Genomic DNA, 141,354 nt, shown 5'->3' with positions numbered 1-141,354 from the left:
TAATTGGATATTCATATAGAAAAAATGGACTTCAATTCATATCTCATACCATATACAAAAATTAGATCATAGACCTAAGTGTAAAACCTAAAACTGTAAAATTTCCAGAAGAAAACATAGGAGAAAATCTTTGTAACCACAGATTAGGCAAAGATATCTCAAATATAACACCCAAATCATGATCTCTAACATGATAAATTGGACTTCATCAAAATTAAAATCTTCTGTTGTTCTAAAGACACTGTTGAAAGAATAGAAAGACAAGCCACAGATTAGAAGAAAATATTTGCAAATTATATATCTAATAAAGAACTTGTCTAGAATATATAAAGAACACTCAAAACTCAATAATAAGAAAACAATAACCTAATTTTTAAAAAGGGCAAAAGATTTGAACAGATACTTCAGAAAGAAGATAAACAGATGGCAAATAAGCACATGAAAAGAGACTCAACATCATCAGTCATTAGGGAAATGCAAATTAAAACCATAATAAGATATTATTACACATCTGTTAGACTGTCTCAAATTAAAAAGATTGACCATACTAAACAGTAATGAGAAGGGGAATAACTGAAATTCTCAACCACTGCTGATGGGAATATAAAATGATCAAGCTACATTTTTTAAGTTTGGAAGTTTCCTTAAAAATAAAAATATATACCTACCATATTACCTAGCCATTCCACTCTTGGTATTTACCCAAGAAAGTAAGCATATTCCACACAAAGACTTGTACACAAATATTCATAACAACTTTATTTGTAATACCAAAAACTGGAAACAACCCAAATGTCCATGAACAGGTAAATAAATAAATAAATTGGGGCAGATCCATATAACAGAATATACTCAGCAATAAAATGAATGAACAATTGATATCTGTAACAATAAGGATGAATCTCAAAATCTTCCTGAAAGAAGCCAAACAAAGAAGACATACTGTATAATTGCATTTAGACAAAATTTTACAAAATGCAAATAAATTTTAGTGACAGAAAGCAGATCAGTTGTTGCCTGGGGATGGGGGTGGAGTAGGGAGAGATGGGATGGGGGACCACAAAGGTGCGTGAGGAAGCTTTTAGGGGTGATAGATGTGTTCATTCCCCTAATTGTGGTGATGATTTCACAGGTGTATAATATGTGAAAACTTATCACATTGTACACATTAAACATGATGTTCAGTTTGTTTTATGTCAAGTATACATCAATAAAACTGTTTTTTAAAAAGAGTAAATTTATATGAACTGTTCTATTTTCTCTTTCTCCAGACTTCAAACATTTAAATGTTCATTAAACATTTAAATAGGTATTCACATAATCTCTAAAAGAACCCCCCTCAACTCCCAATATAGAACAAACATAGATATTCTTTGTAAGGATAAGAAAAAGACCTGTGAAAAGAAATGGCAGTCCAAAAGGAGGCATTCAGCGTGATGATTCAGAGCAACTGTCTCCTGTGTAACAGTTGCCAAAAAAAAAAAAAAAGAAGAAGAAGAAAGCTAGAAAAGTTCTATTTTATATTCTCAACAATTTTCAAGAAGACATTATATCTATGAAACTGGAGCAGGCAGTAATAAAAATACAACTTGATATAGGACAATAACTACATTTTAAAATGTTAACAGAAACAGTGAATAGCAGGTTGGATACTACAAAAAACTGAATTAGTGAATTAAAAGAGAAGACCAAGAAATTCTCCCAGAATGGAGAGGCAAAAGACAAAGAATAGAAATGTTGAGAGAAAAGATGAGAGATATGGAGGACAAACCTAGAAGAGTGAACAGACATATAAAAAGAATACCAGGAGGAAGAGAGCTGTGGGAGAAGCAACAAAAGAAATTAAAGAAAAACGTTCCTTGACGTGAAGAAAACTCTGACTCTTAAATTACATGCTTTTAAGTTTATGTAATGAGGCAAAAGTAATACAAAGGATTCCATATGTATATGTATCCTGGTGAGATTTTTTCATTTTAAGAATAAAGAAAGCATGGGGGCCAGCCTTGTGTCCCAGTGGTTAAGTTTGGCATGCTCCACCTCAGCAGTCCAAGTTTGGTTCCCAGGCACAGACCTATACCACCCATCAGCAGCCATGCTGTGATGGTGACCCACGTACAAAATAGAGGAAGACTGGCACAGATGTTAGCTCAGGGCAAATCTTCCTCAAGCAAAATGAGGAAGACTGACAACAGATGTTAGATCAGGGTGAATCTTCTTCAGAAAAAAATAATAATAAAGAAAGAAAGCACTAAGGCAGAAAGAAAAAAAAGAATAAGTTACCTAAAAGGAATAAAGAATCAGAATGGTATCGGAATTACTATATGAAATGTTAAACGTCAGAGGACAATGGAATAATGTTCTACAGAGTTTTGAGGGAAAATGATTGTGACTCAAGAATTCTATGTTGAGCCAAGCCAGCTTTCAGTGTCAGGACAACAGAACGGTTCTCAGGAGCCACTGAGTCCAGATATGAGACTGCCACTTGTGTACACTGATTCTCTTCTACCTCAAACCATGAGATAAAAGAAAGTAGATCTTAAAATAAATCCATAATAGTACTGGAAAGCAAAAAGTGGTGCCCTGTTGAACCAGAATAAAAGGGATCCCTCTAAAACGGACGGCAGACAGGATGAGGTTAACAGAGGAAACCAAAGCACAAACTACAGGCAAGAGAGCATCGCTGTGAAAGGTGGAGGGTCTCTGAGGGTCTCTGGCTATCTCTGAGTGATCATCAAAGTGACAAATCTGGGGAGCAGGAGAGAATCCTATCAGGATGATTGGTTGGGGGATTCACATGAAGCAAAAAGATGACTGGCTTCTCCTCTTTCCCCGCCTGCACAAGCAGACAAAAACAGACGCATCAACCACCAGGTGAGAGCAATGAATGTGAGAATCCCTGGCCAGAGAAGCGCTAGGCGACTGGTAACACACAGCAGGAATGGGGAGCCCCAGTGCCCCAAAGTCTAACCACAAGTACACCTTGCCTGGCAACGTCTTATCGTGACCCCATAGAGACTAATGCACCCCACCGTAAATAAAAGCATTCAAGGAGAGGCCATCAGAGAATCTCAAACATAGGCCTGAGCATTTAGCCAGAACTCACCAAACATTTGAAGAAAACCAACACTCAGAAAGAGAGGCACCAAGCTGTAAAACAAACAAAAGAACTAATGACTAAGGAAAAGAGTTAATAGAGAAAATCAAAGGAGACTTTAAAGTAAATATAGTTAAAATCCTCAAAAAAATAAGAGAGGATATGGTACCCATCAAATGTGAATTGTCTGTTAGGGAAAAGAAACAATGAGCTATAGTGGAAATAAAAATATAGCTGGTGAAATGTTGGCTTCCCATTACACTTAAGCCCTTTGAGGACTTCAAGTTTCAGCCATGAGGGAGTAGCTGGTATTAGATTTACCCTCCCGCAATAAACAAACATAAAAGAAGAAAATATGTACAACGACAGCTATTTATAGGCATGGAGAGCAACGAATGCAAGGCTGTGATTCTTGAGAGGCGAGCCCTACATTCACCCAGGTTTTCTCCTGAGGATATTTTCCTAAGTGTGACTGGAGAGGTGAAGCCAGGACAGAGAGCAGCACTCTTATTGGGTGTAGGAGGCAGAGATGGGAATTGAGGCTGCCAGTGTGACTGGGATGTGAGAGACAGGGAATCAAAGTGAAGGGAATCAGAGGAAGGAGCCTGACAGATCCACATAAAGATGCTCCTCAAGTCCTTGGCCAACTGCTAGGTTGAGCAGACAGGACAGCCTAGCAGACAACAGCTTCTGGGAGCTGAGAGCTGATAGGGAAATTCAGACGTGCCCAAGGCTGGAGTGACACTGGAGACTGGGCCTTGCCAGAGAAAAGAGATCTTGGTGCATACTCCAGGCATTCAGTCGAAACTCCAGAAAATCATCGCCAGAGGAGTAAGGACTACACCCTAGAAGTCTGGGCAAAACTAAATAGTTTCGGTTGATTAAAGCCTAAATTCAAGCCTCAAAGCCTGCCAAAACAAAACTTAATATTCCTTTAAAGAAAATTAATATAATCTACAACATATCCATGTTGTATAGCTTACAATAAAAAGTTGGTAAACATGTAAAGAAGCAGGAAAAATTAACTGATAATTAAGAGAAAATGGCCAAAGAAGCTGAGCCAGGGATAATCTAGATATTGGTGTTAGCAGCCCTAATAATCCCCACTTCCTATTATTCATGCCCTGTGTAATGCCCTCCTTTTGAGTGTGGTCTGGATTTACTGACTCACTTCCAAAGAATAAATTTGGTAGAAGTGAGATGTCACTTTCCAAATAGTATGACAAAAAAGATAGTGGCTTCCATATTGGATGCCCACTCTCACTCTCTGAACGCTTGCCATGGGGGAAAACAGTTGCTATATAATGAGGCAACCCTGTGGGGTGACCCATGTGATGAGGGACAATCAAGCATGTGAATGAGCTTGAACATGGATACCATGTGACACCACCATCACCCCTGCAGTTGCACTCTCCTCCCCTACCCCAAATCACCCTTCAATGAGATCACAGCACCAACTGTTTGATTGCCACCTCATGAGGGACCTCAAGCCAGGGGTACTCAAATAATCAAATCACCTAGATTCCTGGCCCACAGAAACTGTGAGATAATAAATGTTTGTTGTTTTATGCGGCTAAGTTTTGAGGTAATTTGTTCATAGTGATGCATAAAATAGACATTCTAGAATACAAAATACAATATCTGACATTAAGAACTCACTTGTTGGGTTTAACAACAGACTGGACACAGCAGAAAATAGAATTCATGTGTGGAACAGGTACAAGATGAGTGAGTAATAAAAGCTCTGTTCCTGATCCAGAAGTCTTATGTTTCTGTTAGGGTCTGAACATATATACACATACTAAGTGTAAAACATGCCATGTTCCGTATTTGGAAGACGCAATAGTATAAAGATGTCATTTCTATATTCAACACAATCTCAATCAAAATCCCAATGAGATTATTTTTTTAAGTAACAAGCTGATTTTAAAATGAATGCAGTTTTAAAAATGCACAAAATTGCCAAAAATATTGGAAAAATAAGACACATTCTAGGGATGTCAAAACATATCTACACCATTATCAACTAAAATTGTGTGTTATTGACAAAAACAAACAACTCAATGGAACAGAAATTGATCCATGTGTTTTAGGTCCTTAGACTATGATAAAGACATATTTTGATTGATGAGAAAAGGTGTTAGTTAGGATAACTGATTATCTATCTAGAAAAAAAAGTTTGATTGCTGTTTACAACATTCAAGTCCACAAAAACAATCTAGACGGATTAATGTAAAATGGTAAACACTTTAAAAAATCAAAATATTAAAAAAGAAAATGTTTGTAACCTTAGAGTAGGAGAGACCTTCTTAAGTAAGACACAAATACTTATACTATATAAATATTTAAATTTCTGTATGACAAAGCCATAAACAAAGTTGAAGACAAACAAGAAATGGGGTATTTGCAGTACATATGGCAAAAGATTAATATAGAGACTATAAAAAAGCACTCCTTAAAATCAATAAGATAATGAAATAGAAAAATTGGCAAAGAATATGAAGAAATATAAGTTACCACATAAAAAGCTCAATTTCATTGCTAATCATGAAAATTAACAAAGACTTATTATTTTTCTCCCTTTAAATTGGCAAAAATTTGAAACTGATAATATTAAATGTTGAAGTGAGTATGAGAAATCAGTACTTTCAATCACCAACAAGAGGGCAATTTGGCAATATCTTTTAGAAATGTACATATATACCTTTTGCTTCAGCAATTCTACTTCTAGTTATCTATTCCAGAGAAACACTCAGCCAAGTAGGCATAAAGGAGACACGAATGAGGATTTGTTGTTTTTAATAGCATAGAGTTGGAAACTAGCTAGATCTATGAATAGGGGAACAACTAAAATATGATATATCCATATTACAAATTCTTTCTAGAACTAAAATGAGGCAGATCTATAAAACCTGACAGAATTATCTTGGAGACATTTAGTAGAAAAGATACGTTGCAACACAACAGGCATTGTAAGATATATTTTATATATATATAAAATATATATATATATATATATATATATAATCTCAGTCCTCCCAAAAATCTCAGCCCACAAACTCAAATGTGCAAGAAACAGTGAAGTAGTACAATTCTTTATTGTTACTTAAAGCAGCATTTTTAACTCCAATCCCTCAACTCAAGTTGGTGGGAAATGAATCATAAATAATTCTTGAGGAATTGTTGCCACTCACCCCCAACCCAGAATTTTGTCCAGATTCCTGGAGTTTATGTATTGTCAAGGCTTATGAGAGCAAAGACTATGTCTCCCTCTTTTCTACGTCCACTGTATTTGGCTCAAGGGCTGACAGAGAACACCACTCAGGAAATGTCTGGGAAATGCATGCCATGGTGAGACAGTGGGTGTGGCCAAAGATCCAGACTCTCATCCTCTACCTTCTGCTCTTAACAACTGTGATTAGGTGCATGCTTTGTAAGATCTCCCTCTCCAGCAGCAACCTGAAGTGACAACGTTATTTTCAAGGCCACATTTACAGGCATGTAACCTATGCGGTCACACACAGCCCCATGCTCAGAAGGGCCACACATGGTACACCTCCCTCTGCTTCCTGGGGAATGCTAGAGGAGACCTAGTCGAGAATCAAGACTTTGACCTCTGACCATAGGTAAAAAGGCAACCTCCCTCCCATGGTGTCAATGGAGACCATGGAAGGAGGAGCAGTAATAAGGCACTCCTACCCCTGCCAACCAGAGAGGCTTCAGGGGAAGACTGGTGGGGAGCAGGCACTCCCACTCCCGCTAATTACTATGAGGGGCGCCCTCAATTAGTGTCAATTGAGACTGAGTGTAGAACCTGGACTTCTACCCCCACCTGCAGTGACAAGGAAGCTCCTCCATTTCCCCTGCTGGAGTGCTGTAAAAGGAAGCCAGCTAAAAGAGAAAGTTTAAATAAGATCTAGGGTCTCATAACGTAATACCCAAAATGTCTATGTTTCAATAAAAAATCACTCATCATATCAAAAACAAGGAACATCTTAAACTGAATTAAAAAAGACAATCACGGGGGCTGGCCTGGTGGCAGTGGTTAAGTTTGTGCACTCCGCTTTGGTGGCCCAGGGTTCTCTGTTTGGGATACTGGGTGTGGACTGACACACCACTCATCAGGCCATGTTGTGGCAGGCGTCCCACACATGAAGTAGAGGAAGATGGGCACAGATATTAGCTCAGGACCAATCTTCCTCAGCAAAAAGAGATTGGCAGAAGATTGGCTAATATTCCTCAAAAAAAAAAAAAAAAGACAATCACTAGGTACCAACAGCAAGATGTAGAGATGGTAGAATTATCTGACAAAGATAAAATGCCTCAACAAGCAATTATGAACATGCTTGAAACAAAATCAAAAAGAGAGTCTCAGTTGGGGCTGGCCCCGTGGCCGAGTGGTTAAGTTCACATGCTCCGCTGCAGGCGGCCCAGTGTTTCGTTGGTTCGAATCCTGGGCGCGGACATGGCACTGCTCATCAAACCACACTGAGGCAGCGTCCCACATGCCACAACTAGAAGGACCCACAACAAAGAACATACAACTATGTACTGGGGGCCTTTGGGGAGAAAAAGGAAAAAAATAAAATCTTTAAAAAAAAAAGAGAGAGTGTCTCAGAGAAGAAAATATTAGCTATAAGGAAGAACCAAATGGAAATTTTAGAACAATAACTGAAATAAAAAGCTCAGTGAATGGGTTCAAAAGCGGAAAGGAGAAGAAATAACCAATGAAGTGGAAGATAGAATGGTAGAAATTACCCAATCTGAACAACAGAAAAAAACAGACTGAGGCAAAAATGAACAGAGCCTCAGGGACTTGTGGGGCTATTTAAAAGATCAAGCATCATGTCCTCAGAGTCTTGAAAGGAGAGGAGAAAGAAGGCAGGGCTGACCAAATACTCAAAGAAAACTTTCCAAATTTGGTAAAAGGCATAAAATGACAGATCCAAGAAGCCACGCAAATCCAAATAAGACAAATCCAAACAAGTCCACACGAAGACACATCATAGTGAAATTTCTGAAAACTAAAGTAAAGAACAAATCTTGAGAGTAGCCAAAGAAAAACAAGACCTTACCTATAAGGGAAAATCAATTCAAATGACAGCTGATTTTTCATCAGAGGACATAGAGGCCAGAAGGAAGTGACACAACATTTTTCAAGTGTTGAACTGTCAACCCAGAATCCCATATCCAATGAAAATATCCTTCAGGAATCCTGGGGGAAATCAGAAAATTCTCAGATGAAGGAGAACTAAGAGAATTTGTCACTGACTGATATGCTCAACCAAAGGTACAAAAGCAATTCAGCGAAAGGAAGCTGGCTTTTCAACAAAAGGTCCTGTAGTAATCAGATATCCATAGGCAAAAAAATGAACCTTGACCTAAATCTAATACCTTATACAAAAATTAACTCAAAATGGACTACACATTTAAATATAAAACATAAAACTCTTAGGGGAAAAAAAAAATCACAGAAAATCTTCTGGACCTAGGGCTAGGCAAAGTGTTCTTAAATTTGACACCAAAAGCACAATCCACAAAAGGAAAAAAATTGATAAATTGGCTTTCATCAAAATTAAACACTTTTGCTCTGTGAAAAGCCCTGTTGAAAAGATAAAAAGACAAGCTACAGAGTGGGAGGAAATGTTTGCAAACCACGTATCTGACAAAGGACTAGTATCTAGAATATATAAAGAACTATCAAAACTCAACAGGTAAACAAAATCTAATTAGAAATGGGCAAAAGGCTTGAAAAGACGTCTCACTAGAGAGAATACAGGATGGGAAATAAGCATGTGAAAGGATGTTTAACATCACCAGCCAACAGGAAACACAAATTAAAACAATGAGGTATCCCTACACATCTATCAAAATGGCTTAAAAAAAAAAGCCGCTGCACTAAATGAAGAAGATGTGGAAAAACCATATTTCACTCATACATTGCTAATGGGAATGTAAAATGGTAGTCACTCTGGAAAACAGTTTGGTAGTTTCTTAGACAACTAAATATGCAACAAACATATTACCGAGCAATTGCACTCCTGGGCATTTATTCTAGAGAAATGAAGACTTATGTTAACATAAAAGCTGTACACAAATGTTTATAGTAGTTTTATTCATAATAGCCAAAAACTGGAAACAACTCAGATGTCCTTAAAGGGGTGAATGGTTAAACAAACTGTGGTACATCCATACTCTTGAGTACCACTCAGAATAAAAAGGAATAAACCATCAATACATACAACAACCTAGATGGATCCTAAGGGAATTATGCTGAGTGGGGGAAAAAAGCCTAACCAAAGTGTTACATACTGTATGATTTCATTTATATAATATTCTTTTTTTTATTCCTGAGGAAGATTAACCCTGAGCTAACATCTGTTGCCAATCCTCCTCTTTTTTCGCTTGAGGAAGTTTAGCCCTGAGCTAACATCTGTGCCAATCTTCCTCTAGCTTTTATATGTGGGTTGCTGCCACAGTGTGGCTGACAAGTAGTGTAGGTCCACGACCCAAACCCACAAACCCAGGCCTCTGAAGTGAAATGCACTGAACTTAACCACTATTCCACAGGGCTGGCCCCATATAACATTCTTGAAATGACAAAATTATAGAAATGGAGCCCCTTTATCAGGTAATGAGGAGGGGGAGGGGGAAAGACAACATGAGGGATCTTTGTGGTGATGGAAGTGTTCTGTATCTTGATTATAGTAAAGTCCATATCCTGGCTGCGATACTGTACTATATAGTTTATAATATGTTACCATTGGGTAAAGGGTACCTCTGACCTCCCTATTTTATTTCTTATACATGTGAATCTAAAATTATCTTAAACATTTAATTTAAAATATATAGTAGAATATACAGAAAATGATAAAAGCCACTTTTCTCTTCCCTACAGGGGCCAGAAAGAAAAGGCTGAGTACAATGTGTGGCTATGTATCTGGGCCCTGATGGGTGTGTTTCCAGTTCCTGATACCTCCTCCTTGCTTTTGCTTCCATCTTGGGATCCCATGATCCCATATGCCACTGGAGACCAAAAGATCTTCTGTGTTATCTCTGACTCTAAGGTGGTCTCAGAGAAGTAGGATGCAGATAGATGTTGACCATCTTGGACAGGAGAACTTTAAATAAAGGCCAAAAGTGGGGTGACAGGAGAGCAGGAGTGGAGGAAGAGGTAAGAGGGAGTGAACTGGAATAAGAAATTCTGGGATCTAGTTTCTCACTCCATGACCAACTGCACAAGTCCTCTAAACGCTTCAGGCTTCAATTCAACCCAATTTAACACTCACTGGGCAACAAGGACAGTGAGAAGAGGGGGTTGGGAAAGTGGTTAGCCCTTAACCCATATCTACACCAACATCACCCACCAAAAAAAAGAATATTCTTTGCTACAGAAAATGGACGTTTTCTTAATCTTGGGTAAAATGTGCATAAAAGCACTTTTAAAAATCTCTATTTGTATTAATCCATAACATACAATGTAAGTAAAAAATGGGGGGCTTAAGCTGCAAACACATAATCAAGACAACCACCTAGATGCATTCCAACCCTCCTCCCTCAGCAAGACTGCCCCTCTTCACTGGCTCTTGGTCACTAGGATCTACTCTGTGTAATGTATTATAGGGATTGAGGCTAAAGAAAGTTAACAGGATTCTCATAATCTGATTAGTAGACAAAAGAAAGGAAAACCAACATTTATCAAACATCTGTGTGCAGTAGACACTCTTCTAGGCACTTATTATTATATACATCATCTCATTTAATCCTCACAACCTTGTGTGGTAGCCACCATTATCCCCATTTTACAGATGTGGGAACCAAAGTTCACGGAGGAAAGGTAACTTGATATACAGCTAGACACTGGTATCAGAGACTGACTCTAAATTCTTTTCACTGTGTTCTACATTACCTCTAATTCGATGGAGGCTATTTATTTTCTGTACTGTGCTGTTCCTTCACAATTTTCTAAAATCATTGTTTTTAATAAGGACAAATAGAGGTTTTTTCCTTTTTTAAGATGATGAGAGCAAGAAGGCATCATTAAGATACATTGGACTTTACCCATTTGAAAAATCATTGGAGACTATTTTTGTCCGACAGCTTTGCTGAGATATAACTTACATGCCATAAAGTTTATCCTTCACCCATTTTAAGTGTATAATTCAATGAATTTTAGTATATTTGCAAAGTTGTACACTATCACCACAAACTAATTTTGGAGCATTTCCATTAGCCTACACAGACACGTCATAATACGTCGATTCTTCATTTCCATTCTCACCCCTGAACAACCACTAACCTACTTTCTGTCTGTATAGATTTGCCTTTTCTGAACCCTTCATACAAATGGAATCATACAGTATGTGTTGTTTTGTGTGTAGCTTCTTCCACTTAGCATAATGTTTTCGAGATTCCTCGTGGCTGAAGAGGATTCCATCGTGTGGATATAGCACATTTTGTTTCCCTACTTTTTTGGGGTTTTTGTCCATGCAGTTGAGGGGCTTTTGAGTTGTTTCTATCTTGTGGCTATTGTAAATAACGCTGCTATGAACGTTTGCATACAAGTCTTTGTGTGGACAAATGTTTTCACGTTCCTCGGTAGATACCTAGGATTGGAATTGCTGGACCATATAGTTAATTCTACGTTTAACTTTTTAATAACCTGTCAGACTATTTTCCAAAGTGGATGCACCATTTAACATGACCACCAGCAACGGATGAGGGCTCCAATTTCTCCACATCCTCGCCATCACTAACAATTGCCTGTCTTTTATTCTAGGCATTCTAGTGGCTGAGAAATGGTTATCTTGTTACGGTTTTGATTTGTATTTACCTAATGACTAATGATGATGTGTCTTTCCATGTACTTACTGGTCATTTGTATATCTTCTTTGGAGAAACAACTATTCAAATCTTTTGCCCATAAAAAAAAAAAAGACTTTATCTTTTAAGAGTGGTTTTAGGCTCACAGCAAAATTGAGTGGGGAATACAGAGAATTTCCCTATACCCCTTGTAACGCCCATACTCACAGCCTCTTCCACTATCAACATCCCCCACCAGAGTGGTACATTTGTTACAATCGATGAACCTACACTGACACATCGGAATCATCCAAAGTTCACAGTTTACATTAGGGTTCACTCTGCAGGTTTGGACAGTGTATAATGACATCACCCACCACTATAGTATCACACAGAATGGGCTCACTGCCCTAAAAACTCTCTGCGCTGCACCTATTCATCATTCTCTCCCCCAGCAACCAACAATCTTTTTATTGTCTCCATAGTTTTGCCTTTTTTCAGTACGTCACATAGCTGGAATCATACAATTTTACAGCCTTTTCAGATTCGCTTTTTTCAATTAGTAATATCCACTTGAGGTTCCTCCATGTCTCTTGAGGCTTGATAGCTCATTTCCTTCTAGCGCTGAAGAATATCCCACTGTCTGGATGTACCACAGTTCATTTATCCATTCACCCCTTGAAGGACTTCTTGGTTGCTTCCAAGTTTTGGCAATTACGAATAAAGTTGCTCTAAACATTCATGTGCAGGTTTTTGTGTGGACATAAGTTTTCAACTCATTTGGGTAATACCGAAGAGCGTGACTGCTGGATGATATGGTAAAGTGTGTTGAGTTTTGTAAGAGACTGCTAAACTGTCTTCCAAAGTGGGTTACAATTTTGCATTCACACCAGCCATGAAAGAGAGTTCCTGCCGCTCCACATCTTCGTCAGCATTTGATGTTGTCATTTTTGTTCATTTTTTTTATTTTTCTTTTCACTGTTGAGTTGTAAGAGCCTTTTATATATTCTAGATACAAGTCCCTTACAGAATATATGATTTGCAAATATTTTCTCCGAGTTTGTGGGTTGTTTTAGAGGCTATTTTTTTTTTTTCAATGAAAAGGAAGATTAAACACTGAATTAATGACAGTGGTTACCCCTGGAGAGGCCAGGAGCACGGATCAGGTTAGAATCACACAGGTAGACAGTGTACAGGTGCTGGGAGAGGTGGACACAGACTCTGGGGCCAGCTACCTGGGTCTCAACCCAACGCTGCCAAGTCACTTAGTCTCTCTGCTTCTCAGCTTTCTCCCTGTGAAATGGGCATAACAGCGCTCATCGCACAGGCGTGTGGCGAGGCTTAAGCAAGTTAACGTGCCCGCAGAGGTTAAAACAGTGGTTACCAGGAACTCAGGATGCTTTATGGAAACTGGAACTGTACTACCACTTCTTGAAGTGGGTACTGAGGTGCAAGTTTCCATTTTATTATCATGCTCTGTAACATAGATGTGACGTGCTTTCTTTTATAACTTATTTAAATGTACGAACATTCTTTAAAAGATAATAAAGGGGGGAAAAAATCCAATTCTTTACCCTTTTAAAACAGGAAAGACTGGGCTAGAGGCAGGGCCGTCCCGCAGGCTGGCCCCGCTCCTTCCCCAGCCTCACGAGGTGCCTGTCAGCTGCGCTGTCAGAAAGAACCGGGAAGCCCAGGCAGGCGTCAAGCGACCGCGACTCGGCACCACCGCAGCGTCCGCACCTGTAAAGCGGGGATGCTGAGGGCACCCACCTACCTAGAGATCGACAGGACCAGGGACAGCATCTCCTGCACGGCTGCCGGCTGCCGCTTCTCCCTCTGCACTTCCAGGCTGCCCCGACGGCCAGGGAACCTCCGTACAAAAAGGCCCGGGAAGAGACAGAGGCCCAGGACGCACGGCTGAAGGTTCCGCCCAGCTCCAAAATTCTGGGCTGTTTTTCACAGAGATCCACAGTTTGGGAGGAAAATGTCTTTGTCTGAGATGGGGCTGATCAGATAACTACCTCCCGGGCGGTGGAGAAAGGCCGAGAAGCCAAAGGCCGGGAAAGCGCTTTCCCATCTACAGCGCGCTTGCAAAGAGCTGGTTTACTTTTTAAAAAAGTCGTTGCTGTGGGAAAGCCGCAGAGAGGTCGGGCCAGCTCCAAGGCAGCCCAGCCACCGGGATGCGCCTCAGCCTCAGCCGTAGTCTTGGGGCCGCGCCGGCGAGCGACCGAGGAAGCTCCGCGACGCCCTGCGCGCCCACGGGCGTCCCAAACGAGAGACGCTCGACCGCGCGCGCCGGCTTCCCGCCCAGCCTCCAGCCTGTGGCGCGTGCGCCCCCTGGCGGCGCCGTCGGGCCACGTTTAGGACGACCAACGGCCGAGCGGGCGTTTCCTCAAATGAGCATGCGCAGGCCCCACCAGCCGATCTTCTCCCGCCCACAGAGCCTTTCCAGCCAATCAAAGGGCCCCAGAGCCGCCCACCCTTGGGGCTTGGGGGCGGGGCGTTTAATCTTAGCCAATGACAGAAGATATTCGTTCTTCCGCCACACTCGCGCGTTGAAAAGGGGGGTGGGGCTAGGAGGCGATTTCCTTAGCAAGATGGCGGCGAGCGGCCTCAGTCGGGCAGCCGCCGCGGCCGGCACCTCGGTGAAGCCCATTTTCAGTCGGGACATGAACGAGGCCAAGCGGAGGGTGCGCGAGCTCTACCGCGCCTGGTACCGGGAGGTGCCGAACACTGGTGAGAGGCAGCGGCGCACGCGGGGCCCCGGAGGCAGCCCAAGGTCGCAGCCGTCCCGGCCTCCGATTTCTCCCGGGCCGAGCCGAGGTCACCAGCTTGGGCAGAGGCGACTCCGCGTGCTTCAGGGCAGGAGGGTCACTCGAGTCTTGGTGGACCCGACCTGGCGGCGGCGCCGGAGTCACATCAGCCCTTCCCAGCGTCCGTCCCGCGCTTCTAGGCGCCCTCGGCGCTTTGGCTTCTAGGATTCCCGTAATTCTTACCGAAACCCCGGGAGGGAGAGCAGGGACTGTCAGTGACATACTCATTTTATAGGGGAGGCAATTGAGGCACCGAGAGGCCAAGTGACGCTCACAAGGCCCAGAGCTAGCCTGTGGTGGGTCTGGAACCCCACGTCAACTCTAGAGTTCCAGAACATACTTACAGATGCCCATAGGTTGTATAACACAAGTGGCTGTAGGATTTGAGCGATCATCTGGTTCCCACATCCTCACCAAAAAAAGAAACTGAAGCAGAGAAGGGAAGTGACTTTCCCAAGGTCATCCGTAAATCAGGAGTGCCTTTACACCCCTGCAGGCGAGATGTCCTCCCCCTCTCTCCAGTCTCCCACGCCTTGCCCCCGATATTCTACCTGCCCCTAGTTTTCCTTAGGAACTCCTCCCCCTGCCCCCTGCTGGCTTGCCTGCTGCTTCCTCAGAACCCCTGCCTCCACTGAGATGTCAGAGAACCAGTCTGTTAACCTGAAGGATTAAGATATCAGCTCCCCGGGTGCAGAGCCTGTGTTTTTTCTTATCTTGGCATCCCCGGCAGTGCTGCCTAGTGCACCTGATGAAAGAGGGGTTGGGGAAAGTGCCGTCTAAACTGTCAAGGGCAGTACCACTGTCAGGGACTGTTTTGCTTCAGTGTAGACCATCACTGCTAGTCTGAGGGAAGGTTTTTTTTTTTTTTTAAAGGAAGGTTAGCCCTGAGCTAACATCCGTTGCCAATCCTCCTCTTTTTGCTGAGGAAGACTGGCCCTGAGCTCACATGCGTGCCCGTCTTCCTCTACTTTATATGTGGGACACCTGCTGCGGCATGGCTTGCCAAGCGGTGCCATGTCCGCACCCGGGATCCTAGCAGACAAACCTGAACCCCGGGCCACCGAAACAGAGTGTGCGAACTTAAGCGCCGTGCCAGTGTTTTTAAGTGATCTGGAGCACCATAGCACCCATCAGGGCTGCCACTGCCCTGCCTGTGTGTGAGAAGCCGTAAAATGTGGTGATTATATAGACTTGCCTCCACGCCCTGCACTTACTAGCTGTGTGACCTTAGACAAATTATTTCATCTCACTGTGCCTCAGTTTCCTCATCTGTAAAATGGGGATAATAATAGTACCTTCTTCAGAGGGTTACCTGTTAAGTAGATTAATAGATCTAAAGTGCTTAGGCGAGGGCCTGGCACTTAGTCAGGCGCTCATTAAATGCGGGCTGCTCCTGTTGTTTTTATTGTTGTTATTATTGTCATTCTTATTTATAGGGCTTACCCTAGCAGTAGCCTCCTTGTAGACCCCAGTTCTTTGATGTGTGGGAACTGTGTCTGCTCCACAGTGTCCCTGTCCTCAAGCTGCCTTTTTGAGAGGCTGCTGATGACCAGAACTTAAACCCACAGGATGCTAGACAGGGAGACTTAAGTGAACTGCTGGGTCAGAGACTGCAAATTCAAATGCCTTCAGAGGACGGGTGGCTAGTGCGTGTGGGGGAGTGACGGTAGCAAGTGTGTGGGGGAATGTGCATTCAAATTCAGATGTTTAAAAACATAATGTTTGCCTAGCAGAATACTTCTGTGAGTGCCCAGAACCCTTTCTTATTGCAGGGAGGAGCTGGAGGTAGGGAACAAGGCCCAGATGCCGGAAGAGCAGTTTGTGAAGGGGAAAAATCAATGGCTGAGTTGAGGATAGAACACAAGTATCCACTGTCAGGACCCATCTCTTTCTAAACCATCCGCTCCCGGAACCTTCCTTCAAATACTATTGAGAAGATAATCCCAGAGTCAGAAGGTTCCTGGGAGGAGGAGGAGAAGGCCAGGGGTTACAGGAGCCTAGAGAGCAGGAAAAAAGGGAGTCAGTGGGGTGGTACACCCTTATAGGAAGGATCACTGATCTATAGCTGGTCGCTTGCTCAGGCCTCTGTCTACACTGGTGCCTTTCTATCCACAATTGGGACTCCAGCTGGGGAACCAAACCAAGAATTGGGAATAAGTAATAGTATTGATAATAACTAACATTTATTGAAATGCACACACATGGCCCAGCACTATGCTAAATACTTTACATTACCTTACTTTAGAGTAGGCTCTGATTGTTCCCTGTCTTACAGATGAGAAAACTGAGCCTCATGAACTTGTCTCATGTCACACTGTTAGTAAGTAGAAGAGCCGGACTTCAGAGACTGTCCAGCTGTTACCCCTCACTCTTATCTCCTGCTGTAGTTTTCCCTGAATCTCACAGAACCCAGTTCTGCTGCACATGTGGGGCAGAGTGCCCTTTGCCCGGATGGTGGCAGCCTTGGCGTGGGAGCACAGGGAGAAACCACCATTGAATCCTTCCTTTGAAAAAATATTACATGCTGCTTGCTGGTTACAACATAGCAGGAGACTTTGTATAGAAACTGTTCCTTCATTTAATTTCCATGTCATCGAGTACCGCTTGGACTATAGGATCAGTGCTAGGTGCCTAGAGAGACACAAAAATGAATAAAACACAATTCTGCCTTCAAGAGTCTTATGGTCTAGTCAGGAAGATAGGCATATAACCAGATCATTAAAACCCAAAATATAACAGAGGTATGGGAAATAAGTGCTGAAATTTTTAATAGTTAACATTTGTATCAACGTTTAATGTTTACCAGATGTTGTCACTAGAATTTCACCTCATTCCTGTGAAGGTTATTTTCTATTTTTTAGATGAGGGAACAGGCTGAAGAGGCTGTACCCCAGACAAGGTCATAGTTCATAATGGTGTGGAGACCTTACCCCATCTTTGCCCCTCGATCTCATTCTCTTTTCCATTATACCATGCTGCCTTCCCATCTAGGGATCTCCCAGTGCCTGGTATGAATGCTACCAAAATGAACTGGAGCCTAGAGCTGAGACCATATCAATGTCGACTTTCCTAATCTGTCAGGGCCTTCCTGACTCAGAAAAGCCTTAACAGTAACTTTGGAAGAACACACAGAGACCGTGGTAGTCACCTTCATCCAAAAGGGGCACTTCCGTATTTTCCTTTTGAGTGTCTCAGATTTTTTCAAATTGAAAGTTAAATATTCAGGAATGTCTGAGTTGAGGAAGGACAGTTAGAATTGATTTAAGCAGTGTTTCTCAGCAGCAGCGTTTGTGCTGGGTAAGTGTTGTGGGGGCTGTCCTGTGCGTAGTAGGATGTTTACCAACATCCCTGGCTTCTACCCACTACCTGCCAGTAGCACTCTCCCCCTAGTTGTGACAACCAAAAATGCCTCCAGATGTCACCAAATGTTCCGGGGGAGGGGTGCAAAATCACCACTGGTTTGAGAGACACCAATTTAGTCCAAAGAACAATTCAGCAGCTATAGCTTAGACTGTTACTTTTTGCATGCCCACAGCCTTTCTCACTGGTGGAGGGGTGTGTTCAGGGGGTTAGGATGAGAGGGGGAAGCCTAGGACAAAGCTGTGGAATTTGTCTCTCCAGAGACAAGGGTTCTTAACCTTGGAAGATGGGCATTCAGGGATCTGTGAACTGACATCGTAAGCCCCACTGCCTGTGAACATTTTCCTGAGAAGATTCGTACACCCACTGCCCTGGTGTGTGGCTCAGGGCATGAGGAAGGGGAGCGATGGGCACCAGCTCCCTGAGTATGCCTAGAGGCACCTTGTTTTTTCCTCCCAAGGTTGGGCAGGCATCTAATATAAAAATGCAGGAAAAGGAAGCACTGATAGCAAGGAAGATTCCCCATATTCCTTTCCTTAAAAGAGCACCAACTGTAAATTTAAAAAAACAATAAGCAACCTGGATTCCAGGCCCGTGTTTGCCAGGGACCAGTAGTGGTGACTTAAGGCAAGTCCCCAGGGTGCGCTAGCCCTCACTCCCCCACACGGTAAGATTCTAAATTCTAGGATCCGTATTAGTTTGCATTTGTTTTTATGTCTGTCTTACTGTCGCTTTGCTCTTTTCTAAAATTCCTAATATGATGCTGACTGTAGTGTTTAACAGCTAGCTCTCTGGAGGGAACCCTAGATTGATAACGTTTACCATTTTCCATGGTGTAAATACTCCCACCACGGTTGATTTTAAGCTACCAAAGTGAAGTCGGCAAAGGCAGATTTGGGAGCAGATGTGTATCATTGGCTCGCCATGAGAGCCTACTCCAGACACCACAGAATCCTGAGCTCTTTCTGGTGTGAGTGATCCTCTGTCCTCTCTGTTACGCCTTCCCTACAAAGCTGGGATGCACTTCCCCTTTTAGATTGCTGCTGTTGCTGGTTCCCTGGTCGGATGAGAAACATTGTCGTCTTTGCGGCAGCACAGTATTTCCCTCAGCAGAAGCTTTGGTTCTCTATCACTGTCACTAAGTTATGAATATAATTAAAGATTCTAGCTTTATTGTTGAATAGCCCTAAATAGTGGTTTCAGAGCTGGTTGTGGTCGTTCTATAGACCAGAGTGGACGTCTTACAGGAATGGCCACAACACAAGGTATCCTCACCAGATGGGCAGCCTGGTCTCCTTCCTCCCACAGTGCTCACGCTGTCCCCTCAACCTAGTGTGCCCGTCCTCCTGTCTGTATTCCACCTAGCACACAAGGCCCTGTTCATGCCCTTGCTGTCATCAGCAATCCACTGAAGGCTCACTGCCAAGGATGGGAATACGAATGACTAAAACCTCATCTTCAAAGGACATCCATATGCCTCATCTGAAGGCCCAGGGCACTGTTTCAGGCACCTACTTCATCGGGGATTGCTGAATATTATGATTTTATGTTTGCATTCATGGATGGCTATCCCTCCAACAGACTTTAAGACCTAGGGAGCTTTAAGACAGGAGCTGCATCTTAAATTCTCTCCTTCCCCCGAGTAACCTAACATGGTAGTCACTGCTCCTGCACCGAAGCCTCCCTGCCGGCACAGACCCTCAGCAGTCTCCCTCAACTGTAAACTTGTGTGGTGCACAGACCCATATCAGTTGACGTTCATTTCAACCCCATCATCTTTTGCCACTTGTTCCATATAATAATAATGCTACTGTATTGAGAGCTTTATTCCCTGCCAGGTACCATGCTAAGGATTTTGCATTCTCTCATAGAATCCTCACAACAGCTCTGGTGTTATATGTACTGTTATCATCCTCATTTCACTCATAAATAAATGCACTCAGGCACAGAGAACTTAACATACACAGGATTATAGCTGATAAATGACAGAGCTGGGATCTGAACCCTTGAACTCTGAAACTCTGCTATCCTGCCTCTTCACTGCAGTGGTCTTGTCTCCCCAAACAAAATGTCAGCTCCTTGAGAGCACATACCACGTCTCATGCTTCTTTGCATCGTCAAGCGCCTAGCTTAGGGTCAGGCTAATATTTGGTGAATGGAATGAATGGGCAACCTGTACCTGTTCAATGAATATCCAGTGACTCAATGTTGAAGAAACATGCTTTAACCATGTAATTTCTACCCTGAATCATGTTTTCTCTCTAGTGCATTTGTTCCAGCTAGACATCTCTGTGAAACAGGGACGGGATAAAGTCCGAGAAATGTTTATGAAGAATGCCCATGTCATGGACCCCAGGGTAGTTGATCTTCTGGTCATTAAGGTAAATGACTCTCCCTGACCCACTTAAAAGAGCAGCCAACTTGTCTGGAGCTTTTCAGTCTTCCCAGATGAACACTTTGTCTCCAGGTTTAAAAAGCAACTACTGGATCAGCAACAGTTGCATAGTGTTTCAAAAGAACAGTTGAACTTGGAAGTTATCACCTGGTTAAATAGATGATAAGATTGTTCAAGGGAAAATCCATTGCAGCTTGTATTTTATAACTTAAAAAGATATGGGGAGGAAAATTTGAACTCTTCTTGAACCCCATCTCTGGAAGTTACTGCTTCACCTGGTTGCCAGCTGACAGCTAGAAGAGGCAGGCCAGTTGACTGAGTCCTGCATAAATGGGGTCAAATCCTAGGCCTGATTCTGTCTCTCTGGTCAGTCACGTTAGCATCAATGGGAGCTTCAGCATGGACCAGTAAGTAACATGATAGAAACATTATGCAAAAACATAAGCCAGTCAGATTAGGCATTCATGTCACAGGGGCCTGTTGACCTGGTAGTCTCTCCTCTTAGGACCAGTTAGCCACAGAGTTAAACAATATATCTCATTTTCCAGATGCAGAAACTGTGTTCTAGACAGAGTACGTTACTTGCCACCCAAGGTCACTCAACAAGTCAGTGCCAGAGCAGAGAATGGAATGCTGGCCTTCGGTGTTGTATTCCTTCTACTTGACCACGTTAATGAATGACCTCTCCCCTCACTTTTGCAGGGAAAGATGGAACTGGAGGAAACGATTAAAGTGTGGAAGCAGCGGACACATATTATGCGGTTCTTCCATGAAACAGAAGCGCCAAGGCCAAAGGACTTCCTGTCCAAGTTTTATGTTGGCCATGACCCGTGAAGTCACTCAATGGAAAGGTGCATGTTGATATTTAAATACTTTAGAGCACAAATAAACAATATATGATGGTCATATACTCACGATAGAATTCCATTGGTGAACCAAGGGGAAGCTGTTTTGCAGTCTCTCTCCCTTTTTGCCTGAACAAGTCGGGTCTTGGTATACACACCAGCTGTTCTTTCCCTTTTCCTGAAGTGTGGTGTTTCCTGTAAATTAGATTGGATTCTCTTGCTCAGAGCCTTGCATGTCTGTAAACAGGAAAGATGAGGCCATCTGCGCAGAAACTGTCATCCTGGGTGTGAGGCTGGATGACTTCGTTCATTCAGCTGTGTTTCTCCAGCCTCCAGGATGGGACAGCTTGGTGTCACAGCAGAGGTCATCCAACATCAGTCAGCTCTTGCTGTTGGAGAGGGATCAGAGTAGCACTAAGGCACAGAAGTAGAGCTGACAAGCTGGGCTCTTTTACCCTGGGTTCTGAAGAAAACGGCTGTTCAGAGGTCTAGCCGGTCTATTTGCAACAAGCACCAGCCCTTCACATGAAATTAACTTCCTCCTCAATTAGGCACCCTGCTAGGGACTCAGCTGTTCAGTGCACACACGGAACAGAAATATTCCTACTGTTTTTGCAAGTTCGGGGGTAGCTCTAAAGTGACAGGAGAATAAATGTGAAGCCAGGTTAAAGAACTCATCTCCGTTTGCTTTGGATGGTAGTCTTCTCTGCTTCTTCCCTGGGCAGTCTGAATGCTGGACAAAAGGGTCAGTATCTATGGGTACAAGCACCCTGAGGATTCCCAAATTTTTCACTGCCAACAACCCCTTTATTATCTTTTCCTCTAAGGAAGGCAGGTTTTGAAAGAATCATTCTAATAATGGTATTCTCAAGTAGTTTTAAACTAAGAATCAAAGCCCCTTATGATTAGCATGTGACAATTAGGCAGTGTTACTCAACACAAAAAAAGTTTGACTTTATTGAGAGAAAACGGTTTCTGTTGCGCTTTTGTAAATAATGAAAATAGGTCCCAGGCCCCCATGATTATGGATTCATAGGGGCCTAGAGATCCTGGATTGTAAATCAAAGGCCTGTATGTTCAGCTGAGAGAGAAAGGACAGCAGAGACAAGAAACTGCAAATAGAGCCTGCTCTTATTAAGAAACTTCAGCCATCGCTTAGTCATACAGAGCTGATGTTTATTCATAATCTGATTGTGCTCGGTGGACAGCACATCACAGGGAACCTCCTAGAGCCTGAGGATCTGGGCTGTGGTCACAGACCATGCAGGAGGCTTCACTGGAGTCGGGAGGCTGAGGGCTTTCCCTGGACCCTTCTGCTGATAGGGGAGGAGGGGAGGCTGCGAGCATCACCGTTTCTTAGTTAAGGTAGGGTTTTCTCCTTGCTGTACTTCCTGCATACCCTGTAAGAAAGGAAAGCAGCAGTGAATTGGGCAATAGAGCACTCATGTATCCACATACCAAAAGAGAATTCCACAGAGTGCTTCTCCCAAATGTGAGGGGAGAGGCAGTTTTGAGGACGTTTGATTATTCATTCATATATTTCCTGAGCATACACCACAGACCAAGCGCTGGGAACCCAAGGGTACAAAGTACATGTTCCCTGCCACCAAGAAGCTCATAGTCTAGTGGAGTTTAGGGTGTGTGTATGTGTTTAAGTACACAATGCTGAGTGTCACAAGAGAGGTACTGGTCAGAGGAAGGAGCAGTCACTTTCAAATTAAGGAATGCGGGAAGACTTCATCAAAGACAATGAAGAATTGATGGAAATAAGACAGGGGCTGGGAAACAGGCTTCCAAGTGAGAGGAACAATGAGCCAATGCTTGGGAGAAGAAATGGTCAATACTGGGGACAGGTGTGTGGTTGCGAATATAGATGAGGCTAGAATAACAGGTGTGACCAGATCAGGGCAAGCCCTGAATGCCAGGCTAAGGAGTCAGGAGTGTCCTTACCCATGACAATAATGCAGCCACGCAGCACATAGCACCAGAAGTCAATACAAGGAAGCGGAATGGGACAGGCACTGGGGGAAGGGTTTGTGAGCAGTGCAGGAACCAGCTGCAGTGCTCATGTGCAGGCCGTGCTGGCACAGAGCTTGGTAACCAGAGCGGACCACAGTGAGGATCTGCGGTTCCCAGATTTCAACGTGGGGCACTGAGATGAAGCCGCTTGTGGTGGGCACGTAAGGCATGTGGTCAAGAAAACTTGTGGGTTGAGAGACTGAGGGGACATAAAGGGCAACTGAAAAGGCTGGCTGGGATCCAGCCTAGTTGGAAGAGATCCCAGTGATTTGTAAGTAAGACTGTTTCCTTCATCCAACAGAGAGAAAAGGCAAAATAAAAACATTGGCCTCTAAGTGAGTCAATTATTAAAGATCTGAGCTGCTGTTTCAAGTGTCCAAATGCTGCTACCAGGCCAAACTACATCACACCTCAGATGTTCCACCCCCCTTTCTGCTCGTCCTTGTAGGGGGAAAAGCAGGTCTTACCTGTTAGTCATCGTCATCATCGTCCTCTGGGACAAAAATGTCGTGCTCCTCAAGTAGAGCAGCAAAGTTCTTGCTAATGAGCGTCCCAACATAGAGAAAAGGGATCACGATGGAGAACACACGGAGGAGGCCGAAGGACATCTGCAGGGGGTCAGAACAATGGCTGTGAGCTCCGGGCCCGAATCTAGCAGGACCACAGAAGGCCCAGCCCTCCTAGGGGCATTGCCTCCTGTGGATCCCAGACCCATCATAAGCAACTTCACTGTAAAGTCCTTGGAAAAAATCAAAGCAAAAAAAATAAATAGAAGAGATGAAGTGATTGTGGCCATCAAAGTAGATACTGGAAAGAAAAGTATTAGGCACTCTGGACATCTAAAAATTTGGGCACAATCTGGTAATTACAGATACCTACAATCAAACAGGTGAGAAAGTACTCAGAGAGCTTGACTCTGGAAATAGAGTTCAGCTCCACTTGAGACACTAAACACATGAAAATGGATCACAGAAAGATGCACCATGAAGGGATATTCCATACAGTTCTTTAACAGGTTCCCTGGTGCCTGAGAAATTTTATTTCACCACATTAAATTTTAGAAACAGGTGTGTTTTGAAAAGTGAGCATGTCTTTACACTAAAAGACTAGCTATTTAGATGGACTAGGGGAGTTCAGTACAAGCTTAACATCTCCTCTCGTGTTTTCCTGGAGTGTCAAGAAAAAAAAAGTTCAGCTATGCCTTTTTATAAGGCAGCTCTTCCCCCAACATGGACCCTGCACCTTCCTGCTTCTTGCTTTGAAACAACCCCGACCTCACTTTATATGAGCTAACATAGGCCAGACTAGCTTTAAAAGAATTTATTTTTGTTTTTTAACTCCCACACAGCCCTGGAGTCAACAAACTTTTGCTGGGTATAAGGGACTGTTTCCACTTAGAAAAAACCGAGGATACTGATGGCATGTGATAGCATTCAGTGGTGGAAAAAATAGGATCTGGTGGGGGTTGTACCAGCAAGAACCCTGGATTCCAGGACCCAACTCAGCTAGTAGCTTTGGACACTGGCTTCACTGCTCTGGCCCGATTCTTCATTTGTAAAAACAGTGATTGTAATAATTCCCTGCAGACTTCTCAGGACTGCAAGTCACATGAATTGAATACTAGGTCAAAACTCATAAAAAGATAAGGCCCGTCCTACGTATCCTTTGTTTATAAAGTCCTTTCACAATTCGTTATTTCATCCCATCGACGGGGCAGAGAGGTTACGTGACCTGTCCGTATTAGATGCAAAAAGCCGAGACTTCTGGCTCCGGGGAACTAGGGCCCCGCGCTCCTCACGATCAGCTAGTGCGGAATGCCGTCTTTCTCGGCTCTTCCCCCCATCTTCTGTCTCCAAGCACCCAGCTCAACTCCGGGATCTCTGCCGGCCATTCCCTCCCATCTGTCAAAATTAGCCGCGTATCAGCGCAAAACTTTGTCCTTGATCCGCCTTCCGCTCTAAAGAGGTCGTATTATTGGCCTGTGCTCCTGTCAATCAGCGTCGACACCCGCACACTCCCCACAATGATTGGCCTCGGCCCCTTCGCCCCGCCTCCAGGCAGACACTCACTTTCACCGGTTTGGGCAAAATGGCGCCGCTGCGAGTAACGATGACTGACCTCCACGGCACCAGGGTCCGACCTGGACCGCCTCGTCCTGCGGAGACCTCTCCACCTTTCCTCCAGTTCGGTCCGCTCCTCAGAGCCCCACATCGGAGGGGCGCCAACGCCAGCCAGCGAGCCGCTCCGGACGCCATCTCCCAGCTCCGCCCCTAAACCGGACTCCCGGACCCCACCGACCGGCCCCGGTGACGCCCTCGGGAAGAACGCCGCCCCAAGCCTCGCGAGGCTTTCGGCAGCAGACGGGAGGCCCAGCCTCCCACTTGCGCAGTGCTCCTAGTTCCTGTTGCAGTGGGAAAGAGGCATTTGTCTCTGGCCCGACGTGGTGACGTCACGAGGATGACGCCGACGCCCCCGTTCCGCCCTCATTCTGGGCGCGGGGCGGGGCCGTCAGCCAGCATCTTGTGGGTAAACCGCACGGATTTCTGTCTTTGTTCCCCAGGCAGGGCCGCCAGGCTGAGCAGCCCTCAGGAGACAGTTGAAATAAATTTGAGGAACCAAAGTGAGTAATAAAAAAAAACTTAGTGTTTTAATCGTATAAAAAACACAGTGACAGTAAGAAAGATAAAAGTCTGGAGTGTCTGCGTATAAAATAAGGTGCCGTGAGCTGTGGGCTGGTCTGGGCTCTGCTCTATGGACCCAGCCAATTTGCCTCCCGAAACAATCAGAAAAGAAAACACTTGGCCCCAGGCTGGTGAGCGTAGCAATGAGAGGGTCTTGGGAGGTACACACTGGGTGACAGGCAGAACTGTGAACGAGTTCCCAGGGGGTTTCAGGAGCAGAACACCTCTTTGGGAGCCCAGTCAAGAGAGAATAGTTCATCACAGGGTACCAGGAATCCTGTGCCCAAGCTCCTGGAATGCCCAGGACTGGGAACCAAAGTAACAAACTGGCTTTCCCAGGGAAAGCCACACTGCCTCCGCACCTTTTCTTTAGCTTCCCACTTGGCAGCCCTAGGAGCTGGCTGCTGAGGACAAGGTGTAAGGATTTCTGCTGATATATAAAAGCTACCAGCCCCTCCTGGGGCAACGTCCAGCACCATCTGTTGACAGGGCAGCCAGGGAGAGAGTATGGGGGCCCCAACACTTTCTGAGCAGAATAAATCCCTCTGTATTGGATGAAGGCCCTCTCCCTCCAAAAGGCCCTTCCCAAACTGCAGAGTGGGGGGTCCCATGCCCCCCCTGCATGAGTGTAATCCCTTCCACCACTCAGAAAGAGCTGGGCCCCAGAAATCCCCATGACACAAAAAAATCCACTTTCTCTGACAAGGTCAGTCCCTCGAGTCAACAATGCAGCCAGCTTCCAGTATTTAAATGCACACAGGAATCGCCATGTTGGAAATTATGGCTGTACAGTTTGGTGTGTAGGTGAAAGGGTGACTTGTGGCCATGAAATATTTCCCCACTCCCTCCATTTCATTAATATCTTCTGAGAGAGGGGCACTCCAGCGCAGAGTGAGGAGACGTGGGTCGTACTTTGTGGCTGCTGAGCGAGCCACCTTTCCTCTCTGGGCCTCAGGAAGTAAAGGGGTTGGAAGCAATGACTCCTCAGTCCCCTCCAGGCACGAGGGTGGGTCTGGCACCTGGAGAAAGCCAGAAAAAGCAGGAAGGAGGGAACCACCCCTTAAAAAAGCAACTTTGGAAATGAGTAAACATTAAACTTCTGAAAAAGCACTATCCCTGGTGTCCTGACCAGCAGGACGAAGGCAGAATCCAAAGGGCCCAGGCTCAGGGCCTATCCTGTCCCTCACGTTCTGGCCGGCTCCCCTGGGCCCTCTGCAGCCACGCCCGCCTCAGCTCCATGATCTCTTGGCCGTACCAGTCGTGCAGGGTAGAGAAGCAAGAGGTCTCAGGGGACACAGGACTCTGTCCCCTGCCTAGGAGGAGGTTGGCAGGGCCCTGCAACTCCCACTCAGCCAAGCCCCGCCCTGCTGGCCTGCTGCCCCCTTCTTCAACCAAGCCCGTGGGACTGCAATCCCTGGAGAGAGTGTGGCCGTTCTCCAGGCCCGGAGACCAGCGGTCAGGAGCCTGGGGCTTACAGCGGCTAGTAACAGCCTTCCAGGATGAGCGGCGATGCAAGGCCAGGCTCTGACGGGCATCACGCAACTGGCTCTCCAGCTCGCGCACCACCAGGCGCATGTAGCCAAAACTTGCCCGAGACAGCGCCTTCACCCATGCCTCCTGGGCCGCGGGCCCATCTGCCGCGAGCAGGTGTGGGCGCACACCAGGGGCGTCGAAGCGGATGGCAAAGGCAAACTCCTCAGGCACCGGGGCCTCAGCCAGCTCCACCGTGCAGCCCTCCAGCACCACCAGGCTCAGCGGGGCCCGGCCCTCTCGACTCTCGAAGGAAAACAGCAGGTTGCCCTTGAGGACAAACCAACATCTTCGGCCAGTGCCACTGGGGGTGGGTGGAGTCCCTGGCCCCCCCCAAGTGCGCAGGAAGCCCACGTGGTCTGCTGGGGAGTCACTCAGTGCATAGTGGGCCACACTCCTCTCGTTCAGCTTCATGGCTTCTGTAAGAACTGTGAGGTGAGAGAGGTGGCCGCAGATCAGAGAGGGAGGCAGCTCCTGTGCCTGTGGGGAAAAAAGTGCTGGCTCTGGAGGAGACCTGGGCCCCAGTGCTGTAGCATGGACTCACTTGCTGTGTGCCCTGAGGCTCTCAGGGTCTCCATCTGTGAAATGGGCTGGTCTCCCCTGCCTTTTCTCTCAAAGAGTTGTTGTGAGGGTCATGCAAAAAACGGGACATGAGAGGACTCAGAGAAAAGGATACTGTGATTGGATCTGACCAGGAGGTATGGCAGGACTTTCATGCGGCTTGTAATATCAAAAGAAACAGGCCCCAGCTGAGCTGAAATGGACCCCAAACCTACAGAAACCATTTTGCTTAAACCATCCCTTAATCTGGGGGGCCCTTAGCTCCAACCCTGAGTCCAAATACCTCAGGTTTCCAAGACCCTCCTGGGCCCCTGCTGGCCTCTCATTTGCTAATGGCACAGTTATCCTTTAGTAAAAATCTGCAGCCTTCGGGGCCAGATTGGGCGGGGGGGGGGGGCAGGCCTGCCTCACTCCTCCATCAGTCGGTGGCTCAGTTGGGGTCCTGCTCAGTAAACAAGAGTGTGGCACAAACACAGGACATAGCTGAGTAGGACCAACCTCAACCACTAAATGTCGGTGTCCCACAGATCATAAGTGGCACCTAATCTAACTGTCCTCCTGACTCATGGAAAACTGAGCAGTGAAAGTGAACTGCTCAAGCTCACACGGCCAGTGAGAAGCAGAGCTGGGTCTCCTGATTCCCTCACATATTCTGGGGGCAAGTCTTGGCAGTGACCCACTTACCAGCGAAGCTTGCTGGGCAGGGGCAGGGGCCTCTCTTGTTTGGCCACTCAGCTCAACCCTCTGACCACGTGGTTCCCTGGACACCTGCAAAACAATTCTCAAACTCAGTCAACCCATCCTAAACGATGAGAACTAGTCAGTCTCTGGGGCCCAGTGAAACCACCACCGCCTCCAGGAAGCCTTCTCTGACCCCTGATAATCCCCTCCACCCACCCAGCCAGGCCAGGCTCCTACGAGCAACTTTAGGTGCTGGATCCCATTGTCTTGGGCATCAGTCACTCTTCAGGCCTCAGCTCCCAGCCGCCTGAGGCCAGGTCAGAGTTAAGTGCCCTCATATCTTCCTGCTCTTCCCTCCCAGCACTTGTCAAACTGTTACTTGTGGGTTTTAAGGCACCTAATCTGAGGCCTGTCCTAATCACTATATTAAGATGGCCCTAATCACCAAGGGGCCCCATCTTAGATGACACAAATAGCAGCATGCACTTCTGTCTCATTTCCTTCATCTCGCAAGGATCTCCTCTGTGTTTACAGCGTTGTCCCCAACCCCAGAATTTGGAGGGCGGGATGGACATTGGGAGGGATCGCCTTGGCTCCAGGTATAACCCCAATATCCAGCCCCTGCACGGCTGGCGGATGCCCTCAGGAAGTATGTGTTGAAATAACTAATACGACAGTGGACAAAACAAAGTCTCTCCCTCCTGGAGCCTACGTTCCAGCGGGGAAGACACACTATAAACAAACAGACAAAAATGATTATAAATGAATTTTAAAAATTAATAAATAACGGAAGGACCAGTAATGATGAGGATGTGGGGAGAAACAAGCAGGGTCCTGGGATGGGGGAGGGGCCACTCCAGACCGGTGCGGGGGGGGGGGGGGGGGAGGGGCGGGGGAGGAGGAGACCACAGATGTTTGTTGCAGGAGTGGCCTAGTCTCCAGTCCCGGGCCCCGCACCTGGCACGGAAAGGGGGTCAGAGCCCGCAGAGCTGTCCCCCTCCCCCGCCGCGTGCCTGGGGAAGGGCGCCCCCCCCCCAAGCCCTCCTAGGGGTGCGAGGCCCAGACCGCACACCCGGCGGGAGGCCGGTGCACCGCGTCTTTGCGGATCCTTTGGCTGGAGGAGCAGCGGGCTGGCGCGTGGGCCCCTGACCCCCCATCGCCCTGAAACAGGGGTCGCCTCACCGGGAACTCCCCGGGGTGCGGCTGCCGCCTCGGTTTCCCCGTCGGCGCAGTGGGGCTGTCCTCGCGGGCCACGCCTTCCCCGGGCCGCCTCCTCCCAAGCCCGCCCGGCCGCTCTCACCTCTGTGCCGCCGAGCGCGCCGCCGCCCGGGAGGGGGCCCCCCCGGGGGGCTGAGGCCGCGTCCCGGGCCGATCCCGGCTCCCGACCCCGCGCCTCCGCCCGGGCGCGAACGTGGCGGCGGGAGCCCGGAGACCCCGCCCCTCCCCGCCCAGAGCTCGCCGGGCCTGGGATCCGCGAAACCGCCCCCTGATCCACGCGGGAGGGAAACTGAGGCCCGAGAGACCGGGACCTGCCTGAGCCACAGAGCTGGTCGCGGGCGGGCGGCCTCGAACCCGGCGCCACACCTCAGCCCGACCGCGGATCTCGAAGCCAGCACCCCGCCCCGAGAACTCGGAGTCCTTTTCTTCTCCCCTCCATTCCCCCTCTCCCCGCCCGGCCCACTTCTCCCACAGAGCCAAGCCTGGGACGGCCTCGGCCCCGGGCGCCTCCTCTGGGCGGGCTCCTACCCAGCCCGCGAGGCCCAGCCGCGCTTCCCGGCTACCCGCCCAGGCCCCTGGGGTCGGCCCGCTTATCCCTTCTAGTTCCACCGCTCGCGCGGGCCTGCATCCCACCCGCGGCCCCCGCCGGCTCTGCCTGCTTTCGGTCCACGGGCCGGCCTGCGCTGAAGGCTGCGGCAGACACGACCAAAGAAGCCGGTGAGCTCAGAACGCCTGCCCACGAACTTGTTGGTCCCCAGCTCAGAGCTTTTGCCCCTGCAGCTCCTGCAGCCCAGACCGCTCTTCCTTCTCACCCCTACTCCTCACCTCTGACACCTCAGGGCGCCTTCGCATCAGTCAGGTCTCGACACAAATGTCCCCTCTCTGCCTGTGCATGTAAGTAGCCTACCCTCAGGTCTCCACGGCATCCCTGGGTTATATTTTCATTATAGCACTAACCACTACAGAAAATTTCCCCACACTCATACTTTTTTGCCTGTTTATTATCTGTCTCTCCTGCTAAATTTTATTCGATTAATAATATAAACCATAATAAATGTGTTAGAAGGTAATTAATGGCATGGAAAATGTAGAGCGGGGTAAGGAAGATTCGGAATTGTGGGAGTGGGGAGGTTGCAATTTTAAATAGAATGGTCAAGTAGGCCTCACTGCGAAGATGACATTTGAGAAATCCTGGAAGGAAATGAGGGAGGCCAGTCATGCCAACATCTAGAGGGAGAGCACTCCAGGCAGAGGGAACAGCTAGTGCAATGGCCCTGAGGCCTGTTGTGTTTGAGGGACTGCAAGGAGGCCAGTGTTGCCCGGCTCTGGTGAGGAGGGGGAGAGCAGTTGGAGATGGGGTCAAAATGTGTGGGGTGGGACTTTGCGAATGTGTGAGGGCTGTTACTCCAGCTGATGAACAGCCATCACGGGGTCTTGAGTGAGGCGTGACCTGAGCTATGTTTTAAAGGATTAATTCCTCTGGCTACTGTGGAGAGAATAAATGTTAAGTGGAAGCAGACCATTGAGGAGGCTGCTGCAATAATCCAGGGGAGCTGTGGTGGCAGCTGGGAGAGCCTTGAGAGGTGGCCAGAATCAGGGTGGGTTTTGAAGGCAGAGAGTGCAAAGTTTGCGGAGAGATTGCATGTGGAGAGTGAGGGAAAGAGGAGGTAAGGAGGACCCCAAGGCTTTAGCTTGAGCACCTGGAAGGAGAGATGCCATTACCTGAAATATGGAAGGTGGCAGGTGTTCGGTTTGGGGCCCATTATGTTTGAGATGCCCAGCGGCCATCCAAGTGAAGGGGCCAAGAATAAAGTGTTTGGCGCCTAGTAGTTGCTCAATCAATTTTTGATGCATGAAAGAGGGAAAGGCATATGCAAAGTGTCTGGACGAGCATAACTGGTGGCCGGAGTCTCAGGTTGGGGAGGAGAGCCTCCTGGCTTTGCAAGAGCTGTGCCCTCCACCTGGTTTGCTCTCTTCCCCTTCCTCCCGTGGTGTCTATTCATCTTCCGCTGCCGTTTTCAAGCGGTTACTATGACCCATGCTTCAGGGCATTCTCATTTCCTCTTAGCAAAGCCCGCAGCGGGTATCACGCCCCAGCTATTTATTGAGCGTCTACAGTGTGCCAGGTACTATCCTCGCCCTCAGGGCCCCGCGGAGGTGAAAGGTCTAGCCCCGCGGCGCGGCGCGGCGGGTGGACACCGGGTCCCTAAGCCCTCTCCTCGCGCGCCCGCTCCTCTCGCGCCCGCCTCGGGAGCGCGCAGAGCGGGAGCCCCAAGGGGGCGGGGCTCTGAGAGGTTCGGAGGGCGCCTGGGGCCCCTGGAGGGCGGGACACGTCGTTGCTAGGGGAATCTGATAGGCTCCGCGGGGAGACGTGGGCCGCCGCCAGGCCCCGCCCCCCGGAACGCGGTAGTGGAATCAGGCGAACACAGCGATCGGCGGGCGGCTCCGGAGGCCGCAGGAGGTGCTGGGTGCCAGAGCCGTAGAAGGTGTAAGTGCCGCGGGCGGGGTGCTCTGGGGGATCCCCGCGCTGGCGCGCTGGGTCTGCCGTCCTTGGGGGCCGGGGGCAGCAACCCAGACCCGGTGGGAGTCCGGAGCCTGGTCCCGGTCCGGCGCCTCCCCTCGTCCGGGGCGTCCTTGAGCCGGTCGCCGACTCTCTCTGGCCATGGCGCAGCAGAGGGCAGCCCTTGGGCTCTCGGGGCTCCCAGCCCCGCAGAGGGGGTGAGATCTGAAATCCAAGATACCTTATTTAGTATTTCTGAAGGAAGAACCTAGGCTCCGGGAAGTGATGGCTGAGAGAGAGGGTAGGGGTAGTGAGCGCAGCTTGGGGACTGAGTGTGGGATCCACGCCCAAGATTAAGGGCATCAGGGCTAGCTAGTCAGCAGTGACCCCAGTGCTTTTCTAACGTTCCTTAGCTTCCAAAGCCCAACATACAAAGCTGATGAAAGCGGAGCAGATCTGGTCAGATCCTAAGACGCTGAGTCCAGAGCAATGTTGCTGAAGACAGGTACCTACACGGGTGGGGATGGCTTTGGGAGGGTAGTTGGGGGTGGGAGTTACCTGGAGGAAGCTCCAGCCTTCTGGTGTCTGGGCCTCCTTCTCTGATGTGGGTATGTGGGGAGACATGTTCCTCTTATTCTTGGAGCTGGACCGGGAAAGGAGAAGGAGATGTTCCCCCCCAGGAATCAGTTCCCCTCCAGAGGCCTCTTCCTCTCTCACCCCCCCTCTCCCCAAAAGTGCAGAGGCCCTATCTTACGAGCCGAGAACAGCCCTGTAAAGTCGGTATAGTAACTCTGTTTTATAGATAAGAGAACCCAGGCCCAAGAGGGAAAGGGCTCACCCAGGTGAGCTGGCTGGGTGCAGGTCCAACCTGGCTGAACTCTTAAGCCCTTCTGAGGCCTTTTGGGGGGTCTGTGGTGGAAAGCAAAGAGCCCTGGATGGGACTCGGGAGACCTGGAGTCTGGCCACAGTGTACTGTCAAGTTCTATGAATGGAGTGAGGGGAGCTGGTCAGGGTGTAGAAAGGATATGACCCCAGATGTTAGTTTTTGTTAATTCCAGCACCTCTGTGGCAACAGGAATTGGAGACCCAGGGCTCAAACACATCGCCCTACCCCGTGCACCATCTGCCCACTCAGCGCACTATAGGAGCCAGCAGTTGCAGGAAGAACCAATTCTGCCTTAAGCCCAGAAGTCTGGTTCCCTTAATATGCAAGCTGGCAGCCTCTGCAAGGCAGAGCAGCGTGCGGATGGGGTGCGGTGAGGGCCAGGGCTATGGGAGCCACTCAAAGCCGTCCCCTCAGTCCCTCCTGCAGTGCTCTTGCTGGCCCTGGTGGACCACGTGCTGCTGCTGGAGAATGGGCTCCTTCAGAAGCCACCCATGGGCTGGCTGGCCTGGGAACGCTTCCGCTGCAACACTGACTGTGATGAGGACCCAAAGAACTGCATCAGGTAAGGTCTGCACTGCCTGACAAGCCTTGCCCAGGGCCTGCAGTGTGGGGGCAGGGAGTGGAGAGTCAGCTAGAAGAGAGGGCAGGGTCAGAACCCACCCATCCCAGAAAGACTGCAGCCACAGGTGACTTTTGGGACATGTGACATTCAGCCTCATGACCTGCTTGGGGCCCCTGTGGAGCCTATCAGATCTGTGAGGCAAGGACCCTGTGGTTGACGCAACCTTGAGATATTCAAAAGGAGATAACTGTTAAGGCCAGGCCAGACTCCATATGCTACCTGTGGTCCAGTCCTGCCCCTTGGCCTGGGGGCCAGACCACTCCTTTCATTCCGCTCTCCTTAGGGCTCATGACACAATCCCTGGTGTCATTTACACTTGTTACCTGGCTTAGTTCAGCTGACAGCAAGACCATGGTTCTTATAGCCTGGATTCACAGAGCATCTGAGAAGCTCTCAGGAAGGGGGGAGGAGTGAGGGCCATGCCGGGCCACTGAGCTGCCCCATCCCCTGCCCCTCGCCAGTGAGCGACTCTTCATGGAGATGGCTGACCGACTAGCACAGGATGGATGGCGGGACCTGGGCTACACATATCTTAACATCGATGACTGCTGGATTGGTGGGCGAGATGCCAAAGGCCGCCTGGTGCCTGATCCCAAGCGTTTCCCCAACGGCATTGACTTCCTGGCTGACTATGTGAGCTCCATCCCAGCCCTGCCCCTTGGCCTGGGGGCCAGACCACTCTTTCCATGCCATCCTGCTTAGGGCTCATTTCCACAATCCCTGCTTGAGAACTCACAGTCTGGTGGGGAAAACAGATAAATGAGCAGCTATTTTGGCTCATTGTGGTGGGTGAGAGCCAAGAAGGGCATCTTATCCAGCCTGGGATTTCAGGAAGGTTCTCTGGAGGAGGCAGTTCTTGGACTGATACCAGAGAGATGGCATTTGAGGCAAAGGAGATGGCAGAAGCAAAGGCCTAGAGGCAAGAAACAGCCCATGGGAGGTGTGTGTGTTGGAGGGAGAGGAAGGACCGTAGTTGGCAGAGGCCAGGGAAGCAAGCTGAGACCCTTTCCTTTGGTTGTTGGGAAGCCATTGAGGGTTTTAGTGGGGCCTGGTCAGATGTGCCTGTGAGGCAGCTCCCTGAGGGTCCTGCCTGAGCCCACTGTGTCCTCGATGCCCCACAGGCACACTCCCTGGGCCTAAAGCTGGGCATCTACTCGGACCTGGGCAACTTCACCTGCATGGGTTACCCAGGCACCACGCTAGACAAGGTGGTCCAGGATGCTCAAACCTTCGCCGAGTGGAAGGTGGACATGCTGAAGCTGGATGGCTGCTTCTCGACCCCCGAAGAACGGGCCAAGGGTGGGTCCCACAGCTGGCTGGGGGCCATCAGGTAGACAGGAAGAGGTAGCCATGGAAGACCCACCAGTGCCCACCTGGCTGAGCTTGTCTGTCTTTGGGCCCTAGGCTGTAGTGTTTCCCAATTCCCCTCTTCCAGGGGCTGGAGGGACCTTGGCTCCCAGGCTCCCTAAAGATGGGTTGGCACCATGCCCCACCCAGGAAGCGTTTGCGGCTCTGGGTACAGGGGCAGGCACCTCCTCTTTGTAGCCCCAGTTTCCTCACATTTGGTGGGAGAAGGTTTGGGCTGGGGCCTCAGATTTCCTCCTGCACCTCCTTGGTCCTGAAACATGGGAGTTGGACTTCTCCAGGGTACCCCAAGATGGCTGCTGCCCTGAATGCCACAGGCCGTCCCATCGCCTTCTCCTGCAGCTGGCCAGCCTATGAAGGGGGCCTCCCCCCCCAGGTAAGCCATTCTGTGCACACCTGGCACTGCTCCCACCAGGCCTCCTTGCCTCCTGCACAGTCAGGGCTGCACTCACCACAGTAGCCCACGTGCTGATTCGTAGAGCTAGAGAGAGGATCCTAAGTACCCTAGGGGGGCCTCAGCCAGCCCAGGGTCTTAGAAGAGGAGACACTTGTCAGGTGGGTGAAGGGGTTGGCATCCAAGTCAGGGGAACCACAAGTGATGTGCTGACACACAGCATCCAGCAAGTGGTCAGAATCCTGGGTGGTACCGAGTGGGCAAGGAGATCCAGAAGGCTGGTGAGTCCAGGCAAGTGGGGCCAAGCCTCTGAGGGCCTTGTGGGTCCTCTCAGCCTCTCAGACACTAGAAGGGTGGGATCAGACTTGCAGATCTGAGGGAGGATGGTGGCAAGTAGTGGGACTCTCGCTGAGAGAACATGGGGGAAGATGTGAGGTAGGGATGCTGTGGATACACCAGCCCAGGCCCATAGCCTGGGCTTGATCCCAGCTGACATGAGAGGGCAGGGTAGGCTTCTGGCATCAGCACGCATGGAGGGGAGGCCTGGGCAGCCCCAGAAGAGGGCTACTCTCTCTGAGGCCTTCCTCATCCTTTGGTCAAGGAACAAGCTCAGGACCTGTTCTCTTCCTCCCCCTTCCCCACCCTCTGTGTCTCCTGCTGAGCCTCCCCAGGCCCTGTGCGGGCTTCTGGGCAGCAGGGTGTGACTCTGGTACTGGACTCTGCCTTCCGCCAACATCCAGGTGAACTACAGTCTGCTGGCAGACATCTGCAACCTCTGGCGCAACTATGACGACATCCAGGACTCTTGGAGGAGCGTGCTCTCCATCCTGAACTGGTTTGTGGAGCACCAGGACATACTGCAGCCAGTGGCGGGCCCTGGACACTGGAATGACCCAGACATGGTACCAGCATGGAGGGGGATGTCCCAAAGCCCACATCCATGACAGAGCTGCTCCCTGCTGCCCTGTGCTCTCTTCCAAGAGGCTCACTGCCAGGTTCTAGATCAGCGTCTCTGAAACGTGTCCTTGAACTAGCTGGAGTAGACTTGCCTTGGGAGCTTTTTTACAGTTCTGTTCCCAGGGCCCCACGCTCACCTTTGGGATCAGAAAGTTGGGGGAAGGCCTGGGAATGCCCATTGTTAACAGACTTCCCAGGCAGTTCTGATGTTCCTTGAAAATTGAGAACTCAGTCTGTAGTGACTCGTGTGAGATGCTATTCCTCTGCAGGGTGAAGCTCGTGAATATTCCACCCTCTCTTGCTGTTGCCCTCCTACACTGCCCTCACCCCGTTTGCCTCTGGCCCTTCTTTCAATGCCCTGCACCCTGCTACCCTCCCGCAGAGTCTCCGCAGGCGGAACTCACCCCGTGTACCTACCTCATTCATAGCCCTGGGGACTTAACATTTTTTGCAGTTTATCTTAGAGTTTTATAGCTATCTCTTCACTTAGTCAACAAGCCTTTTACTACCAGTGATGATTAGAATAATTACAAATCCTAGGCCAGATGGAGGGGTGCCTGGAGAAACAGAAATTGGCCTGCTTTAGAGTTCTAGCTCCAGCTCTGCCACAGACCTTGGGCAAGTGACTCAGTTTTTTCTGTTCCTCAGTTTTGTCAATTGGAAAATGAGACTAATAATAATAGCTACCTTATATAGGATTGTTTTAAGGGTTAAATGGGTGACCCTTTAAAATTCTTGACACAGTTTGGGATATTTTCAGTGCTTAGTAAAACTGGTGTCACTAAGTATGTAACCGTGTTGCATTAGCAATAATCGTTTGTGGCCCATCTGTGGATTGGTTGCCTTTGGGTCACAAGCCCCCATTGGTCCAGTCAGCTGTGGTTAGGGCTCATGTAGGGCTCATGGCAGGAGCAGACACTCTGTCCAGGTCTGGTTTCCTACCGTTGCCACCCTGGGTGTATTTCTTGACTTGTGTCTTCCAGTTTATAAACGCTTTTGGTAACAAGATCCCATTGGATCATGTGACAGGGCCAGAGCATATTATCACCCCCTTCTTGGTAAATAAAAAGTTGAGGCTCAGATGGCAAGTGACTCAACCCACCCCAAGGCCACACCAGGGGGAATGTTGTTTGCCAACCAGGCCCCACATATGGTCATCTTCTCCTATCTCCATCTTCTCTTGCCTCCATCTTCTCGGCTCTAAGTTTAGGGTTGGTCCTCGTGCCTACCTTGGAAGAGGGCAGAGCTCACTGCTCCTCTCCTCTGCCCCTAGCTGCTCGTTGGGAACTATGGCCTCAGCTTCGAGCAAGCCCAGTCTCAGATGGCCCTTTGGACGGTGCTGGCAGCCCCCCTTTTCATGTCCACGGACCTGCGTACCATCTCTGCCCAGAACATGGACATTCTGCAGAATCCACTCATGATCAAAATCAACCAGGATCCCTTAGGCATCCAGGGACGCAGGATTCTCATGGTACTGGGATGTGGGAGGAGGGAAGGGGAGGCTGAGGGACTGGGCTCCCCTGAGAACACGGTTGCAAAGTTTGAGCCAAGCCTGGAGGTCACCGTCGGGGGAGGCTGCTGGGCCTCTGAAATCTGCTCAAGCCCACCACCTCGTGGCATTCAGTCAAGGACTCTACAGGGACCTGTTCCAACTGTCCCTCACTTGCCTAGGTGAGAGCAGGACAGCTCATGGAATTTGGCCACACAAGTGCACATGGGAACAGCGAGGCCCCTCAGTTTGGAAGCACAAGACTTTGCACACATCTGTAATGTCTGGCAGAGAACTAGAGCTTCCCTCCAGAGTTTAGTTGTTTGATCCAAGGAATACAATGACTACTACTACTGGCATCTGCTATCTATTGAGCACCTACTGTGTACTGGGCATTCCAGTACATTTTCTCAGAAGGTAGATACTCCTTCCCTGTTTTACAAATGAGGAAACTGAGACTTGAGGAGTCTAAGTAACTTTAGCTCACGCTCACACCATTGATAACTGGTACCACAGGACTTGACTCCAACAGTGTTGTGTTAAAGCGTGTGCTCTTTGCACAGATCTTTGCCTTTCTAGTAAAAAGAAATCCATCTACACAACTATAGAAGGCACCTGTGGAATAGGTGATAGCCAGAGGAGGTAACTAATCCCTGCCTGATGGTGGAGCCAGGAGCTCAGGGCAGTGTTCATCGTGCCCGCTGGCCAGTGCCCTTCACTCCAGCACCAGCAGCTTCCACGTCTACCCCTCCTATTATCCTATGAACTTTCTAAGGCAGGACCTCATGCAGCAGCTGTCTCTGTGTCGTAGCATGAGGCCTGGCATCTGCTGGCATCAGGGAGCGTCTGCTGAGTTGGGGAAGGAAGGAAAGAAGGGTTAGATAAGTTGGGGTGCTGAAGGGCTATGGTATCCCCCCCCCCAAGCTTCTGCATGGCTCAAAGGAGGACTGGGAAGGGGGACGTCAGGGCCCGCCTGAGCAGGGACCCCAGCCGGTATCCATCTTCCATGCCCAGGATAAATCCTACATTGAAGTGTTCATGCGGCCTCTGGCCAATGAGGCCAGCGCCTTAGTCTTCTTCAGCCGCAGGACGGATATGCCTTATCGCTACCATTCCTCCCTCGCCCAGCTCAACTTCACCGGCTCCAACGTGTATGAGGTGAGTGCCCTGCTGCCTGCAGGGCTTCGGGTTTCCCTGGGAGGGCATTGCTGAGGCTGGTCCTCACTCACACATGGCCTCCCTAAGCCGTGGGCCTCGGTCCTCTGGCAGGCACGGGCACTGAGGGCTGTGGCTGTTCTCTGCACGGATGTTTTCAAGCTGTGCAAACAGAACTGTGTATAAATGAGTCCCATGCTCTGAGGCCGTGTTCTCTTCCTCGTTGGTCAGTCCTTGCTGGCTCATTCCTCAGGTTCTCTGTGGGCTGGGGCTTTGGCCACTGTCTGTGTTTGGGCATCTGTTGGCTTTGCCAGTGGAGAAATAATGGGAGATTCAGGGCTCCCACTTCTGTCTGGAGGCTCAGCACAGACAGGCCAAAGTCCAGGCTTTTACGTCCTCTGAGGGGTCTCTGCACTAATTCTTATGGTGGCATTGGTGATGTCCCTCCCCACTGCAGGCCCAGAACGTCTACACGGGTGACATCATCAGTGGCCTCCGGGCTGAAACCAACTTCACAGTGGTCATCAACCCTTCCGGGGTGGTGATGTGGTACCTGTATCCGGTGAGGAAGCTGGGGATGCCCCAGCAATGAGAAGCTGGGACAAGTGACAGGCTGTGGTGGCATCACTGAGCCCAGACCATGGAGCCTTGGCATGCCGAGGGCCAGTAGGTGGGGTTATCTGCTACACAGCCCTACTTGTCGACCTGACCCCATCAGACCCAAAAAGCAGTTTCAGGGCCAAGATCCACGTCCAGCCCAAGTGTGAACCCTCTTGGAAACTTGTCTTGGGGCAACTCCTGTAGCCTTCCTGCCCCTGCCTCCTCTGCATAGCCCCACAGGTGTTGCTGAACAACTCAGCCAGCCTCCTGAGCCCCCAGAGGCAGGGGTGCTGATAGCCATCAGGACTCCAGCCTCTGACCTTCTTTTTGTTGACTCTGAAATCAGAATCCGAAATTTTTCTTACAATTAGGAGTGGAGATCTGCTCTCTTGTCAGGAACTCCCATGAACTGTGTGATTGGCTTCCTGCCCAGAGAAGGCCTTGCAGGCTAACACCACCTGGGAGTGATCTTGGCTCCCTCGGGTCACCAATAAAGCTGTTCCTTAGTCAAGTAGTTGTAATATGGACCTGGGCCCATGGGCATCTTCAGTTAGGGACTCTGGGTGGCAGTACACAGGGTGCTGGTTTCAAATCTCGCCTTACGTGGAAGATGTATAGCATCTTCTGGTCCCTCATTTTCCAAAGCAACCTGCAGATTGTACTTCTAGACATGCCAGACTTGCCTCATGCTGGGGAGCCATCCCTGCTTTGCCCAACACAGTGGTAGTGGTGGTGAAACACAGTGAGGCAGAGCAGTGATATTCCCAGGCCCTTCCTCACCCCATTCCGATGTTACGGGGTCTGCTGGCCACTACCCCCTCGCACCAGCCCCCCTGCTGCACAGTGAAAGGCCCTGATCTGCTGAGGAACTTGGCATTGCTGTCTTAGGCGCCTTTCAGCTCATCTCACCTTTCTGACAGGGCTTCATTCAGTGGCGCCCTGGGGCTGGGTGTGGGTGCAGGGGTGTCAGCTCTGCCTTTCTCCCACAGGGTCCCTACAGCTTGTCCTATGCCCGGCAGTGTTCCATGGCCCCACCCTTAGTTTCTTCTTTCCTAACTTGTCTGCAGAGGAGATTCAGATTCCCCAGCTCTGTCCAAAGACAAGTCCACGGGCTCTTTGTGTCTTAAAATGTATTTCCTGCTCCTCTTCCTAGGGAAAGGGGTATTTAAGGAAAAGAAAGACAGGTTCTTGACTGCTTTCCTTGGTTTCTAATTCCCAAGCCCTCTTTCCTTAGCTAAAGCCGCAGGGCACCTGTCTTCCTGATGGCTCTTGTCCCCATTTGGAAAGCTGGCAGCAGAGCAAGCTAGGTAGGTTCTCCTTGGGCTTTGAATGTGAGAGCACCCAGTGCCCCAGGCCTTGCACTATCCTGGCCTCTGGGTGGATCTCCCATGCTCCCTCCTCAGGGTTTGAGGTCCTTGTCTTTAGAGTATGGTGTAGAAAACTTACAAGTGCACATTTTATAGTATCATTTAAGACTACTGGAGCTTCACTGATTGAGACTAGAGTTATCAGAGAAAGCTCCTTTTCCCCACTTGGTGTCTTGAGGCTGTGGATCACTCAGGAGGACAGAAGCCTACCTCATCCCAGACCTCTGCCCTTGGAGGCCTGTCACCCTATGCATAACTCCAGCTTTGGGTCTTTATCATAGTGCTGTTCAAGCCAAATAGAATAGTCTCGGGTGGGAACACTTCTTTTGCCAGCCCCAGGAAAGAAGTCTTTGCTGCCACCTTGGGATGCGGTGAGGTATAGTGGTGGAGACCATGGACATGGGAGTTGGAGCCAGGGATCAACCTGGGCTTGACCACTCAATTCCTTTGCCTTCCAGACTCAGAGATGGTTGCATGTCTTTACTTGCTGTATAACTTCTTTTATTCTGGGGGTGCCTGATAGATTCTCTCTTTCACTTTCATTTTTTCAACATACACGCTGCCTATCTTCCAGGACATTGTTTTACTCCCTTCTACCCAAGGCTAATTAGGGACTCAATTATTTTTTTCCCAGTTCAAGGCAGCCTTGTTTGGTACTCCTTGTCTTTTAAAAAATTTTTATTAAAGAAATTTTCAAATACAAAAACAAAATGGTAGAGTGAACCTCCATGTACCCAACACCCAGATCCAACAACCATCAACATGTGCTATTATTTCATCTCTCTCTTCCCACACATACTTTTTCTTTGCATGTGAGCTGGAGTATTTGAAAGCAAATTAAAAAAAATCTAAACACCACTATGTAGCTCTAACAGATAGGGTTTTTAAAAATATATATGACCTTAATACAATTTTCCTATCCAACCAAATAAAATGTTTAATAATCTAATAACCAGTATGTGTTCTGTTTTTGCCATTGTCTCAAAACTATCTTTCTGTAGTTTGAATCAAAATCCAAGCAAGGGATCAACAAAAATGGTCCAGTAAGAACCACTGAAAATTTGCTCCCTCAATAAAAGCAATGAAAAACCTATTACATGTCATCGTAATCAACTTTCACAGAACTCTGGAAATTAACCAAAGGCTTGCAGCAACCCAGAGAGCATTCAGTTAAGAAAGACAGTAGAATCTTGGTAAGAACAGCAAGCTCTGTAGTGTTTTAACTTACCCTAGTACCAGATTTTAAATCAGCTATTTTAAATATGTTCAAAGAGCTAAAGGAAATCATGTCTAAAGAACCAAAGGAAAGAAAAATGATATCTCACCAAATAGAGAATATCAGTAAAGAGATAGAAATTACAGAAAGGAAAGAAAAGGAATTCTAGAGTTGAAAAGTACAATAACAGATAAACTATCACTAGAGGAGCTCAACAGTAGACGTGACCAAACAGGAAAAAAATCAAAAAATTTGAAGACAGGTCCATTGAAATTAACCTGAGAAATAGAAAGAAGAATGAAGAAAAATGAACAGAGGCTCAGAGACCTATGGGACACCATGCAGCATAGGAACATACACATGAGAAGAAGAGAGAAAGGGCAAAAAGAATATTTGAAGAAATAATGGCTCAAAACTTCCCATATAATGATGCTTAATCAAATTAAGATAAAATCAAATTAAGATGTGCTTAATCTACACATCCAAGAAGCTCCATGAACTGGAAATAGGATAAATTCAAAGAGATCCACACCTAGACACATCATCAGTCTCTCAGAAGACAAAGACAAAGGGAGAATTTTGAAAGCAGCAAGACAGAAGCAAGTCATCACATACAAGGGAAAACACTTTGAGATGAATGAAAATGAATACACAACATACTAAAAATACTAAAACAGAAGATACCAAAACTTATGGAGTGAAAGTAGTGATCAGAGGGAAATTAATAGCTATAATTTGCTTATATTATTAAAAAGAAAGAAAACCAACACAATGGGAGAAAATGTCTGCAATTCATATCTGATAAGGAACTTCTATTTAAAATATATGAAAAACTCTTGCAACTCAAAAAATGGACAACTAAAAGATTAAATAATAGAAAGACCCAATTAAAAAATGGGCAAAGGATCTGAACATAAATTTTTTCCAAGGAAGATATGCAAATGGCCAATGCTCAAATCAGTAGTCATGAAGGAAATGCAAATAAAAACCACAATGAGATATCCCTTCATACCCAAAAGGGTAGCTAAAATAAAGTTAATAACTGTTGGCGAGGATGTGGAGAAATTGGAATCCTGTACCCTTGTACGCTGCCGGTAGGAATGTAAAACTGGTACAGCTACTATGGAAAATGGTGTGGCAATTCCTCAAATGATTAAACGCAGAGTTACTATATGATCTAACAATTCCACATCTAGGTATATACTCAAAAGAAATGAAAACATATGTCCATACAAAATCTTGTACACAAATGTTTATAGCAGTATTATCCATAACAGCCAAAAGGTGGAAACAACCCAGATGTCCACCAAGTGATGAATGAATAAACAAAATGTGGTTAACTATAGAGTGGGATATTATTCAGCCACAAAATGGAGTAAAGTGATGACACGTGCTACCACATGGATGAACCTTGAAAACAGTATGCTAAGGAAAAGAAGCCAGTTACGAAAGACCACATATATGATTCCATTCATATAAAAATCCAGGATAGGGAACTCTATAGAGACAGTGGATTAGTAGTTCTTTAGAGCTGGGTGGGGAGGATGGAGGGAAAGGGGAAGGTACAGGTTTTCTTTTTGAGATAATGAGAATATCCTTAAATTAAGTGGAGTGATGGTTGCACATATCTGTGAATATACTAAAAGCCACTGAACTGTACACGTTAAATGAGTGAACTGTATGGTATGTGAATTATATTTCAATAAGGCTGTTCAAAAAAAAAAACTTGTACTCACGTCCACTGCAGTATTATTCACAATAGCCAAGACATCAATGTAAGTCCATCGATGGATGAATGGATAAAGAAAATGGTGTACAGATATAAAATGGAATATTCTTCAGCCTTTTAAAAAAGAAGGAAGCTCTGTCACGTGCTACATCATGGATGAACCTTGAGGACATTATGCTAAGTGAAATAAGCCAATCACAAAAAGACAAATACCATATGATTCCACTTATATAAGGTATCTAAAGTAGTCAATTTCATAGAAACAGAAAGTAGAATGGTAGTTGTTGCCAGGGGGTTGAGGGAGGAAGAAATGGGGAGTTGTTCAATGGGTATAGAGTTTTAGTTTTGTAAAATGAAAAAGTTCTAGAGATCCATTGCACAACAATGTGAATATAGTTAACACTACTGAAGTGTACACTTACATCGTTAAAAAGATAAACTTTATATTGTGCTTTTTACTACAATTTAAAAAGAGAGAGATCCCTGAGACTGAACCAGAAGATGCTCAGCATTTTAGGGATGGTAGCCGTGGACAGGCCCAGGTCAATAGGGTCCAACATGACTAGAAAACAGTACATGGGCTTATGGAGAATACACTCAGTCTGAATCATAAACAGGACAGCAGCATTCTCCAGAAATCCAACAATATACACAAAGAAAAGGTGAATCCAATCCAGACGTGCAGATCTTCCAGCCTGGGATGCCCAAGAGGAGGAATGAAGAGGGATAGAACTGGGTGTCAGTAGGAACGGACATCCTCCCTGCCACTGTTGGTGATTGTGTATATCAGTTACATATCAACCTTCCATTAATGATTCTTGCTCTACTTCCTTCTTTTTCCAGACTCCTGGTAAAATGCAAAAAACATTGTAATATTCCTTTTCTCCCATTCAATGTTATCCAAACTTTTTTTTACCATGCTTACCTGAACATCAGATGGCTCCAAGAACAGAGCCAGCCTCATTCTTCCCCAGATCATTCCCATCCATAAAAGGGTGAACAAGAAGAGAGGGAAGAAGAATGTCATCTGTCAGTGAATATTTAGAGTAAGGAGTAAGAATTTAAAAAGTGGGGTGATGTCAACACATGGCTGAATAAGATATCCCTGGTGTATCCTCACACTCAGCAGCAACAATGTCACATCCATCCACAGACAAAAGTGCCTCTTGGGAGCTGTGAGATCCAGCAGCATACACCAAGAAACCCAGGAGGAGTCTCATCTACCCATGCTGTGGACCCTGCAATGGCCTGTAAATTGCCTCTCAGCCACAGTCCAGAAGACCCTAGAGAACACTGTCTTAGACAATAACCCACAAACCAGACAGCCTTTGTGGAAGTCCAGGTTTCCAGTGGAGAAGTTCTAGCACACTGGTGGAGAAAGAAAATACAAGTGTGGATGCACTGGAGAGGGAAAGAGGAACAGTTTGACTTTACCCACGTCACCCCTCTCCCAAGGCATCACAGCTCAATGCCACGTGTGACCTTCTTGGCCCCTGATTTCTCCCACAGGGGAAAGTGAGAGCATGTGAGTGAGCACCTGGCTTCCCTAGCTGTGCAAGATGTTGCCAAAAAGGCCCAATTCTCACTCCATCCAGAGTACTGCATCGTGAGCTGCATGACTAGGGGGTGGGAAAAGGCTGAAGGAGTGGCAGGCAGGACTTTCTGAGATGAGAGCACTAGAGGGATGCAGATCCTACTAACTGCATTGCAGCCTCCAACGAGAAGCCCGCCCACAAGCTGCTGGGGTCACCTTGCCTGCAGATCCCCCACAACTGGCCCACAGGCATCCCCAGTGCTCTGCATGCCTCACTTACAGACACCCCTACGCTGTGGCCAGCTCTCTGCACACTCCCAGTTGTTGCTGGGAGAGTGAGCTGTGGCAGACAGCTAGTGAGCACATGCAGAGAGCCAGCCGAAGTCTGCAGGCCAGGGAGAGACCACAAACTTGAGCTTTAGCTCTGCCTTTGGGAAAACAAAAGAGAGGCTGTCAGCACATGGTCTGTTGTGTTGCAGGATCAAGAGAAGGCATACAAGCTTAAGAATTCTGCGACAAGAGAGAGTAAAAAGTGTGAAGGCAGCATATCCACAGAAGGTCTGAGAAAGCCTCAGAATCCCTAGCAGGACTGATGGAAGGGATTTCTCTCCAGAAGTCAGTTAGTAAAGATTGGAGGAGCTAAAACTATCTATCAGAATAAAGTGGTTTTGCTAATAACAACAAAAAGACTGGAGGAGGTGACTGCTACTACAAATGTGAAGACAGCAACACAAGACTTCAAGAAACATGAAAAATCAAGGAAACATGACACCACCAATGAATCACAATAATCTTCCACTAACCAACCCCAAAGACATGGAGATCTGCACTTTATCTGATAAAGAATTCAAAATAGCTGTTTTAAGGAAGTTCAATGAGCTACAAGAAAACACAGAAAGACAATTCAATGAAATCAGAAAAACAATACACGGATAAAGTGAGAAGTTTAACAAAGAGATAGAAATCATAAAAAAAAAGAACCAAACAGAAATTCTGGAGCTGAAGAATATAAGGAGTGAAATGAAAAATGCAAGCAAGAGCATCAACAGCAGAATGGATCAATCAGGGGAAAAAATCTGTGAATTAAAGACAGGAACTTTGAAATCATCCAGTCAGAGGATAACAAAGGGAAAAGGATGAAAAACAGTTAAGAAAGCCTAAGTATCTACAGTATACCATCAAGAAGCAATTTATTGCTTTTTTTTTTTTTTTTTGCTATTTATTGCAAATTATTGAGTCCCAGAAGAAGAGAGGGAGAAGGGGGCAGAAAGCTTATTTAAAGAAATAATGGGTGAGAATTCCCAAACCTGGGGGAGATTTGGGTATTCAAGTTCATGAAGCTCATAGGTCACTAAACAAATCCAACTTCAAGAGATCTTCTCCAAGATACATTATGACAAAAGTGCCAAAAATCAAAGACAAAGAATCTTAAAGGCAGCAAGAGAAAAGAAGCTTGTAGTTTACCAGGAGTCCTCATAAGGCTGTCGGTGGATTTCTCCACAGAAACCTCACAGGCCAGGAGAGAGGGGGATAATACATTCAACGTGCTGAAAGAATAAAACTGCCAACCAAGAGTACTCTGACCTGGCAAAGCTGTCCTTCAGAAATGAAGGAGAGACAAAGATTACTCCAGACAAACAAAAGCTGAGGGAGTTCATCACCACGAGATGTGCCTTACAAGAAATGCTGAAAGGAGTTCTTCAAGCTGAAACGAAAGCCTACTAATTAGTAACATGAGCACATGAAAATATGTAACACATTGGTAAAGGTTAAGTATATAGTCAAATTCAGAATACTCTAATACTGTAATGTGGCAGTGTGTTAACCGCTTAACTCTAGTATAAAGGTTAAAGGACAAAAGTATTAAAAATAATTATAGCTACAATAATCTGTTAATGAATCCACAATAAAAATGAGGTAAACTGTGACATCAAAACCCTTAGAGGAGGGGGAGTAAAAGGGTAGAGTTGTTTGTATGTAACTGAAGTAAAGTTGTTACCAATGTAAAAGAGACTGTTGTATCTGTAAGATGTTTTAATGTAAGCTTCATGGTAACCACAAGACAAAAACCTAAACTATAAAAAATCCCACAAAAAACAGTAGATACACAAAAGATAAAGAGAAGGGAATCAAAGCATACCAGTGTAGAAAATCATTAACTCACAAAGGAAGGCCGCAAGAGAGGAAGAAAGGAACAAGAGAACTATAAAACTGTTAGAAAACAATAAGATGACATTAGTAAGTCCTTATCTATCAATAATTACTCTTAATGTAAATGGATTAAATTCTCTCATCAAAACGCATAGAATGACTAGATGGATTAAAAAAAAACAAGATCCAGCTATATGCTGCCTACAAGACACTCGCTTCAGCTTTAAGGACACACATAGGCCCAAAGTGAAGAGATGGAAAAAGATATTCCATGCAAGTGGAAACCAAAAGAGAGCAGAAACGGCTATACTTATATCAGACAAAACAGACTTTAAGCCAAAAACTGTAGAGACAGCTTTTGGAGACAAAGAAGGTCATTATTATATAAAGATAAAAGGGTCAACTCATCATGAAGATCTAACAATCATAAGTATATATACACCCAACATCAGAGTACCTAAATATATTAAGCAAATACTAACATATCTGAAGGGAGAAATAGATAACAATACAATAATAGTAGGGGAATTCAATACCACATTTTCAACAGTGGATAGATCATCCAGACATAAAATCAATATGGAAATGTTGGACTTGAACTGTACTTTAGACCAAATGGACCTGACAGAGATACACAGAACATTCCACTGAACAGTAGCAGAATACACATTCTTCTCAAGCACACGGGAACATTCTGCAGGATACATCATATAACAGATCACAAAACAAGTCTTAGTAAATTTAAGAAGATTTAAAGCATACCAAGTATCTTTTTCAATGCAATGGTATAAAACTAGAAATCAATAACATGAGAAAAACTGGAAAATTCACAAATATGTGAGAATTAAACAACACACTCCTGAACAACCGGTGGGTCAAAGAAGAAATCAAAAGAGAAATCAAAAAATATCTTGAAACAAATGAAAATGGAAACACAACATACAAAGACTTATGGGTTGCAGCAAAAGCAGTGTTAAAAGGGAAGTTTATAGTGATAAACACATACATTGAAAAAAAACCTCAAATAAACAACCTAACTTTACAACTTAAGAAACTACAAGAAGAAGAACAAACTAAACCCAAAGCTAGCAGAAGGAAGGAAATAACAAAGATCAGACCAGAAATAAATAAAATAGACACTAGAAAAACAATAGAAAAGATCAATGAAACTAAGAGCTGTTTTTTTGAAAAGTTAAACAAAATTGACAAGCCTTTAGCTAGACTTACTAAGGAAAACAAGAGAGAAGACTCAAATAAAATCAGAAATGAGAGAGGAGACATTACACCTAATACCACAGAATACCAAAGAGCTTAAGAGACTACTGTGAAAATTACACAGGAACAAATCAGGTAACCTATAGGAAATGGATAAATTCTTAGTATATAACCTACCAAGACGGAATCATAAAGAAATAGAAAATCTGAACAGACCAATAACAAGTAAGGACATTCAATCAGTAATCAAAAATCTCCCAACACAGAAAAGCCCAGAACCAGATGGTTTCCATGCTGAATTCTACCAAATATTTAAAGAAGAATTAATACCAATCATTCTCAAACTCTTTCAAAAATACTGAAGAGGAGGGAACACTCAAAAACTAATTTTACAAGGCCAACATTACCCTGACACCAAAGGCAGAAAAGGACACTATAAGAAAAGAAAACTACAGACCAATACCCTTAATGAATATAGATGCAAAAATTCTCAACAAAATATTAGCAAACTGAATTCAACAGCACATTAAAAGGATCATACCATGATGAAGTGGGATTTATCCCTGGGATGCAAGGATGGTTCAACATATGTAAATCAATCAATGTGTAATGCAGAAAAAGCATTTGACAAAATACAACACCCAAACATTGCTGAAAGAAATTGGACACCTAAACAAATGGAAAGACATCCCATGTTTGTGAATTGGAAGATTTAATATTATTAAAATGCCCCAAATTGACCTACAGATACAATGTAATTCCTATCAAAATTTCAATGGCCTTTTTTTTTTTTTTTTGAGGAAGATTAGCCCTGAGCTAACATCTGCTACCAATCCTCTTCTTTTTGTTTTTTGCTGAGGAAGGCTGGCCCTGAGCTAACATCAGTGCCCTTCTTCCTCTACTTTATATGTGGAATGCCTACCACAGCATGGCTTGTCAAGCGGTGCCATGTCCGCAACCAGGATCCAAACCGGCGAACCCCGGGCCACCAAAGCGGAACATGCACATTTAACCGCTATGCCACTGGGCCAGCCCTTCAATGGCCTTTATACATAAATGGACAGCTGGTCCTGAAATTACATAGCAAGGGACTCAGAATAGCTAAAATAATCTTGAACAAAAAAGAAGAAAGTTTGAAGACTCACATTTCCTATTTCAAACCCTACTACAAACGCTACAGTAATAAAAACAGTGTGGTACTAGAATAAGAATAGACATATAGATCAATGAATTATAAATTAGAGTCCAGAAATAAACCCATACATCTATAGTCAACTGATTTTTGACAAAGTCACTAAAACCATTCAATGAGTAAAAATTATCTTTTCAACAAATAGTGCTGGAATAGCTAGATATCCACATGTAAAAGAATGAATTTGGACCTCTAATTCACACCATCAAAAAAAATGATCTCAAAATGGATCAAAGACCTAAATGTAAGAGCTAAAATTATAAAATACTTAGAAGAAAACATAAGTGTAATTCTTAGTAACTTTGGATTAGGCAACAAACAGTTTCTTAGATATGACACTAAAAGCACAAACAACCAAGGAAAAAATAAGTAAATTGGACTTGATCAAAATAAAAAACTTCTGTGTGTCAAAGGACACTACTGAGAAAGTAAAAAGACAACACACAGAATGGGAAAATATATTTGCAAATCCTATATCTGATAAGTCTATTATCCAGAATATATAAAAAACACTTACAAATCAACAATAAAAGACAAATAGTCCAATTTAAAAATGGGCAAAGGATTTGAATAGACATTTCTCCAAAGAGATATACAAGTGGCCAATAAGGCCATGAAAAGATGCTCAACACCAGCAGCCACTGGTAACCGTGGAAAACTGTCTGGTAGTTCCTCAAAATGTCAAACATTACCATAATGACCCAGCAATTCCACTCGCAGGTATATACCCAAGGGAAATGAAAATATATGTCCACACAAAGACTGATGTGTGAATGTCCACAGCAGCATTATTTATAATAGCCAAAAAGTGGAAACAACCTAAATGTCTGTCAACTGATGAATGGATAAAGAAAATGTGGTATATCTATACAATCCATACAGTACATCCATACTGATACATGCTACAACATGGATGGACTTTGAAAACATTATGTGAAGTGAAAGAAGCCACACACAAAAGGGCACTTGTATGATCCCATATATATGAAAGGTCTAGAAGAAGCAAATCCATAGAGACGGAAAGTAGATAAGTGGTTGACAAGAGGGAATGAGGAGTGATTGCTAATTGGTGGGGGGTTTCTTTTTGTGTGATGAAAATGCTCCGGACTTAGCTAGTGCTTATGATTGCATAACTCTCTCTCTATTCAAATAACTGGTGTGGTTTCTGTCTCCTGGCTAGACCCTGACAGGTATACAGGTAGCCTGGAATCAACTGTGCAAGGGTCCAGGTGAGACATAGGGAGACAGGGCCAGGGGGTGGTCGCAGTGAAGCTGAAGAAGAGGGACCGGCCAGACCTCCACAACTAAGTGGCAATGGAAAGAGGACTGCTAAGGCAATATGCACAGGCCAAAGACATATTGGTGGTACAATAAAGACGAAAGTGTTGGGGAGCGGTTGATAAGTACCTATTTCAGTACTCTGTCTCCAGCAACAGCCTAGCATTCCTAGACTCCCCTGAAAAAAACAACAAAATTAGGTTCCTGTTTAAAGAAACTCAACCAATTTTCAGAAACTAACCCCCAAACAGTCCCTGAATAGTGTGTGTGGTAGGGGTCCTACAAAGATTCATCTCCTAGCTGAAAGAGACCCTTTACCTCCCCAGGTTGGAACAGAGGCATCTGTAATGACTCAGGATGCGCAGTATAATAAAGTGGGATGATTTTCCTCAATAAAAAGACTGCCCAATTCATAGAATGAGAAAAAGCTGCATGTGGTGATTTAGTTACATACTCTAACATCTAGATTGAAATCTTGGCTCCATTTACAACTGTGCAATCTTGAACACGCTACTTCATTTCTTTGTGTTTCCACTTCCTCCTCTGTAAACTTGGAATGTTAATAGTTCCTACCTCATAGAATTGTTCAAGAATTAAATGAGATAATTTATGTAAAGTATTTAGAATGGCACCTGAATAAGTTATTATTCAGGCTCAGGTTTTCTACATTGTGATTGATTGATTGATTGATTGATTGATTTTCGTGAGGAAGATTGTCCCTGAGCTAACATCTGTTGCCAATCTTCCTCTATTTTGTATGTGGGAAGCCACTACAGCATGGCTTGATGAGCAGTGTGTACATCCGTGCCCGGGATCTGACTCTACGAACCCTAGGCTGCCAAAGCAGAGCGCACAAACTTAACCACTACACCCCAGGGCTGGCCCCTACATTGTAGTTTTTGCCACTAAGCTCAGGAGCCCGCTGTGGGAAATAACAGGTTCTCTCCCTTGATGGGTTCCCCAGTCTTCATCTCTCGCCCCCACCACCCTTTTTTAAAAAGCAGTTTTAGGTTTACTGAAAAACTGAGCAGACAGCATACGAAATATAGCCAATAATATTGTAGTAACGTTGTACAGTGACAGAGGTAACTAGACACATTGTGGCGATCATTTTGTAATATACAAAAATATCAAATCATTATAGTGTACACCTGAAACTAATATAATATTGTATGTCAATTACACTTCAATTAAAAAAAGAAAGAAAAACTGAGCAGGAAGTAGGGTTTCCATATACCCTCTCTCCCTACCCAGGCCTCCTCCGGTGTTTCCCCTATTATTTGCATTTTGCATTACTGTGATACATCTGTTATAACTGATGACAATATTGATACATTATTATCAGTTAAAGCCCATAATTTACATAGGGTTCACTCTTTGTGTTGCACATTCTATGGGTTTTGGCCAATGTATGACACATATCCACCATTACTGCACAGAAGGCTCACTGCCCTAAAATCCCCTGTGCCCCGCTGACTTATCCCTCCCTCCCCACACGTCAACCCCTGCAACCTCTAAACTTCACTGCCTTCATAATTTTGCCTTTTCCAGAAGGTCAGAGTTGGAATTATACAGTATGTAGCATTTTCGGAGTAGTTTCTCTCACTTGATAATATGCATTTAAGGTTCCTCCATATCTTTTCACGACTTGATAACTCATTTCCTTTTATTGCCTAAAATATTCCACTGTATGGATATAGCACTGTTTATGCACGCAGCTATTGAAGAACAACATCTTAGTTACCTCCAGATTTTGGCAATTATGGACAAAGCTGCCATAAACATTCATGTGCAGATTTTTGTGTGGACATAGGTTTCCAGCTCCTTTGGATAAATACAAAGGAGTTGAATTGCTGGATCATATATTAAGATTATGTTTAGTTTTATAGGAAACTGCCAGACTGTATTCCAAGTGGCTGTACCATTTTATACTTCCACCAGCAATGAATGAGAGTTCCTGTTGCTCCATATCCTTGCCAGAATTTGATGCGGTCAGTGTTTTAAATTTTAGCCATTCTAACAGATGTTCAGCAGTAACTCATTGTTTTAATTTGCAATTCTCTAGTGACACATGATGCTAATCATCTTTTCACATGCTTATTTGCCATCGTATCTTCTCTGGTGAGATGTCTGTTCGGATCTTTTGCCCATTTCTAATTGGGTCATTTTTTCCTTATTGTTCAGTTGGAGGAGTTCTTTGTATATTTTGGATATCAGTCCTTCACCAGATGTGTCTTTTTCAAATATTTTCTCCCAGTTTGTGGTTTGTCTTTTCACTCTCTTAACAGTGTCTTTCACAGAGCATAAGGTGTTAATTTTAACGAAGTCCAACTTATCCATTTTTTCTTTCGTGGATGAGGCTTTCTGGCGTTGTTTCTAAAAACTTATCATAAAAGCCGAGGTCATTATGTATTCCCTTATGTTATCTCCTAAGAGTTTTATAGCTTAGCATTTTACATTTAGGTCTTTGATACGTATTGAGTCAATTTTTGTGAAAGATCTATGTCTAGGTTCTTTTTTTACACATGCATGTCCAGTTGTTCCATTTGTTGAAAAGACTATCCTCTCTCCACTGAATTGCAGTTGTTTCTTTTTCATAGATCATTTGATCATACTTGTGAGGTCTGTTTCTGGGCTCTCTACTCTGTTTCACTGAGCTAGTTGTCTATTCTTTCACCAACACCACACTGTCTTGATTACTGTAGCTGTATAGCAAGTCTCAAAGTCAGATAGACGTAGCCCTCCAACTTTGTTGTTCTTCTCCAATATTGTGCTGGCTATTCTTGGTCTTTTGCTTCTCCATATAAAATCTAGGATCAGTTTGTTAATATCCACAAAATAACTTGCTAGAATTTATTAGGATTTTGTTGAATCTATAGATCAAATCAGGAAGAACTGACATCTTGACAATATTGATTCTTCCTGTCACTGTACATGGAATATCTCCCCATTTATTTAGAATTTCTTTCATTAGTTTTGTAGTTTTACCCCAAATAGATCTTGTACATATTTTGTGATATATATATACCTAAGTATTTCCTTTTTTTTTTTTTGGTAAATGATATTGCATTTTTAATATCAAATTCCAGTTCATCCCTGGTATACAGGAAAACAATTGACCTTTGTATATTAACCTTGTATCCTGCAACCTTGCTATAATCACTTGTTAGTTTCAGGGGGATTTTTGGTCAATTCTTTAGGATTTCCTACATAGAAAATCATGTCATGTGTGAACAAACTTGGTTTTATTTCTTCCTTCCCAATGGGTATGTCTTTCATTTCCTTTTCTTGTCTTACAGCATCAGCCAGGACTTGCAGTACAACAATGAATAGGAGTGGTGAGAAGAGACATCCTTTCCTGATCTTAGCAGGAAAGCATCTAGTTGCTCACCATTGAGTTTGATGTTAGCTGTAGGTTTTTTGTAGACGTTCTTTATAAAGTTGAGGAAGTTCTCTCTATTTAGGAACCTAGGGGTTACTGGGAGTTTCTATCATGAATGGGTGTTGGATTTTGTGAAACGCTTTTTCTGCATCAATTAATATGATCATATGATTTTTCTTTAGTCTGTTGATATGATGGGTTACATTGATTGATTTTCAAATGTTAAACCAGCCTTGCATATCTGGAATAAATTCCACTTGGTTATGGTGTATAATTCATTTTATATATTGTTGAATTCAATTTGCCAATATTTTTTGAGGATTTTAGCATCTATGTTTATGAGAGATATTAATCTGTAGTTTTCTTTGCTTGTAATGTCTTTATTTGGTTTTGGTATAAGGATAGTGCTGGTTGCATAGAATGATTTAAGAAGTATTTCCTCCACTTCTATTTTCTGGAAGAGATTGTACAGAATTGGTATCATTTCTTCCTTATATGTTTGGTACAATGCACCAGTTAACCCACCTGGGCCTAGTGCTTTCTTTTTTAGAACGTTATTAGTTATGGATTCATTTTCTTTAACAGATATAGGTCTATTCAGATTTTCTATTTTTCTTCGTGTGAGTTTTGGTAGACTGTGTCTGATATTGACCCTGATATCAGTTTCCCGACACTAAACCCAGCATATATGGGGTTAAAACCAAAACACTCATTCCCTGCTTACTCTCTGGCTTCCTGGCTCCAGAATCCACTATCCTCCATGGAGACAGACACTGTCAAGGACAAGCACCTGGACTATCTCCTCCAGCAAAGAGATACAGACTAGTGGGAAAGCTCCGACCAGCAAGGCCATATGCTGCCCCTCCCCTACGTAAAACTCCAAATAAAAACCCTTCCTTTTAGCTTTTTCGGAGAGTTTGGGATTTCAGCGTTAGCTGCCCTCTCTCCTGCTCAGCGCTGTGCAAAAATAAAGTTCCTACTTTCTTCCACCACCCCCGGTGTCAGAGAGTGGCTTGCTGCGCGACGGGTGAGCGAACTCACTTCAGGTTCCGTAACACATCTTTCAAGGAACACTGTTCCATTTTATCTAGCTTATCAAATCTGTGGGCATAGAGTTGTTCATAATATTCCTTATTATCCTTTTAACGTCCATGGGATCAGTAGTGGCTGACCCACTTTCATTTCTGATATTAGAAATTTGCGTTTTCTTTTTCTTAGTTAGCCAGGATAGAGGTTTATAAATTTTACTGATCTTGTCAAAGAACAAATTTTAGTTTTGTTTTTCTCTATTGATTCTCTTTTCAACTCCATTTATTTCTGCTCTAATTTCTTTTCTTCTCCTTACTTAGGATTTAAGTTGGTCTTTCTCTAGTTTCCTAAAGTGGAAGCTTAGATTGTTGATTTTAGATCCTTCTTCTTTTCTTATATATGCATTTAATGCTATAAATTTCTCTCTAAGCAATATGTTTACTACATCCCACAATTTTGATAAGTTGTATTTTCATTTTAATTTAGTTCAAAATATATTTTGACTTCTTTGAGACTTCTTCTTTGACCTATATGTTATTTAAAAGTGTGTTGTTTAATCTCCAAGTATTTGGTGATTTTCCAGTTATCTTTCTCTTATTTATTTCTAGTTTAATTTCCTTGTGGTTTGAGAGTATACTTTGTATAATTTCTATGCTTTTTCGTTTGTTAAGGTGTGTTTTATGTCCCACGATGTGTCTATCTTGGTGAATGTTCCATGTGAGCTTGAGAAGAATGTGTATTCTGCTGTTGTTGAATGAAGTATTCTATAAATTAGATCTAATTGTTTGATAGTGCTATTTAGTTCAACTATGTCCTTACTGATTTTCTGCATGCTGGATCTGTCAATTGCTGATAGAGGGGTGTTGAATTCTCCAACTATAACAGCAGATTTGTCTATTTCTCCTTATAGCTCTCTGGTTTTGCCTCATGTATTTTGGTTCTCTGTTGTTAGATACATATGCATTAAGGACTGTTACATCTTCCTGGAGAATTAATTCTTTTATCAGTATATAATGACCCTCTTTCTCTGTGATAATTTTCTTTGCTCTGAAGTCAGCTTTGTTTTGGGTTTTTTTTGAGGAAGATTAGCCCTCAGCTAACATCTGCCACTAATCGTCCTCTTTCTGCTGAGGAAGACTGGCCCTGAGCTAACATCCGTGCCCATCTTCTTTTACTTTATATGTGGGACACCTGCCACAGCATGGCCTGACAAGTGGTGCTAGGTCCACACCCGGGATCCGAACCAGCAAACCCCAGGCAGCTGAAGCAGAACGTGTGAAATTTAACCACTGCACCACTGGGCTGGCCCCTCATTTTCTTTTGATTTCTGTTAATGAAGTATATCTTTCTCCAACCTTTTACTTTTTTTTCTTTTTAACAATTTGTGATAAAATCCACATTAAATTTACCATCTTAACCATTTTTAAGTGTACAGTTTAGTAGTGTTAGGTATATCCACATTGTTGTGCAACCAATCCCAAGAACTTTTTCTATCCCTTTCCTCTTAATCTGTGTCTTTATATTTAGAGTGGGTTTCTTATAGATAATATACAGTTGAGTCTTATTTTTTTAATCTACTCTGACAGTCTCTGTCTTTTGATTTGTGTATTTAGAGTCTTGGTATTTAAAATGATTATTGATATAGTTGGATCAATATCTACCATATTTTTTACTGTTTTCTATCCATTCTCCTCAAACTTTTTTTTCTTTTTGCCTTCTACTCTTTTTCTGCCTTCTCTTGTTTCAATTAAGCATTTTATGATTCCATTTTCTCTCCTCTCTTACAACATCAATGACATTATTTTTTCTAACTTTTTGTAGTGGCTGCCCTAAAGTTTGCAGTATGCATTTACAACTAATCCAAGTCCACTTTCAAATAGCATTACACCACTTCACAGATGGAGCAAGCACCTCATAACACAGTATTTCCAATTCCTCCCTTCTCTTATAACATTGCTGTCATTCACTTCATTTACCCATGAGCTATAATCACTGAATGCATTGTTGCTATTACTATTTTCAACAAATTATTATCTGTTAGATCAATTAAGAATAAGAAGAATAAAAGATTTTAGGGGCCGGCCCCATGGCCAAGTGGTTAAGTTCGTGTGCTCCACTTTGGCAGCCCAGGGTTTCGCCAGTTTGGATCCTGGGCGTGGACATGGCACCACTCGTCAAGCCATGCTGAGGCGGCGTCCCACATGCCACAACTTGAAGGACCCACAACTGAAATATACAACTATGTACCAGGGGCTTTGGGGAGAAAAAGCCTTCATTTATTTCTCCACTAATACTCTTCCTTTCTTTACGTAGATCCAAGTTTCTGACGTATATCATTTTCCTTCTCCCTGAAGAGGGTTTTTTAACATTTCTTGCAAGGCAGCACTGTTGGTGACAAATTCCCTCGATTTCTGTTTATCTGAGGAAGTATTTCTTCATTTTTGAAGAATAACTTTGCTAGCACAGAATATTACATTGCTTTTTTTTCTTTTAATACTTTACATATTTTACTCCATTCTTTTCTTACTTGTATGGTTTCTGAAGAGAAGTCTGACGTAATTCTTATCCTTGCTCCTCCTCAAGTAAGAGGTTTTCCCCTCTGGCTTCTTTCAAGATTTTCTTTGTCTTTGATTTTTCTGCAGTTTCAATAGGATATGTCCAATTGTAGAGTTTTTGGTATTTATCCTGCTTAGTATTGTCTGAGATTCCTAGATCTGTGGTTTGGTATCTTTCATTGATTTTGGAAAATCCTCAGTCATTATTACCTCAGATATTTCTTCTGTTCCTTTCTATCTGTTTTCTCCTTCTGGTGGTGTAGCTACACATTTTGCAGTCGTCCCACAGTTCTTGGATATTCTGTTCCATACTTTTCATTCTTGTTTCTCTTTGCATTTCAGTTCTGGAGGTTACTATCATCATATGTTCAAGCTCACCGATTCTCTCCTTGGCCATGTGCAGTCTACTGATGACCCCATCAAAGGCATTCTTCATTTCTATTAGAATGTTTTTTATTTCTAGCATTTCCTTTTGATTGTTTCTTAGAGTTTCCATCTCTCTGCTTACATTACCCATCTGTTCTTGTATGTTGTCCACTTTTTCCATTATAGCCCTTAGCATACTAACCAGTTGTTTTAAATTCACAGTCTAATTCCAACATCTTTGCCATGTCTAAGTCTGGTTCTGATGCTTGCTCTGTCCAAGCTATGTTTTTTGTATTTTATCATGCCTTGTTGTTTTATGCTGAAAGCCAGACATACTGCACTATGTGAAAGGAACTGAGGTAAATAGGCCTTTAGTGTGAGGCTTTATGTTTATCTGGCTTGGAGTTAGGCTGTGTTTACTGTTTGCTGTAGCTGTAGGCGTTAGGTTTAAATTTCCTCTGATGTCCTTATTTTATCTCCTCTTTTGTCTTTGTGTTTCCCTAGAGACTTCTTAAATAACGTCCTGGATGTGCAGTTCCTTCCACTGTACTCCCCTGTTATTTTGCAGGAGCCCTCCTCACGTGGTATAAGGTGTTGGGAGAAGGGAAGCATTCTATAGTCGTATATTTGGGGTCAGTCTTTTAGTTAACTTCTGCCCCGGGCTTTGACCTTCACAAGTGTTTCCCAGTTGTTGGATCCCCCCAACCCACACCTGGCCCCACTTAGTTGCGGCAGAAAGGCTAAAGGGCTGGACCTGGGTGTTTCCCTTCCCGCATGTAAAAGGCTTCAGGGGGCTGGAGTTGGGTATTCCCCCTCCCCAGGTAAGTTAGGCTCTGGTTAAATAGTTTCTCTTAAGGACAGGCCATGTTAAGGAGAACAGAATGCTTTGGAGGTATTTTTCAAAATAGCTACTATTCCATTCCCCCTGCCAGAAGCACAAAGAGATTTTTCTTCACTCTTTACTGTGGGGACCTGGTAGGGCTCCTGGAGGTAAAACTCACAAAGATGTTAGGGTCCTCCCTATGACTGGGCCCCCTGAAACTTTTTAACAAGCTTGTCTACACAGAGCCTCCACAAATTTCTCAATTACAGTTTAAGTTTTCCTACCCAGGTACTGGCTCCATCAGTGGGCTTCATTTCCTCAGCTTTTCCTTTTGGTAAGTTATGATTCTTCGTATCTACCTGTCTCTCCAATTTTATAAGCAGCCATTTGCCCCATGAGTTCAATTCTCTGATGGATCTAAGAAGCGTAACTGATTTTCAATGTGTTCAGCTTTTTTCTTGTTGTGAGGATGGGAGTGTTGACTTCCAAGCCCCTGACACACTGGGCCAGAAAACCCTCATCTCTTTTTTAGGAATCAATCTATGAAGGGAGCACGAGGACTTGCAGGCAAGGAATATTTGGATGAGGGGTCTCCTTACTAAGGCTGGACCATATGCCCAGACCGAAGGCCTTCCTGGTTGGGGCATCAAAACAACACAGGCATCCCCTTTGCCAGAAAGCCTATAGGACCACCTTAAGCTGGTTAGAATTCCTCCTCTAAACCCTGTGCAGACCTCTATCATTGTACTTTTGTCAGGAATTAAGAGTGTCTCTCTCACTCTCTCTTACTGGTCATTGGGTAAAAGCCAGGTCTAACACCAGAATTGGGTCCAAGGGAGAAGCCTATGCTCGAGCAAAAATATTTCCAAAATAGTTCCCAAAGTGAAGAATGCTAAGGCACAAACTGGGGTCAGAGAACCAGGGAAAGTAAGATTCACAGTAGGCCAACAGGAGGAGGTCCAGACAACCTCCCCAGAGGGATGACAGAAAGGGTGGAGTATCTACCACCCACCTGCTGCCATCCTATATTTTAGGAGTGGGTGGGCTCCAGGACAAGGTGGACACTTGAAAAACATAATGAAATTGTCTCTCTCTGGAGCAGTCTGTGTACTCCTAGAGATCAGGGCATGTCAGACTCCTCAAAGCACAGGGCTGACACACAGTAACCTCAGTAAGTACTGAACAGATCCTTAGGAAGCCCAGAGCACAATACCGGGCAACACAAGAAGCAAGTGGTCAGCCCATAAGCTCTTATATCCATTTATTCTGGCCCTCCTCTCTATGGAGAGTCAGAGAACAGGTTTCCTTGACTTAGGCAAGTGCCCCATTAGGGGGATTCAGAGACTTCAGCACTCAGAAGATCCATCTCTTTTGGAACCAGACAATGAACAGCTGAAGCAGGACAAGTGCAGAGCCTAGCCAGGAAGCTGAAAGCCTGGGCACATCCAAGCTGCCCTACTGGGTGGCCCCAAGGGAGCAGCACCAGGCAAACGATATCACAGATGCCCTTGAAAACAGAGAGACTAATCCCATAGTAGATGTGTTTGACAGCAAGCAGACTTTAATCAAGAGTGTAAAACCAAGGTGACCCCAGCCTCTTCAGTTACATTAATTTCCCTTTTCTCCTCAGGACATAGGCAGGAAGGAAGCCTGTTTTCTAACAAGAATCCAGAAATCAGTCTCCATCCCCAAGCTGTTTTATGTAGACTGGTTCAGATGTCTCTCACTCTGGTTGGCTTGTGATCTGTGTTCAGGCATTTTCCTTCCTTGAGAACAGGAGTCCGTCTCACATGATTCGTCTGTCTTTTGAGGCACTGGGTATAAGGGAAGTCACCCTGGAATTAAGCTGCTGTTATACTAGCTGTTCGCTCTGCCTAGAACATTCTTCCCCAGATATCTGCACGGCTAGCTCCCTCACCTCCTTTATCCTTCAAATCTTTACTCAAATACTACTTCTCAACAAGGCTCTATTACAATCTGCGCCCTTGGCCAAGCCCCTAGCATCCCCAATCTCCCTTACTTTGCTCTATATTTTGTCACAGCTCTTATCAACTTCTCTGTCTTTGCTTTTTCTGTAGTTTGAATATGATATGCCTAGCTATATTGTAGAACTTATAATATGCACTGACTGCATCTTAGTATTACTAGAATGTAAGCTCCATAAGATCAGGAATTTTTGTCTGTTTTAGTCACTGACATCCCAAGCACACAGCCATGGCACATAAAAGGTACTCAACAGATGAGTGTGTGAATGAAAGGGAAACCTAGGGTCAGATCCCACCCTGTCACTTACTCCAGCTGTGTGCCTTAGGCACTTTGCTTCCCTCTCGGCCCCAGTTTCTTCATCTCTGAGACTGGGGTCTAAGCGCCCACCTCCTGGATGATGCATGTGAAGTGTCTGGCAGGGTGCTTGGCATGAGCAGACGGTTAATAAATGGCGGCCAATTGGCATGATTACTTCCCTCCTCGAACTCTTCACCTTCCATCTCTTATAAGTACCCTTTACTCAGGGGCATCACCAAGATAATTAATGTGGCAGAGCCTTCAGGTCTGGGGCTGTGCTGAGGGGGTGAGGGCATGAGGCTGTGTAAAGCTCAAAGACCTCAGAATTCTTTCTTTCCTGTGCCAGATGGACTTGCTCTAGAGGCACGGGCATCAGGCTCTCAGCAACCCCCAGCCCGCAGTTACACGGCAGCAGAGGATCTAGAACCAACCTTGGGTCCTCTGAGAAATCTGAGCCCCCCTTTGACCTACTAGGCCACATTTGCCACAGTTGATTTTCTAAGCCCTCTGACCGCCAGAGATCAAGCCTGCAATAAGGAAGGGACTCAGAGCTCACCAGGACCTCACAGATGTGTGGAGAAGATCAGGCACTACAAGCACAGGAAACTCCTCCTACTGCTTGGCACCTGTGGGATGAAAAAAGGATGCTAAGTAACGGGTTCCCCAGTCAGAGGTTAGGGCCCAGAGGGTTCATGTCCTGCCCCCACCACTCAATAGTTGTGGGTTCTTTGGTTTGCTAAGTTCTCCAAGCTTCAGTATGCTTACTGTAAAATGAAGATATTGACAGTGCCCACCTCAGGGGATTGCTATGGGGCTTAAGTGAGATATGCTTATGAAGTACCTTAGCACACTGGCTGGCACCCAACTAAATAATGATCATTAAGTCACTTTCAAAGGCCTTTAAATACCAGATGAGTCCTATCAGACCACCTTGCCGGCAGTGGCTTTGGCCAGTAGGAACCACATAAACTATGGCTGTGAGGTAGGAAGAGGGGAAACATTACCATGCCTTCAGGACTGTTCAACTCAACCAGCCAGAGAGGGGACAGCTTCCTCTAAAACCTCAAATTTTAATTTCTAATCCTCTTTAACAGTCTTCCAAATAAAACCGATTCTGCAAATTATAATCTTCAGCTGGTGGCCAGAACTCAGTGGTGTATGCATGTATCACAAATCAAGAAACAACTTATTCACGGCTTTATTCACTCAACAAATGGTTACTAGACACCCACTCTGTGCCATGCTTCTGCTGCTAGGCACCCTGCAATGGGATACAGCCTCTGATCTCAAGGAGCTCACAGGTAATAGGGGAGATGAGCACACAAACAATCCCGGTAGGACTAGCACAGTATTTCGGCAGAAACATGCTGAGACTACAATACAAGCTCAGCAGAAGGGCAAGGACCCTAGAAGGGGAGTTCGGAGAAAGATTCTCAGAAGAAAGCATTTCTGGGCTGTTTTGAAAGATGAGCAGAACACAGTGAGGAGGCAAAGGCCGCACCAGGGTCAGTGCCTGCATTACGTCTGCTCTGCAGGATCACACAGCCGGAGAGATCACTGAAAGGGCCAGACTGCACAGGGCCTTGAATACTAAGGAGCATAATGTGATCTACGTACACGTGAAAACCAAGAGTTTGGACTTTATCCTGAAGGCTGTGAGGAGCCACTGCACAATTTATAAGCAAGGTAGAACCTAGCATATTATTAATTTATTTCTTATTCATCTCTAAAAATAGAAACACGGTGTACACATGCACATAGTACAAAATTCAAAAGGTCCAAAAGGGTTTACAGTGAAAAAACTAAGTCTCCCTCCCAATCTTTCCCCTAGCCATGCAGCGACCCAACCCAGAGGCGACCCCTGCTGCCACTGTCCTGTACATCTCGCTAGAGACCCGTTAGATGACTCTCTTTGCAGAATGCAGAGAATGGCAACACAGTAAACACAGCTTCATGGCTTTTTTCATTTACCATCTTTTGAAGATTATTCCCTATTAGTACATTTTCAGATGCCACATTCTTTTTAACAACCCTGCAGTATTCCAGTGAGAGAGATTTAGATTGTTTTAGATTAGCATTGCACAAGGTACCTGCCCTCCAGCTGGCACCTTGAAAAGTAAGGGAGCTGCAGTTGGCACAGCCCTTTGCTCTCCCCTACTCCCCTTCCCTGGATGTGGGCAGGATACCTGGAGGTGATCACCACCTTGACCCTGAGGCAATAGGCTAGGGAGAGCAGGGATCACAGATTGGAAGGTAAAATGAGCTGAGCCCTGGATGATGTGGTTGAGTTGTTGCACCAAGCTGGTCAGCCTGCCTCCTGGAGTATCATTTGTGAGGAAAATTAGTCCCTATGTATTTAAAACAATGTAGTTGGTTTTACCTGTAACTGATGGCACTTCTAATTGAGAGAGAAGTTTCCTTCCCTCTTTCTTTTCCTTTTTTCATCCTGTTTTTCAGAGATTCCACCCAAAGTTAGGGAACCCAATGAGGAAAGCCAGGGGCCTAGTTGTATAACTTTATTAATCATATCTTTTACTTTTTGTACTGTGACACTTTGACTGGGACCTTGCTAACCCTGGAGGGACTGCCCCCCCAAGGTTAGCCAATTTATAAAGGTGGTGAACAACTCGCCTGTGAGTGTACCTTTCAAATGCAACCAATCCAGGCCATTCCCCAACTACCTGTTTTATCAGGTTCCACCTGCTCTAATCACCCCAGGGCCAGGTACTAGACAACAAGGACGCCACTTATACCCCAGAGCTCGCTGAAATTATTCAAAGTGCCCAATCCTAAACCTGCTTACCCTGCCTCACACGTTCCTTGCCATGGGAACCACAAGAAAGGCTCTGGCCCAGTTTCCCGAATTCCTTCTGCCTTGTGACTGACCCTGGTGCTTCCCTGTGTGGCCCCCGTGGCATGGCATGTCCCTGCCATGGGATCAGTGAGCATAACAAACTATCTTTTCAATGGCAGTTGTCTCCTCATCTGTTCGCCCTATGATAACTGAATAATAACAAACTACGTTAGAACGATAACCAGAAATTCTTTTCTCTGGATCTTCCAGAAGAGTGGCAGAGTGAGGCAAACAAACTATTTGCCCTCTTGCCCTACAGATGTCAACAATAAGTTCTTAGAAGACAGGGACCATATTTTAAATAACTTTGCCTCCTCTCCACAGCATTAGGAATAATGCCTTGCACCGAATAATGGCCCAAAATGGTCTTCAGAGAACTCACAGTTCAGGTGAGAGACAGACATGTAAACCAGCAATGACAATGTACTCTGTAAATGCTCCAGTGGAGTAGTGCACAAAATAGAATGGGACAGAGGAAGAAATAACATCTGATTTTGGTTGGGAATTGAGGAAGCTTTCACAGAGGGTTTGCAGTGAGATTCAACAGATGAATAGGACTTTGCCAGGGACCAAAAGGCAGCAAAGTATTGGGGTAGAGAGAGGGATGGGTAGAAAACATTCTAGGCACAGACATGGTGAAAGAGGAGAGCAAGGCACGTTCTGGTAACTCCTCTCTAAACCCAGGAGACAACTGTTGCCTCTCCCTGAGGCCAAGGAGGAAACCATCCTTTCTTTTTTTCATGAAATCAAAAATCTAGCCCCAGTGGCTTTGGCTAGGGCACTTAAAGATTTGTTGAATGACTATTTAGACCTTAAAAGCAATTTACCAACTGTGTTCAATATTAGTAGCTACTTATTAACACTCAGTTCAATTAATATTGTTTTATTATTTATGATAAATGCTAATTACCAAATATTACACAAATTTTTTTATACTTGCTACTAAGCATATATCTAGATTAATCAAACTGCTGGTCAAATCTACAGACCCTCTTCCTTGGACAGAATCCCTTCTTGATCCATTTAGGAAATTTCAAAAACAAGTTTATTCTCTAGCAGTCCATAGTTGAATGTGTCCCACCATCTCCCCTTTCCTGAAGACACTCCAGGTCAATGTTGGGGTGGATGCCACATGTTTTACTTCCTACCCAGTGGCTAGGTAACCTGTGCAGCAGAATAATTTTTTGCAGTATTAATTTGGATCTGTTCTTTACATTCCATACATACTCACACATACATGATTTCAGGGAAACCTCCAGGCAGTGGGCAAGGAAAGCCAAGTCAACGTGAAGGGAAAGGCTGTTCCTTGTCTTTTGTGGAAACTCAATCCTGAGATTGGCATTAGGATGGATGCTCAAGAGGAAGAGGGGATGCAGACCAGCAGCTTGCTGGGAGGGCAGAATCTGGAAGGTTGGGGAAGGAAATGTGACTCTCTCAAGGAGGGGGCACTGCGGTCCTGCTCCCCAGGGTTTAGGAGTGACATGGTGTATGGGGCTGGATCTCTGACACCCAGCTCCCAGCCCTACCCAAGATTCTGGGGTCATAAGAAAACACCCAGGCTATCAGACTTGATGGGATTGCCAGGACTGGACAGTGGCTGTTTGAGAAGCAATCTGATGACTGGAAGGGTCTTCCCAGCATCTTGGTGCAACATAAGATTTGGTTACACCTGCATAAACTTGGGAGTTGGGGGGAACCCACCAACAAGCCAGATAGTAATGTGGGGTCTTGGTAACAGAATTAAATTTAAGGAAAAGAGAGACATGCAATATTTCTTGTAAATGTTAGTGACTCAATAACCCCCTCTTTCACATAATATCCACGAACATCCACCTGACTTCCCTGGGAAAGGCTGTCCTTGGGAACATAGGAGCATCTGGTTTCCTAACTGTTACAATGAGGATCAATGAATAACTCTAACCTGTTTTAATGAAATAATCCAAAATTCAAAAAAAGTTCTATATACAGAGAAGTTAATCACAATGTTGTTTGTAATAGCAAAAACCTGGAAACAACTCAAATATCTTAAAATAGGGATTGAGAAAATAGGTAATGGTGCAACCATATCAGAATATTATGTAGCTACTAAGAAATTCATCAAATCATACACATTAAATATATGCAGTTTTTAATCAATTATACCTCAGTAAAGCTGTCTAAAAAATTATGAAAATGTTTGTAAAATGTCAGGTGAAACACCGTATATATAGCACGTTCTCAATTACATACAAAATATGCACAGAAAAAATATATTGATTAAAACATCTTTTGGGTCTGGTAATATTGCAGACTAGAGCTCCTGAAACTTGTCCGCTGTATAACATCTAGAAATATTTTACATAATATTTTTTTTTTTAAAGATTGGCACCTGAGCTGACAACTGTTGCCAATCTTTTTTTTCCTGCTTTTTTCTCCCCAAATCCCCCACCACATAGTTGTATATTTTAGTTGTGGGTCCTTCTAGTTGTGGCATGTGGGACACTGCCTCAGCATGGCCTAATGATCAGTGCCATGTCTGCACCCAGGATCCGAACTAGCGAAACCCTGGCCCACCCAAGTGGAGCATGCGCACTTAACCCACTTGGCCACGAGACTGGCCCAACATAATATTTTTAAGGCCTCACTTTTAGGTAGCTTGATAAGCCTGCAAGAAAGGAAGGAAAGGTCAATGAAAGTAGGAACTTGGTCAGAGTGGAAGAAGAGTAAGCTCTTAAAATGCTGAAAACTTTGGAATAGTCTAGAATGGTGGTTCTCAGTAGGGATGGCATTGCCCCCCGGGGGCAAGTAGGGAATAGGTGGGGGGCATTTTGGGTTACCACAATTGGAGGCCACTATTGGCATTTAACGGATGAGGGGTCAAGAATGCTAGACATCCTGAAAGGCACAGGGTAGTTCCTCACAACAAAGAATCATCCTGTGAATCTCTGGCCACTGATGTAGGTGAAACACATGCTTATTATCATTTGAGCCTAGAGGCTAACCCCTGTTTTACATGATTTTAATATACACAGAACTTTTCAGGAATTTGGCCACTGTGTAAATCAAGGAAAACTAAACTGTTTTATTTGGAAATTCGTCAAGAATTGTTCATCATTTTGGAAAAAAGCATTGCCAATGGCAATGCCATCATGGTATTCAAGTCACTGATACAACATACAGCAGTTGGCATTTTTGGTGTTTACGTCCTAGTGTTTATGACCATGGCGCATCTACATAGAGTGGGGTTAGCGCCTGATTACTTCGTGACATCTTCTAGTACAGTGGAGTCTGAGCATTTATGCACTAAAATACTGAAAATTTCACTACAAACTGCCTTTCTATTATTCCTTCTTTATATCACATTTATGGTATTGTATTGATTTGGGTTGAAATGGTGCACAATCATGTGCAATTGTCTACAAATTCCATTCCAATGGAGTAAAGGAGACATTAAAAAATATTTGTTATAAAAGGGGGCATTAAGTCTGATGGACTGAAAATCACTGTGGTACATACTCCCCACAAATTGCTCTTCTCATTTAACAATAAGACTTAGAAATTTTTGCATATGTAGCATGGATGTACCATAGTTTATTTAAATATTTACTCTTAATGAATATACAGGTTATTTCTAATTTTGTGTTGTTAGAAACAATGAATGTAATGAAATCTTCCCATATACATCTTTGTGCACATGTGCACATCTATCAGGGATAGATATTAAGAAGTGAAACTGCTAAATCAAGAGTAGATATATTTTAACTTTTAAAAGATACCATCAGATTTCTTTCTAAAAAGGCATACCAACTTACACTCCCATCAATAGTGTATAAAAATGACCCTTTCCCCACATCATTCCCAACACTTGAGTTTTTCAGTCTTTTAGTATTTGTAAATCTTTGGAGATAAAAACTGTTTTTCAATTCAAGTTGTATTTCCCTAACAGTAGTCAAGTTGAATGAACATCTTTTCAAATGTTTCTTGGCCACTCTTTTGCCTTGATTAATTGAAATTCATATCTTCTGTCCATTTTTTTCTTTGGGGCTTATTTGTAGGAGTTCTTCATATATTCTGACTATACATTATTTGTTTGTTTAATATATATGTTGGAAATTACTTTCTCCTAGTCTGTTGGTTAGCTTTTAACTCTGGTCATACAAAAGTTTAAAATTTTGATATAGTCAAATTTATCACTGTTTTCCTTTATTGCTTCGTTGTCTTTGGTCTTCTTAAAGAAAGCTTTCCCTACCTCCAGACATCATTTTAAATAGCTGCATAATATTCCATTGTATGGATGTACCATAATTTATGAAATTCTCTCTCACTATTAGAAATTTAGCTTGTTCCATCCTTTCACTAATATAAATAATGCTGTGGAAAACAACTAAGTGTTCCACTTAATATTTCTAACACATATCTTAGTGCCTAGCAAACTAAGCATAAAATGTGTTTCTTGAATAGGGGAGGGGAGAAAGGCAGGAAGGTTTTGCCCACTCAAGGCATGTTTAAAAATGCAGCTTGATGTCAACCAAATTATTGCAGAATTAGCCCTACAATTCTACTTCTCCTTTAGCCCATCTAATCAAGAATTGACTCTGCTTCTAAAATCTAGGCATGGAAGTAAAGCTTCACTTTCGCCTTCCAAAGGGTGGGACAACTACCTGAGACATCTTTAATCACATACCTGAGTCCTCCTTCTTATCCTGACTTCAGTTTTAGGGTGCCACTTTGCTTGGTGAGTCTTCAAGGTTTACTTCTTAGAAGGTGGTAAACGAGTCTGAGAAGATGAGGCAAAGGAAGGAGAGGTCTCAGACCCAGCCGGCTGGGCTGCCACAGATTCATGAGCCCTAGCTCTATTTCCAGCAGGTGGAGTTTCACATCTTGCAGGCAGGGCTTCATTTCCAGCCAGTAGGACTCCATGTCCTGCAGGTGGGGCTCCATGTCCTGTAGGTGGGGCTCCATATCCTGCAGGCGGGGCTCTGTATCCCACTGGTGGGGCTCCATATCCCGCAGGCAGGACTCCATATCCCGGAGGTGGGGCTCCATATCCCACAGGTGGGGCTCCATATCCCGCAGGTGGGGGTCCATAGACAACAACTGGGTATGCTGCGACAGAAAAAAAATCAATTACTCATTTTTTAGAGTGGATGAGGAATCAGTGAGAAAAAAGAGGAAGATAAAAAATAACACTGAAGCAAACTGACAATAGAAGAAAATTCAGGCCGAATAATGCTAAAGCCAGATCCTTCAGCCACCAACAGCTGAAGGTTTTATCATTTCCTGTTGTGGAGGGATTCAAATTAACATGAAAACAACACTACAGTTATATCTCTACATTACTTATGGCTGTGCATCGATATATATTTTACTTAATAAAGTTTGTTTTGATTATGTAAAGAATAATACATGCTCAGTGAGGAAGATGTATTTGGAAAAGAGAGAAAAGATGAATTTTAAAAAGTCATCTATAATTCCATCATTAAAGACAAAAACCTAATATTTTAGTGTATTTTTTGTAGGATCTCTGTTAATATTTTTTAAATAATCATGATTATAACAACTGTACAATTTTTTATCTGGCTCTTTTTATTTGATCTTATAAGAAATTTCTTTATATGATTAATGTATTTCATAAATTAAAAGCTAGACAGTACTTTATCATAAGGATAGGTGCTACTTAATTCCCCTGTTGTAGGAAAGCATGTTGTTTCCAACTTTCCAATTAATATTACAATAGACATGGGTTTTATTTATTTCCTTGGCTACATTCCCAAAGTGATTTAATTGGATCAAGGTGAATGGACAACTGTCAGGTTATTTTGCTTTAATCCATATTTATGTTTAAGCTAATTAGAAAAAAACTTTAAAAGAACTGTCTTGAGGATGCTCAAAGAACTAAAGGAAGATGTGGAGAAAGTAAAAAAAACAATATAAGAATAAAATAGAATTATCAATAAAGAGATGGAAAATCCACCAACACTAAAAAGAAATTCTGGAGCTGAAAAGTACCATAACTGAAATGAAAAATTCACTAGAGGGATTCAAATTTAGATTTGAGCAGATATAAGAAAGAATCAATGAACTTGAAGACAGGACGATGGAAATTGTTGACACTAAGGAATAGAAAGAAAAAAGATTGAAGAAAAGTGTACAGAGCCTAAGGGACCAGTGGGACACCATCTAGCAGACAAACATATGCAGTGTGGAAGTTCCAGGAGGATGAGAGAGAGAGAAAAGAATAGAGAGAATATTTCAGGAAATAATGGCTGAAATTTTCCCAAATTTTATGAAAGACATGAATATAAACATCCAAGAAGCTAAACAAACACCAGGTAAGATGAACTCAAAGATATCCACACTGAGATACATTACAATCAGACTTTCAAAAGCCAAATATAAAGAGAGAATCTTGAGAGCAGCAAGAGAGAAGTGAATCATCACATACAAGGGATCCTCAATAAGATAATAAGCAAATTTCTCATCAGAAATTTTGGAGGCCAGAAAAAAAGTGTCAAACAGGCATCCTATATTCCTGGCCAAATTCCTTCAAGAGTGAGAAATTAAGACATTCCCGCATAAACAAAAGCTGAGGGAGTTCATTACCACCAGACTTGCCCTGCAAGAAAAGCTCAGGGAGGGGGCTGGCCCCGTGGCCGAGTGGTTAAGTTCGCGCGCTCCGCTGCAGGCGGCCCAGTGTTTCGTCGGTTCGAATCCTGGGCGCGGACATGGCACTGCTCGTCAGACCACGCTGAGGCAGCGTCCCACATGCCGCAACTAGAGGAACCCACAACGAAGAATATACAACTATGTACCGGGGGGCTTTGGGGAGAAAAAGGAAAAAATAAAATCTTTTAAAAAAAAAAAAAAAAAAAGAAAAGCTCAGGGAGCCCTGCAGGGTGAAAAGAAAAGACACTAGACAGTAATCTGAAGCTATATTAGGAAATAAAGATCTCAATAAAGGTAAATCATTGGGCAATTATAAAACCTAGTATTACTGTAACAATGGTTTGTAATTCCATTTTTTCTTTTCCACATAATTCATTTATATCTACATATATTTATGAGTCATAAAGAATTATTAGATTATGCTTTTTGGGCACACAATGTATAAAGATGTAATTTTGTGACATCAACTGAAAGGGGTCAAGACAGAGCTGTAAAGGTACAGAGTATTTGTATGTTATTGAAACTAAGCTAGTAAAAAATTCAAATTAGTGTTATAACTTTAGGATGTTAAATGTAACCCCCACAGTAATCACAAACTGTTCTATAGGTATAGAATATAGACAAAAGTAAATGAAAAAGAAATTTAAACTTTTCACTATAAAAAATCTAATAAACACAAAAGAGGGCAATAATGCAGGAAATGAGAGACAAAAAAGCTATAAGGCATATAGAAACCAAATAGCAAATGACACAACTAAGGCCCCATTATCAGTAATTACTTTAAATGTAAATAGATTAAACTCTCCAATCAAAAGACAGAGACTGGGGCTGGCCCAGTGGCATAACAGTTAAGTTCATGCATTCCGCTTCAGGGTTCAGCGCAGGGTTTGCCAGTTCGGATCCTGGGCGCCAATACATTTCTATTTTTTTTTCTCTTGCAGAGGAAAATTTGCCCTGAGCTAACATCTGTGCCAGTCTTCCTCTATTTTGTATATAGGTCACCACCACAGCATGGCTGCTGCGTAGTATAGGTCCACACCCAGGAACTGAACCCAGGCCGCCAAAGTGAAGTGCGCCGAACTTAACCACTAGGCCGTGGAGCCAGCCCCCATCCCTTTCTATAATTTTGCCATTTCTAGAATGTTGTATAAATGGAATCATGCAGTATCTAAGCTTTGGGGACAGGCTTTTTTCACTCAGCATAATTCTCTTGAGACTGTGTATCAATAATTTGTTCCTTTTTATTGTTGAGTAGTGTTTCATGGTATAGATGTACCACTATATGTGTAAGCATTCAGCAGTTTAAGGCTATCTGTGTTTCTGCTATCTAGGTTTTGGTTGTTTTGAGTAAAGTTGCTATAAACATTTGTGTACAGGTTTTTGTGTGAACATAAGTTTTCATTTCTCACACTCATTAGGATGGCTACTATCACAAAAAAAAACCCAGAAAACAAGTCTTGACAAGAATGTAGAGAAACTGGAACACTTGTGCACTGTTCACAGGAATCTAAAATGGTACAGCCACTGTGGAAAACAGTATGGAGTTTCCTCAAAAAAATAAAAAATAGAACTACCATATGATCTAGCAATTCTACTTTGGGGCATATACCCAAAAGAATTGAAAGCAGGGTCTCAAAGAGCTATTTGTACTCCCAGGTTCATAGCAGCATAATTCACAATAGCTAATAGAATGAGTTAGGAAGTGATCCCTCCTCTTCAATTTTTTGGAAAAGTTTGAGAAGAAATGGTATTAGTTTTTCTTTAAACGTTTGGTAGAATTTACCAGTGAAACCATTAGGTCCAGGACTTTTCTTGGTTGGGAGATTTTTGATTATTGATTCAATCTCCTTACCAGGTCTATTCAGATTTTCTATTTCTTCATGATTTAGTCTTAGTAGGTTTTGTGTTTCTAGGAATTCGTTCACTGCATCTAGGTTATCCAATTTGTTGATGTATAGTTGTTCATAGTACTCTATTATAATTCTTTCTATTTCTGTAGAATCAATAGTAATGTCTCCACTTTCATTTATGATTTTAATAATTTGAGTTTTCTCTCTTTTTCTCTTGGTCAGTTTAGCTAAAGGTTTGTCAATTTTGTGGATCTTTTTAAAGTACCAACTTTTGGTTTCACTGATTTTCCTCTATGCTCTATTTCATTTATCACTTCTGTAGTCTGTATTATTTCCTTCCTTCTGATAGCTTTGCGTTTAGTCTGTACTTCTTTTGATAGTTCCTTAAGTTAAGTTAGGTTGTTGATTTGACATGTTTCTTGTTTTTTAACGTAGGCATTTATAGCTACTTTATAAATTTATAAATTTCCCCCTTAGCACCACTTTTGCTGTGTCCTGTAGGTTTTGGTATGTTGTGTTTTCATTTTCAGTCTCTAAGTATTTTCTACTTTCCCTTGTAATTTCTTCCTGATCCATTGGTTCTTTAAGAGTGTGTTATTTAATTTTCAGCACAGATTAGTGGTTGCCATAGGTTAAAGAGGAGGAGAGTGTGGAAGGGAAGTAGGCATAGCTATAAAAAGGCAACATGAGGGATCCTTGTGGTGATGGAAATGTTCTGCAATTTGATTGTATCAATGCCAATATCCTGGCTGTGATATTGTACTATAGTTCTACAAGATATTACCAATGGGATAAACTGGGAAAAATGTATAAGGGAATCTCTCTGTATTACTTCTTAAGACTGTATGTGAATCTACAGTTATCTCAAAATAAAAAGTTTGATTTAGTAAAGCATAGTTCCAGCAATAGAGAATCCAAAAAGGAAATTAAGAAAACAATTCCATTGAATAAAATACCTAGGAATAAATGTAACCACGGAGGTGAAAGACTTGTGCACTGAAAACTACAAAACATTACTGAGAGAAATTAAAGAAGACCCAAATAATGGAAAGACTTCCCATGTTCATGGATTGGAAGACTTAATATTAAGTTAAGATAGCAATTCTCCCCAAAGTGATCCACGAATTCAATGCAATCCCTATCAAAATTCCAATGGCCTTTTTTGCAGAAATGGAAAAGCTGATTCTCAAATTCATACGGAACTGCAAGGGACCAGGGATAGCCAAAACAATATTGAAAAAGAAATACAAAATAGGAAGACTCACACTTTACTATTTCAAAACTTGCTACAAAACTATAGTAATCAAAACAGCGTTGTAGTGGCATAAGGTAGATTTATATACTAATGGAATAGATTTGAGAGTCCAGGAATAAACCTAAACATCTATGACCAATTTATTTGCAACAAGAATGCCAAGACCATTCAGTGGGGAAAGAATAGTCTCTTCAGCAAATGATGCTGAGACAACTGGGTAACCACATGCAAAAGAATGAAGTTGGAATGTAACCTCACTCCATATACAAAAATTAGCTCATAATGAATCAACAACCTAAATATAACGGCCCAAATTATAAAACTCTTAGGTGAAAAAACAATAGGGGCATATTTTCATGACATTGGACTTGGCAATGGATTCTTAAATTTGACACCAAAAGCACAAGTAACAAGAGAAAAAACAGTTAAATTCGATAAAAATTATAAACTGTGCAGCAGAGGACATTATCAAAAATGTGAAAGACAACATACAGAATGGGAAAACATATTTGTAAATCCCATATCTGATAGGAGTTTAATATCCAGAATATATAAAGAACTCTTACAACTCGACAACAAAAAGATAAACTACCCAAGTAAAAAATGAGCAAAGGACTTCAATAGATACATCACCAACGAAGACATACAAATGGCCAGCAAGCACATGAAAAGATGTTCAACATCACTGGTCATTAAGGAAATGCAAATTAAAACCACAGCGAGAGACCACCTCACACACATTAGGATGGCTTTAATATAAACAAAAACAACAACAAAAAAACGAAAATAAGTGTTGGCAAGGATGTGGAGAAATAGGAACTTGTACACTGCTGGTGGGAATGTTAAATAGTGCAGTTGCTGTGGAAAACAGCTTAGTGGTTCCTCAAAAAGTTAAACATTGAATTACTATGCAATCCAGTAATTCCAATCCTAGGTATGTACTCAAGAGGAGTGAAAACACATGTCCACACAGAAAGCTATATACAAATGTTTACATTTTATAGCAGCTATTATTCATAACAGCCAAAAGGTGGAAACAAGGCAAATGTCCATCAATGGATGAATAGATAAACAAATTTTGGTACATACATACAATAGAATATTATTCAGCCACAAAAAGAATAAAGTACTGACACATGCTACAACTTGGATGAACCTTGAAAATATTACGCTAAGTGAGATAAGCCAAACACAAAAGGTCACATGTTCTATGATTCCTTTCATGTGATATACTCAGAACAGGCAAATCAATAGAGACAAAAAGCAGATGAGAGGATACCAAGAGATGTAGGGAGGAGACAATGGGGAATGATTACTTAGTGGGTAGGGAGTGTTTTTATGGGGTGTTGAAAAAGTTTTAAAATTAGAGAGAGCTGATGGTTGCACAACATTGTGAATATACTAAAAGCACTGAATGGTACTTTTTTTTTTTTGAGGAAGATTAGCCCTGAGCTAACTGCTGCCAATCCTCCTCTTTTCACTGAGGAACACTGGCCCTGACTAACATCCGTGCCCACCTTCCTCTACTTTATATGTGGGACACCTACTACAGCATGGCGTGCCAGGCGGCGCCATGTCCACACCAGGGATCCAAACTGACGAACCCCGGGCCGCCAAAGCGGAACGGGCGAACTTTGCTGCGCCACCGGGCTGGCCCCTGAATGGTATAATTTTAAATGGTTAATTGTATGTTATATGAATTTCAACTCAATAAAAAAATGTTTTATAAAACCTTAGCAACACTTACTTTTAGATTTTGAATGTTAGATTTTAAAAATCGTTAAAAACTAAGGTAACTATTAAGGTTACAAATAAATATCCTTTCGGGGCTGGCCCCGTGGCCGAGTGGTTAAGTTCGCGCGCTCGCTGCAGGCGGCCCAGTGTTTCGTTGGTTCCAATCCTGGGCGCGGACATGGCACTGCTCATCAAACCACGCTGAGGCAGCATCCCACATGCCACAACTAGAAGGACCCACAACGAAGAATATACAACTATGTACCGGGGGGCTTTGGGGAGAAAAAGGAAAAAAATAAAATCTTGAAAAAATAAATAAATAAATAAATATCCTTTAGTTGTATACAAAACTAAAAGTTGATGGACATGCACATCATGCTCTAAGGACAAGCCAAGAAAGGGCCCACATTTTTGGGTCTGTTGGCAGTTAAGAGACCCTTTGTGGTCCACCAGTAGGCTGTAGACCACAATTGAGAATCCCTCAGCTATCATGTTCCTCCCAGGAACAGAAGTCAGCAGCTGTGGACAGGCACAACTGTTAAGGGGTACCAGGCACACAGCTCAGAGCTGCAGTCCTCAGCAAGGTTGAAGGGCACGGCACAAGCATGGTGGCTATGCTTGTGTGAAATGGGCAGGGGGAAGTGGGCAGGACCATACGTTTTCTGCTCAGGCTGTAAGCAGGAAACGACTGTTCCCACTAACGGGAGTTGCCCAGGTAGGCTCCATTTTTGTATGTTACAGTTAAAAGGAAGCCTGAAACCAAAGCCCGGTCACTTGTTGACTTGCCACTAGGTTTCAGTCTGGAGATAAAGTCACAGACTCAACCATTTTCCAACCCCCCAAACCTCTGCTGCTTCTTCTACAGTACAATTGGAGGCAAGCTAGCAGCGACTGGATCTTTGAGCCCATGGCATATTTTTCCACCTCCCAGGAAGAACCTCCCTGCCATACCTTACCTGGGCCAGGCATCTGTTGGGTGCCCATCATGCTTCCCTGACAGGTAACTACACTCAGTCCTGGAGCACCGAACCAGCAAGTTACACTTCCAAGTGGAACTCCGCTGGCAGCTGAGAAGACAAGTTTAGCAAAATGGGACTGTAATTCTTTTAAGTCAGATGTAGTAGCTATCAACCAAATAAATCAGAGTATTAACCATCCCCTTAGATGTGAGTCCAACAATGCTCCCAGGATACAAGATTAAAAAAATACGTACCACCCTTGTCCTGAACCATATGCTTCTTGAGGGCAGAGATTGTGTCTTATTTGCCTGTGCTTATTCAGGACCTGGCACTGACAGCAGCTGACACAGATGACCACTCAGCATTGCTTGAAACTTTCTCCTCCCTTGACTTGTGGGACAACAAACTCACTTGATTCTCCTCCTACCTCTCCATCAGCCCCTTCTCAATCTTCATTGCAGGTCACTCCTCCCTGCCCATCCCTTGAATGGAGAGGACCCTTGGAATGCCATCCATAATTCACTGAATGAGCCTATCACTCACATAGCTCCAGAGATGACCTGTGTGCTGAGAATTTCCAAATCAGTTTCTAGATACAGTTCATCTTTGGAGCTCCAAGCTGAATGTCCTCTGGCCTCTAGCATTAGCATGTACTTCACACTTAATATGGTACACAGGTTAAGAGTGGAGGCTTAAAATGACACAATATCCTTTATAGAGTATTCCTGCCAAAATGCAATGACCTGGATATAATCATGAGGAAACAGACAAACTCAAATTAAGGGACATTCTACAAAACAATAAGCCTGTATTCTTTTTAAAATGTCAATATCATGAAAGACAAAGAAAGGCTAAGTCCAGATTAAAGGATACCAAAGAAATAGGACCACGAAATTCCATGTGTGATCCAGGATTAGATCCTGGACTGGAAAAAAAAAAGTACTATTAGAATTAGGAACAGTAATGAGTCAATCATTTGAGTTTGAATATAAACTATGCATTAAATAGTATTGATTCAACATTACATTTTCTGAATTTGATAAACACACTGAGGTTAGACAAGAGAATGCCCTTGTTCATAAGAGATACACATTCAACTATTTAGGAATAAAGGAAATGCTCTTTGTGACTTACTCTCAAATAGTTCAGTGAAAATAAAAGCAAAAAATAATAAGATAAAGCAAATGTGGGAAAATGTTAATAAAGGGTGAATCTAGACGAAGGATTCATGGGAGTTCACTGCAATATTCTTGCAACTTTTCTATAAACTTGATTTTTTAAAAAATAAAAAGTTTAAAAAGAGAGAAAGAGTAGGTTTAGGATTCAAATTCCAGTTCCATCACTTGCTAACTAAATAGCCTTGGGAAATTATATAACCATCACTGACTCAGTTTCCCCAGCTATAAATTGAAGATAATGATAGTACCTACATTATAAGGTTTTCGTGAGGATTAAATATATTGACACATGTAAAGGGCTTCGAACATTGCCCAGTATATGGTAAGTATTCAATAAATATTAGCTAGTATTATTATGTCTAAAATTGAACTCATTTCCTCTCCAACTTAGACTGTCTCTTATATTCTTGACCATGGTTTATAGCATCATGATCCAGTCAGTCTTCTAAGCTAGAAACTTCACTCCATCCTTGTGTGTGTCCCCCGCACTTTGTCCACGCCTCTATTACAACACATGCCACAAGATAGGATAATGTATTTGCATATGTCTGTCTCTACTAAAGTGTGTTTGTTTAAACTAGATTGGAGTTGGGGATAGAAGGCAAGGGAGAAAGGAAAAGAGCATGCCAGACAGCAAATAGCATGAAGGCTCAGAAGTGAGAGAACAAGGCACAAAGAAGTCCTGTTGGACTGGAGTACAAAAGGTGAGAGAGTGAAGGGCATGAACTGAGGCTAGACTGAACAAAAATATATCATAAAAAAAATTATTTGTACTCAAAGTTTGAAAGAGTTTTCTGGTACTTCTATTAGATCAGGTCTGCAAGGCTTGACAGTGCCTCTTCCCTCCTCTCAAGGAAGATAGGGACTAAACCTAAGAGAATCAAAGGCAAAGCCAGCAAGGAGAGAAGACAAAGAACCATCCCAAGGGAAGAAGAGCTAAGAAAACTGGGGCTCCCTGACCTGCGAAAGAGACTACTCAACAATATATGAGACCAGCATTTATATGGACAAAAGACGATCAGGTCAAACAGTCTTTCAGACGTCTGACTGTAAACTCCCACCACACTGCAAACTCAGGGAGAGACTGAATAACCTTTGTGTTCCCAGCAGGTAGTACGGTACTCGGCACACAGTAGGTAGGCTTAGGAAATGCCTGCGGAATACATGTGCAACTACCAACTGCCTGACCACAGAGGCTAGAAAATCTTGACTGGTTAACAGTCCTGTCACAATTTGATAGGCCTCAAAACCCCACAGTGCCTAAGATCTTTATAATTATCGCTCACCAGCAGAGGCAGCTTTCATCATCAACTGGGCAAACTGGACAGCGCCTCCTTTTCTGAAGCTTAACTTAAAAGTAGCCTGTCCTTCCCAGCCACCTGGGGAAAGAAACGGCACACACATACTAAAAGGCAGGCACAGCTGGCAACAGAACTGCCACAAACAGTGAGAGACGCACTACCCAAAGAAGCATGGCAGCTTTTGCTTGACTTCCAACATGAGCCAAGTCTGAATCCCAAACCTTCTGGAAGCTTTTGAGAAAAAAAAAATTCTGAGGGGGAACACTTACCATCTGGAGCTGCCTGAATGGTTCCTTTAATGTAGTTGGCGGCAAAGACTGGCTGCTCAAGTGTCCAGTTACTCATCAGATCAAACGGCATCATAAAAGAAAGCATGGGATCGTTGACTGAGGGTAAAGTCACGAAGATCACCTAAGAGAAGAAAAAATCTTTGGAAAAGGAACACAATTTGTCCATAGATTGAGACATACAAGAGTAATAATAAGGTCAAGGCCGCTTTGGCATCCTGGCCTAATTAAGAAACATCACCCGTTTTCTTCCATAGCTCTTCAACTCGGAAAAATCTCCAGGTACAAAATGTTTTAAAATACTTTGAAAGTCAATGTTTAACCTCTCTCCATTTTAAGGAAAACACATGTAGGGTTAATCAAATCAAAGTAGAAGTAGAAATTACCCGGTATGAAGTGAGAAATAATGTTCCCCTCTTTGTACCACTAAAGAGATTGGATCCCTCTGGTTGCTGTGGGAAGGAGAGGTACACTTCCTGACATTGCTGCAAGACACTGAGGAAAAAACCGACAGACAGCACACAAATTAGATGTTATATAAAATGGTACACATAACGCCCTTAGCATAGTTCCTAGCCTGGAGGAAGCACTCAATAAATGTCAGCTGCTGCTGCTGCTGCTGCTACTACTATGACTACTATTTTATTGAAATAGAAAGGAATTTAAATGATCATATTCTCTGACCATTCACATTTATTCTTCTCCCTCTTTACTCCACTGGGTTCTTTTCTCTCTTATCAAACCTACTTGTATTCTTAGTGTTTATTCACTAATTCTTATACTTCTTGTGCAGGAAGTATAAAGGACTGTGCTAAGGGAAATGTTTCTTTGGCTCTGGTAAAAAAGGCAAGGTACACAGAGCGCTCTAGAATCCTCTGACGTGTTCCCTCTGCCTGTCATGTTCTCCCTTCACTCTTAACCCAAAAAATTTGAACTCATCCTATTCTCACTCATAGAATCTTTTGGGGGTTTTTCGTTAGTAATTATTATACTATATATGTGTTTATTTGTTTAACGTCTTCCCTAATGATCATTAGGGACAATGTCTGCTTTCTTTGCCACTGTAGCCCCAGCAAACAGTGGGTGCTACTAAATATATATTGAAAGAATGAGTGAATGAAAACATGAATACAAATAATAACGCAAGCAATATATGACATATATAAATGACACAAAAATGTCATGGCAATTTAGTGGAAGGAGGAATTAGTTTTGGTTGAAGTAATTAGGAATGACTTTATAGAAAGGTGGAAATTTGAGCTGATTCTGAAGAGATGAATAGTGTTTCAGGAGGCAGAGGTGAGGCTAGGGAACAATCCAGATGGGGAACAAACGGCATCAACGGAGGCACGCAGTGGAAAGCAAACTACTTGGAAGAAGCCTACCTGTGTGGATTCATCAAAACAGCATGGAAGCAAGGTTAGTAAGGGAGATAAAACTGGAAAGCCATGCTGGGACCAGAATTTGGAAACGTCGTTTGATAGACAAGGAGGAACTGTGAGCTGCAGCTGTCTCAGCAGGGCAGTCACATGATCAAGAAGGTGGTGTATTTCAGAGGAACCAGTTTAAAAGTCCTGACGTGAGGTAATAAGAACTGGAAGTAGGGTGGTGGTGTGTAGATAAAAAGGGCTTTTTAAAATACAGAATGTCAGCAAAAATGGTGAAATAGGGAAGTCCAAAAGTCAGTCCAGAATTCCGGAATCTAACCAGATTTTATAGGAACCAAGGGAATGTTAAATCAAGAAAAAAATAGCTGAATCTCAATAAAAGAGCTTTGTGGGGGCTGGCCCTGTGGTCGAGTGGTTAACTTCACGTGCTCCACTGCAGGCAGCCCAGTGTTTCGTTGGTTCAAGTCCTGGGTGCGGACATGGTACTGCTCATCAAGCTATGCTGAGGCAGCGTCCCGCATGCCACAACTAGAAGGACCCACAACGAAGAATATACAACTATGTACCAGGGGGCTTCAGGGAGAAAAAGGAAAAAATAAAATCTTAAAAAAAAAAAAAAGAGCTTTGTGGTATTTTAACTTACCCTGGTACCATCCTCCACTCCCCAACTTGACAACAATCTTGAAAACAACAACTCACATTTCTAGTATAGGTACCAAGTACCAGAGGGAGCAGAACAGACCTTATTCTCAAAGAATTGTGGTTGTTTGTTTTGACCTGTTTGGTGGCTCCCTGAAAGACTAGCTCAAAGGGTGTGTGCCTAATTCAGAACTCTCCCAGGACTGAGGTGATTACCCACGGCACATCTGTCAAAAATATTTAAAGGCAATTGTATCAGTTGCTATTGTCTGGAGCAAAGGATGACATTTTGTTCAAACAATAAACAAAAAACAAAAATTAGGGAGGAAAGGCTGGGGAATGAGATGCTTTGTGGAATAAAGGCTTTGAAAAGCTCTGACATTCACAGGAATCTAAAAAGCCACATGCGTACATGCCCAGGGTTGGTTCATGCTCAGAAGAAACCAGAGAAGGCCCTAAACTTTTACCTTTGGCTGACGATGAGGCTTTGCTCAAGCAGGAAATGAAAGCTATGACAGAGCTGTGAACTCCCTGGCTGAGTGATAAAGATGTGCTCCAACACACACACACACACACACACACACACACACACAGCCCATCTGCAAAGGCTGGGAGATTTTTTTGTTGTTGTTCCAGACATGTAAGTAAATTGTCAAGTCACTAGCTGGCCACTAAGTTAACATGAAAGAGACTTCAGTGGCTGCACATGACAAAGAATATAAACTTTACAAAATTTATAGATCAGAAAAGTGACTAAACAATAAACAATAACTACAACAAGCAGCAACAACATAACCTGAGGAAGACAGTGAATCTGATTTCCAGAGTAGCCACATTATATTCAAAATGTTAAGTTTTCAACAAAAAATCATAAGGCAAAACCCAAACTTTCTCCTGTGAACAAGAGAAAAAGAAATTAATGGAAACTGTCCCTTAGGACAGACACTGGCTTAACTGGACATAGATTTTAAATGACTTTAAGTATGCTCAAGAGTTAAAGGAAACCATGTCTAAAGAACTAAAGGAAAGAATGAGAACAATGTCTCAAAGGAGAGGATATCAATAGAGAGACACAAATTATAAAAAGAAACCAAATATAAATTCTGGAGTTGAAGACTACAATAACTGAAATGAAAAATTCAATAGTGGGGAACTCGATGGCAGACTTCAGCAGGCAGAAGAAAGAACCAGTGAACTTGAAGATAGGTCAACTGAGAATAACAGTTACTACTCAAGTAACAGAAATAGAATGAATGAAGAAAATAAACAGAGTCTAACAGACCTGTGAGACACAATCCAGCATACTAACATATGCATAATGGGAGTGCCAGAAGGAGAGGAGAGGAAAAAAAGAGGCATAAAGACTATCTGAAGAAATAATAGCCAGGGCTGGCCCCATGGCCGAGTGGTTAAGCTGGCGCACTCCGCTTCAGCTGCCCTGGGTTTTGCCGGTTCAGATCCTGGGCGCGGACGTAGCACTGCTCATCAAGCACACTGAGGCAGCGTCCCACACAGCAGAGCCAGGAGGACCTACAACTAGAATATACAACTATGTATTGGGGGGCTTTGGGTAGAAGAAGGAAAAAAAAATTGGGAACAGATGTTAGCTCAGGTGCCAATCTTTAAATTAAAAAAGAAAGAAAGAATGGCCAAAAACTTGCCAAATTTAGTGAAAGACATGAATCTACACATCCAAGCTCAAAAAACTCCAAGCAGAATAAACTCAAAGAGATCCACATCAAGACACATTATAATCAAACTGTTGAAAGCCAAATACAGAGAATCCTGAAAGCAGCAAGAGAAGTGAATTGTCACGCACAAGCAAGTCTCAGTAAGATGAACAACTGACTTCTCATCAGAAACTATGGAGGTGGGAGGTAGTGGATGACATATTCAAAGTCAACCAAGAGTTCTATATCTGGAAAAACTATCCTTCAAAAATTTAGAAAAAATTAAAACACTACCAAATAAACAAAAACTGAGAGAGTTCATCACTGTAGACCTGAACTATAAGAAATTGCTAAAGAAAATCCTTCAGGTGGAATAAAGACACTAGACAATGACTCAAATCCACACAAAGAAATAAAAGAACATTGGTCAAGATAACTACATAGGTAACTATAAAATTCAGTATTAATGTATTTTTGGTTTAGAACTCCTCATTTCTTCCCATACAATTTAAAAGACAATTGTATAGGGGCAGGCCCCATGGCCTATTGATTAAGTTCAGCACACTCTGCTTCAGTAGCTTGGGTTCAGTTCCCAGGCACAGACCTACACCACTCATCAGCAGCCATGCTGTGGCAGCAACCAATATACAAAATAGAGGATGACTGGCACAGATGTTGGTTCAGGGCAAATCTTCCTCAAGCAAAAAAGAAAAGTAAAAAGAGGAAGATTGGCAATAGATGTTAGCTCAGGGAGAATCTTCCTCAGCAGAAAAAAAAAAAGACTTCTCTAAAACAATAATTATAAATTGACAGTGATGGGTACACAATGTATAAAGATGTGATTTATGATAATAACAATATAAGGGGAGCAGAGCTATATAGGAGCAAAGTTTTTGTATACAACTGAAACTAAATTGGTATTAACTTGAACTAGCTTGTTATAAATTAAGATGTTAAATGTAATCTGCAGGGCAACCACAAAGAAAATAACTAAAACATATACAGTAAAAGAAACGAGGAGGGAATCAAGATGGTACACTAGAAAATATCTTTTTTAAAAAAATTTTTTATTGAGTTGATAGGTTACAATCTTGTGAAATTTCAGTTGTATATTATTGTCTGTCAGTCATGTTGTAGGTGCAACCCTTTACCCTTTGTGCCCACCCCCACCCCCCCTTTCCCCTGGTAGCCACTAATCTGTTCTCTTTGTCCACAGGCTTAAAGTCCTCATATGAGTGGAGTCATGCAGAGATCATCCTTCTCTATCTGGCTTATTTCACTTAACATAATTCCCTCAAGGTCCATCCATGTTGTTGCAAATGGGACGATTTTGTTCTTTTTTACAGCTGAGTAGTATTCCCTTGTATATATATACCACATCTTCTTTATCCAATCATCTGTTGATGGGCACTTAGATTACTTCCACGTCTTGGCTATTGTAAATAATGCTGCAATAAACATTGGGGTGCATAGGACTTTTGGAATTGCTGACTTCAAGCTCTCTGGAGAGATACCCAGTAGTGGAATAGCTGGATCATATGGTAGTTCTATTTTTAATTTTTTGAGGAATCTCCATACTGTTTTCCATAGTGGCTGCACCAGTTTGCATTCCCACCAGCAGTGTATGAGGGTTCCTTTTTCTCCACAACCTCTCCAACATTTGTTACCTTTTGTTTTAGTTATTTTTATCATTCTAATGGGTGTAAGGTAATATCTTAGTGTAGTTTTGATTTGCATTTCCCTGATGATCAGCGATGATGAACATCTTTCAATGTGCCTATTGGCCATCCATATATCTTCTTTGGAGAAATGTCCGTTCATGTCTCTTGCCCATTTTTTGATCAGGTTGTTTAATTTTTTGTTGTTGAGTTGTGTGAGTTATTTATATATTATGGATATTAAGCCTTTGTCAGATGTATTACCTGCAAATAATTTTTTCCCAGTTAGTGGGTTTTCGTTTTGTTTCAATCCTGTTTTCCCTTGCCTTGAAGAAGCTCTTTAGTCTGATGAAGTCCCACTTTTTTATTCTTTCTATTGTTTCCCTTGTCTGAGAAGACATGGTGTCCAAAAAGATCCTTTTAATACTGATGTCAAAGAGAGTACTGCCTACATTTTCTTCTAGAAGCCTTATGGTTTCAGGTCTCAGCTTTAGGTCTTTGATCCATTTTGAGTTTATTTTTGTGAATGGTTAAAAAAGAATGGTCAATTTTCATTCTTTTCCATGTGGCTGTCCAGTTTTCCCAGCACCATTTGTTGAAAAGACTTTCTTTTCTCCATTGCATGCCCTCAGCTCCTTTGTCGAAGATTAGCTGTCCGTAGATATGTGGTTTTATTTCTGGGCTTTCAATTCTGTCCCATTGATCTATGCGCCTGTTTTTGTACCAGTACCATGCTGTTTTGATTACTGTAGCTTTGTAGTATGTTTTGAAGTCAGGGATTGTGATGCCTCCAGCTTTCTTCTTTTTTCTCAGGATTGCTTTAGCAATTCGGGGTCTTTTGTTGCCCCATACGAATTTTAGGATTCTTTGTTCTATTTCTGTAAAGAATGTCATTGGGATTCTGATTGGGATGGTGTTGAATCTGTAGGTTGCTTTAGGTAGTATGGACATTTTAACTATGCTTATTCTTCCAATCCGTGTGCATGGAATGTCTTTTCATCGCTTTATGTCGTCATCCATTTCTTTCAGAAAAGTCTTGTAACTTTCATTGTATAGGTCTTTCACTTCCTTAGTTAAATTTACCCCAAGGTATTTTATTCTTTTTTGTTGCAATTGTGAATGGTATTGTGTTCTTGAGTTCTTTTTCTGCTAGTTTGTTATTAGAGTATAGAAATGCTACTGACTTACGTAAATTGATTTTATACCCTGCAACTTTGCTGTAGTTGTTGATTACTTCTAAAAGTTTTCCAATGGATTCTTTGGGGTTTTCTATATATAAGATCATGTCGTCTGCAAACAGTGAGAGTTTCACTTCTTCCACACACACCCCCTCCCCCATTTGGATTCCTTTTATTCCTTTTTCTTGCCTGATTTCTCTGGCCAGGACCTCCAGTACTATGTTAAATAAGAGTGGTGATAGAGGGCATCCTTGTCTTGTTCCTGTTCTCAGGGGGATGGCGCTCAGTTTTTGCCCATTGACAATGATGTTGGCTGTAGGTTTGTCATATATGTCCTTCATTATGTTGAGGTAGTTCCCTTCTATCCCCATTTTGTTCAGAGTTTTTATCATAAATGGCTGTTTGATCTTGTCAAATGCTTTTTCTGCATCTATTGAGATGATCATGTGGTTTTTATTCCTCAGTTTCTTGATGTGGTGTATCACGTTGATTGATTTGCGGATGTTGAACCATCCCTGCATCCCTGGTATGAATCCCACCTGATCATGATGTATGATTCTTTTGATGAATTGCTGAATTCTGGTTGCCAAAATTTTGTTGAGAATTTTTGCATCTATGTTCATCAGTGATATTGGCTGGTAGTTCTCCTTTTTCATGGTGTCCTTGTCAGGTTTTGGTATCAGCGTGATATTGGCCTCGTAGAATGTGTTAGGAAGTGTTCCATCCTTCCTAATTTTTTGGAATAGCTTGAAAAGGATAGGTATTAAATCCTCTCTGAAAGTTTGGTAGAATTCCCCAGGAAACCCATCTAGTCCTGGGGTTTTATTCTTTGGGATGCTTTTGATTGCTGTTTCAATCTCTTTCCTTGAGATTGGTCTGTTCAAATTGTCTGCTTCTTCTTGAGTGAGCTTTGGGAGATCGTAGGAGTCCAAGAATTTATCCATTTCCTCTAGGTTATCCATTTTGCTGGCTTCTAGTTTTTCGTAGTATTCTCTTATAGTCCGTTGTATTTCTGCAGAATCTGTTGTTATTTCTCCTCTTTCATTTCTGATTTTGTTTATTTGAGCTTTCTCTCTTTTTTTCTTTGTAAGTCTGGCTAGGGGTTTGTCAATTTTATTTATCTTCTCAAAGAACCACCTCTTTGTTTCATTGATCCTTTCTACTGCCTTTTTTGTTTCAATAGAATTTATTTCTGCTCTGATTTTTATTATTTCTCTCCTTCTGCTGACTTTGGGCTTTGTTTGTTCTTCTTTCCCTGAATGCGTTAGGTGCAGTTTCAGACTGCTGATTTGGGATTTTTCTTGTTTGTTAAGCTGTGCCCGAATTGTGACAAATTTTCCCCTTAATACAGCTTTTGCTGCATCCCATATGAGTTGGTATGGCATGCTATCATTTTCATTTGTCTCCAGGTATTTTTTTATTTCTTCTTTAATTTCTTCAATGATCCATTGCTTGTTCAATAGCATATTGTTTAGTCTCCACATCCTTGTGCCTTTCTCAGCTTTTTTCTTGTAATTAATTTCTAGCTGTATAGCATTATGATCAGAGAAGATGCTTCTTATTATTTCAATTTTTTTAAATTTGTAGAGGCCTGCCTTGTTTCCCAACATATGGTCTATTGTTGAGAATGTTCCATGCGTGCTTGAAAAGAATGTGTATTCTGCTGTTTTTGGATGAAGTATTCTATATATGTCTATTAAGTCCAACTGTTTTAGCTTTTTGTTTAGCTCCGCTGTTTCTTTGTTGATTTTCTGTCTGGATGATCTGTCCATTGATGTGAATGGGGTGTTGAGGTCCCCCACTATTATTGTTATTTCTTTTGATATCTTCTTTCAGGTTTGTTAATAGTTGCTTTATGAACTTTGGTGCTCCTGTGTTGGGTGCATAGATATTTATAAGCGCTCTTTCTTCTTGATGAAGTGTCCCTTTGATCATTATATATTGGCCCTCTATGTCTCTCTTTACCTGCCTTATCTTGAAGTCTGTTTTGTCTGATATAAGCATTGTGACACCTGTTTTCTTTTGTTTGCTATTAGCTTGGAGTATTGTCTTCCACCCCTTCACTCTGAGCCTGTGTTTGTCCTTGGAGCTGAGGTGTGTTTCCTGGAGGCAACAAATTGTTGGATCTTGTTCTTTAATCCATTTTGCCACTCTGTGTCTTTTTATTGGAGAGTTCAATCCGTTTACATTGAGGGTGAGTATTGATGCACAAGGGCTTAATGCTGTCATTCTGTTGCTCATTTTCTGGTTTTCCTGTGTTTCCTTTGTTTCTCATCCTGTGTGTTTTAGCCTACCCATTGACTTCTGAAATTTCTTATGCTGGCTATCTTAGATTTTTCCTTATTTATGTTTTGTGTCTCTGTTCTGTTTTTTAGTTTAGTGGCTACCCTGAAATTTGTATTCAGAATCTCGTGTATAACATAGTCCATTTTCTGGTGGTCTCTTACTTCCTTAGCCTAGACTGTTTCAGTACCTTCCTCCTCCCCTCCTAATTTATTATTTTCATCTCTTATTCCAACTTGTGTTGTGAGTTTGTGGTTAGATTATAAGATTGTCTTTGCTTTGGTGATTTCCTTCCCTTTATCCTAATGCTATAGTTGAATATTTGCTATCCTATTCAGATTCTATTTGTCTCCCTACTCTGTGTTTTGTGACTGCTTTCTCCCTTTTTTTCTTTTTTCAGGTATGAGAGCCTTCTTGAGGATTTCTTGCAGTGGAGGTGATGTGACTACGAAGTCCCTTAGCTTTTGTTTGTCTGGAAAAGATTTAATTTCTCCCTCATATCTGAAGGATATTTTTGCTGCATAGAGTATTCTTGGCTGAAGATTTTTATCCTTTAAAGTTTTGAATATGTCACTCCAATCTCTCCTAGCTTGTAAGGTCTCTGTAGAGATATCTGCTGAAAGTCTGATGGGGGTTCCTTTGTAGGTTATTTTCTTCTCCCTTGCTACCCTGAGTATTCTTTCTTTGTCCTTCATTTTTGCCATTTTTACTACTATGTGCCTTGCAATAGGTCTTTTTACATTGACAATTCTAGGAGATCTGAAAGCTTCCTCCACACACATTTCTCTCTCAATCCCTAGATTTGGGAAGTTCTCTTCTATTATTTCGTTGAGCACACTTTCTGCTCCATTTTCCTTTTCCACACCCTCAGGAATTCCGATGATTCTTAAGTTGCATTTTCTCATTGAGTCAGCTATTTCTCTGAGATTTTCTTCAGTTTTTTAAATTCTTAGCTCTCTTTCTTCCTCTGTCTGGAGCCATTCAGCCTGTCTATCTTCGATTATGCTAATTTGCTCCTCTATGGTGTCTACATGGGCATTCAGGGAATCTGTATTCTGTTTTATCTGATCCATTGTATTTTTCATCTCTAGTATTTCTAATTGATTCTTGTTTATAATTTCAAGCTCTTTGTGAAGTAACTCCAGAACTCATTGACTTGTTTCTCTATATTTCCCTTTACCTCATTGAATATTTTGAGGATGGCTATTTTGAACTCATCTTCACTTAGTTTACCCATTTCCAAGCCCTGAGGACCTACGTCTGTATTTTTATTGTTTTCATTTTGGACTGGACCTTTTATAAATTGCTGGACGGTAGAGGAGCGGTTTTTGAGCATGATGCTATTATTCTGCTGCAGTTACAGCCTGTCACCACTAGATGGGGGTCGAGAGCCGTGCGTTCTGAGCCCTCCACCTTCAGCCGCAATGGCGGCACGCAGCGGGGGTTCGGGGAGGAGGGGCACTTTCACTCATGCTGACCTGTATTAGATCAGCTTTCGCTTTCTGATCTCCCGAGGCCCTGGCTTGCTGGGGTTCCCCCAAGTGAAAGCTTTCCCCTGTTAGAGGGTTTCCCCTGCATTGGCGGTGGGAGTCCTGGATGACCCCCAAGGATGCATCGCCCCTCCTCCTCTCCTTCCCGCACCCGCAGCAGTGATCCCAGTCTCTAGGGGAGGGAGAAAAGTTCTCTCCTACCCCGTTCCAGCTCCTCCAAGGCTGGCTCCAGCCTCTCTGCCTTCCGTCGTTTGGCTGGTGTGGGTCTCTGACTATTTCTGTTATTAGGATTTTTTTTTTTTTGGTTGGAAAGCAGTTGCTCTTTTTAGTGGTAATTTGGAGAGGAGAGTGTCCCAGGTGAGCTCATGCTGCCATGTTGCTGACGTCACCCCCCTAGAAAATATCTTTTAAACACAGAAGAAGGCATTAACAGAGGAACTGAGGAAGAAAAACTTATATAAGACATACATAAAACAAATAGCAAAAGAACAGAAGTTAAATCCTTATCACTAATTACATTAAATGTAAATGGATTAAACTTGCCAATTAAAAGTCAGAGACTGGTAGAATATATTTTTAAAAACATGATACCACTGTATACTATCTAAAAAAGACTCACTTGAGCCGCCAAGACACAAGTAGGTTAAAAATGAAAGAATGATAAAAGATATTCCATCAAACAGTAACCAAAAGAGAACTGGAGTGGCTATAACAATATCAGAAAAAAATAGACTTTAAGACAAAAATTATTACAAGAAAAAAAGAGGAATATTATATAATGATAAAAGGGCCAATAATCAAAAAAGGCTTAGCAATTATAAATATGGATGCACCTAACAAAAGTCAACTAGACCTAATATATAAGGACACTCCACCTACAAAGCTAGAATATACATTTTTCTCAAGTGCACATGCAACATTCTCCGGGACAGACCATATGTTAGGCCAGAAAACAAGTCTCACTAAATTTACAAAGACTGCAATCATACAGAGTATCTTTTCAGACCACAATGGAATGAAATTGGAAATAATAAGAGAATGAAATCTGTCAAATTAACAAGTATGTGGAAATTAAATAACACACTCTTAAATGACCAGTGGGTCAAAGAAGAAACATAAGTGAATTTAGAAAATACTTCAAGATGAATGAAATGAAAACACACATACCAAACCTTTGAGAGACAGCAAAAGCAGCACTTAGGAGAGAAATTTATAGCTTTAATGCCTACATTTTAAAAAAGAGATTTCAAATCAATAATCTAACCTTCCATCTTAGGGAACTAGAAAAGCAAGAGCAAACTAAACCCAAAGCTATCAGAAGGAAGGAAATAATAAAGATTATAGTAGAGATAAATGAAATAAAGTATAGAAAAACAATAGAGAGGATCAATGAAACCAAAAGTTAATTATTTGAGAAAATCAACAAAATTGACCAAAATTTCACTAGACTGACCAAGAAAAAAAGAGAGAAAACCCAAATTACTAAAATTAAGAATAAAAGTGGGGACATTATCTCAGACTTTACAGAAATAAAAAGGATTATAAGAGAATATATGAACAATAATATGCCACCAAATTTGATAACCTAGATGAAATGGAAATATTCCTAGAAACAAACTACCAAAATTGACTAAAGAAGAAATAAAATCTGAATAAACCTCTAACAAGTAAAGAGATTGAATAAATAATTTAAAACTTCCAATAAGAAAAGCCCAAGATCAGATGGCTTTATTGGAATATTCTCCAGACATTTAAAGAACTAACACCAGCCCTTCTCAAACTCTTTCAAACACTTCCTAACTGTTGGAACACTTCCTAACTCATTCTATGAGCCAGTATTACCCTCATACCAAAGCCAAACAAAGGAATCACAACAAAAGAAAACTAGAGAACAATATCTCATAAATATAGATGCAAAAATACTCAACAAAATAGTAAGTAACCAAATCCAGCAGCATATTAAACAGATTATATGACAAGTGAGATTTATGCTAGAAATGCAAGGGAGGTTCGACATATGAAAATCAATCAATAGTATGGTAATTAATTAATTACTATGGTAATACACAATGTTAATAGAATGAAAAAATGCATTTGACAAAATCCAACACTGTTTTATGGTTAAAAAAAAATTAACAAACTAGGAATATTGGGAACTTCCTCAACCTGATAAAGGGCATTTATTAAAAACCCACAGGTAACATCATACTTAATTTTGAAAAACTAAAAGCTTTCCATCTAAGATCAGGAACAAGTCAAGGATTTCTGTTCTTGCCACTTCTGTTCAATACTGTACGTGAGGTTTTAGCCAGGGCAAATAGGCAAGAACAAGAAATAAAATGCATCCTTCATTGGAAAAGTAGTAAAACTATCTCTATTTGAAGATGACATGCTCTCATACATAGAAAATCCTAAAGAACACACACATATACATACACACACAACTAGAGATAATTGAGTTCAGCAAAGGTGTAGGATACAAGAGCAACATACAAAATTCAGTTATATTTTTCATACACTAGCAAGTATCAGTCAAAATGAAATTAAGAAAACAATTGCATTGATATTTGTATCCAAAAGAATAAAAGACTCAGAAATAAATTTAACCAAGGAGATATAAGACCTGTACACTGTCAACTACAAAACACTGCTGAAAAATTTTAAAGACCTACATAAATGAAAAGATATCCTATGTTTACAGATTGAAAAAATCAATATTAAGATGGCAATGCTTCCCCCAAATGATATACAGATTCAACAAAATTGCTATCAAAATTCTAACTGCTTTTCTGCAGAAATGGAAAAACTGATCCTGAAATTCACATGGAATTGCAAGAGATCCCAAATAGCCAAAATAATCTTGAAAAAGAAGAACAAAGTTGCAGGACTCATACTTCCTGATTTCAAAAGTTACTAAAAGCTGCAATAATCAAATGGGGTGGTATTGGTATAAGGATAGACATATAGATCAACAGAATAGAATTGAAAGTCAAGAAATAAACTCAAACATCTATGGTCAATTGATTTTTGACAAAGGTTCCAAGACCATTCAACAAGGAAGAATAGTCTCTTCAACAAATGGTGGTGGGACAGCTTGATAATCACACGCAAAAGAAGGAATCTGGACCCCTACCTCACACCATATACAGAAATAAATTCAAAATGGATCAAAGGCCTAAAGGTAAAAGCTAAAACTATCAGAAGGAAACATGGATGTAAAACTTAATGACCTTGTATTAGGCAACTGTTTCTTAAATATGACACCAAAAGCACAAGTAACAAAAGAAAAAATAGATAAACTGGACTTCATCAAAATTAGAAACTTTTGTGGATTAAAGGACACTGTAAAGAAATTGAAAAGACAACCCAAAGAGTGGGAAAAATATCTGAAAATCTTATATCTGACAAGGGTTTAATATCTAGAATATATAAAAAATACATACAACTCAACAACAAAAAGACGAACAACCCAATTTAAAAATAGGCATAGGACTTCAATAGACATTTCTCCAAAGCAAATAAATAATGGCCAATAAGCATATGAATAATGCTCAACATCGTTTGCCTCTAGGGAAACACAAATCAAAATCATGGTACTTCACAACAACTAGATGGCTATGATTACCTTTTAAAATGGAAAATAACAAATGCTGGCAAAGATTTGTAAATGTAAAGTGGTGCGGCTGCTGTGGAAAACAGTCTGGCAGTTCCTCAAAAAGTTAAACATAGAATTACCATATGGTCCAGCAATTCCACTCTTACGTATATACCCAAGAGAAATGAAAACACATGTCTACACAAAGACTTGTACACAAATGTACATAGCAGCATTATACATAACAGTCAAAAAGTGGAAACAATCCAATTGATGAATGGACATACAACTTTGGTATACCCATACAATGGAATACTATTCAGCCATAAAAAGGAATGATACATGCTACAATATGGATGAAGCTTGAAAACATTATGCTAAGTAAAAGTCAGACACAAAAAGCCACATATTCTATAAGCCCATTTATATGAGATGTCCAGAACAGGCAAATCCATAGAGGGAGAAAGCCAACTGATTGAAGGACGTCAGGAGCTCGGTTGAGTGAAGAATGAGGAGTGACTGCATAACGGGTACATGGTTTCTTTTGGGGTGATGAAGGTGTTCTGAAACTAGGTGATGATGACAGTTGCATGATATTGTGAATATAAAAAGTTAATTGTACACCTTAAAATGACAAATTTTGTAATGTGAATTTTACCTCAATAAAAAAGTGGGTTTATAGTTTAAGTGTGAAACCTCAATAAGTAATTTAATTTAAAAGACCGTGAAGAAAGTATCCCCTGAGTTTGGTAACTCACTGGATCTGGGAGACAAAAAGATCGTGAGAAATCCAGGTGACTTTTGCCTCCAAAGAAATAGGGGAATCAGAAAACAAAGTTTATTGGGGAGTGGGGACATAAATTTGGCTCTAGACATGTTGAAATGTTCAGGAGGTAGGAGTACTCTTGAATTTCTTTCTGACAAATGCTTGGGTCGGCATCTTCTACCCAGGGTTTCTCAATCTTGGCACATTTGGGTTGGATAATTATTTGTTGTTGGGAGGCTGTGCTGTGCACTGTAGATCGTTTAGCAGCAGCCCTAGCCTCTACCCACCAAATACCAGCAGTAACCACACTAATCGTGAAAATCAGAAGTGTCTCCTGGGGGCAAACTCGTCCCAGACTGAGAACCACTGTCCTACAAGGATGGCATATTGATTGCAAAAATTCAATGAAAGCATAGTACAGTGAAACAAAGAATGAATTTTCACCATGTTGGTAAATGTTATAATGTAGAAACAACAGATTTTTAAGAAAGGGGTAAAAACTGTATAAAAAATTTCACAGCACCATTCAGCTAAGGCTATCAAATACTATCCCGCCTCCAACACTAACTAGAACCTCAGGCAAAAGTTCAAGTTCCAATAGTTAATCATCTGAATCTGAGTTAATGTCCATATGATTCATTAAGCCCTAACTAAGTGCCAGATACTAAATATGCAAAGATTTTGCATACTTTTTATTTACAACTTGTAAGTAGGTTCCTAACTAAAGAGAAATGGTTCTGATATTTGAACCCTCCATCAAAAGATGAACAACTTACAATTCAACTATATGCTGTCCACAAGAGACTCACTCCAGATCTAAGGACACACAGGCTAAAAGCGAAAAGATGGAAAAAGATATTCCACGCAAATGGTGACCAAAAGAGAGTAAGAGTGGCTCTCCTAATAATATCAGACAAAACAGACTTTAAATTTTTTTTACAGAAATCTGTTATAAGAGACAAAGGAAGACAGTATATAGTGATCAAAAGGTCAATTTACCAATAAAATAGAACGGTTATAAATATTTATACAACCAACTTCAGAGCTCCTAAATATATAAATTATACTTTGACACAATTAAAGAGAGAAACAGAAAGTAACACAATAATAGTAGGAGACATCAACACTCCCACTTTTAATAATGGATAGAACAACCAGACAGAAGATCAATAAAGAAATAGAGGAACTGAACAACACTGTAGACCAATTGGACCTAACAGACATATACAGAACACTCCACCCAATAACATAATATACATTGTTCTCAAGTGCACATGGAACATTCTCCAGGATACAGTACATGTTAGGCCACAAAACAAGTCTTAACAAATTCGATTATATTAAAATCATCTAAAGCATCTTTTCTGATCACAATGGAATGAAAACTAGAAATCAACAGCACAAGGAAAACTGGAAAATCCACAAACATGTGGAAATTAAACAAAATATTCAGGGCTGGCCCCATGGGTGAGTGGTTAAGTTTGTGCACTCCGCTTCAGCAGCCCAGGGTTTCACCGGTTTGGATCCCAGGTGCAGACATGGCACCTTTCTGAGGCAGCATCCCACATAGCACAACTAGAGGCACTCACAACTGGAATATACAACCATGTACTAGGGGGCTTTGGGAAGAAAAAAATAGAAGAAGAAGATTGACAACAGTTGTTAGCTCAGGTGCCAATCTTTAAAAAAAAGAGAGAAAAAAATACATAAAGAAAACTATAAAAGATAAACAAATAAACAAAACATTCTTATATAACCAATGTATCAAAGAAGAAGTCACAAGGGAAATTAAAAAAATACCTTGAGACAAATGAAAATGAAAACACAACATGCCAAAACTATGGGATGTGGCAAAAGCAGTGTTAAGAGGGAATTTTATAGCTGTAACTCTATACATTAAAAGAGAAGAAAGATCTCAAATCAACAACCTAACTTTACACCTCATGAAACTAAAGAACAAACTAAACCCAAAGCTAGCAGAAGGAAAGCAATAAAGGTTAGAGCAGACATAAACAAAAGGGAGAACAGAAAAGCAATAGAAAAAAAATCAGTGAAACTAAGAGCTGGTTTTTTGGAAAGATCAACAAAATTGACAAACCCTCAGCTACACTATTAAAAAAGGAGATGACTCAACTAAAATCAGCAATGAAAGAGAGGATATTACAACTGAAATCACAGAAATAAAACAGATTACATAAGAATACTATGAACAAATGTATGCCAACAAATTGGATAACCTAGAAGAAATGGATAAATTCCTAGGAACACACAACCTACCAAAACTAAATCATGAAGAAATACAAAACCTGAACAGACCAATAACAAGTAAGGAGATTACATCAGTAATCAAAAACTTCCCAATGAAGAAAAGCCCAGGATCAGATGGCTTCACTGGAGAATTCATCAAACATTTAAAGAAAACTTAACACTAATCCTCCTGAAAATCTTCCCAAAAACTGAAGAAGAGGGAACATTTCCAAGATCGTTCTATCAGGCCAGCATTACCCTGATATCAAATCCAGAAAAAGACACTACAAAACAAGAAAACTACAGACCAATAACCCTGAAAAATACTGATGCAAAAATCCTCAACAAAATACTAGCAAATTGATTATTAACAGCACATTAAAAGGATTATACACAATGATCAAGTGGGATTCATTCCTGAAATGCAAGGATGGTTCAACATATAAAAATCAATCAATGCAATAAAAATAAAACTACTATATCATCCAGCAATCCCACTTCTTGGTATATATCCAAAGGAAATGAAAACAGGATACCAATGAGATATCTGCACTCCTATGTTCACTGCAGCATTACTCACAATAGCCAAGATATGGAAACAACCAAAGTGTCCATCAACAGATGAATGGATAAAGAAGATGTGGTATATATATATATGTGTGTATACAATGGAATTATTCAGTCATGAGAAAGAAGGAAATCCTGTCGATGCTACAACATGGATGAACCTTAAGGACATCATGATAAGTGAAATAATCCAGAGAAAGATAAATATTGTATGATCTCACTTGTATGTGGAGTCAAAAAAAAAAAAAAGTTAAATGCATAGAAGCAGGGAGTAGAATGGTGGTTAACAGGAGCTGGAGGGGGGCAACAGGGAATGGGGAGGTGTTGGTCAAAGGGTACAAATTTGTAGTTATGTAGGATCAATAAGTCTAGAGATCTAATGTACAGGCATAATTACTATACTTAATACTGTATTGAACACTGGAAATATGATGAGAGTAGATTTCAGACACACTCATCTCACCAAAAAAAATGGTTATGTGAGAAGATACATTAATTATCTTGACTATAATAATCATTTCACTATCTATATGTATATCAAATCACCATGTTGTATATCTTAAATATACACAATTTTAACTCTTTTAAAAATGGTTAAGATGATAAATTTTATTTTTTACCACACACAAAAAAATGAACAATTTAGTAAAAAATGGAGAAAATTTATGAACCAAGAAAATTTACCAAAGACATATAAATAGCCAATAACCATATGAAAAACTAAGCTCACTAGCAATAAAAAAAATTTTTTAAAGATTCCATTATTTACTTATCAGACTGGCAGAGTTATCAAAGACTAACACCAGATGTTGCCAAAGGTGTGGTGAAATGGGCACTCAGAGTATTGAGAGGAACATAAATTGATATAATGCTGTAGATTGATTTTGCAAAAAAATATATTTCTATATATAGCTATATATTTTAAAGTACTTTTGACAAGAATTTTTGTATTTTTTAAAATATATTTTAATCTTTTTTTTAAGTCTATGCCCTTGAGGCCAGCCCAGTGGCCGAGTGGTTAAAGTTCCACACACTCCATTTCAGCACCCCATGTTTGCAGGTTCAGAACCCAGGCTCTGACCTACTCCACTCATCAGCCATGCTGTGGTGGCCACCCACATACAAAATATAGGAAGACTGGCACAGATGTTAGCTCAGGGCTAATGCTCCTCAAGCAAAAAAAGATGCAGATTTTTTAGGCAAATCTCAGGACAAATCTTCCTCACCAAAAAACCAACCAACCAACAAATAAAGTCTATGGCCTCTGATCCCACAATTCCACTCTCAGGAACAAATCCCAAAGAAACGTTTTGACAAGTGGGCAAAAATAAGTTTTCACAGTAATCAAAAACCTCCCCAAAAATAAAAGTCCAGGACCAAACAGCTTCTGTGCAGAATTCTACCAAACATTCAAAGAAGATTTAATACTTATCTTTCTCAAACTATTCCAGAAAATTGAGGAAGATGGAGCACTTCCTAACACATTCTATGAAGCCAACATCACCCTGATCCCAAAACCAGACAAGGACAACACAAAGAAGGGAAACTACAGCCCAATATCACTGATGAAACACAGATGCAAAAATCCTCAACAAAAATCCAGCAAACCAAATACAGCAATACATTAAAAAGATCATACACTGTGATCAAGTGGGATTTATACCAGGGACACAGGGATGGTTTAACATCCACAAGTCAATCAATGTGATACACCACATTAACAAAATGAGAAACAAAAACCACATGTTCATCTCAATAGATGCAGAGAAAGCATTTGACAAGATCCAACATCCATTTATGATTTAAAAAACTCTCAATAAAATGGGTATAGAAGGAAAGTACCTCAACATAATAAAGGCTATATATGACAAACCCACAGCCAACATCATTCTCAATGGACAAACACTGAAAGCCACCCCTCTGAGAACAGGAACAACACAAGAGTGTCCACTCTCACCACTGTTATTCGGCACAGTACTGGAGGTTTTGGCCAGAGCAATTAGGCAGGAAAAAGAAATAAAAAGAATCCAAATAGGCAATGAAGAAGTGAAACTCTTGCTGTTTGCAGACGGCATGATCTTATATATAGAAAACCCCAAAGAACCCATTAGAAAACTATTAGAAATAATCAACAACTACAGCAAAGTTGCAGGGTATAAAATCAACATACATAAATCAGTAGCATTTCTATATGCTAACAATGAACTAACAGAAAAAGATCTCAAGAACTCAATCCCATTCACAATCGCAACAAAAAGAATAAAATACCTTGGGGTAAATTTAACCAAGGAAGTGAAAGACCTATACAATGAAAACTACAAGACTTTCCTGAAAGAAACTGATGACAACATAAAGAGATGGAAAGACATTCCATGCACATGGATTGGAAGAATAAACATAGTTAAAATGTCCATACTACCTAAAGCAATCTACAGATTCAATGCCATCCCAATCAGAATCCCAATGACATCCTTTACAGAAATAGAACAAAGAATCCTAAAATTCATATGGGGCAACAAAAGACCCCGAATTGCTAAAGCAATCCTGAGGAAAAAGAAGAAAGCTGGAGGCATCACAATCCCTGACTTCAAAACATACTACAAAGCTACAGTAATCAAAAGAGCATGGTACTGGTACAAAAACAGGTGCACAGATCAATGGGACAGAATTGAAAGCCCAGAAATAAAACCACACATCCATGGACAGCTAATCTTCGACAAAGGAGCTGAGGGCATACAATGGAGAAAAGGAAGTCTCTTCAACAAATGGTGCTGGGAAAACTGGACAGCCACATGGAAAAGAATGAAAATTGACCATTCTTTTTCACCATTCACAAAAATAAACTCAAAATGGATCAAAGACCTAAAGATACGACTTGAAACCATAAGGCTTCTAGAAGAAAACATAGGCAGTACACTCTTTGACATCAGTATCAAAAGGATCTTTTTGGACACCATGTCTTCTCAGAGAAGGGAAACAATAGAAAGATTAAACAAATGGGACCTCATGAGACTAAAGAGCTTCTTCAAGGCAAGGGAAAACAGGATTAGAACAAAAAAACAACCCAACAATTGGGAAAAAATATTTGCAAGTCATATATCCAAGAAAGGGTTAATCTCCATAATATATAAAGAACTCACACAACTCAACAACAAAAAATCAAACAACTCAATCAAAAACTGGGCAGGGAACATAGACAGACATTTCTCCAAAGAAAATACACGGATGGCCAATAGGCACATGAAAAGATGTTCATCATCACTGATCATCACAGAAACGCAAATCAAAACTACACTAAGCTATCACCTTATGCCCATTAGAAGGGCAAAAATAACCAAAACAAAAAGTAACAAATGTTGGGGAGGGTGTGGAGAAAAGGGAACGCTCATACACTGCTGGTGGGAATGCAAACTGGTGCAGCCACTATGGAAAACAGTATGGAGATTCCTCAAAAAATTAAAAATAGGAATACCATATGACCCAGTCATCCCACTACTGGGTATCTATCCAAAGAACATGAAATCAGCAATTCCAAAAGTCCTATGCACCCCTATGTTCATTGCAGCATTATTTACAATAGCCAAGATATGGAAGCAACCTAAGTGCCCATCAACAGATGATTGGATAAAGAAGATATGGTATATATATACAATACAATACTACTCAGCCATAAAAAAGGATAAAATCGTCCCATTCACAACAACATGGATGGACCTTGAGGGTATTATGTTAAGAGAAATAAGCCAGATAGAGAAAGACAATCTCTGTATGACTCCACTCATATCTGGAAGTTAAACATGTAGACAAAGAGAACAGATTAGTGGTTACCAGGGGAAAGTGGGTTAGGGGATGGGCACAAAGGGTGAAGTGGTGCACCTATGACATGACTGACAAACAATAATGTACAACTGAAATTTCACAAGGTTGTAAACTATCATGATCTGAATAAAAAGTAAAAAATACGTTTTCAAAAATGTTTACTGCAGCAATGTTTATAGCAATGACAAATTGAAACCAGAATATCCCAGATAGGGGCTTAAGTAAATATTTGCCCATACTGAATACCAGCCATTGAAAATAATGATGTAAATATTGATACTGGAATGCATTCCCAATATATTGGTAAATGAGGAAAGCAAGTTACAAAGTGCGGAGGGGGGAGGATTGTAAGTTTCCATAGGGGAAAGTACAGAAGGATACAGATGACAACATAAAAACCACTGGCTATTGGAATCTGGTGTAACTTAAATTTTTTTCCAGTTTTTCTACAATAAACGCATGGTATAATCTCCACAAGCTTTAGAATATGGGTTTAAAAAAAAACCTCAATGTCTTCCCTTTTTACCAGTAGAGTCCTGCCCATACATTTATGACTTCTCAGCTGAGATAAGAAAAAAGTCTCCACCAAACACAGCCAAGCTGTGATGAATTTCCCAAACCGTATTGCGAACAGGCAAGAGAAGTCAAAATATAACGAATCTACGCCCTTTCAACCTATTTCTTCAAAGTCGTCTCTATCCAGGAAGCAGAGCACCGACAGGGCCTTGTTTGACGAGGACAGAGACAGTTCTCTTCCTTTTGGAGGGACAGCTGGAGTAGAGAAGTTAATGCACCGTACCAAGTTCGGACCCAAATCAAAGCTCTCCCATATGCACTGGCCATACGATTTTAAGCAAATTCCTTCTGTTTCAGTTTTCCCACCTGTGAAATTAGGGACATCCTACCGACCCTCACTGTAGACAGAGCAGTTGCAAGTATAAAGCTCTTAGAACAGTGCTTGGCTATGTTAAGTATTCAAGAGCACGGAATGGACCCCATAAAGATAATTCAAAGGACCATAAAATCCGTGTTCCTGTTATAATTTTTTTTTTTCAAACATGCTTCATTCCCGTCTCCAACACACAAAGAGAAAAGCAGAGACATAAACCCATAGCCTGAGCGAGAAGACACCAAACAGCAGATTAGAAGGGGCCTCAGGGCACAGAGCCCCGGGCACACGGGCCACGGCGCTCCAGGCTGGCGCGCGCGGCCAGCAGGCACCCCAGCCGCGAAGCCGAACGAAGAAGCCGAGGTCCCCGGGGAGCAAGGCGGGACGCGCCGCCCCGGCGGCACGTGCAAGTCAGCCAAGACCATCTTCCGGGGAAGCAAGCGTGGAAGAAGCTCTGGACTTCAGCACTGGGTCCCGTCTTCCCGGATCTTCAGAGCGACCTAGGTGTGCTCGGTCTTCCCCGAGCACGGCACGGGGTTTCCGAGGCGCCCGACCGGGCGAGAGCGAAGAAAACGAGGACGCATCGGAGCCAGAGAGGAGCGCGATGAAGAACCGCGGGGACGCCGGGAGGGACCGCGGGAAACGGGGCTGGGGAGCGGAGGCGAGGCAGCCGGTGGGGCGGTGGAAGCGGCTGCTCCGACCGAGGGGAGGGGCAGCGGGTACGCCGCACAGCGACGGTGCGAGGCCGCGGCGGCGGCGTTCCCCCTCGGCTGCTCTTCTTCCGGTCCCCATCTTTTCCATAAAGTAAGAGCAGTCATCTACCTCCCTGGCTGGGGCGAAGACAGGGGGCTTTGGGAAGTGCTGAGGGCCAGAGGAGGCCGACAGTTCGGGATCTTTCCAGAATGATCCACACTCATGCCCCTACCTCCTCCCCGAAGCCCGGGACCCTGTTCCCGGGAGTGGGGGCAGGGAGCGCCCACGGCCCCCCGGCCGCCGTCGCCCCGCAAAACCCGCGCGCTCCCAACGGCAGCCGCACGCGACCCGAGTGGCGGGGCGACTCCATCGCCGCCAGGGCGCTGCCATCTTTCTGCCGAGGTGACACGAGCCTCTGGCCCAGCGCCGCCACCGCCACGCTCACTCACGCGGAGGAGCCATCCCGCCCTCACACGTGCGAGGCCCCGCCTCCGTCCGGACCGCCCGCGAGCAGGCGCGCGCCCTCATGGAGCGGAGGGAGTCGGCGGGACGCGCCCGGGAAAGGCGGGAAAGTGTCTGATTCGCTGAGAGTTTGCAAGCCGCCAGCTCTACCCCGTGGTGTCCTCCCTCCTCTGACCACATCCCAGGCTTCCCCTCAGGCACCTTTCGCCAAAAGGAACGACAACCCCGCTGCGGCTCTGGGTGTGGCTCTGGTTCACCGCCATCTCGCTCCCAGCCCCCTCCTGCCGCCCCCGAGATGGGAAGGGGGAGGGGGGCCTGCGCCAAGCCGTGGGGGGGCGGAGCTCTGAAGGGGAAGGCGGGGATTATGGCGCAAGGACGGGGAGTGAGTGAGAGGGCGAGGCGGCTGGTCACGTGGGAGGCAGCGGTCAGAGGGCCAGGCAGAGTAAGGGTCGAGACACGCCCCTCTTGGGGAAGGGGCGGGCCCAGGGGATGGACTCCGCCCCCAGAGCGCGGAGGTGTGGGTGATAGGTGAGTGGCCACGTCGACCTCCACTCGCCCTGTTGGCTCCTGCGTCGTCGTCCCGGCAGGCCTGCCCGGCTGTCCACGGGTGTGGCCTTGAATTGATCTTGTGAGAAATCAAAGTTAAAAGCAGGATTTTCTGGCGCTCTCCCTGGCCCTAGTCAGAGAACTCCTGCCCTTTGAAGAAAGAGTCCAGAAGGATTCCTCACCTCTCCTCAGGCCAGCAGAACTTTTTCCCGCTAGAGAAAGCCTGGAATAGGGCCGATTTCTCGTGAGGCAGCACCCAGCAATGGGTGCATGAGCTGGGTCACGAAGGGAGAGTCCGTGCCTGCTCCAAGATGGAGAGAGCCTGTGTCAGCCAGCGTCTGCCCTGCTTCCTCCAAAGGGTGATTGTGAGGATCTGGTGGGATACATTATACCGGAATTGCTTTGAAGACTAAAATATTGTCCATGTTCTTATCTCCTTTAAACTTCACAAATAGCACCAGAGAGCTTCAAACAAGGGGATGTTAACACCTTCTGGACTACTGTATTTCATCGAATTTGAGATGCTGTCAGTTATAAGATGCACCATTTTTAACTGTACACTAAGAAGAAAAGTTGGCAAATAAACTGGCATGTCATCAGTTGTAAGCTGTATTCTGATTTCAGAAACATATATATATATAAGTACAAGACTATAGAATAAATGAAATGCAATAGGAATGGTGTGAAGCAGAGGAAGGAGCACTGAGATCTGGTCCCCATCTTGCACTGGTTACTAAGTGTGCAACTTTGGACAAGACAGTTATCCTCTCTGGACTTCAGTTTCCCTATCTGTATGAAGGCATTGGACTAGAAGAACTCTTAGGTTTCTCTCAGCTGTGACATTTTAAGTTCACAAAACTGCTCTATCGCTCAAATCTTCTCACTTCTCTCCATCGTGGTGTGGCATTTCCACTCTAGTTCAGGCCCTCATCATTTTATTTGAATGACTCCAAGAACCTCCTGACTTACCTTGCTCCAGCCTTGAACCCCCACTGTTCATCTATACTGTGCACTCACCCTACAGAATATTGAGGTCCCAAACACAATTGCATATATGGTCATCACATTCAAATTCAGAGAAATAATGTACAAGTGAGAGGTGTGTTATTTGCTAGCTACAGAAGAGAGCAGGAACCTCAAGGAGAGGAAGGATTGCTTTAAGTTCAAAAAAGACAAGAGAGAAATGAATGCATTAAGTTTAAATTCTTAACTCTTATTCACTGTAAAATAGGCAGATCTCTAGGCAAGATGGGTCCACTGCTTTCATAGACTTGGTTTTTACGCCTTCTGGAAAGAAGAGGAAAAGCTACGAAAAATAAACATTGTTTTCCTTGAAAGAGACAGGCTACCCAGAGCACTGCATCCCTCAGGGTCAAGTGTGAGCTCCATCACTCATTCTGGATACAAAAGCCCAGGGAATAAGGACTGGGGTGCAACTTCATGCCAACTGAGGACAAGCTGACCTCACTAAATGTTTTCCATGTCTAATTTCTGTGGCCACTTCTTACCAAGATGGTCCCTGTCTCATCCTCTACACATGGGTGAGATGATGTAATAGCTGATTTGGCCAAAGAATGAGGAGTGCAAATAAGACACAGGCCAGACAGTTATTGTTCAAACAGCAATGTTTAGTTGTACAACACATAAAGTCTAGCAACATTTACACAACCAGTTTGAGTGTTGGCTTGTTTTCAACTGGGAAATTTAACCATAATGTCACCAAAAGGTTGGCTGGGACTGGTAACATTTAAGAAATGGGTCGTTCTTGCATCCCCTAGGCTTGGGCCTCTTGCTCCATCAGGACTTGTAGATGAATGGCCCACAAGTCACCAGCCTTTGAGCAAGTTGTGTCCAGGTGGAGATGGGGAGTGGGTGGGCAGGGAGGGGATTCCATAAAGACGCAGTGTGTGGGGCAGTGGCAGCCGACATTCGCAAACATTCATGCATCTGATGGGGGCTTTGCCCTCCATTGGGTATTTTCCACTAGCCTACAGTGACCAACTGTGGCCAGGTAAATTCATTACTCACATTCACAGGGTGGAGGTGGGGGGTAGGAATAGTCAGGGTAGGTGGGAAGAGATCCCTCTTATTGCTAAGTGGACAGAAGGATGTTTTTCTTCCTAGAGTTCACATCTCATGGATTTCTGGAGTTTTTTTGTCTGTGTTTGGTTCTTTTTTTAAGTTTGAGGATAAGAAAGTTAACTCCAGAAATGTGTCTTCAGGAAAACCGCTCTTCCTAAGTGGCTGCATTATGGCGTGGGGAGGGTGTGAAACCGCACTCTGGGCCAGCCACAAGTGGTGATTTTTAAAAATGGATCCTAGCCCTTGCTCCCCCACATCTGTAGTGACCCATCCTTACAGATAAGCTGTAAACAATGAAGGAGACACCTTTGTCCCACATCGGGGCTCACACAGCTGACGTCCACAAATCTGACAAGCAGAAAAGTTGCTTTCTTGACCCTTTAAGAAAGCCAAGAGGAGCTCATGCAGATGAATGGATAGGGAGCAATGCCATTTCCCTTGGAGATGGCTACACGTAGCTGTATGGGTTTGCAAGGGCAGAAGAAGCTCTTGATGAGTTCTTTCACCCTACAGATGGGCTGGGACCGGCTGACACAGACGATGGAGGAGGGCAGTGCTGGCAAGAACTCCCTTCCACTGGGAGAAGAGGGGTGGTTTGGATAAATGGAGGAAGCAACTGTCCTAAAGAGGCAGCTGGCCCCTCCCACCTACTGAGGGCTCAGAGGGGCTGAGGGGATGGGCTGAACAAGCACAGCACTAAAAAAGGCATGGCCCCGCAGCAATACAGCTGAGAGGAATGGAGGGAGAAGCAGCGCTTGAAATGGCCTTCATTCAGCAGTGGGGCAGGGGGTGGCTGGCACAGGTGGAAGGACAGTGCCCAGGAGGCCTTCTCCCTGCAGGGGGGTGGAGAACGGTTGAGGTGTGGAGACCAGCAGCTGGCAGCAGACATATAAAACAGCTTCTCCAGGGAGGCTGAGATCATGGCTTAGGGGCGCCCAGCATCATTCTCCTACTCAGCCTCTCCAACGCCCACCACCCCCACCCGAGACCTTCCCCACTAGTCCTAGGTGTCCAGTCCCATGCCTCCATACAGGACTGCTCCCTGTATAAGCCAAGGGATCCTGCAGAAAGGTAGCAACCTCTGGGCTCTAACCCCACTGCTGTTCTGCGCTGACAGGTGCCTACCCTGGAATAACTTTGTGGGGGAGGCAGGAGGAACTTGGTAAAGAGCTTCCAGGAAAGACTGAGACCATAGGTTTGGGGTCACTGGCAATCTGATCACTCACCTCTTTCTCCTGGTCTAGTGAATCTTGGTCTTCAGTCTAGTGTTTTCCTAGCACCTGAGTGATAAGGGACTATAAATGCTGGGATTTGTAGAGGACCATTAAAACACCTAAGGTTGGACCAGGAGATAGGACAGGAGGTTGTATGAGGTTATTGTAAACTGTTATCACTTGGTGTTTTCCCTTGCCTAAGAGCAAATTGTTTCTCCAGCCCCAGATTTCAGCCACTTTACAAACTAGAAGAGAAAGAGTAACCTTTGTAAAATAAACAGGGGATACATATGCATTAATAAATACAGGGCTGAAGGGAAAGGCAAGAAGAGTCTAAATGTTTGATTGTGGGTGTCGTTGGGAATGTCTACAGGAGTCAGGAGGAGGAATTGGGGAAAAGCAGAGACAGACAGACAGACAAAAATGTAGTTAGCTTCAGCACAAGAGTGAGAGAGAACAGAATGGAAGGAAAGAGGGGGTCAAGTATGGATGAGAAGAAGGGAGCAACAGAGAAGCCAGCTTTAAGGAGGAAGAATCCTGATGGAGAAAAGGGAGGTGTCATTTAAAATTTGTCTCTGAAGCCAAACCACCAAGAAAGATAAATACTGTATATAGTTCTTGATACTTCTTTAGACTCAGTTCTTCTAGAACTTAATGCCTAAAAAGAGGGTTGTCTCACTTGACCAGCAAGCGTGCTGCCTTAACTGAACACTGGGAACCACATACCTCGCAGTGTTTCCTCCTTTGCCTGGGCTGCCCACAAGCTCAGGGCCAATTTCAGCGATCGACAGAAGGAACTTTCCTGCCCATTCCTCTCTATCCTCCTGTAGTCTCACAATCTCAGTTTGCACTGTCCTATGCTTTCAGCTGTGATTTTATTTTAAGGTGACCTAAGTCATTTTTGGAAGTAGACTGGGCATCAATCCTACATAGAGAAACGTAGCTAAAGTGGATTAGTCTACAAGGAAGTGAAGGAAGTCCAGACATGGGCAGGATGAAGAAAGGAGGGGAAGGGGAAAAGAAAGAAAGTGGGAGCAGAGGCAAGTGAGGCGAGGTGAATGTGGAAGGCAGCAGTCTGTGACAGCGACAGGTGGTAGCTTTTGGACAGTGAAGGCAACACAGACTGAAGGGTGGAGCTCTCTTCTCCACTTCCACACACTAGTTCTTTCTGCAGGAGCCCAGCTCCGGCCTGCCGCTCTGCTCTTCCCTGACCTTCCTTTTCCCAGGAAGTCCCAGCCTTACCCCAGACCACCCCGGGCTGACAGGGAGGGTTAAGGCCCAACCTCCTCACCCCCATCCCAAGTCTAGCTCCGCAGCCTGTCCTTGGAGCATCTCCACAGTCCCAGGCTGTGGGCGGGTTCAGAGAAAAGAAAGAGTTACCTGGGGCTCACCTGCTCCCATCATTTTTAAATGAAACCTCCCCCAGACCTCTTGAGTGAGGCACACGGCTTTGTTCTGGGACACAAGGAAAGGAGACAGATAATGGACAGCCATGGAGGAACCAAACTTACAAGGGACTTTCCAGGGAGGGCACTGAAAATACCTCAGCCCTGCGCACACACACACAGAGGTACACTCTCTCCCTCTCTCTCTCTCTCTCTCTCACACACACACACACACACACTGTAGACAAGATGCTCCACAAATACCAGACAGGCCTGTGGGACAGAGTAGAAAGGAAGAAGGTGGTTGGTGGTGGTATTTGGGATGTGTGTGTGCGGAGAAGTGGGTATGTGTGATGATACAGAGAAAGGGTCATCATGGGTTACTGTCGTGGCTTTCCTCTGTGTCCACGCTCACCGGAGGGAGGCCTCCGTTGTCATTGAGCCGCTTGGCCCTGTACGTCTCATAGTGGATGTTATGTGTCACTTCCTTGAGGTCCTGGAGGTGGGTCCTGAAGGACACAGGGTGAGAAGAGAGAGGGATGCGATTAGGGTTCGGGGGAGGAAGAGGTGACCACATCTGAGGTTAGTACATCGCTCCCATGGCCTGGACCCAATCACTGGGACCTACTCTAGAGAGCCCATGATACTTCTCAGCCCCTTTTGCTTCATGATGGGAGCTGGAACTGGGGCAGAAAGTTCTATCAGAGAGACCTGGAGACTGAGGAAGTGGATCTAAACTAACAGCCTCCTGACCCCAAATAATAAACCTGCCATCTGTGGGAGGAGTGCATCTTACCTGATGACAAAGTCTCGAAGCAGGGCAAACTCACAGTGGTTGAGGTTTTCCACTGTGAACAAAACAAAACAGGTAGCCATTTCACTAACACAGCAACGCCCAGCAGGCGAACATCTGTTCAGGTCATGCAGGCGTTTAGGAGAGAGCCACAGACTGGTTGCTGTGATGCCTCTAGAGGTTTGCTCATCTGGGCACTTCAGTGCATAGGATTTTATTCATTGGACAAATATTTATTAAGCAGCTACAATGGCATAATACCATTCTAGACTCTGTGGAATAATAGCTAATAGGACTATTATATTTCCCATTTTATAGAAAAGGAACCTAATACACAGAGAAACAGAGAAACTAATACACTAAGAAACTTGCCCAAGGCCTAAAACACAATTCCTATCTTTAAGGAGCTTATAATCTGATTGGAAGACAATAACAAACATGGAAAATGACAATCAAACCATCTTATAAAGGTCACGTTCTACATGATAAATCTAACTCAGCACAGATTGAGTGCCTACTATTTGCATATCACTTGCCAATGACTGTAGGAGCAGAAGAGGATTAAGACAAGAACTCCCTAGTCTCACAATCCAATGGGTAGGACAGACATTCTCATAAATAATTCCAATTCAAGGCAGACGATGAGAAAATGCTATTTTAAAAAAATACCAACAAAGGGTCACAGGAAAATGAGAGACGACATGTGATAAATATGACAAATGTGATACAATGGGATGAACTTGGTTTTGGAATAAAAATATCTGGGTCTGAAATTCAAGTTTCACCACTAACAAGTCATGTGATCTTGGGCAAGATACTTAACCTGCCTGAGACTCAAGTGCCCCAGCGCTGATGCTCTGACAACAGTCACAGCTAGCCTGCTCCCTCGGAGGGTGAGCGTATTAATGAGCTCATTGAAGCGATTCTTTGAAAACTTGCAGAATCCTTATGACCTTCCCAAGGTCACATCCACTCATAATAAAACAAAAAAGGCAACATCTGAACAACCCTTCTGCAGTTAGTCAGATCACATCCCCTTTCATGTGAAAACCTTTCTCTGGTTTTTCCCGTCCTTATTAATCTCTCCATGTTCTGAACTCCTTTGACATGTGAGTCAGTGCCTCCCAGGCAGGTGCTAAATCGGTCTTTTATTGCTTCCTACCTGTAAGTCTCATCTTCTCCATTAGACAGTAAGCTCCTTACGGCAGGGTCTGGCTGGCATTCATTTTGATTCTTACAACCTAGGACAGTGCCTTGACCTATACATGCTTAATAAGTGAGCATAATTGACCAGCAGCCAGTTCTTCAAGAAGATGCACTGAATTACCTTCAATGATCCCCCAGGGAGTTTTTCTGCCAAGGACTCGTTTGCCATTCACTTGGTACTCCTTGTCACTTCCCACCACAGCGAAAGGCATGCTCTCCTGCTGGAGGGGGGCAGAAAGACAAGGGAGACACGTGTGCACATCATCCTCTTGCAATCTGGGCCTCCAGAGCATAATGGCATATGGTCCTAGGCTCCTAGCCTTGAACTGCACCCTTCTGATGCTCATTCACTGATCCCATTGATGGTAATGGCAAGGCTCTTGTCTCTTAAAAAGAGCACTGGACTGGAAGTCCGAAGTCCTGGGTCCAACCCTGATTGTACCCCTGCCCGGCTGGTTAACCTCAGTAAGTCAGCTTTCCTTCAACTGTAGAATGCTTCATACCTTTCACAGCTCTCTAACACAGGTTTGGTTTGATGTGGAACAACTCTGTGAGCTAGCTAAGATAGACAGACCTCTCTTAAGTGATACCCACCCAGGTGACAGCCAAAGTACTGATGCTTTACACTGTCTCCCATCACACCTGCTACCTGCATCCGCTGACCTCTCAGAGCTCCAAGGCCACTGTCCGATGTGCATAGGCTCCTCTGCTCCACCAGGTGGGCTGTATGTTCACCAAGAGCCTGCTGTTTGTCCCCAAATCTATTTGCCTGATGTGTACTTGTTATTGTAATTGGACAAATTAACTACTATATAAGCTAAGGATATATCAGTGTGGAGAGTTGTTTCTCTGCAAATGAAGTTGAATGTTTCAGAAAGACTTGATAAAGGTGAGTTGCTTTTGCATTAAAAGTGGAATTATGCTCAAAGAAGAGGGCTTGCCTCTATATGAAAATAACGTTTAATGAATGTGATATATGTTTTGTTATTTTAACTTAATAATTTCATGAATATTTATTTTAAAACATTTAAGATTTGTATGCATCATATTTTTAATGATTTCTTCACTTCAATTGATTTTTTTCAATTAACTGACCAACTACCTGTCTCAACCACATCAGATAAGGGGCTCCCACTAGATGACCACACGTAAGGAGGAGGAGACTCAAGAGCAAAGTGAGTGAGTGACTAGCCCCAGGTTGCAGCGGTCAGTAGCAAAGCCCAGCCTAGAGCTCAGGATTCTGATGGAGAATCCCAGAATTGTAGAAGTTGAGAACTGAGAGAGATCTTAGACATCACATAGGCCAATCAATGGTTTACAAGCCTTGAGATTCCCAGGAGATATCACAGGGGCTGCTGAGAAGGCAGGGCTCTGGGCCCTGTGTCACTTAGCCAAAGCAGCTCTGTTTTTGTGTTTTAGATACTAGAGTTCTGTCTGACATTTAATTTTTTAAAAAAGGTTCTTCTGAGGAAAAAAAAAAAGCCTATAAGCTACTCACCTAGTCTGACTTCTGAATTTCATAAAGGGGGAAACTGAGGCAGAGTTCTGACTACAGTATCGATGCCTCAGACCCCAGCCTGACACTTTTCCTGCCTGTGCCCTTCCATTACCCCCCATACTCTGGTTCTGCTTGGCCCTGTGGGGGAAGAAGAGGCTTTTGTGTGGTCTGGGGGTGGATGGCAGCATTGGCTTTCTGGGTGCAGGGTTCAGAGTGCTGGCCAGGGCACCTAGTCCTCATCCTCTCCCATCACTTCTGCTCTGGATCAGGCAAGTGAGGCAGGGAATACAGAAGGGGAAAAGTGGTTGGAAAGAGAAGCAGTACACGATACACATCCCAGGGGACCAAGGGGGCATCTGCGTGATAACAAGAGCCCCAGGCACCTACCCGGATTTTGTCATTCTCTGTTTTGTCCTCCAAATCCTCATCAAATTCCTTCTGGGGGTAGAATTCAATGCCATTTACTTCAAGCTCCTTGCGGACCTAGGGGCAGGGAGGAAAAGCAAGGTAGCCAAGTGTCAAGATAATGGGGGGGGGGGGGTGTGCGCACGCACTGAAGTCAAAGGGATGAATGCAGCCTTTGATAATCCCCAGTCATCTCTGAACTCTGAGGCCCTGGGCAGCAAGAACATGCTGAATAAAAGCAAGCTCCAGTCACACCATTACCACAGCCCAGCTTGAGATAGAGTGGGGGTGCAGGTTCCTCATCTCAGGGTTCGTAAGATTAGGATTTAGACAAACAGCACGAATTCTACATGGACAGTGCTCATGCTGCTGCATGTCACAGTCCTGTTTGCAGGGAAGCGAGCTGAGTCCCCCGACCCCAAGCCTCTCTGTCTGCCCTCTTTCAAAACTTGATTTAAGTCTCACCTCCTCCAAGAAGCCATCCAGGACCTCTTCAGTGGTCTACTTGATTGTAAGTTTCTTGAAGGCAGCAACTGTCTTTATACTTCTCTCGCATCCCCCCATCCCCATCCCCCATGCATCCAGCACAGGGCAGAGCTTATAGAAGATACCAATAAGGACTAGTGGGTTTGATTAATTAGTCTAGTCCTTCAACCTAACATTGAGGAGTGGTTTCTCACGTTCATGGTGATTTACGTATTCAGTGGTCTTCGCAGGTAAGTGCAGAGGGTGGAAAGAAGGCAGCCTGAGGCTGCACTAACTTCCCTTCCTCATGGTCCCCAGACACCACCAGCCCAGCCTCTTTAACAGTTAAGCAGGAGCTGAGTGGGAAGGGAGGGGAAGGTGAGGAGTACAATAATGGAGGATAGGAGATGGCTTGGACCGGAGGAGGGGAAGGAGGGATGGGCAGAGGAAAAGGAGGAGGGGGCCTTCTCACCCTTTGCTTGAATTCAGACTTCTCCTCCAGGGTCATGGTGTCAGCCTTAGCAATGACAGGGATGATGTTCACAACTTTGCTGAGGTGTTTCATAAACTCCAGATCGAGAGGTCGCAAGCTGGGGCCCAGAGAAGTCAGGGCATCAGAGCTACCTTGCCCTCCCCGACTCAGCCACTGCCACCACTCCAGGGCCACCCTTGGGACAGGAGGACTGGGCTGGGGACCTGGCCGAAGCCAAGAAGCTGCTCCCTCTCCTCTGAAACACACCCACCATCTATAGACCAGGCCCCAACTCTGCCCACACATGGTCCCCCATCTCCCTTTCTCTTCAAATCCTGCCCCCTTTTAAGCCCAACTCAAACCACTGCTTCAGAACATCTTTTCTGACTTAGGGATTTCTTTCTCCTGGGAATGGCTCTGGACTGTCATCCCCACCCATATGTCCTTGTGTCGTGGTTACTTGTGTGTGTCTTATTCAGCCTACAGGACAGCACTTCTTGACGGGCCTCCTCCCAGCCCCCAGTTACTCCTGCAGGTGTCCAGCTGGGGGCCTTGCCCCTTCTCCATCTGAGAGCCCAGCTCCCCCAGGGCTTTAGGCCCCAGTCTGGCTCTGGTTCAAAGTCCAGGGGACTCATTAAGTCAGGCTGCCTGATGCCTTGCTCTGACCTTGGGTCCAGGTTCTAGGGAGGGATAAAGCTAGCCTTTTTATTGAGTTCCTGGGCCCCACCTTCAATACCTGCTGAGTACCTGATTCCTCCAAAGTTTATGCCATCCTCTCAGGAACTGAACTCTGGCCCAGCAGCTGAGCTTAGTAATAAATTATAAGACCTCTCCCAACAGGAAGGTTGCCTGCTCCCCCACTTGCATTTCTCCATCCTCTGCTGGTGCTCCCTACCACACAGCCCCACTTGCTACTCACAACTAGAGTTCCTACCATGCCCACTTGTGGCCAACCTTCATCTCTAGATACCTGGCTCCACCTTCCAAATGCCCACAGCTGGGTCCAACACCCACCCCAAACACTAGCCAATCGAGTAGCCATGATCCTCCCCATTTCACCCTTCTTGCTGCCCCCCTACCCCAGCCTTGTGCAAAGCAGGTATCTATTGAATAAACGAGGAGCCCTCTGCTCACACACACCAACTTCTCGCTGCTGGCACAGTCAAGCTATGGTGCTGGAACACCAGTGGGCAGCACAGGGGCTGATGTTGGTCAGTTTTACTCTCCTAGCAAGAAAACCAGCCTTTCTTGGGGAAAGTCTGGGGAGTCCCAAGGTCCCAGGGCCATGACTATATTGGGGCCCACCTGGCCCTCCCCAGCAGAGACCAGGTATTGATTATCCACTATAGAATGGGCACAGATGATGCAAACCAGAGGTAGGCCCAGCAATGAGGGTGGGACTGGTACATACGAGTGTCCTGTGGGGGAGATGAAGTAGAGGCAGCAGTGGACACGAGTGTCAGGAATGCGTTTCTTCCTCGCAATGTTCACCTCCTCCTTCAGGAACTTCTCATACTGTTCATTGATGTACTTCTCAATGGGTTCCCAGCTGGGGGGTGGGAAGAAAGCAGATGGATGTCCCAGAAGGACAGGGCCCTGGGAGCTCATCTTAGGCATGGTCAAGTAACAGTCCCCTCACATCCTTCTCATTTCCTACCTCCTCTGGTGGGTCTAGAGTATTTGCTGACCATTCTCCCTCTGCCCCCATGGATGACTTTCCTTGCAAGCAAGGCTAGAGTTCCCCGGGGGAACTGGCCCTCTGACTGGGCTATAGGAACCTGCAGAGCCTCACCCCATGCCAGAAAGCAACACACACTTTTGCCACCTCCATTACTTATTAGCTGGGAGGCTCTGGGGAAGTCTCTGCCCCTCTCTGAGACTGTTTTCTCATAAGTAAAATGGGACTAACCATAGGAGCTTGGAGGGATTCATGTAAGGATTAGAAAGAACAAATGTACTTATAGCAATGGCAGATAGGAAAGCCTCAGTCACGGCAACAATTCATTATTATCACGACTACTGTCATTGTTATTACCTTCCTCTATCAAGGGGGATGCATATAACCAGAGAAGAGGGCAACCAGTCACTTTTCTAAGATTGTTCTAAGTTCAGTTGTTTGGTAGCCCTGCCTGTCTGTGGCGCACAGAGATACAAGTCTCCATCTCTATCTGGGAGCAAACTTCTGCCTGGAACCTTCCATCTCATTCTGAGCAGCTTATTCACCGCCTTCTTGGCTAGATGCTGACTGCAGCTTCGCTCTGTGGATTCCCAGAAGCTCTCTCCTCATGGAGACTCCCCTCACTCCTGTTTTTCACTCCTGCTCTCTTTGTCCAGGGTTATGACATCTGGGCCACAGGCCAAGCTCTCTGCCACAGCCTTCAGGTCAGCCTGGATTCACAACCCAGTTCCCCTGATTCTGTCTGCCCTGCCCTGCTGCCAACTGTGACAGATCTGCTGCCACCTCTACGCAATCCCTTGGTTGAAATTCCCTCCGCACTGTCCCCTCCATCCGGACACCTGGCCCCAGTGGGCCTCTTCCCTTGTCTCCTTACAAACGCCCTCTCCCATCCTTTAGCAAATCTTCCCGCCTAACCCCTCAGGATGGAGGGCGCAGGTGGTCCTCAGTGTGAATGAATCTGCACCGCATTTGCTATCTTCCTGGCAGAGTCTTTAGGGCAGAAATCTCACAGGCAGACATATACCAGTTTTCATTGTTGATCTGGTCTCCAAAGCCCGGAGTGTCGATGACGGTCAGCTTCATTTTGACACCGCCTTCCTCTATCACTGGGGGATGAACAGAAAAGGCACCAGGGAGGTCACTCTTGCAGCTCATGCCAGGTACCCTGCCACCCACCACCCAGGGAGACCTAGGTTCCTTCCTTCTTCAGGACCAATTATTGGAAAAGTCAAGTTCAGGGTCTTCCCCACTTCAATACCTTTGTTCATGCTGTTGCCCGCACCTGGAACACCCACCCTGCTTTCTGCCCGTGTAAATCCCAACCATGCTTTACCATCGGGTTCAAGCCCCACTCCTTCCTTTCTAACTCCCCTCCCTCCCTTTTCTCAACTTGCACTTTCTCTAAGGACGTGGCTGTATAGAGTTTAGGGCTTCATTCTGTTCTGTCTTGAACTTGCCTGTCATTTGTCTCATTCCCCAGTAAGTCCCATTCTTTCCCCTTTCTGGCAGAGGCCCCTCTGCACAATGCCCATAGGGGTCCCTGCCTGGTCCTCACCGTGCCCGATAGCTTTGATCTCCACTGTCTTGGGAATCTTCTCCTCCCGGTTCCAGCTGGAGGCCTTGCGGCTCACTTGGGATTTAAAGAGCGTGTTGACCAGTGTTGACTTTCCCAGCCCACTCTGGCCTACAGAAAGGCAAGAGGAGGAGGAGAAGGCAGAGAGACCCCATGTCCACCTCCTGAGCCTAATATTTCTCCCCTGAGCTTACAGAATTCTAGGGCTGTGATCGAGGCTAATCCCTTGTTTGAGGGCTCACAGTGGGGAGGAGAGGCTGAGCTGGGAGAGCAGGAAGGTGGCAATGGTTTTCTGCTTCCTGCTTTCCTCCATGACTGATCACGGAGAAGGACTTGGGGAAATGTCAGTTGGATTTCACATTCTCTCCTTCCTGGAGCCTCAGGACCATTGAGAAAGCAGACAACCTCTGCATTTGTCTAGCGTAGCAGATTTTTGTCCTATTTTTGCTTGACTTAAGTTTTTGGTCCTTAATAATACTAAAAGTAATAACAATTACTTTGCATTCTGATACAACCTCATAGTGCATATGCACTTTCACATCTGTTAGCAAAATTTGCCTTGATATCAGTCCTGCAAATCCCATGGCAGACCTATTTTTATCCCCAGGTGAGGTGGTCCTAGAGAGAATAATCCCCGTCCAACATAAAATATGTGCAAGGTCACATAGGTAAATAACACATGACTAGGGACTTGAACCCAAGGAAGCTCTAGGCTCCATATCCACTCTTTATTCTAGTGTAGCGGTTAGTGTCCTGCAGAGATAAATGCCTGAGGGGGTACTGTGAGAGGAGGAGGAAGAAGCTGAGCAGGCAGGGCCAGCCCCTCACCTCCACTTCCTTCACGATGCCTCCCTTTTGACCTGTTTTACACATGCAGTTCTGCAGAAGATTTCATTCCACAGAGGAGTTCCACAGCTAAAAAGTGTTTGAAGACCACTGATCTGAGCAGTGCTTCTCAAACTTTACTGAACACAAAAATCACACGGGAGAGCCTTGCAACTGATGAGTGGCATCGACATCACCTGGACACTTGCAGGAAATGCAGGATCCCAGGCCCCACCCCAGCCCCATGACTGAGAATCTGCATTTTTAACAGGACTTCCAGACGAATCATACGGACAGTAAAGACCACGAAGCACTGGTCTAGAGCATTCCTGGGGTGTATTAAGAAAAGGACCAGGCTGGGGGACAGGAGCCTAAGGTTCCAGACCCAACTGTGCTGTTTCTCTGAAGGCCTTAGGACCAGCTGTATTTGCCCCTCTGGGCATTAGGTTCTTTACTGATAAGATGGCAGGGAAGGAGGAAACTGGATGAGATCAGGGAGGACAAATAAGGTGCATTTCTCATTCTAACTTATCAACTGGTAGTAGCCACCCAGACCAATATGTTAAAAAGGTTACAAATGGGCTCAGTACTGAATGTGTGCCATGATGGATCAGTGATGTCTGCCACAGGTGCTGCTGGGGAGAGAAGTGGCCCACATGTCTTATGCTTGCCATTCTTGGTCTAGATGTTTTCTAAGGTCATTTTTCATTAAGTATTCTTGAGTGCCAAGTGCTGTGTTAGAATTGGAGGTAGTGGGGGCAGCAAGACATCCTCATCCTCAAGGAGCCATTTAGTGTGAGGCAGACCAAAACATAAGCAATTACGATATGTTATAATAACCACTATGAAAGAGATAACAGTATTATAACAGTGTAATGAAGGGAATCTAATCCAGTCTCTCTGGGATCAAGGAGGAGTTCTAGGAAGAAGCAATAAGCTGAAACCTGAAGAAGGACTTCAAATGACCCATGAGAAGCTGGATGGGAGTTCTAGATAGAGGAAACAGCATATGCTCTTTCCTACCCCTGGGGTAGGAAAGAGAATGGCAAATCCAGAAGAACTGTTCCTTATAAGTGTGGAGTAGAATGCTACATGGGAAGTGGTAGGAGATGCATGGAGAGGTAGGCCAGACTAGGAGTTTAAACCCTTAAACTTACTGAAGGATTTTAAGGAGGATGGGTGATTTGATGAGTTTTGCAGGTTAGAAGAATTATTTGGTCACTGAGGGACAATGGATTGAAAGGAAAAGGAGAGAGAGAACCAGGAGGGTCAGAGCCACTCAAACTGTGGCCCATGGCCCAGCTGTGAGGCCCAGGAACCATCAGCTACTGGTTCTTGAGATAAGAAGCTTGCACCAGAAAGTAAATCAACTATGCCACCAAGCACACTGTTTGGTTCAGATGATGTTTTTTATAGCAAGACTTTCCAGATGATTTACACTGTGGCCCAGCTCCTTATCTTTGAGCAGCACTGGGTCAGGTGGCCATGGCAATCCAGGTGAGAGACCTGGCTCAGTCTACGGAGGTAGCAGTGGAAATGAAGAGAGTGGACAGACTTGAGAGATACTTACAAGGTAAAATGGATAGGACTTGATGACTGGATTGGGGGATAAAGGAGAAAGAAAGAAGGATGACGCCCAGATCTCTGTTTCAGCAACTGAGTAAATCTCATTGAGATTGGGCAAAGCTCCTTTCTGGCTCTTACCTTCTGTGACCCAGTGACACTACTTAGTGACCAATCCATATCCTGGAAATGCTCTCTAAGCTTTAAAGTACTACAAAAGATCAGAAGTAAGACCATCCTTCATCTGATATTCAAGCTGTGATCCTGAAGCCACCTAGCTCTTGGAGGTGGGAAAGGACATTGATGACTCCCCCATGCTACACACCTGAAAGCAGGCTGAGCAGGGCTTAGAGGCTTCCTGTGTACACCCAGCTGGTGATGGGGCCAGGATGACCATCCACCCAAAGCTCCCATCCCTGGATCAGCTAGCCTTGAGGGGAGAAGTTCAGGCCTTTGTGATCAACACAATGAAATCTTCCCTGGGAAGAGCTCATCCTAGAGAAGCCAGGGCTGAGGCCATCCCAGGGAAAGAAATGGGATCCTCAGTGCTGCCCACCGCCAGGGCCTCCGGTGACCACCCCCGGCCTTCCATACCGACGACCATGATGTTGAAGTCGAAACCAGTCTTCATGGTCTTCTTGCGCATCTGCTCAATGATGGTGTCGATGCCAATGTAGCCCAGCAGGTTGGAGTTGATGCTTACGGGCTTCATGGGCACTGCTGGCTTAGGCCTGGGCTCAGGCACCAGCTCTGACATGGCTGCGTCCGTCCTGGTCTCTGGGAGCCCTGAAAAGCCAAGATGGGAGGAGTGGGCTGGAAGAAAGCAGAGGTCACATGCAAGCCACACTATTATTCTCTTGATACATAATCATACAGAGTTGGGACTGGAAGGGACCTTAGATGAAATCCAGTACAGGTCCCTCATTTCACAGATGAAGAGACTGAGGCCTAGAGAGGAAAGGACTTGCCTAAGAACACAAAGCAAGTCAGATGCACAATGTGGACCAGTGCCCAGATTCTCCAGTTGCTGGGGCACTTCAAATGCACCTCACTGCTCCAAAGCACCGTATCTGTGCGTCTGATCCAGGGGTTTCTCCACCTTGACACTATTGACTATTTTGGGTTGGATAATGATCGTGGGGGCTCACCTGTGCACTGCAGAATGTTTAGTGGCACCCCTGGCCTCTAGTAGATGCCAGTAGTAGCCTCCTAGTTGTGACAAACAAAAATATCTCCAGACAGTGCCAAATGTCACCTAGGGGCAACACTGCCCCAGTAGAGAACTACTGGTCTAAGAGATGTCTGGGGTTATTCCAACCTTAGTCCTGCCCCCCAAATAAAGAGAAAAGACCTTTTAGGATAGTGGACCTAACATCTATTGACTGTTTGCCACTTCCCTCAGTTGCTTTGTCTTTTAGAAGAAAATAGGGTTATCCCCTCTCTGCAGCGTGAGCACCACTCCTGTCTCCCAGCCTCAATGTCCCCTCTGTTCCATGAGCACTGCTGCAAAGTAGGGGTGCCTGTGCTCTGAGGAGCCCCAGACACCCTCCTAGCCATAGTTTTAAATCTATGGGAGGAATAAGTCTCCCCTTTTGACCAGGAGAGAGAGGATAAGGCCCAGATGGCAGCAGTCACTTGCCTAAGATGACATAGTGTATCTTGGGATGGTGGATGGCAGAAGAAAGGAGAGGCTGAAGGAAAGGCAAACATCCCTCTAGGTCTGGGAGATCATGGGTATGTTCACACACAAGAGAAACCTGTGTGATTCCTCATCAGGCCACTGCCCACCAGGATGAGTTTCCGGACAGAGCAACTCCATTTCTCCATCCATAAAATGGGTGTGTGTGGTGAAGTGGAAAGAGCCTGGCTCCACTTCTTGCCAGCTTTGTGGACTTGGGCGAACCACCTCCCCCCTCTGAGCCTGCCTCTTCATCTGTAAAACCGTTAGGATGGTGATTAAGGCTGTGACGAGCATTGCATGAGGTACAATGCCTAGCAGCACCCAGCACAGTGCCTCACAGTTCCACACCCTCTTGTCTCTGCCCCTTTCAAGTCCACTGGCTTGTCAGGAGGGGAAATGAAGCCATGCATATGAAAGCACTTGCGAGAGGGAGGTGCCCCAGATGCTAATTACACAGCATAGTTATTGGACTCCATGCTCTCTTGAGGACCCTTCCAGCTCAGCAATTCTAGAATCCTATGGTTCATGGTTACCGCCCTGCAGAGTCTCAGGCTTACAGAGAAGACTGATGGAGCGGCAGATGGGCAAGAGGGAGAGGGGACAGGAGTGCCTCCCTTTCCCACCCCCAAACCCAGCCAGGAGTCTGTTCTTGTACCCCCACCACCTGGTCCTTCCACCGATCCTGGCAAGACTCTCTCTCCCAATGGGAAACTGTTCTGCCCTTGTCACTCCCAGGCACAGCCAAATCTGACAAAGCCTCGGGATCTCCCCAGGGCCTGGCGTGGCTCCCTCCTGCTTCCCAGGAAGCTGTTGCCAGCCAGGCAGCTCCAGACGGTACCAAGATTGGCTCAGCCCTACAGCAGCTGACTCTCAGCAGCCTGGCCTACTCCTCCACTCTCCACACGTGGCTCCCAGGCCCCACTCAACACACCTGCAATGGGGGCCAGTCAATGCCCCATTTTCCCTGCCCAGCTGCTCACACGGCTGGCCCTTTCCATGGTCCCCATGCCGCTACAGCTGAGCCCATTTGGTCTCCACAACTTGTGTTGTCAGATAGATCCATCCAATGTGTGCATTTGGCGGGTGATGAGGGGGAGGTGGGTGTCTTACCCCATTTTACAGCCCTAGAAAGTGAATCTTCTATTTATTCATGGGAGTTTTTGTAAATATTCTTATAAAATGTGTGTCCTCACCATGGTCTGCTCAGCCCTTGCCTGTCAACTACAGCATTCTAAAAGATCATTTCCAAAAGACAGACCCTGGTTGCGAGAAGCCGTCTGCCCACCAGATTCCCAGGCAACTTCTAGGAGCCATGGCAGGCCTGCTGCAGGTCCAGGACATGAGCAGATCTCTTTCATTCTTCCAGCAGGCACCTACTGGCACCCATGTGCACACTGTATAGAGCACCTGCTGGCAAGCTGCCCCTTCTAACCACATGCCAATTACATGCCAGTCACATGCTAACAACCGCCACCCATCAGCCAAAAGTCCTTCAAATGTGCAGCGGGTCACTCTGTCCCAGCCTTTGCTGAAAGACTCTTTACCCACTCCAGCCCTTGGCTAAGTCCTACTCTTCTTTACCGCTCAGCCCAAGTACCACCCCTCAGGAAAGCCTCTGCTTTCATGTCTGATGTGATGCCCCTCTCCTTTGCTGCCTTGGCCCCCTGAGTACATTAGTACTCATCATATATATTCATTCATTCATTCATTCACTTCATCCTATCCAGGCCATTTCATATGCTGTCAAATGGGAGCCTACTCCAGCCAAACCCTAACTGCCAAGGACAGTTTTGGACCCTAAACAAGGTCCTTGCCCCCAAGGGCCCACTGTCTGGTGAGGGTGCCTGACAAGTACACAAAGACCTCCAGGGCGCAGGACAAATGCTGCTCTGGAGTTGAATTGTGTAGCTCCATCCTCTGCCCCTACAGCTCCTCTGCTCCCACCACGCTGCCTTCAAATGGGCAGCTGACCCAGGCTTGACTGCTGGCTAGGTGACCCCTATGAGCCTCCGTTTTCTCCTCAGGAAAATGGGGATAGAACCTACCTTGCCGGGTTGCTGTGAAGGTGATCTAAGAGCATGGACGTAAATTACCTGGCATTGAACATATGCTAGTTTCCAGCCTTCTTCAGGGCAGGCGCCATGTCTCATTGATCCCTGAGCCCCAACGTACCTAGCATAACATGAGCACTCAACAATGAATGAATGAATGAATGAATGCCTCACAGCAAGGCAGATGTCATTTTAGAACCATTACCTTTCTCCTCCCTCAGATGCTGTGCCCTTTGCATAGCAGCTGATCCCCAGCCAGCAAATGGCAATCGTATAGGCCACAGCTAAGGGGACAGACTCTGTTAAAAGACACCTTCTCCCTTCCCTGCAACAGGGATTGGAGGGGGGGTCCCCAAGTGTGGGGGAGAGCTCAGGATGGGGTCACAGCAGGATGTAGCTCAAGTATGCCATCCTGGCTAGAGGCTCCCAGCTCTCCCAGGGCTCCTGGAGAGGAGGCGATCTGTCTGCAGCATCCCCAGCCAGGAGCCACCTGCCCCATCAGTGCTCCAGGGAGAGGCATTGTCCACCTGACTCAGCTCTGGCTGAGTCCCCGACAGAAACAGGACCCCTCCATCCCCATGCCAAGCAAGGAGGACCACGGTGCTTTCTTTTACAGACAAATGAATGGCTTTGTCTTTGTCTGGCCCAGGGACCCCACCCCTCAGTTGGGAAGGTGGCAGCAGGGGGAGGGACCTTTCCAAAATAGCACCTGCCTCCTTGGCTTAGTGGGGGTGGGAGGATGGGGAGTCTTCTCCTTCCTAAGCCAGAGATCTTCCCCAGCCCCCAGCCCCTAGCAGCCTTTAAGACCCCGCCCCCACCCGCAAAGGCAATTCCAGTCCACCCAGCTCCAGCTCTGGCTCTCAGAAAAAGAATCACAAAAGATATCTTAGTCCTTTCCCATTCTCTGGAGCAAAGGGCCCTGGGACACCCCCTTCCCCCATCCCAGTCCTCCGGAGGCCAACGAGTTCCCTTGGAGACCACCAGCTGGTGTCTGTCTCGGTGTGCGCCTGTCTTGTGTGGGGGTGGGGTCTCCGTGTCAGAGCACAGGTCTCTTGTCTGGCTGTAGGTGGCCCTGATACCTGTGCGTGGGGTACATGTGTGTGCTTCTTGGTGTCCTCCAGCATGGGGCTTTCTGTGCGCATCTGGGTCCATGCTTGTGTGTCCGTGGGTCTCTGTTTCTCCCCGCTTGCTCGTGTGTGCATCTCTCTGGGCATGTATATCTTGGAGTGTGTGCCACCGTGTGTGCGTGTGTCCGTGCCTATGTCACCGCGCGTGGGTTCCTCGGCGCAGCAACCCTCCCCCTGGTAGCACCTCCACCCGGGCTTTTCCGGGCCGCAGCCTCCTCCCGGCGGTCGGCGGTGGCCGGTGGCCGGGCCGGCGGCCCTACCTTTGGACATGAATCCTCCTTTGTCTCCGTTCCTCCGGGAAGATGCTCAGGGCTCGGGGCTGCAAGGCTGAGCCGGGCGCGGGCTCCTCCTGGGCCGAGCAGCCCCTGCAGCCGGGCCTCGCCCCTCCGCGCTCTCCGCCCACCCGCCCCGCCCGCGGCCAGGCCGCGCCGCCCCTGCGCCCCGCGCTGCCGCGCCTGCCCGGGACTTCCCTCGGCTCGCTCGGCGCCGCGCTGCCCCTGCCCGCGCGCACCGATGCCGCCGCCGCTGCCACCCGCACCACGTGACTCGCGCGCCCGCCGGCCCCGCCGAGGGCCCCTCCCCCGCCTGCGCCCGCGCCCGCGCCCGCACCCGCTCCCCGCCCGTCCGCACGCGGGAGCGGGCACCCGGTCTTGACTACGGGTGGCCGGTGTAGCGCGCGGGGGCGCTGTGCCTGCAGGCTCGGGATGCCGGGCGGGGAAAAGCGCTCGCATCCCAGTCCTGGTCCCTCCCCCTGGATCCCGCTCCCGGCCTCCTACCCTCTTGGCTGGGACGGAGCGGGGGTGGGGGGCGCAGGGGAACCGGTGGCAGCAGCGGGCGGCGGTGCGCGCGCGTGAGTCACGCGCTGGTTGGGATGTTGCGCTGGCTCAGCGCTGTCCTGCCCCGACGCGGGCGCCTGTAGAGCCCTGAGTCAGGGGCCCGGGTTCCAGGCCTGGCTCCGGAATGATGAGCCCTGTGACCTTGAGCTTGGTCAGGAACTTTCCTGAGCCTCAATTTACCCATCAGAAAAATCTTTCATGCATTCAGTCAACATTAATGGACAGCATGTTACCAGGCCCTGGGGGGACAGGGATGAGGATGACCATCCCTGTCCACAAAGGGGTCCAGGTCTAAAGGGAGAGACAGAAAGCTGGACTGTCCTAAAGCAGTGGGGTGGGGTAGGCACGGGGTACTGTGAGTGCAGGGAGGTGGGCTTCCTGGGAAGAGAGAGATTTCTGCAGATTTCTTGGGGGAAGTGAGGGACAAGAGGGACAGGCAAATGGAAGTGAGAGGGAAGAAGGAAAGGGCACTCTGTAGGGAGGGGGCAGCACAGGTGAGGTGACCCAGAGGTGAGAGCTGCGGGGTGTCGAGGGACAACTCAGAACTGCCAGTGCAGCTGAAGCAGGGAAAATTCCAGACAGGGATATAGAGCTAAGAGACTGGAGAAGTCCAAAGCCTTAGAAGCCAGGCTAACGACCTGGACTTTAAGGAAAGATAATGGTGAGTCACCAAAGACCGCTAAGCCAAAAGTGCTTCCATCAAATATGAGTCCCTGTGGCAGCTGTGTGGAGGAGGGAGAGCCCTGGGGGAGATGGGAGCAGGGGGGAGGTGGTGGAATCACTGGGCAGAGGGATGGAGAGAAGGGGACAGACAGCCAAGTACTGAGGAGGTAAATCCACAGAGTTGGAAATAGACTGGATGGGATGAGGAGCGAGAAAGATGAGGACGAGGATACCTGGGTTTCTGGTGTGGCAGTGCCTGCAGCTGAGAAAGGGAGATCAGGGAGGGCAGGAGTCAGTTCAGAGAGAAGGGCAGCCTCTGGACATGTCCAAGAGATGTCTGGGTGGAGAGTCCAGCAGGCATCTGCATTTCCAGAGGGAGGGCTGGGCTGAAGATGGAGGGAGAGCTGAGGTCGCAGAGGGAGGAGTGAAGACCCAAGTCTAGGTGAGCTTCCCCAGACAGTGTGCAGAGCACAAGGCAAAGGGGTCTGACAACCCAAGACCCAATTAAGGCATTGGGCCAGGTGCCTTCCAAGCATCTGCCAGATCCAGAATCTCTGAGCCTTTGAAATGTTGGGAATGAGGCTGCCCGAAGTAGAATTCCAAGACCTGAGTTCCCATTAGCTTACTGCCACCAACCAGCTGTGTGACTTTAGGCATGTCACAGCCTCTCTGAGACCAAATGAACTTGTAATCCTTGTGTTGACCCATTTATAGTTCTATGTAGGATTTCCATATATACAAGTTTCCAACTCACCTTTCAGGACTAAAGGACTGGAGGTATGGGACCAAGAAAGAGAATTCCAGGTGAGGTACCTTTTAAGCAACAGCTATTTTCCCAAAATGCTGAGTGTGCATGATTTAAAAAGTCGCAGGTGAGGTCACTACTGACATCCAGAAGAGGGCCACAGGGATGACTTTTAGACAAATCGCTTACTGAAGAGCTGGTCTGTGTTTTCATGTAGGTGGTTTGTTGCTAAAGCTGGACTGGGCTATAGATCGCCTGATTGTTCCAGCTCTTCAGGCAACAAAGAAACAGCCATGGAAGATACTAAAGGAAGGACTCAGCATAATTGCTCCTCCACAAGTCACCCCCATAAACCTTCCTTCTGGTGGCTTCCCTCAACCTGACCTCGACCTGGCAGGTTGGGACCCAGCTCAGGGTGCACCCCGTGTTCTATCCCTCAGCCCCGTTCCCTTTTCCTCCGGTGCATTTGACTCTGACCCTTAAGTTCCCCCTCCCTTTCCAACCTATCCAAGCATAATCCATCTCCAGACCATATCCCCCACCCCCACAGCAGGCCCATGCATCCCCAGCCAAGCTCTTTGCACTTACCTTTGATTTCTCTGGCCAGGTCCAGTGTGGAGGGCTCTGTGGCCCGGTCTGTGGCACCATCTTCTGTAGCATAGTCCAGGGCTGGGTCTATGCTTCTGCTTGGCATCAGTGGGTAGGTGGCTGATGTGGTCAGGTTAATGACACTATCCAGTGTGGTCCCCCCAGTGGCTGAGTCTTGGGTGACCGGCACAACCGAACCCATGGCTGTACCCCGCTTCCTTGTGTCGAGAGCAAGAGAATCCATAGTTCTGTCCGGTTTGGTTGTATTTGCTCTAGCCAAAGCCATGGCTGTGTCCGGCCTGGCTGTACCCGGCTTGACTGGGACTGGTGCTGCCAGATCCACAGTTGTGCCCTCCGTGGTTGCCTCTGGCTTGGCTGTGCATGCTGTAGCTATGACTTTTCCCAGCTTCTCTGGCTCTGGGGTTACCAAGTCCATGACTACGCCCAGCTCAGTTGTTTCTGCTGTAGTCAAGGCTATGGCTGTGCCCAGTTTGGTATCCAGAGCAGGGAACTCTGTACCTGTGTCCAGTCTGGATGTGTTTGATGTGGCCAAATTGATACCCAACCTAGGTCTGTTGGTGGCCATTGTAGCTAAATGTCTGGCTGTGCCTGGCTTCATTGTGTCCAGAGTAGGTAAATCCATGGCCATCACAGGCCCCATGGCAGAGGTGGCCCTTTGGAGATGCACCCGGGGTCTTGGGATACCCCTGGACCGGGACTTGCCTCTTCCTGGGGAACCTCTAGTAGGCATATGGGCAGTCACTGGGACAGGGTGCTTCTGACCCACTGAGCCTGACCCTGCAGGGCCCGGAGGATTCTGGGCTAACCGGGATTGGAACGGTAGGGCCAGGTAGGAACTCACCAGGGGCTTCTCCACTATGGGCATCCTGCTGGGTTTGGCCAGACCTGGGTTCCCTGGGCCCTCGGAGTGGACCCTGACCCCTGGCACCAGGGTCACAGATGGTGAGCCTGGAGTGGGCAGCCTCCCTCCTCCCTGAGTGGCAGCCTCCCTGCCTGAGGTGGGCAACTCTTCCCAGTGAGAGGGTAGGGGACCCAGGGACCATGCCTGGCTGTTCTGACGGAGCGTTAAGGAGATGGAGCTGAGCTTCCTGGGCACAAGGCTATTATCAGTGTCCTGTGGAGGCATACTCCGGGCCCTGGCTCCAAGGCCTGGTCGGCTGGAAGCCTGCGAGATGTGACTCTGGGGGAAGGCATCCAGACGGATGGTCTTCCTGAGGACAGGGATGAGCGGGGACACCCCTCCAGGGAGCTTTGTGGGGCGGGCAGGGCGCCCCAGCAGGTGGCTGCGAGAGAAGGAGTTTCCAGGGCTGGAAGCTCTGTGTGGCTGCATCTCAAAGTCGTGGTCCATCCAGGTCTTTCGTCTTCCCCTGAGGAATCAACAGAGAGAAGGGCCCGCGCAGGGGTGAGGTGCTCAGCTTGCATTTCTTTGAGTCCTAGTTCATAAAAAGCATGACAACGTCTTTACTAAGCAGAAAATTAATTTTTAGTTGTCAGTGTTTGCCAGGGTCTGGTAAAATAAGACATTATTTTAAAATGCATAATATGTAAATCATATGAAATGCTATAGAGTAATTGTTTTCTGTTTTCTGTTTTTTGTTTTCTTTGAGAAGGTTAGCCCTAAGCTAGCTGCTGCCAATCCTCCTCTTTTTGCTGAGGAAGACTGGCCCTGAGCTACATCCGTGCTCATCTTCTTCCACTTTCTATGTGGGACGCCTACTACAGCATGGCGTGCCAAGCAGTGCCATGTCTGCACCCAGGATCCGAACTGGCGAACCGCAGGCCGCCGAAGCAGAATGTGCACACTTAACCGCTGTACCAGTGGGTCGGCCCCAGTAATTGTTAATTAAAGCATAATTTATCATTTTAATATTATACAGCCACTAAGGTATGAAGTAGTTTTTAAAATTGAGGTTCACTTTATAATTTCAAAAATTGCTAAATATACATATATAAATTTCTAATACAAATATAATTTCTAAATATAATTTTTAACAATGACTTGTAATATATCAGGATATAAAATTGTGGGGTCCTCAATGGCTTGAGTTTTATATTAGTTATCAAAAACTCTAATGCCTAGAGGTGGAAAAAAAAAGCACTGCCAAGTCTGAAGGGGCCTTGTTTAGGGGACCCCAGAGGAGGGCGGTGGTTATTGGAAGCCTGTCTGCCGCTGTCTCTTCCAGAAGGGGCCAGAAGGCTCTGGGTTCCCACCCACAGCAACCAAAATAGGAGTTCAGGCATCCAGGTAGGAGGCTGAGGGATGACCGGTTTGGTTTAGGAACAGGGTCTGCATTTGGGGCTCCCACCCAGAACCAGGAAAGAGCGCTGGGCTGGCCTGCTGCTGGAGCCAGAATCAGAGCCAGAATCAGAGCCAGAATCAGAGCAGGAGCTGAAGAGGGCCCTGGAGAAGGTGAGGCTTGGGATATGGAGTGACGAGTGCTCGGAGGAGACTTGTCCAGTGAATGAGCCACATTCCCTGCCCCTGGGGAACCGGCCAGGCAGTGAAACAGGCAGGGCCACGCTGGAGGGCAGAGTTGTGGGAGAGCATTAGCTCAGTCTTTGGTTTCAAATGAGGGAATTTGGGCCTGGGGCTGGGGTAATTCGCCTGGCAGGCCCAAAAGTGAGGAAGCGTGGCATTCTTCTGAAAATCCACTGTGGGGCTCCTAGGCTGTATCGGGGATGAGGGGGAGACAAGGCCGCAGGTGCACTGGGGCCTAGGCCAGGCCACAATGGTGCTCAGGTGCTGGAAAATGACCTGGTTGGATCTGCAGGTGGGAATGGTCACTCCGGGGAAGAGTGACAGCAGGATAAGAGGGGCACGGAAGTGAAGCAAAGAGAGTGGTGAGGACGCTGTTGAAACACTCCGTGGACTGGGGTAGTCTTGGGAAAGGTGGCATAGCACTGGAGTAGATGCAATGGACTGCCTGGAGGAGGGGAGAGAAGCTGGTCGGGAACTCTGGCTGGTGGTCTGTGCAGGTGAGCCATTCCCGAGAGGGGCTCCAGGGGCACCAGATGACCAGCTGATGTGCACTCTGGGCTCCATATAACTTACCGGCTAGAAGAAAGTTGTTTCTGTTGCTTTCAACACAGCAGGCTGGGACATGATGCTTCGGGGCCCAAGCCACTGTTAGCGGGAAGGGATCATGGGAGAGGGGGGGATGACCCTATAGCCAGGTCCCTAAGGTCTGGAGCAGGGGATCTGTATCATCCCTCACAGTGCCGCCCCAGCCCCTCATCCCTCTCCAGCCACATACTTGTACCCAAGACTGTGCCAGCCTCCATCACCTCCCCACCTGGCATGTCCCTGCAGCCCTGACCTCCTGCCCTTATTCACAACCACACATCCCTGGGCAGACGCACATTTACCCTGCACTTAACCACAAACATCTACCCTCTATGTGCACACCCACACACAGAGAGCAGGCCAGAGGATAGGATTTCTGAGATCTGTTTATTCTAACGTCACCAAATCGCCATCCCCTCACTGAGCCTATACCCTCCATTGATGCCTTGGTCCTGTTCCTCCCTCCTACACACAAATACCCACCTACCTTCATCAGAGAACAAGAAAGATCCGGTAGTCCTCAGTCTGGGAAGCTGAGGCTGATGCAGGCCCCTCACCTCCTCTGTCCCCAGAGTCTGGCCACTGTGACCTGCTCAGGGTCCTCGTCCCTCTGGTCCCCTCATGGGCTTCCACGCAGCCTCCAAGCCACAATTCCCAGGCCTAGGGCCCAGCCCTCTCCTGACCTGTCCCACCAGCTACATCCCTGGCTGGGCTGGGCTCTGGGGCAGGGAGGGGCTGGCTTCTCAGCAGTGGGCGTCAGTGAATGGCTTCTCTGAGCCTCTGGAATCCTGAAGGGCCATGGGAGGCTTGTAACAACCCAGCTGGGCTGCCCTGGACTCAGGGGGTGGTGCCCTGCTGGCTGCCCTCCCCAAATCTGCTCTGTCCTCCACAGACTCTGACCCCTGGAGAGATGTCTCCAGTAAGAAGAGGGCTACTCTGAATATGGCCACACTGGCGGTCCCAGTGCCAACCTCACTTCTGCTTTCCCTCTGCATTGCCCCCATGCCCTGTGACCCCCAGGTCATCTTGCCCACCCACCTGAGGTCTTTCCTCAAGCAAGCGGGAGTCCCTAGGGGCTGAAGCAGGGGCTGTCTGCTGCAACGACTGTTCCCTGAGCCCCTGTCACTCCACGTGGACCCCATACTTTGGCCCTGAGGATGCGCAGATGACCCAGCCCTGCACCTGAGGACACCCAGAAGGCCACCCACCCTGGCTCTGGCATTGCGGGCTGGAGCCCTCTTGTCTGTTCCCACAGCACCCTGGGCTGCCTTTATCATAGCAATAGTAATAATAATGATGGTGACAGTGCTAGCTGCATTTACTGAACTCTTACTATGTGCTGGGCACTGTGCCAGGGCTGGGAAGGAGCTCGAAGTCTGCTCAGGAAGCTGAGTATGTAAACAGATCCTTACAGGAACTATAAGACATCAGTGACGGTAAACACATCCTTGGAGCACTCACCTGAGCCAGGAACTAGGCTGAGCATACTTCTGGCATCTCCTTTAATCTTCACCTCGTCACCTGCCTTTTGCTGGTGAGGACATCCAAGTCCACATGACGCTGTGTGGTCTGGTCTATTTTCCTGTGTGTTGCTCTTCTTAGCAAGTGAGCTTCTGGAGACACACTGGCCAATAGAATTTTCTGCGATAATGGAAATGTTCTATATTTGTGCTCCCCAATGCAACAGCCACTAGCACTCAAATGTGGCTACAGTACCAAGGAACTGAATTTTTTTTTATTTGATTTGATTTTAATTTGTGGCTGTCATATTAGACAGCATAATTCTAAAGGGCCTGGATTTTATTTTCTCTGGGTCCTAGGGCCTGGCAAGAATCAGCCTCATAAGTTTCTGTAGAATGAATGAATGAAATGCTTGAATGAATGGTGACTGTGTGGACGTGGGACTTTCTCTTCTTATCCAGCCTCTCCCCTTCAAGCTTTAAGTTTTCAAACTTGGCTGTGCTCTGGTTACCAGGGCAACCTGCTGGAAGTCCAGTGGATGGGGGAGGGGCACTGCCTGGAGTTCTTCCCCGTTCCCTCCCTGCTCTGAGGCCCAAGGACTAGCCCAACTTGAGGGAGAACAGAGCTGGCTGGGGGAGGGGACGGCACAGTTCTGCCTGGACAGACAGGGGAGGGGGAGCCTTTCCTGGCCACCCCCACTGGATCGCACTATCTCTGTGAGGAAGACACCTGAGCTGAAGTCAGGGGCCCTGGCTTCTCTCCCTACTTCGGCCAACAGTTCATTGTGCAACTTCTGTCAGACCACTTGCCCTTCTGGGCCTCGGTTGCCTTTTCAAATAGGGACCAGATGCCTTCATGTAGTCTCTTCTAGCTTGAAGATCTAGAATTCCTCCCTCTCACTCCCTGCCGGGCTGTTAGGGCCTCGAGAGCAAGGACTGAGTCTCCTTCATCTCCGTGCTCCCCCTGCGTATCTGCCCCGCTCTCTCCTCCCGTGTTGAGGGGCCTGGAGGACACCCCCTGCCCGGTAACTGCAGGCCTGAGTTCAGCTGCCCTCTCATGGCTGAAGGTGGCAATGACCTCCTCGTGTCTGTACACAAGTTTCTTTCCCACCAAATGAAAGACTGCCAGGCCTGGAAGTGGCTTCAGAGGACAGACCACCACCCAAGCCAAAAGTCATTGTGGTGGCCTCCCAGACAAGTGGCACAGGCTCTAGGGTCTCAAAAGTGGGTTTGTGACACCTGTGTGATTTTGAACAAGTCACAATCACACTGAGCTCCAGTTTCTTCATCTGTAAAATAGGGATTGTATCAGTCAGGATGGGTTAAATTATGCTGCAGTAACAAACAATTCCAAAATCCCAGCGGCTTATAACAACAAAGACTTACTTCTCATGCGTGTTTCATGGCCACTGTGGTTTGGGGCAGCCGAGGCTGTGCTCCATGTCTTCTTCACTCTGGGACCCAAGCTGAGGGAACAGCCACCTTGTGGAGCCTTGCTAGTCATTGCGGGAGAGGGAAGGAGAGAGGGGCATTGTGCACTAGCTATTAAATGCTTTGGCCTGGACTCACTTCTGATCACAACTCAATGGCAAGAACTAGTCTCGTGGCCCCACCCATCACAAGGAGACAGGGAGGAGCGACCCTGCCACGTGCGAGAGCTAAACAGCCCGAAGTATTTGGTGAACAGCACTGCAACCCACCTGCGTGGTTGTAAGAACGCAGTGAGAAGTGCAATGAGCTCAATCCTGTTAGCTGTTAACATTGTTGCCTTGTGATTCTGATTTCCATTTGTATTTACGCTCGTGATTTCCTGTGACTTCCACATCAATTCCAGCCATTTACAGCTGCAGATACAGAGAGGGAGATGGACTTGCCAAGGGTCACACAGTGAATCAGTAGCTGGACACCCAGTTCTCCAGGCTCCACATTCTGAGCTCCTCCCACCTTATGGGTTCTCTGTAAGTTGACTGACAGTGTGACAGTCTTTTCAGGGAGCCTGCAGCCTCTGCTTTTCTCCCAAAGCTGATCTCCCAGCCTTTCCAAGCCCTTCCAGCTCAGCCGGAGTGAGGGCTGAGGGGGTGGAACAATGAGAAGTCTGTGCCACCCTCCGGGGCCAGAGTCCGAACATTGCAGCCGTTCCTACGCAGGGAGCCTGCACATTCCCACCTCCTGTCCTCCAGTCCTGGGCTCAGCCCAGACACACCCACCATATGCTGACAGCTCCCAGACGGTGGGGAAGGAAAGCCCCCAGGACTCTGCAAAACCTCCCAAAGCGTTTTAATAGCCTGCACAACAGCTTGGCCCCCAGGAAGACTCTAAGCCTCTCTAAAATCTTAGTCTCCAGGCAGATGGGTAGACCCTGGCAAGACTTCCAAAGAGACTGGCCTCATTCATCCAACAAGCACGCTTTCTTGGAGGCCCTGCCCAGTGCCAGGCAGGCTACTGGCTGAGATGAGAAGACGCCATCACTGCCTTCCACAGACGTGTGAACAAAATCACAACACAAGATTAAGGCTGTAATTAAGCTGCTAGTGTGGTCAAGGAATGCTTCCTGGAGGAGGTGGCACCTGGGAGGACTCTCTCCCTGGTTCTCTCCCTGGACCTACGCCTTACTTGAAAAACCAGCTTCTGGTTGTTCAGTCTCCCCTCCCGCCACCTACTCACTGACGTTCTGTGCTTCAACACATGACACCACTCACAGTTCTCAGAAAGGCCTGGGTTCTCTCTATCTTCCATGGCTTTGCACTTGCTGGCTCCTCTTCCCTTTACAACGAAAACTCTTATTCATCCCTGAAAACCCAGTTCAGTAGTTGTATCCTCTGGGAAACCTTCCTTGACAAACCCTTGCCCCGGGAGGTAGGTACTTCTTCAGTTCCATTTTCTGTTTCTCACACATACTTCTCTTGCTGCAATTACAGTCTTGTAATTTGTCTCTTTACACATCCATTTGCTTCTCCAGTTTGTGAGCTCTTTGGGTTCAGGGGCAATTCCTCTGGATCTTTGCACTCTGGGTGGCAGAGCAGGCACATGCGTGCATCTGGAGGGCTCAGGAGGATAGCTGCATGAGGCACAGTGTTTCTTCTCCCCGTCTCCTTTGACATTGCCATGACCCAGTGAGGCAGGCGTGGCAGGAGTGCTGTGAAAACAGCCAGCTCTCTACAGAGGGCCTGACATGCACTGAGCACAGTGCCAGGCACCAGCAGGGGACATTTACCCGGGCTGTAATCATCTGTGATTCTCAGCGCCTGGCACACAGAAATGCTTGGTGAATTCAGTTGTGCATCTGAGAGCTAAGGAAACGTGCCCAAGAACGTGCAATTTAAATGAAGAGTTTTATACTCTGGTCAGGTCCTCTCAGTGCAGTCCTCTGGCATTCCCTGGCAGATGGAAAAATCCACCTCAGGGACACTGGCTCTGCCATCTGGGTCAACTCTCTCTTGTAAAAAATGCTGAGGATGCAATCTGTGTGTTGTTCTCAATATCTCATTTGAGACATTTCTTTTTAGTATTTAGAACCAGAAAATTTATTTTTCATGAAGAGTCAATCTCTCCTTTCTACCACATAAGAATAAAATGACCTCTTTGTGTTTCCCTTTTCCCTCTGAATGCTAGGAACCTCAGAGACAAGTAATAATATGACAACAGGACTCAGAGTCAGAATATTTCCTTCCACCTCCATCTATGTGGCTCCTCTAGTTGAAACCGTCTTGGGTCCTTTATAGGAAAAGCAGGTGTAAATAAACACGTATGTAATACGCCCTGAGGAGAAGACTGGGAAAGGATCCAGGCTAAAGAGCGGAAGGCTTAGGCAAATCCCTTACCCTCTCTGAGACTCAGTCTCCTCCTCAGCAGCACAGGGTAGGAGGCGCTGCTGCAGACCTTGGAGAGAGGCAGCTCTCCTGTGAGGAGGACTGGCCACCGTTCAGGCTTGGGCAGGGTAGCAGTCAACGTCCTCTCTGGTGAGGCTGTGAAGCTGGTAACCCTGAACACATTCACACTTCAGACCCAGTGTGGCCAGAATTTTTATTTTTAAGTCAGAAAGAGGTTTTCATGTGAAATCTCCTAACACATAAATGTTGCCAATTAATTTGCATTTTTTCAAAACACCGCATTGGACAAACCAAACTTGGCTGCAGGCCAGATCTAGCCTGAGGCTCTCCTGGGCTCAGCCGATCAAGCCCAGCCCACCTCAAACAGGGTCTGTTTGGTGCGTTTAGGCTGAGAGTGGGGAACAGTTTACATCATTTCTTCTGAACCCTGCCTTCCCCCCACAACATCCCAAGAGAGCTATCTGGTTCTGAGATGAGCAAGCCCAAGCCATGTTGTTCCAGGTGGACCCTGACCCGAGCTGGACCATACACAGGGCCCTGCCCCAGGCTTGGGCAATTGGTTTAAAAAGGACAGCTGAGGGGCCGGCCCGGTGGCCGAGTGGTTAAGTTCATGCGCTCCACTTCAGTGGCCCAGGGTTCACCGGTTCAGAAGAGCGGCCCTGCTCCTTGAGGTGAGAGAAGGCAGCTCCCTGACTCCGGAGATGGGGCGTGTGCAAGCCTGAACCCTGGTCTAGGGTAAGGAGCCTGGTCCAAATCTCAGCCCACTGGCCTGTGGCCTCAGCAAATCCCTACAAAAATGAAACGGGAGCTGTCTCCATGCATTCTCCCCCTGTCAAGGAGATGGACTATTTAAATGGACCACAGCCACCCAGCTAGAAGCTATGCTTCCCAGCCTCCTTTGCAGCCAGGAGTAGCCATCTCAGTAAGTATTGACCAGTGGGATATAAGAGGAAGTAAGGGGTACAGCCATCGGAGAGTATCCCCAAGGGAGGGGCGGCCCCCTCCATCCTCCCTCCACCCTGCTACTCGGGATGCAGATGAGCCCTCTGGGGTCTGCCAGCCAGGGCAACATCCCAGGCACAGGGAAGCAGCCAGAGAGGAGCAACTCGAGACCCTGAACACTACTGCACCCGGCCACCAGACCAGCTCTTGACGCCTCCCCACAGACTGCACCATGAGAAAGAAAGGACATTCAGTTTGGTTTAAGGTCCTACTGTTTTGCCTCTCTGTGCCTAAATGTATATCCTAACTGGTTTTCTACCCAGGGATTCCAGTTAGCATCTTTGGTTATCCCAACACGAGGAGGGAGCAAGTGCTACTAGTTTCTAGTAGGTTGAGACCAGAGATGCTCAACATCCTACAAACGCACAGGACAGCCTCCTCCGAGAGGAATGATCGGGTCCCAAATGTCAGTAGGGCCGCTGTTGAGAAACTCTGCTCTGTGCTCTCTGGGCTTCAGTGTGCCCGCCCCTACAATGGGCAATATAGAGGTATCGTGTTTTTTATGAGGACCCAGTGAAGTGATCGACGTGATCTACTTTCAGGAAAGAAGACAGTCCTGCAAAGATAGTCATGAAGGATTTATTACTGCAATAAATTAAGATGGAAGCCCCAGAGGAGAGTGAGGCGGGCCAAAATTATCTCCAAAATGAGGCAATGGTGCTCCACACAGGAGGGGTCTCCAGGGTTGGGCTGGGGGCTTGAGGGGCCTGGCTCAGAGGGTGCTGAATTCTCGAGGCCCTGGATGTTCAGTGCAGGATCGGTGGGGGGCGGGGGGGGGGGGGGGAGGGAGGTGCTCCTGCCAGCCACCTCAGCCTTGGGGAAGGGGAGGGATGGGGAAATCCAGCAGAGGGACGGGGGTGGGAACTGCTGCTGGCGCCCACAGAGCTCACCCCGTGCCCACCATCTCCCACCCTGCCTGGGGCCCCCACTCTCCCTCTCACGCATACCTGCCTCTCCTCCCACCCCATGCCTGTCCCCTCGCCCCAGACTCTCTCTCTCTCTATCACACACACACACACATTTCCTTCCCCTGTGGTCTTGCCCCTCTGCACATCCCACCACACACACTCACCAGTGCCAAGCCTGAGTCCAGAGGGATGGGGCTGGGCTGGACCAAGCTGACATTTCTCCAAATGGGGCCCTTTCCCTGGGTCAGTTTGGAGCCAGCCACACGAAGCTGCAGAGTCAGTGCCATTGGGTGGAGTGGGGAGCTGAGTATAACTGGGCATTTGGTGGGAAAAGGGGATCTGGAGGTTCAGGACAGGCAGGGGCAGCAGCCCCTGACTCCAGGAGGAGTGGCAGGAGTGCTGGGCAGCACAAAGGCACCGGGGGCCAGTGGGGGACGTCCCCAGAGCTGGGGAGGGCGGCCATGGGGTGAGCTGGCCTGACGTGGAGAGCAAGCCCTGAACCAGCAGCAGCGACACCTCAAGGCACTCAGTGCCGCATCCCTCCACACCAGGGGCCCCAGAGCATCCAGGAGCCTCTGCTGGGAGGGCCCAGGCCACCGAGGGACGGCCTGGAGGACCAGGAGTCGTTGTCTTCCCTCTGTCCCAGGGTCTCCGGGCTGTGAAGGGTGGGAGAGGGTGCCCGGTGCCCACCGCCCAGCCCGGCCACCGGAGGTGGTCACCTCAGACCTCGGGGCCTCCAAAGGCCAGGTTGTCACGGACCATCAGTGTCTTGCGGAGGTCACGGTCCACCAGGGGGCGCTGCATGCGCCACTTGTGCGCCTCCTGCAGTCCTGGCTCGAAGTAGTAGATGCAGGCGCCGAAGCCCACCAGGATGAGGACGGAGATGACCAGGTAGACAGGCACGAACCAGTCCAGGAAGTGCGGCATCGCGGCGGCCTTGGCTGCCGAGACACAGGCGGTGAGAGCCGGCAGAGGTGCGCCTTGTCCTGCCTGCCTGCCCAGAGGGGGACCCGCTGGCCTCGCAGAGCCAGGAGGTCTGAGCATCACTTTATAGGTGGGAGGCCCAGGAGAGTGGGGAAAAGTACCTGATCAAGACCACATGGTGACTCAGCAGCTGTGCCCCCTGACCAAGCACAGAGCTGCCCCCACCACAGGGGGCCCACCCAGCTCCTACTCACCCTCTGAGATGGAGGCTTGTAGCTGAAAGCCCACCTGGCTCAGTCCCTCTCCAGCATGTGTGCCCTCAGGCAAGTTGCCTAACCTCTCTGGGCCTCGGGGTCGTCCCCTGTGGAAGGGGACACTAACAGAGCCTCTGTGCAAGTCCCAGCGGGGATTCAATGAGGTGACTGATCCCTCAGGGCACTCAGTAAAGGACAGCCTGGGCAATGCCTCCCCTGAGCCGCCCCTCCCGGCTCTGACTGCGCAGCTGCAGAGGCTGCCGTGGGCCAGGCCCTTCACAGATGAGTGGGTCCCCGGCCACCCGCACATCCTGGCCAGGTGTGGCTTAGTGAAAGCCTGATGAACAAACGCCCATCCCCAGGGGACATGGTTGATGTCAACAGGGTCCACACAGGCTCCCGAATTCAGGCCCACGCCCAATCTCATAATTATAAGAGTATGGACGCAGGCGCTAGCCCAAAAAACCTGGGCCTTGGTTTCCAAATCCGTAAAATGGGAATGAAAATAGTTCCTAGGTCTCAGGACTATTGTGACTGTGAAATGAGTAAATTTATGTAAAATGCTCAGAACCAGTGCCTGGCACATAATGAGTGCTACACAGCAGTTCGTTCTTATTCTCTGAGCCTCAGTTTCCTTATGTGTAAAATTGGGATAGAAATAGAACCCACTTCTCAAGGTCACTGTGAATGTTTAGCAAGACAGTACCTACAGAGCATTTAGCACAACACCACCTGGTACAGAATCAACGCTCAGTGAGTATTAACCATGGTTACTTCCGGTGAACGGGAGGCAGGGAGGCAGGAAAATGAAAGGTGCTTCACAAACCTGTACACACCCAGACTCCTCAGAATGGCCCCAAAGTGCCCACATCTGCTCTCTGCCAACCCCCTCAGCCTCATCTCCCACCCTATGTGCCATCATATGGAACTGCTTGTCAGTCACCTACGTGCACCTGCATAACATGCAGTCCCCATCTTTGTATATGCTTTCATTTTCCCTGGAATCTTTTTGCCTCCTGTTTGAGATCCCAGGTGTGGACCTACACGCCACTTGTCAAGCCATGCTGTGGGGGATCCCACATACAAAATAGAGAAGACTGGCACAGATGTTAGCTCAGGGACAATCTTCCTCACACACACACACAAAAGAATGCCTTCACAAACCTTACAACAGGCCTGTCCACATTTTACAGGTGAAGAAACAAAAGCCCAGATATGTTCACTAACTTGCCTGGGGTTACCCAGCTGGGTAGTGACAGAGCTGGACCCCAAACCCCAGCGATATCCTAAGGTTTGAGTCCTCCAGGGTGGGGAAAGACACCTGAGCAGAGTGAAATGAGCAGAGGCGCACCTTGGCTTCTGGGGAGGGGAGAAAGGGGATGGATGAAGTGACCTCCAGAGCAGGCTGAAGAGAAGCCCCAGCTTCTTGGACTTCTGTCTCGAAACTCCCATTCCTCTGTCCCCCCACTTCCAGGTGGGTCTGCGAGGTGGGCTGTGACCCAGGGAAGGGAGAGATGCTACCTCTCAGTCCTGCATCCATCCAGAGCCCCTCCCCTGCCCCCCAGGCTCCCCACTGGCTGTTCTGAAGGACACACAATGTCTCAAGTGCCCTATTGATGGAGGAATAAAATGAAGAGTGTGCTAATGGCCCAAAGTCAGGGCTGGCACAGCGCCCTCCTGCCCCGCTGCCTTTCTGGAGCACCAAAGACAGAGTTCAGATTTGCCTGGTGCTGCCTGGGTTGGGGGAGGTGGGGAAGGGGACCCCAAGCGGGGAGGCTGCTGCAAACTAGCCTGACTGAAGCCAAGGTGATTTGTGCTTCCTCCCCTGGCCCCAAGCAGGGCCCCAGTCTCCTTGCAACTTAAACCTGAGAATGTGGTACTCAGGCTGAGCAGAAGCCATTTCAGCTGCAAAGCTGTGGATCTGTGGAGCAGAGTTCAGGGTCTCCCATCATCTCCAGCCCTGTGAACAAAACTCCAGGCATTCTAGGGCAGACTGAGGACCCCCTAGACCTTTTCCAGGCTCCTCAGGGGACTGGCTAGCTGAAACAAAACACTCACAGGCCTTCTATGTGACCATGGGCCACTTCTCACCCTCTCTGGACTTCAAGGTTCCCCATGCACAGTGACAGGTTGGGGTGGCAGTTACCAGATGATCTATAAGGAATTTTTCAGCCCCATTCCAGCCAAGGTCCTGTCCGGGACAGTGTGAGGGTTGCAGAGCCTCCTCCCGGCCTCCCAAGCCATTGGCACCACTCGGTGGCCCCCCGCGTGCCCGCAAACCCACCTCGCGGCCTGCAGATGTCTGTTCCGGGAGCTCTGTGCTGAGCACACCACCTTGGCCTGGGCAGCTCAGCGTCGGCCCGAGGACTCAGTCGCAGCTGCTGTCCCCAGAGACACTGCCATCTGCAGCCGCCCTGGGTGCTAGAGGCAGAGAAAGGGCAAAGCGATGCCCCTTACAAGAGTCAGAGCTTCTCAGGCCCAGGGGCTCTGACTGGGCCAGGAAGAGGCCGTCCTGGGCTGGCTTGGCACCTTGGTACCTCTCCCTGCCCATACGAAGAGACCCTTTCTTCTGCCCCCCACCCTCAGGATGGCAGGAGGAGGGACCTCTCTCAGCCAATCAGCAACCTGGCAGAGCAACGGCTTTATCCTCTGTTGCCCTGGCAACCGGCCTTCTCTTCTGCATCCCTTGCACTGTGCATGTGGTACAGAGATGACAGACAGGGCAGGGTTGGCGGAATTTGGAGAGGGACGGGAGGCACCCAGCAGGCCGCTGGGCCCCAGAGGTGGTGGGCCTGGAGAGGAGAGTTTCCTGGCGGAGATAACTGGGAGGGTTCAGAGGCTTGCCATTGGAAGGTAGGGAGAAATTGGGGTCCCTTGCAAGTGGGTGGGGACACAGAAGCAGTGACCAATAGAGTCAATGAGGGTCATATATATATATGAAGTTATAAAGAGAAGAACCAAGACTGAGACTGAGAGTCTGGACACATTGGTCCAGTGTAGC

At 45.3% G+C, this 141,354-nt stretch overlaps 8 protein-coding genes across 35 annotated transcripts in view; 2 read left to right on the top strand and 6 right to left on the bottom strand.

Moving 5' to 3' along the window:
* The window catches only part of LOC111771063 (uncharacterized), a 35,182-nt gene extending 19,933 nt beyond the window's left edge, over positions 1-15,249 (bottom strand). For 2 of the 6 annotated variants that reach the window (XM_070253746.1, XM_070253745.1), the window contains exon 1: positions 13,671-13,810. The gene's annotated coding sequence lies outside the window, so the exon portion shown is untranslated. Of the gene's footprint in view, positions 1-3,103; positions 3,148-8,169; positions 8,310-13,670; positions 14,234-15,053 lie in introns of those variants that run through there. The other 4 variants (XM_070253748.1, XM_070253749.1, XM_070253750.1 and 1 more) reach the window with 4 other exon arrangements.
* Positions 14,466-21,386, top strand: NDUFA6 (NADH:ubiquinone oxidoreductase subunit A6). The gene is made up of 3 exons (NM_001433622.1): positions 14,466-14,632; positions 20,335-20,450; positions 21,167-21,386. The coding sequence occupies exons 1-3, from the start codon at positions 14,494-14,496 to the stop codon at positions 21,296-21,298; spliced, it is 387 nt and encodes a 128-aa protein (NP_001420551.1). The 5' UTR covers positions 14,466-14,493; the 3' UTR covers positions 21,299-21,386.
* A 1,078-nt stretch (positions 21,387-22,464) lies between these two features.
* On the bottom strand, positions 22,465-25,793 carry SMDT1 (single-pass membrane protein with aspartate rich tail 1). Its single transcript, XM_001502727.7, has 3 exons — positions 25,398-25,793; positions 23,796-23,936; positions 22,465-22,709 (listed from the first exon to the last, which is right to left on the bottom strand). Exons 1-2 carry the CDS (start codon positions 25,581-25,583, stop codon positions 23,799-23,801), a joined length of 324 nt encoding a protein of 107 aa, XP_001502777.1. The 5' UTR covers positions 25,584-25,793; the 3' UTR covers positions 22,465-22,709; positions 23,796-23,798.
* A 160-nt stretch (positions 25,794-25,953) lies between these two features.
* PHETA2 (PH domain containing endocytic trafficking adaptor 2) lies at positions 25,954-30,448 on the bottom strand. 6 transcript variants are annotated; one of them, XM_023631447.2, is made up of 3 exons: positions 30,315-30,448; positions 28,785-28,868; positions 25,954-27,967 (listed from the first exon to the last, which is right to left on the bottom strand). In XM_023631447.2, exon 3 carries the CDS (start codon positions 27,951-27,953, stop codon positions 27,174-27,176), a length of 780 nt encoding a protein of 259 aa, XP_023487215.1. In that variant the 5' UTR covers positions 27,954-27,967; positions 28,785-28,868; positions 30,315-30,448; the 3' UTR covers positions 25,954-27,173. The 6 variants fall into 6 exon arrangements, with proteins under 6 accessions (XP_023487215.1, XP_023487216.1, XP_023487213.1 ...); XM_023631448.2 differs by having other exon boundaries at positions 25,954-28,019; positions 30,315-30,442; XM_023631445.2 differs by lacking the exon at positions 30,315-30,448 and adding an exon at positions 30,082-30,217.
* A 129-nt stretch (positions 30,449-30,577) lies between these two features.
* On the top strand, positions 30,578-42,286 carry NAGA (alpha-N-acetylgalactosaminidase). 4 transcript variants are annotated; one of them, XM_070253742.1, is made up of 11 exons: positions 30,584-30,716; positions 30,839-30,893; positions 32,913-33,004; positions 33,800-33,947; positions 34,469-34,640; positions 35,129-35,306; positions 35,654-35,748; positions 36,507-36,668; positions 37,997-38,194; positions 39,227-39,370; positions 39,825-42,286. In XM_070253742.1, exons 3-11 carry the CDS (start codon positions 32,989-32,991, stop codon positions 39,957-39,959), a joined length of 1,248 nt encoding a protein of 415 aa, XP_070109843.1. In that variant the 5' UTR covers positions 30,584-30,716; positions 30,839-30,893; positions 32,913-32,988; the 3' UTR covers positions 39,960-42,286. The 4 variants fall into 4 exon arrangements, with proteins under 4 accessions (XP_023487210.1, XP_070109843.1, XP_070109842.1 ...); XM_070253741.1 differs by adding an exon at positions 32,068-32,487 and having other exon boundaries at positions 30,716-30,893; XM_023631442.2 differs by lacking the exon at positions 30,839-30,893 and having other exon boundaries at positions 30,578-30,716.
* Positions 42,287-61,343: 19,057 nt separating this feature from the next.
* On the bottom strand, positions 61,344-103,878 carry WBP2NL (WBP2 N-terminal like). 4 transcript variants are annotated; one of them, XM_023631051.2, is made up of 8 exons: positions 103,696-103,878; positions 80,537-80,645; positions 80,133-80,274; positions 79,849-79,941; positions 77,382-77,492; positions 69,605-70,026; positions 62,644-62,713; positions 61,344-61,639 (listed from the first exon to the last, which is right to left on the bottom strand). In XM_023631051.2, exons 1-6 carry the CDS (start codon positions 103,755-103,757, stop codon positions 69,671-69,673), a joined length of 873 nt encoding a protein of 290 aa, XP_023486819.2. In that variant the 5' UTR covers positions 103,758-103,878; the 3' UTR covers positions 61,344-61,639; positions 62,644-62,713; positions 69,605-69,670. The 4 variants fall into 4 exon arrangements, with proteins under 4 accessions (XP_023486819.2, XP_014592409.3, XP_070109840.1 ...); XM_014736923.3 differs by having other exon boundaries at positions 61,344-61,618; XM_070253739.1 differs by lacking the exon at positions 103,696-103,878 and adding an exon at positions 103,265-103,534 and having other exon boundaries at positions 61,344-61,618.
* A 1,769-nt stretch (positions 103,879-105,647) lies between these two features.
* On the bottom strand, positions 105,648-131,953 carry SEPTIN3 (septin 3). Of its 10 annotated transcripts, none has more exons than XM_023631048.2 (13): positions 131,437-131,953; positions 126,891-128,278; positions 119,794-119,985; positions 116,794-116,922; positions 116,263-116,344; positions 114,972-115,109; positions 113,561-113,678; positions 112,606-112,701; positions 110,842-110,941; positions 109,518-109,569; positions 109,137-109,230; positions 107,349-107,402; positions 105,648-106,955 (listed from the first exon to the last, which is right to left on the bottom strand). In XM_023631048.2, the coding sequence occupies exons 2-12, from the start codon at positions 128,257-128,259 to the stop codon at positions 107,385-107,387; spliced, it is 2,388 nt and encodes a 795-aa protein (XP_023486816.1). In that variant the 5' UTR covers positions 128,260-128,278; positions 131,437-131,953; the 3' UTR covers positions 105,648-106,955; positions 107,349-107,384. The 10 variants fall into 10 exon arrangements, with proteins under 10 accessions (XP_023486816.1, XP_070109836.1, XP_070109837.1 ...); XM_070253735.1 differs by having other exon boundaries at positions 110,842-110,938; XM_070253736.1 differs by lacking the exon at positions 131,437-131,953 and adding an exon at positions 130,463-130,691.
* Positions 131,954-136,830: 4,877 nt separating this feature from the next.
* Positions 136,831-141,048, bottom strand: SMIM45 (small integral membrane protein 45). Of its 3 annotated transcripts, none has more exons than XM_070253613.1 (2): positions 140,638-141,048; positions 136,831-138,116 (listed from the first exon to the last, which is right to left on the bottom strand). In XM_070253613.1, the coding sequence occupies exon 2, from the start codon at positions 138,100-138,102 to the stop codon at positions 137,896-137,898; it is 207 nt and encodes a 68-aa protein (XP_070109714.1). In that variant the 5' UTR covers positions 138,103-138,116; positions 140,638-141,048; the 3' UTR covers positions 136,831-137,895. The 3 variants fall into 3 exon arrangements, with proteins under 3 accessions (XP_070109714.1, XP_070109715.1, NP_001420574.1); XM_070253614.1 differs by lacking the exon at positions 140,638-141,048 and adding an exon at positions 138,388-138,597; NM_001433645.1 differs by lacking the exon at positions 140,638-141,048 and adding an exon at positions 138,354-138,572 and having other exon boundaries at positions 137,096-138,116.
* Between the last annotated feature and the right edge of the window lie 306 nt (positions 141,049-141,354).

This window comes from Equus caballus, chromosome 28, assembly GCF_041296265.1.
Source record: "Equus caballus isolate H_3958 breed thoroughbred chromosome 28, TB-T2T, whole genome shotgun sequence".
In the NCBI taxonomy this organism is placed as follows: Eukaryota; Metazoa; Chordata; class Mammalia; order Perissodactyla; family Equidae; genus Equus; species Equus caballus.
The sequence above is the reverse complement of the archived record's forward strand: the minus strand, read 5'-3'. Positions and strand labels throughout refer to the sequence as shown.

Bases quoted from the DNA above. Each gene is read 5' to 3' on its own strand.
- NDUFA6 (NM_001433622.1), top strand. From the start codon at position 14,494: ATGGCGGCGAGCGGCCTCAGTCGGGCAGCCGCCGCGGCCGGCACCTCG. The intron at 14,633-20,334 runs GTGAGAGGCAGC...TTTTCTCTCTAG, and splicing joins CCGGGAGGTGCCGAACACTG to TGCATTTGTTCCAGCTAGAC. The intron at 20,451-21,166 runs GTAAATGACTCT...TCACTTTTGCAG, and splicing joins TTGATCTTCTGGTCATTAAG to GGAAAGATGGAACTGGAGGA.
- SMDT1 (XM_001502727.7), bottom strand. From the start codon at position 25,583: ATGGCGTCCGGAGCGGCTCGCTGGCTGGCGTTGGCGCCCCTCCGATGT. The intron at 23,937-25,397 runs GTGAGTGTCTGC...GACCCCCTGCAG, and splicing joins TTTTGCCCAAACCGGTGAAA to ATGTCCTTCGGCCTCCTCCG.
- PHETA2 (XM_023631447.2), bottom strand. From the start codon at position 27,953: ATGAAGCTGAACGAGAGGAGTGTGGCCCACTATGCACTGAGTGACTCC.
- NAGA (XM_023631442.2), top strand. The intron at 34,641-35,128 runs GTGAGCTCCATC...GATGCCCCACAG, and splicing joins TTGACTTCCTGGCTGACTAT to GCACACTCCCTGGGCCTAAA. The intron at 39,371-39,824 runs GTGAGTGCCCTG...TCCCCACTGCAG, and splicing joins CCGGCTCCAACGTGTATGAG to GCCCAGAACGTCTACACGGG.
- WBP2NL (XM_070253739.1), bottom strand. From the start codon at position 103,422: ATGGCAGCGCCCTGGCGGCGATGGAGTCGCCCCGCCACTCGGGTCGCG. The intron at 77,493-79,848 runs GTGAGCGATAAT...TTGTCTTCTCAG, and splicing joins GATGAAAGCTGCCTCTGCTG to CTGCCAGCGGAGTTCCACTT. The intron at 70,027-77,381 runs GTAAGGTATGGC...TTTCTGTCGCAG, and splicing joins CCAACAGATGCCTGGCCCAG to CATACCCAGTTGTTGTCTAT.
- SEPTIN3 (XM_005606696.4), bottom strand. From the start codon at position 128,259: ATGGACCACGACTTTGAGATGCAGCCACACAGAGCTTCCAGCCCTGGA. The intron at 119,986-126,890 runs GTAAGTGCAAAG...TTGGCTTTTCAG, and splicing joins CCTGGCCAGAGAAATCAAAG to GGCTCCCAGAGACCAGGACG. The intron at 106,956-109,136 runs GTGAGCGTGGAC...ACCCCCCTGCAG, and splicing joins ACAACGGAGGCCTCCCTCCG to GGAGAAGGCCTCCTGGGCAC.
- SMIM45 (XM_070253613.1), bottom strand. From the start codon at position 138,102: ATGCCGCACTTCCTGGACTGGTTCGTGCCTGTCTACCTGGTCATCTCC.